Raw genomic sequence first — 144179 nt, 5'->3', positions numbered from 1 at the left:
AACTGCTCATGTATCTACTACATTGTAGGGATTCCTTATGATCCAAACTACAAATCCAAATAATAATTTCTTGTTCATGGGAAATCGTATGAATGATCCAATTGAAGGAATAGGGACTTATCATTTGATCATGGAGACTGGACGTCACCTTGATCTATTATAGACTCTTTATGTACCTTCAGTTTCTAGGAATTTGATTTCTCTTTCAAGACTTGATGTTTCTGGATTTGATTTAAAGTTTGGGAATAGATGTTTTAATTTATATAAGAATGCTATTTTTTATAGTTCTGGTTTTCTTAGTGATGGTTTATATAAATTGAAACTCGCTTTTCTGAATCCCTTCTTACTGTTCAACATAATATTGGAATTAAACGTAGTTTACTAGATGAAAGTTCTGCTGTCATAACCCAAAACTAACACTGTCATGATGGTGCCTAACGTGGTATTAGGCAAGATGACACACTACCAAAACCAATCAATATTTTCATTTTTAAGACAAAACCAAAGCTATTTAACAATAAACCTGCATAAGGAGTTTAAATCAAAATAACAATGCGGAAAGAAAATCCAACATCGGGGTGTCACTAGTCATGAGCATCTACTATAATCGTCTGACAACATCAAGACTAACATATCCTGGAAATAACTTAATACAACTAAGGGAGGATAAGGAGGGAGAAAAGCAGGGTTGCGATCGCCAGACAACTACCTTACTAACTCCGATGGACCTGCCACTGAGTAATCAACACCCGCTACCGGGTTAAGAAGTACCTGAATCTGCACACAAGGTGTAGGGAGTAATGTGAGCATGTCAACTTAGTAAGTAATAAAAGTAAATAGAGACTGAGCAGTAGTGACGAGCAATAAAATATATACAGTTCATATCATGAAATCTCAGTAAAATACAACAAACTTTTAAAATCAAGGTTTTGAATCAACTCAACTCATTTAAATCTAGTTTCCGTAAAACCATTTAAAACATCTTTCAACAGTTTTCAACGAAGTGATGAAACAGTAAGTAAAAAAGATGAAAACGTAAACAACCTCTTAGGCAAAGCTCCCTCGTATATAGCCCCTCGGGCAACATAAATCAAGAATAGCCCCTCGGTGAACATCACTCGGGAACAACCTCTTGGGCAAACATGAATCATAAATAGCCACTTGGGCAAACCTCACAATCACTCATATACAGCCCCTCGGGCATTACCTCACAATCACTCGTAAACAGCCCCTCGGGCACAATATGAATCAAGAACGGCCCCACGAGCAAAACATCATATCACTCACTCAAGGTACCCGCGCTCACTAGGGGTGTACAGACTCCGGAGGGGTTCCTACAGCCCAAGCGCTATAACATGCCACCTCGTGGCATAAATCTATCAGGACCTCGGCCTTATAACAAGCCACCTCGTGAGAGGATAGTAAGATCTTAAATCTAAAACAGTGAGAGGATAATAAGAAAAAGCCCCTAAGGGTCCAAACAACTTTGGTATAAGGCCCAAATATGGCATTCAACCCAATTTATAGGAAATTCTTTCTAAAACACATAAGAATCATATAATTTAAGTCAAATACACAACTTTATAATTGCTATGGGACGGACCAAGTCACAATCCCCAACGGTGCACGGTCACACGTCCGTGACTTAACATGTGCATCTCCTCAAAAATAGTAAAGCAATGTGATATTCGGGGTTTCATACCCTTAGGACGAGATTTACAATCATTACTTACCTCAAACAATCGAATTCCAATACCGAGCAAGCCAAGCGATGCTCCAAAAATGCCATCTTGCGCGTTCCGGCCTCCGAACGACTCGAAACTAACCAAAAACAACTCAAATACATCAAACAATGCTAAAACAACCAATCCGAATTGAAAAAGGTCGAATCTTTAATCAAAGGCCCAAAATGGCCAAAAAGCCCAACTCGGACCCACATCTCGGAACCCGAAAAAACTCACAAATTCGAAAACTCATTCAATTACGAGTCTAACCATACTAGTTTCATCCAATTCCGACTCCGAATCGATGTTCAAAACTTAAAAATTCACTTTATGAAACTTTAGGCAAAACTCCCCAAATTTCACTTTGAAAAATCATCAGTCAAATGCCAAAAATGAAGATGGATTCAAAAATATAACCAAATCGAGTAGAGAACACTTACCCAAATACATATGGTGAAAATCGCATCCAAAATTGCCCAAATCCGGCTCCCCAACTCAAAATATGACCAAATGAACAAACCCTTATTTTATATATTTTTTGCCAGCTATTCTGCCTCGATTCTTGTGCAAATAATCTTGAAATTCACTTTTAATGCCTCCAATGGATTCTTTGTGAAATGTTAGTCAAGTTAGGCTCTTGAATCACTCCATTTGACCTTATATTGAAGCAGATATGTTGGTTTCAATATTTGAAAATAGTGCAGATTTTTAAATACGAATTCAGTGGCAATTTTGTAATTAATCTGAAAAATCTAGCAACCTAATTCTTAGTAAAATGATCATAAAATCCTCATACGATGTCCAAATTTGACGATTCTTTTTGCTATGGTTCCATAATTACGATATGGATCTAATGCTTCAATTAAAAGAGAAATCGGCGCTCATTTTCTTAATGTAGTACCATTTATGCTTGAAAAACGACGTCGAAACATAAAAAACTAGCGCAACACAACCCAAACCTATCCGAAACTCACCCAAGCCCCTCGGGACCCTGTTCGAACATACCAACAAGTATCATATCATAACACGGACCTACTTGAGGCCTCAAAACACACATAACAATATTGAAACGACGAATCACACCTCAATTCGAAATTAATAAACTTGAAACTTCAAACTTCCACAACCGATGCCAAAACCTATCAAATCATGTCCTATTGACCTCAAATTTTACACGCAAGTCACATTTGACATTATGGACCTGCTCCAACTTCTGAAATCAGAATTCGACCCTGATATCATAAAGTCCACTCCCGGTCAAACTTTCCAAAATTCCAACTTTCGCTATTTCAAGCCAAATTCTACTATGGACCTCCAAATCACTATCGGGATGTGCTCCTAAGTCCAAAATCATCCAACCGAACTATCAGAAATCCAATCCGAGGTTAAATTCTAAAAAGTCAAAACTTGGTCAAACCTTTCAAATATAAAGCTTCTAGCTGAGAATCATTCTTCCAAATCAATTCCGAATAACCTGAAAACCAAAACCGACGATTTACATAAGTCATAGTACTTCCTACGGAGCTACTCACACCCTCAAACAACCGAGCGAAGTGCAATTGCTCAAATGACCGATCGGGTCGTTACATATGCTTACTTGTGGCATAAACATTTGGGGTCATATATCCAAAGAAAGGTTAGAAAGATTAGTAAAGAATGAGATTCTTCTGAATCTAAATTTTACTGATCGTACTATATGTTTGGATTGTATTAAGGGAAAACAAACCAAGCATAGTAAGAAAGGTGCCACAAGAAGCACCCAACTCCTTGGAATTATACACATCGATATTTGTGGACCCTTTGATGTTCCATATTTTGGTGGAGAAAAATATTTTATCACTTTTATCGATGACTTTTCATGTTATGGATATATCTATTTGCTGAAAGAAAAATCTCAAGCAACAGATGCTCTCAAAGTGTTTGTTAATGAGGTTGAAAGACAATTAGATAAAAAGGTGAAAATCATTAGGTCAGATAGCGGTGGTGAATATTACAAAAAATATAATGAATCAGGATAATGTCTAGGACCATTTGCAAAGTTCCTCGAGGAAAATGGCATATGTGCACAGTATACTATGCCAGAAACACCTCAACAAAATGCTATTGCAGAAATGTGTTGAGGTGTTTCTGGCATTTTGTTGAGGTGTTTCTGGAACCTCAACAACCCCGACCATGCATAGTATACTGTGGAAAGGAAGGAAACCTAGTTTAAGACACCTGCATGCTCGGGGTTGCCCAGCAGAAGCTATAGTTTATAATCCATAAGAAAAGAAATTAGATTCTCGAACAGTAAGTGGTTACTTTATTGGTTACCCAGAGAAATCTAAAGGGTATGTGTTTTACTGTCCAAACCATAGTTCGAGAATTGTTGAAATCGGTAATGCAAGATTTATTGCGAATGGTGAAGTTATTGGGAGTGTTGAAAAGCAAAGTGTGGAAATTAAAGAGGTGGCGGTCAATATTCTATTACCCCGGAATGTGCCTACTTCCACCCAAATACCAAATATTATTCTAGTTATTGAAGAACACTTTGACAACATCGAGCAATATTTGGATGAAACACTTCATGAAGAAACTAACTCACAAATATCTGACACAAATGAACCAAAAGAAATTCCATTAAGAAAATCTCAAAGAGTTAGAAAATCGGCTATTTTAGATGATTATGTGGTTTATTTGCAAGAGTCAGATTTTGACATTAGTCTTAATAAGGATCCAGTTTCATTTTTACAAGCTATAGAAAGTAATGAGTCTGAAAAATGGATTGATGCCATGAAGGAAGAGTTAAAATCCATGGAATACAATAAAGTCTGGGATCTTGTTGAATTGCCAGAAAGTTCTAAAAGAATCGGGTGTAGATGGGTCTTTAAGACCAAACGCAATTCAAATGGCAATATTGAGAGATACAAAGTCAGACTTGTTGCCAAGGGTTATACTCAGAAAGGAGGCATTGATTATAAAGAGACCTTTTCACCGGTCTCAAAGAAAGACTCGTTAAGAATTATTATGGCTTTTGTGGCTCATTATGATTTAGAGTTACACTAAATGGATGTGAAAACTGTATTTTTTAATGGAGATCTTGATGGGAAAGTTTATATGGACCAATAAGAGGATTTCAGAACTAAAGGAAAATGTCAAATGATGTGTAAATTAAAGAAGTCAATATATTGACTTAAACAAGCCTCACAACAATGGTATATAAAGTTTAAATATACCATAACATTTTTTGGATTTGTGAAAAATATCATTGATCGGTGTATATACCAAAAGATTAGTGGGAGCAAGTTTATATTTTTATTTCTATATGTTGATGATATTCTACGTGCTGCTAATGATTTATGTATATTGCGTGAGACTAAAGATTTTCTCTCTAAGAATTTTGAAATGAAAGATATGAGTGAGGCATCCTATGTGATCGAAATAAAAATACTTCGTGATAGATCACAAGAATTATTGGGATTGTCTCAGAAAGGCTATATCGAAAGGTTCTTGAGAGATTTAACATGAACAATTGTTCGGCAGAAATTGTTCCAATTCAAAAAAGGGACAAATTTAGTCTCGTGCAATGCCATAAGAATGATGTAGAATGAAAAGAATGAAATCAATTCATTACTCTTCTATAGTTGGTAGTCTGATGTATGCTCAGACTTGCACAAGACCAGATATTAGTTTTGCGGTTGGAATGCTGGGAAGATATCAGAGTAATGAAGGAATTGATCAATGGAAGGCTGCAAAGAAAGTTTTGAGGTACTTAAAAGGAACGAAGGATTACATGCTCATATATAGGAGATCCAAGCATTTGGAAGTTGTTGGATACCCAGATTCAGATTTCATTGGATGTATTGACACTAAAAAGTCTACATTTAGTTATTTGTTCCAATTAGCTGAAGGAGAAATATCGTGGAAGTGTGCCAAACAATATGTCATTGCTACGTCCACGATAGAAGCACAATTTGTGGCATGTTTTGAAGCCACAATTCATGCATTATGGCTACGAAACTTTATTTCAGGACTTGGGGTTGTCGACACCATTACCAAGCTGCTGAAAATTTACTGTGATAATTCTGCAGTAGTATTCTTCTCCAAGAACGATAAGTACTCCAAAGGTTTCAAGCATATGGAATTAAAGTACTTTACTGTCAAGGGGAAGTTTAGAAACAAAGAGTGTTACTTGATCATATTAGAACAGATCTCATGATTGCAAATCCGTTAACGAAAGGTTTAACCCCAAAGATATTTAAAGAACATGTACATAGAATGGGTCTTGGCTGTATTTATGATTGATGTATTTATGATGTTTTGACACTCTGAGCTCATTTATGTGTTTCTGATATACATTCGTGATTTCATGTTTCTTATAATGGTGTACATATTATTTTTTTGAGATATTACAGGATAAGTCTCAATGATACATTATTGTGGACCATAATATTTTATAGCTTATGAACCTGATACGATAAGTTACTAATGTTATAGTATATGGAAGGGGGTATGTAGATAAATTATATATAACTGCCATAACTGTAACGACCCAATCGGTCGTTTTGAGCTCTAGCACGTCGTTCAGTAGTTTGAGGACATGAGCAGCTTCACTTCAGGTATTATGACTTGCACGCACGGTCAGAACTGAATTCCAGAAAGTTCGGAGTCGATTTGGAAAGAGAATTCTAATTTCGGAAGCTTTAAGTTGGAAGAATTGACTAAGATTGGGCTTTCAAGTAAACGACCTCAGAATCGGGATTTGAAGGTTCCAACAGGTTTGTATAATGATTTTGGACTTAGGCGTATGTCCAGACCGGGTTTTGGAAGACCTGGGAGCGTTTCAACACCTATTGCAGAAGTTAGCATTTTGGGAGAATTCCATAAGTTTGGGTTGAAGTGCATTTCAGTGTTATCGATGTTCGTTTGAGATTCCGAGTCTGGGAATAGCTCCGTATGGTGATTGTGGTATTGGGATCACGATCGAAAGTAAATTCGGAGGTCCGTAAGTCATTTGGGGTCATTTGACTAAAGATAGAAATTGGAAGGTTTTTGAAAAGTTTGACCGAGAGTTGACTTTTTGATATCGGGGTCGGATTCCGATTCCGGAACTTGAAGTAGGTCCATAATGGCGAATATGACTTGTGTGCAAAATTTGAGGTCAATCGGACGTGATTTGATAGGTTTAAACACCGAAAGTAGAAGTTTGAATCTTTAGAGTTCATTAAGCTTGAATTGGAGTGCGATTTGTGGTTCTAGTGTTGTTTGATATGATTTGAGGCCTCGAGCAAGTTTGTAATATGTTTTGGGACTAGTTGGCATGATTGGTTGTGGTCTCGGGGGCCTCGGGTGGATTCCGGATTGTTAACGGATCAAATTTGGAGTTTGAAGAAGGGCTTCAGCAGCTAGTATCTGGTGTAACCGCACCTGTGGGGTTTTGGCCGCAGGTGCGGAGCCGCAGAAGCAGCCAAAAGAGTGTAGATGCGGTTGATAAGGGATAAGGCGGGGACCGCATATGTGGTCAAGTCACCGCAGAAGCGGGACCACACCTGTGGAAAAAGGAGCGCAAAAGCGGAAATGGGGGGCCTGGGAAGGACCACAGATGCGGTAGTGGGGCCACATCTGCGGAACCGCAGAAGCGGTTGTGTGACCGCAGGTGTGGAAGTGCTGGAGGCAGTAAGATTTTTAAAAATTGGGGGGTTGGTCATTTCCCCCCATTTTTCATTTGCTGTGGACGATTTTGGAGAGCTTCAAGTGGGATTTTCATCATCAACGGCAAGGTAAGATAACCCCACCTATCTTGAGTTAAATATATTGATTATGTGCGGATTTGAGCATGAAAATTTGGTAAAAACTTGGGGTTTAGGGAAAACCTAGAAAATTCGTATTCTTGGATTTTGACCACAATTTTGGGTATGAAATTAAGAGAAAATCATATATTTGAGTTCGTGAGTTCATGGGTAAACTTTTTCTTTGAATTTTTTTGAAATCCGGGCACGTGGGCCCGAGGGTAATTTTGTCAACTTTTCAATCAGGGTTAAGAATTGTTATAAATTGGATTGTAATGAGAAATTGAGCATATATTAATGGATTTGCATGATTATTTGCTAGTTTTGGAGCATTTAGCATCGGTTCGAGTCTCCGAAAGGGCGTGGAATGCCGGTTGTGGATCTTCGGAGCGAGGTGAGTCTCCTTTCTAACCTTGTAAGAGGAAATTGTCCCTATAGGTAAAATAATTTGTTATGTGCTCCTATTTGTGGGGGGGGTGTGGGTGTGTGTGTGGGGGTGTGGGGGGGGGGGGTTACGTATGCACGAGGTGACGAGAGTCCGTGCGTAGCTACTATTATATGTAAGTCCGGGTAGTCTAGGACCCAAAAGCATGCTATACTTGGAATATTTGTAATCTTGTTGGCAGTTGAAATGCTTAAATCCTATTGAATCGGTAAATGAATTTAAAAAAGGATTAAACTTCATTTTCTTAAATCGCTAAAAGAGAATTGGCTTTTATTTGGATAAACGTTCCCCGATAAATTCTTAATTGGTTGTTTGAGCATGTATTTCTATGTGTACATGCCTCGCATGTATGATTCGTGAGCAGGGTGATTATTTATTTAAATTTGACCGCGTTGCATGTATGATTCGCGAGCGGGGTAATAGATACATCTATGGTTCGCGTCATTCGACCCTCGACAGTGCACATTTTACATTTGTATTGGATCGGGTTGTACGACCTCGGCATGATATGCGCATGCTTGTATTGCTTGCCTGAGAATTTTAAATGTTGATAATTGCCTTTCCTAGCCAGAGATAAATTGTTAAAGATAATGAAAAGTAAATGTCACGACCCCAACCCCGGTCATGATGGCGCCCAACACACTGCTAGGCAAGCCCGACCATTCAACAACATTATCCCAAATTCTTATTCAGATTATAGATAAATATCACAGAGAATTTACTAAGTCATTACATTCAAGTGTATAATTAATAATAAAATCTGCGGAAGTTCAATTAAAATACCACACCATAGCCCAATAGAATTCGGTGTCACGAATATGAGCCTCTAATACAGAATATCCACCTATTACAAGTCTGTCTAGAAAAAATGCGGAATAAAAGATAGAGATAGAGGGGAGAGATCAAGGCTGCGAACACCATGCAACTACCTCAATACTCCCGGATACTGCTGCTCAGCTAACAAATCCTCACTCAGCCTGTGGTGTACCTGGATCTGCACGCAAGGTGGAGGGAGTAATGTGAGTACTCCGACCCAGTGAGTAATAAACATAAATAAAGGTTGAGAATAAGAAATCGTGGACAAATACAAAGTAAAGTATGACTGGCAGTTTAGAACAACAATTAGTGAAGCAACAAGTCAATTAAATCAGAGTACCAATAACTGAGACAGGTATACCAGATAAAAACAAATGCATGAGTGCAATGCAATGCATATGATGGTACACTCTATGCATGAGTGCAATGCAATGCATATGATGGTACTCTCTAGTACCCACTGCGGCATGCAGCCCGAGCCATCCATTTTATTTATCGTCGACGGCGCTCACTGGGAGTGTGTACAGACTTTGGAGGGGCTCCTACAGCCCAAGCGCAATATAAAGCCATCCCGTGGCATCAAATCTAGGCCCTCGACCTCATATCAATATTAGTATAATCACCCAGGCTCTCGGCCTCAATATCAATGGAATCAACCAGGCTCTCGGCCTCAATATCAATATAACACTGCTGCGACGCGCAGCCCGATCCATGCTCAGTTCAGAAATCATCATAAGCCCCTTGGGCATTTGTAAAACAGTAGTTCTCAGCCCGAAATATCATTTAAGTTTTCAAATCTTAGAAAGATGGCTGAGTTTTCAAAACAGTATTTAAAACCTTGAACTGAGATCAAATGATATGCATGTATGCGAAAACAGTGATGTCAATCCCTTAAGGATTCAAATAATTGGCAAGAAGCCCAAATGTAACAATTAAATCCAAGTAAGGATGATTCTCAATTTAGTTCAAATAGAAAACACGGTAAAAACATCTCTCGGGACGGACCAAGTCACAATCCCCAATGGTGCTCTACCCCACACCCGTTATCCGCCGTGCAAGTCACCTCAATAAAGCGTTACGATGTGAAATTTCGGGGTTTCAAACCCTCAAGACATCATTTACATCAATTACTCACCTCAAACCGGCTATTTCTTTAATTCGCGACGCCTTTGCCCCTCGAATTGGACTCCACGTGCATCGAATCTGCCCAAAATCGCAACGAATATGTCAAATAATGCTAAAGAGACAATACCCAATCGAAAGCACTCGAAAAATATCAAAATTCACGAATTTGGCAAAACCGGAGCCCCGGGCCCACATCTTGCAAAAATCAAAAAATTGACATCACCGAATTCCTTATCTCGCCACGAGTCTATACATATCAAATTTACCAAAATCGGAGTCCAAATGACCCCTCAAATCCAAATTTGAAATATTAAAACTCAAGCCCTAGTTCTTCCTCTTTCGCCAAATTTCCATGGATTCCAAGATCAATTTCACAATAAAAACGTGTTTTTAGTTCATAGGACTTACCTTCAATCACTTCCTGTCGAAACCCCCTTCAATCCCCGTCCAAAAGCTCTCAAGGTTGCTCAAAAATGGAGGAAATGGGACTTGGATCGCGGGTGAAATGTTTATTAAACTCACTGCCCAGAATATTTCGGAAGTACTGTTCACCCGCGCGGTTACTGTTCACGCTGCTAAAAAAATTACAACAGCAGCCAAAGAAATTGCAGCACTTTTCTTTTTGCTAAAATGGCTCTAACTCCATCATACAAACTCGTAATTCGATGATTCTTGTTCCTATGAGTCACAAATAATGATACGAACATAGTCCTTCAATCGAAACTTAATTCGGAGCTCGTTTGCTCAGTGCGATATTCATTTCGCTCGTTAAACAATTAACTCATGTTTCGTGTCAAAAACCCAATCGCGACTTGATGAAATTAGACCAAACTTTCCAGATCACTCCTATAATTCATTATTTAAATTCTGGAAATCTCGAAATAAAATTTCGATCTCTAGAACTAAAAATGGACCTTTGGATCATTACATGCTTATGCTCAAACGATAAAACTCTTCCAAAAACTCTTCCAAAACTTATCCGAGCCACATGGGACCCCGACCAAACATGCCAACATAATTCATAACATTATTCAAACCTCTTCCAATCATCAAAACACCTCAAACAACATCAAATTACCCAAAACTCATCGAATTCAAGCCTAATTTTCTAAAAACTTCCGAAATACACTTTCGATCAAAATCTCGACCAAACCACGTTCGAATGACCTGAAATTTTGCACACATATCCCAAATCACCTAACGAAGCTACAACAACTCTCAGAATTCTATTCCAACTCTCGGATCAAAATCTCACCTATCAACCGGAATTCGCCAAAATACTAACTTCGCCAATTCAAGCCTAATTCTACACCGGACCTCCAAAATTACTTCCGATCACACTCCTAAGTCACAAATCATCCCCCGAAGCTAACTGAATCATCGGAATTCACATCCGACCCTCTAACTGATAAGTCAACATCGGGTTGACTTTTCCAACTTAAGCCTTCTTAAAAGAGACTAAGTGTCTCATTTCTTATCAAAATCACTCCAAACCAACTCGATCACATAATATACGGATAATAAAGCATTAAGAAGCTGAGAATGGGAAAAAAATGGAGCTATAACCCATGAGACGACAGGCCGGGTCGTTACATCCTCCCCAACTTAAACAAACGCTCATCCCCGAGCGAGTCAAGAAACATACCTGAACCCTCAAACAGGTGAGGATATCTACTCCGCATCTCCCGCTCGGTCTCCCAGGTAGCTTCCTCCACGGGCTGACATCTCCACTGCACTTTTACAGAAGATATATCCTTTGACCTCAATTTCCGAACCTGACGACCCAAAATAGCCACTAGCTCCACATCAAAGGTCAAATCACCATCCAACTGAACCGTGCTGAAATCCAAAACATGGGACGGGCCCCCAACAAACTTCCGGAGCATAGAAACATGAAATACCGGATGCACACTCGACAAGCTGGGTGTCAAAGCAAGCATATAGGCCACCTCCCCAATCCTCCTAAGTAACTCAAAAGGTCCAATGAATCGAGGACTCAACTTTCCTTTCTTTCCAAATCTCACAACACCCTTCATGGGCGAAACCTTCAGCAAGACCTTCTCACCAACCATGTAGGACACATCTCGAACTTTCTGGTCCGCATAACTCTTCTGACGCGACTGTGCTGTACGAAGCCTTTCCTGAATCACCTTCACCTTTTCTAAGGCATCATGAACCAAATCGGTCCCCAATAGCCTAGCATCGCCGGGCTCGAACCAACCAACTGGAGATCTACACCGCCTCCCATACAAAGCCTCATACGGTGCCATCTGAATACTGGACTGATAGCTATTGTTGTAGGCAAACTCTGCAAGCGGCAGAAACTCATCCCAAGAACCTCCGAAATCAATCACACAGGCACGCAACATATCCTCCAATATCTGAATAGTACGCTCGGACTGTCCGTTCGTTTGAGGATGAAATGCTGTGCTCAACTCCACCTGGGTACCCAACTCTTGCTGAAAAGTCCCCCAAAACTGGGAAGTAAACGGAGTACCTCTATCTGAGATAATGGAAACTGGAACACCGTGCAATCGCACAATCTCTCGGATAAATATCCCTGCCAACCGCTCCGAAGAATAAGTAGCACACACCAGAATAAAGTGCGGGGACTTGGTCAGCCGATCCACAATCACCCAAATAGAATCAAATTTCTTCAAAGTCCGAGGAAGACTACTCACAAAATCCATGGTAACTCTCTCCCACTTCCATTCTGGGATATTCATCCGCTGAAGCAAACCACCCGGTCTCTGATGCTCATATTTCACCTGCTGACAGTTGAGACACCGGGCTACATAACCTACAAAATCTTTCTTCATTCTTCTCCACCAATAGTGCTATCTCAAGTCCTGATACATCTTCGCGGCACCCGGATGAATAAAATACCGTGAGCTGTGGGCCTCCTCTAGAATTAACTCTCTAAGCCCATCTACATTGGGCACACAGATACGACCCTGCATCCTCAATACGCCATCATCATCTATAGTCACATCCCTGACATCATCATGCTAAACTCTGTTCTTAAGGACAAGCAAATGCGGATCATCATACTGGCGTTCTCTGATGCGATCATATAAGGAAGACCGAGAAACCACACAAGCCAACACCCAACTGGGCTTAGAAATGTCCAGTCTCACAAACCGATTAGCCAAGGTTTGAACATCAACTGCAAAGGGCCTCTCCCCAACTGGAATGTACGCCAAACTCCCCATACTGACTGCCTTTCGGCTCAAGGCATCTGCCACTACATTGGCCTTTCCCGGATGATACAAAATAGTAATGTCATAATCTTTTAGCAACTCAAGCCACCTTCGCTGCCTCAAATTAAGGTCTTTCTGCTTAAACAAATGCTGAAGACTGCGATGATCAGTGAATACCTCGCAAGATATGCCATATAAATAGTGCCTCCAAATCTTCAAGGCATGAACTATAGCAGCCAACTCTAAGTCATGAATAGGGTAGTTCTTCTCATGGGGCTTTAACTGACGAGAAACATAAGCAATAACTCTACCCTCCTACATCAACACACAGCCAATCCCAACTCTCGAAGCATCACAATATACAGTATATGAACCTGTAGCTGATGGTAACACCAATACTGGAGCTGTGGTCAAAACTGTCTTGAGCTTCTGAAAGCTCTCCTCACACTCGTCTGACCATACAAATGGAACACCTTTCTGAGTCAACTTGGTCAAGGGCGACGCAATGGATGAAAACCCCTGAACAAACCGGCGATAATAGCTTGCTAATCCGAGAAAACTACGGATCTCTGTGGCTGAGGACGGTCTAGACCAACTCTGCACTGCTTCTATCTTCTTTGGATCAACCTGAATACCCTCGCTGGACACTATGTGTCCCAAGAATGCCACAGAACTTAGCCAAAATTCACACTTGGAGAATTTTTCATAAAGCTTCTCCTCCCTCAATCTTTGCAACACCACACGCAAATGCTTGGCGTGCTCCTCCTGGCTACGCGAGTACACCAAAATGTCATCAATAAATACAATAACAAAAGAATCCAGATAAGGCCGAAATACACTGTTCATCAAATGCATGAACGCTGCTGGGGCATTGGTCAGCCCGAAAGACATGACTAGAAACTCATAGTGACCATATCTAGTCCTGAAAGCTGTCTTAAGAATATCCGAGTCCCTGATTTTTAACTGGTGATAGCTCGAACGGAGATCAATTTTTGAAAACACCCTCGCTCCCTAAAGCTGATCAAATAAGTCATCATTGCGAGGCAAAGGATACTTGTTCTTCACTGTTACCTTATTTAACTGCCTGTAGTCAATGCACATTCTCATTGTGCCATCTTTCTTCTTCACAAACAGAACTGGCGCACCCCATAGTGACACACTAGGCCGAATGAACCCCTTGTCTAGGAGCTCCTGAAGCTGCTCCTTCAATTTTTTCAACTCTGCTGGTGCCATAAGATATAGCGGAATAGAAATGGGCTGGGTGCCCAGCACCAAGTTAATGCCAAAATCGATATCCCTGTCCGGCGGCATGCCCGACAAGTCTGCAGGAAATATATCAGGAAAATCCCTCACAACTAGGACAAAATCAATTTTAGGAGTCTCAGCTCCAACATCTCGCACAAAAGCTAGATATGATAGACAACCCTTCCCAACCATACGATGGGCTTTCAGGAAGGAAATTACTCTGCTAGGAACGTAATCAGTCATACCATGCCACTCGATCCTCGGAACACCCGGAATAGCTAAAGTAACTATCTTAGCATGACAGTCTAGAATAGCATGACACGGAGATAGCCAATCCATGCCCAGAATAACATCAAAATCTACCATGCTCAATAGCAATAAATCAACTCGAGTCTCCAGACCCCCAATAGTCACAATACAAGATCGATACACATGGTCTACAATAATAGTATCGCCCACCGGGGTAGATACGTGCATAGGTAAAGCAAGACACCCTCGGGTAATACTCAAATGATGAGCAAAATATGAGGACACATAAGAATAGGTGGATCTGGGATCAAATAAGACAGAGGCATCTGTGTGGCAGACTGAGATAATACCTGTGATAACAACATCTGACGCAATGGCATCTGTCCTGCCTAGAATAACATAGAAACGAGCCTGGCCACCGCCTGATCGACCTCCCTCTCTGGGGCGACCTCTGGCTGCCTGGCCTCCACCCCTAGTTGGCTGGGCGGGTGCTGAAGAAACTGGAGCAGAAGACGAAGGTTGGTCCCTCTGCTGAAACTGACCACCACGAAGTCGAAGACACTGCCTCTTTATATGACCAAACTCTACGCACTCGTAGCAACTACCAGGTACTGGAGAAGGGAACTGGAGGGAACCCCTCGCACCTGAATGACCAGCCGATGCACTCGGCGCAGATGAACCCTAAACTGAAGGGGCATAGGATGAGCTCTGAGCTGGGAGAGCGTTAAGTAAAGACTGGCCCTGCTGAAATCCCTGATGACCACGGTCTGAAGATGTCCTACTATACTCTGGACAGGCCGGCTAAGGAGGTCTGAAGGAACGACCTCTACCACGCTAGAACTAGCCCCTAGACAGAGCATCACTGAAACTTCCTGAACCTCTGGGCCTCTTGGCCTCCCTCTCCTCTTTCTCTCTGCGGCGAACTACCTCAATATTACGAGCGATGTCAACCACATCCTCGAACGAAGCACCCAATACTCTCTCTCTAGTCATCAAAATGCGGAGAGAGTAGTTAAGACCATCCACGAATCTCCGGATCCTCTCACGATCTTTCGAAATCATCCAAGTAGCATGACGAGCCAACTGTGAAAATCTCATCTCGTACCGGGTCACAGACATATCTCCCTAAGTCAACCACTCAAACTGCCTACGCAGCTCCTCTCTGCGGGACTGAGGTACATACTTCTCCAGAAATAGAGTGGAGAACTGCTGCCAAGTAAGGGGCGCTGCACCAACAAGTCTACGCCTCTCAAAATCTTCCCACCAGGTAAATGCAGCTCCCTGGAACTAAAATGTAGTAAAAGATACACCACTCGACTCCAAAATCCCTACAGTGCGAAGCATATGCTGACACTTGCCAAGAAAACCCTAGGCATCCTCGCCCTCTACACCACTGAATGTCGGAGGCTGGAGCCTACCAAATCTCTCGAGACGACGCTTCTCATCGTCTGGCATAGCTGGGACTACAAGGTTCTGAACTGGTGCAACCGGCTGAGCTGGAACAACTTCCTGTGTCTGCAATCCCTGCACAACCTGCTCAGCTGTGCGATTAATAGGAGTCTGGGTGCCTTCCCTGGCCTGTGAAGTAGCTGCGACTGTAGTGGCTGAGACCGCCTGAGCTAGGCCAGTGCAAACTATCAAAATCTGAACCAAGGTCTCCTGAAGACCCGGAATCACAATAGGCATAGCTGGTGCTTGAACTGGTACAACTGCTGGAGCCTGATCTGGAACTGGGGCAGCTGGTGGATTAACAGGTGCTGCCCGTGCTACTCTACCTCTGCCACGCTCACGACCGCGTCCACGGCCTCTGGTGGCATCAGTGGGTGGCACTGGTGGTCGTCCACCTCGTCCAATAGCACGAGTCCTCGCCATCTGCGAGAGAATAGAATGATAGAAATTTTTAGTGTTCGGATCAAGAAAGTCGCACGACAAGATTTTCAAGAACATGAAGTTTTCCTAAAGGTTTTGCAGCCTCTCGAGGATAAATACAGACGTCTCCGTACCGATCCGCGAGACTCTACTAAACCGGATCATAACTCTCGAGACCAATTAACCTAGGCTCTGATACCAACTTGTCACGACCCCAACCCCGGTCATGATGGCTCCTAACACACTGCTAGGCAAGCCCGACCATTCAACAACATTATCCCAAATTCTTATTCAGATTATAGATAAATATCACAAAGAATTTACTAAGTCATTACATTCAAGTGTATAATTAATAATAAAATCTGCGGAAGTTCAATTAAAATACCACACCATAGCCCAATAGAATCCGGTGTCACGAATATGAGCCTCTAATACAAAATATCCACCTATTACAAGTCTGTCTAGGAAAAATGCAGAATAAAAGATAGAGATAGAGGGGAGAGATCAAGGCTGCAAACTCCATGCAGCTACCTCAATACTCCCGGATACTGCTGCTCAGCTAACAAATCCTCGCTCAGCCTGTGGTGTACCTGGATCTGCATGCAAGGTGCAGGGAGTAATGTGAGTACTCCGACCTAGTGAGTAATAAACATAAATAAAGGTTGAGAATAAGAAATCGTGGAAAAATACAAAGTAAACTATGACTGGCAGTTTAGAACAACAATTAGTGAAGCAACAAGTCAATTAAATCAGAGTACCAATTACTGAGACAGGTATAACAGATAAAAACAAATGCATGAGTGCAATGCAATGCATATGATGGTACACTCTATGCATGAGTGCAATGCAATGCATATGATGGTACTTTCTAGTACCCACTGCGGCATGCAGCCCGAGCCATCCATTTTATTTATCGTCGATGACGCTCACTGGGGGTGTGTACAGACTCCGGAGGGGCTCCTACAGCCCAAACGCAATATAAAGCAATCTCGTGGCATCAAATCTAGGACCTCAACCTCATATCAATATCAGTATAATCACCCAGGCTCTCGACCTCAATATTAATGTAATCAACCAGGCGCTCGGCCTCAATATCAATATAACACTGCTGCGGCGCGCAGCCCGATCCATGCGCAGTTTAGAAATCATCATAAGCCCCTTGGGCATTTGTAAAATAGTAGTTCTCAGCCCGAAATATCATTTAAGTTTTCAAATCTTAGAAAGATGGCTGAGTTTGCAAAACAGTATTTAAAACCTTGGACTGAGATCAAATGATATGCATGTATGCGAAAACAGTGATGTCAATCCCTGAAGGATTCAAATAATTGGCAAGAAGCCCAAATGTAACAACTAAATCCAAGTAAGGATGATTCTCAATTTAGTTCAAATAGAAAACACGGTAAAAACATCTCTCGGGACGGACCAAGTCACAATCCCCAATGGTGCTCTACCCCACGCCCGTTATCCGACATGCAAGTCACCTTAATAAAGCGTTACGATGTGAAATTTCGGGGTTTCAAACCCTCAGGACATCATTTACATCAATTACTCACCTCAAACCGGCTATTTCTTTAATTCGCGACGCCTTTGCCCCTCGAATTGACCTCCACGTGCGCCGAATCTGTCCAAAATCGCAACGAATTTGTCACATAATGCTAAAGAGACAATACCCAATCGAAAGCACTCGAAAAATATCAAAATTCACGAATTTGGTAAAACCCGAGCTCCGGGCCCACGTCTCGAAAAATCAGAAAATTGACATCACCGGATTCCTTATCTCGCCACGAGTCTATACATATCAAATTTACCAAAATCGGAGTCCAAATGATCCCTCAAATCCAAATTTGAAATATTAAAACTCAAGCCCTAGTTCTTCCTCTTTCGCTAAATTTCCATGGATTCCAAGATCAATTTCACAATAAAAACGTGTTTTTAGTTCATAGGACTTACCTCCAATCACTTCCTGTCTAAACCCCCTTCAATCCCCGTCCAAAAGCTCTCAAGGTTGCTCAAAAATGGAGGAAATGGGACTTGGATAGCGGGTGAAATGTTTATTAAACTCACTGCCTAGAATTTTTCGTAAGTACTGTTTACCCGCGCGGTTACTGTTCACGCTGCTAAAAAAAAATACAGCAGCAGCCAAAGAAATTGCAGCACTTTTCTTTTTACTAAAATGTCTCTAACTCTATCATACAAACTCGGAATTCGATGATTCTTGTTCCTATGAGTCATAAATAATGATACGAACATAGTCCTTCAATCGAAGCTTAATTCGGAGCTCGTTTGCTCAGTGCGATATTCATTTCACTCGTTAAACAATTAACTCATGTTTCGTGTCAAAAACTCAATCGCGACTTGATGAAATTAGACCAAACTTTCCAGATCACTCCTATAATTCATTATTTAAATTCTGGAAATCTCGAAATAAAATTTCGATCTCTAGAACTAAAAATGGACCTTTGGATCATTACATGCTTATGCTCAAACAGCAAAAATCTTCCAAAAACTCTTCCAAAACTTATCCTAGCCTCATGGGACCCCGACCAAACATGCTAACATAATTCATAACATTATTCAAACCTCTTCCAATCATCAAAATACCTCAAACAACATCAAATTACCCAAAACTCATCGAATTCAAGCCTAATTTTCTAAAAACTTCCGAAATACACTTTCGATCAAACACTCGACCAAACCACGTCCGAATGACCTGAAATTTTGCACACATATCCCAAATCACCTAACGAAGCTACAACAACTCTCGGAATTCTATTCCGACTCTCGGATCAAAATCTCACCTATCAACCGGAATTCGCCAAAATACTAACTTCGCCAATTCAAGCCTAATTCTACATCGGACATCCAAAATTACTTCCGATCACACTCCTAAGTCGCAAATAATCCCCCGAAGCTAATCAAATCATCGGAATTCACATCCGATCCCTCTAACTCATAAGTCAATATCGGCTTGACTTTTCCAACTTAAGCCTTCTTAAAAGAGACTAAGTGTCTCATTTCTTATTAAAACCACTCCAAACCAACTCGATCACATAAGATATGGATAATAAAGCATAAAGAAGCTGAGAATGGGAAAGAAAATGGAGCTGTAACCCATGAGATGACGGGCCGGGTCGTCACAGTAAATCTTTGAAAATCCTTTATTATTTGAGAAGTTGTTTACCTTCTTTCCGACTTCATGAGTTTAATTTTACTTTATGAACTCCATGAATTCCTCTCACTTTTGCTATATTATCATTGGACCACTAGTAAGTGTCTAAGTCTACCCCTCATCTTTACTTCTTCGAGATTAGACGGGATACTCATTGGGTACACGTTGTTTTCGTACTCGTACTACACTTGCTGTGCATTTTTGTTGCACAAGTTCATATGTGGCTAGTGACCTAGTGGAATAGCGGCATGGTTGATACGGAGACTTAGGTGAGCTGCATTTATCGAGATGACCCGCAGCTAGCAGAGTCCCCTTTAGAGTATTTTACGGTGTTTTTCATTCCTGTCCACCTTGTATTCCGGACAGTTACTGTATTTTATTTCATTCCCTAGTAAATGCTCATGCACTTGTGACATCGGGTTCTGGGATGATTATGGGGTATCTTGTATTAACTTCTTAATATTCTTATTTGATTTGAAATGATTACCTTTTACTAGTGAAATGGAAGGAAAATCATCGTTTTCAAAATTATTAAAACGAGAACTTAATTAAGTATTTTAGTTAGCTTGCCTGACAGCGGTATCTGGCGCCATCACGACCCTTAGTAATTTGGGTCGTGACAACATGGTATCAGAGCACTAGGTTCCCTTAGGTCTCACGAGTCATGAGCGAGTCTAGTAGAGTCTTGCGGATCGGTACAGAGACGTATGTACTTATCTTCGAGAGGCTACAGGGCTGTTAGGAGCACTTCCCTTCTTGATTCCTCATCGTGTGATTTGATTCCTTGGGGCTTATGCCCTTGTATCCTTCCTACTCAATCTTACGCGACGCGAATCGCTTGTTATAAATCGAGAATTGAGGAATTGTAATGGTACTACGGACGTGGTGCGGGATGTTTCTCCCGGTCTAGTTGATTGGGCTATTATCGTCACCTTGCGGAAAAATTTTTCTATCATTTCGGCTCGACAGTTGTGTTTTTAAGAGCTTAGAGGCTATGCACAAGTTGCTATGATGCTCACGATTGGTTGTCGCACAGTAATGACTTGATAGCAGGATACTTGCCTATGTGTTGGGGCAGTGAATGATTTGAAAGGAAGCCTACTCAATGCACGATTCAGAGATATGATATTTCATTTCCGGCAGAGGAAAAGCAATTGGCCTAGGGACATCCAGATTTGGAGTGATGGAGTAACAAGACTTGGTGATTTCAAGCGTGATGGGATTTTCATCTGCGACGTGGTATCGTCGTCCGCGATTGAATGTGTTAAGTGCGCCTGTGTTATGGTCTTCTGCAATTCGCCTTTGGGGTAAGATATTGTGAAATAATATTGGAGAAATGATTGTTAGATATCGCAGGGTGCGGTGGTTCATGATTGAATCGGTGTTTCTAATATTGACGGCTCGAGAAAAATGATCTTTGGAGAGGTTTAAAGTTACTAGCAATTTGTGGGTTCAAGTGTTACGAAGATAGATTTATTTAAGGCAACAACTGAGCGGCAAAGGATGAGGAAGGACATGTGGGGAGTGTCAGGTGGTGGGTAAAATTTCTAGAAGGCCAAGTATAAAAAGTAAAGGTCGAGTAGTCGATTAAAGGGGTGAGTTCTGCCAAACTGGGAGAGCGGTGGAGTTGCATATGGGCTTGGTGGTAGGATGACCACGCAACTTGAGGAGAGTTTGGAATGATTTGGGAATTTTAGAGATTGGTGATTGGGGGCTACGGATTTAGTTTGAAGTATGGGCTATTATGCGACAGGAGATTTGATATAACGGAAAAGAGCTACTTGAAATGAAGAAGGATACAACATAACTTTGAATTGGTGTTACGACCCAATTTTCCCTCCGTTGGGTTTCGTGATGGCACCTAGTCTTAAGGACTTGGTAAGCCTACTAAAATGCGGAATAACAACAATAACTAATAACATCTAGAATTCTTCTGAGATGAATCCCTTATACAATGAACAACTTCCCAAAATTCGATAGTACAAGTCATAAGCTCTACAGAGTTTTGCTACAACTTCTAAACAAACCGTATGGAAATAAGTATAACAATGTGGATATAAAATAGGAAGGTGACTCTGAAACCTGCGAACGTAGCAGCAGGACTACCTTGAGTCTCCTTGGCAAGAATCCGCATAGCTACTAGCGAATAATACCTAGATCTGTAAAAAAAATGTGCAGAAGTGTAGTATGAACACACCACAGCGGTGCCCAATAGGTATCAAGACTAACCTCGGCGGAGTAGTGGCGAGGAATAGTCAAGACACCTACTGGTCTTATAAGAAGAACAAGTATAAGTATAGAAAAGAACCGAACATGATATCTATATAAAGACTAAGCGATATTTCTAACAATACAGAAAATACAATAAGGAAAGGAAACAACAAGTATAGTGGAAAAACCATAATAAAGCTCATAAAAGTGAACAAATAAAATGCAACCCAACTCGAAATCACAAATACAGTAAGGGCAAGTCATAACTCAGCAACTACGGCAGCCCTCACCTTGAGTCTTAACTAGCGAGTATCAATCAAATAATCAAACTCTTTTCAAGTGGTAAAAATTGGTTTGAATTATACTTCCTTCAAATAAGTGTCCTTTTCAAAAACGTTTCTTTCAAAAATAATGCTTCAAATATAATCTTTTCTAAAAAGAAAATCCTCCGAATACAAGTCACCCTGTGACACCTCATCTCATAATCATACAATACGGATCTCAATACCTAAACCCTAACACCTGGCATCTTGTGCCCTCATCACCCCTCATAATCATGCTGACAACTCACGTGCCCAAAGAGTCATTCTCACATGGAAGGAAAATAAATAAGGGGTGCGTCTATACTCAAAAATCTCAATGAGCCTCCTACCTGATAAGGGTGATTAACCACGTGTATGCTTGTGCAAGTGTCCTAACATAGTTCACACCAACTAGTAAGTATAAGGAATGGAACGGACAACACCTATAATGTTTACACAGGGATAGAATCAATGAAAACATCATCTCAGAACACAATGATTTTTACAGGGGATCTCCCAGGAATTCATCCCGTAGTCCCAAATGTAAATATGTGTGCTAGGGATCTCTTGGTATCCTCAATATATGTATTAGGGATCTCTTGGTATCCCGAGGATCTCTTGGTATCCTCAATATATGTGCTGGGGATCTCTTGGTATCCTCAATATATGTGCTGGGGATCTCTTGGTATCCCGAGAATCTCTTGGTATCCTCAATATATGTGCTGGGGATCTCTTGGTATCCCGCACTACAGCCAAAATCAATATATGTGCAGGGGGATCTCCCGGGTGCAGTCCCATAGCCCCGAAAGTAAATATGCAGCTCAACCAACAAAAACAATCGTCACAACACAACACAAAGCTCGTACATCACCAAGATACATATAACAACAACAAAAATGACAATAATACAAGGTAAGACAAGTAATCAACTTAAGGACTGTAAATCACAAGGAAACGGCAGAACCAACTCACAAGGAATAACCACAGAAAAGAATGATGACATAAAGGGAATAGTTTAACACGGGAGAGCTAATATATAGCGACGATCCCAGAACATACAAGTCAATAACAAGGAAATCAACGCGAGCCAAGTAGTCCCAAATAAGGGCAAGTCAACAAGGATAGAGGTTATCTAACTCCTTTTTAAGGTGGGACAATTCCGAGGATATTCGACAATTCAATTAGGGAAAGATGATCTTTAGCTTCACTTAAGACTAAACAAAGTTTCAGGAAGGATGCTAATGGTTCTCAAATAAGACAAACAACTACGAAGAGTTAGCATGACAATAGGAGAGGCGAAATTCTTCAATTAAATCAAATAGGAGTCAGTTAAGCAATAAAAGTAAATCATGAAGCAATTATTTCCAATCAAGCATGTATCTAGTGACTAGGAATCTCAGTCATGTCAAGAACACATTCATACACAGTGAATATAAGGATCTAATAACTCTGAAAAGGCCAATTTTTCACAGATAAGTCCTGTCACACCTCCTTTTTACCTACACTCCCGAGGGTGTAAGGGAGTTTTTTCCAATTTAAGTGACAATCGAAACGGGATGATATTTATTAAAATTCAGAGTCGCCACTTGGGATAATTTATGGCGTCCCAAGTCACCGGTTTAAAAACCCGAATCGAGGAAAAGAATGACTCTGTTCGCGAACCAGAAATCCGGGTAAGGAATTCTGTTAACCCGAGAGAAGGTGTTAGGCATTCCCGAGTTCCGTGGTTCTAGCACGGTCGCTAAACTTTTATAAATGGTTCAATTATCTGATTTTAAAACCATTATAAACCTATGTGTATTTTTACTTTTAACCGCTTTTATTTAATTAATTAAAGGAAGATTGCAACGTCATTTAAAGTATGTTTCAAAACACGTCACATAAATACACCCGCAGTTCGCAACACATTTCAGCTAACATTGAGATTTGGATTTGGGTTACATAAATGCGCACCCAAGTTTAGGAAGGTAAATTATTAAATAGCGCGCCTAAAGCAATTACGCGTTTTCAACTTTGTGGGGCCCATGGAAATTCGTTAAATGGCATGCCTCGAATTCTAAGGATTAAAATGTTAACTAAGAAAGGGCCATGCATTTTGAGATTTTATTTGGCACGACACACCTCGATTATTCTATCAAAAGTATTTCTAAACTTAGTTTTTGAAGGTCATAAACTGTTTGCATTATCTAATATGGCACGCCTCAAATCAAAGAGAGCTTAATTAACTTCAACAAAATATAACTTGGAACCTTTGTTTGCCCAAATGCCACTTCGAAGAAAGTTGGGCTCAAAGGTCGAATCGCGCCCCAGAGAATAGACGGGCAAAAAGGGCAGTCCAAATTACTTGGGATCTTTTATTCAATTGGGCTAAATGTTAGGCCCAATCATGAGAATCAAACAATTTGGTACAAAAGTTAATTAATCACAAATCAATCGAAACTATCTGAAACAAAAGCTTGAAATAACATTAATTAACTCTTGGATTTTAGCTACGTTGACATGAATTGATTAGACAGAATTCTGGACGTTAATTTCTCATGCAATTCAGGCCAAATTTGCTGTGAAAAAGTGAATCCAACAACAACAATTAAATACGCTGCTGGGCTCAAGACATAGACCCGGATAGTATTGGCACACTTGTACTTTTTTACACATAGCCTAGAATAGTGAACCCAAACCTTGTAAAACCCAAGGCTGAAGATCCGGACTCGATATCGAGTCTATTCCAATCAACAAGCTACCATTTGCAACAATAATAAACCTGTTAACCTTCATCCCTACACAGTAATTGAGATACAAAGAAGTTTCAAAGGTTACTAAGAGCACATGCCTGACTTCAACTATCCAAATATTCATGTTTGAATTCAATTCTAAGCTAAATTCAAAAACTTGAACTTAAACTCACTTAACTCTTTCTCAATATCGACAGTAGCGAAGTCTAGGAAATTAACACCATTCACTTGAATCAAAAGAAGAAGAGAAATCAATACCCCAAACTCTTAAAGAGCATAGATTCATCTCTATAGCATACCAATGATATAAGATAACTGAGCTATCATGTATAATACAGGATCTATTACAGAACATTTAAAGAAGAAGAAGCAAATGAAAGGAAATTCAGCAACTTGTATTTAGTCAGGCTTCAACTCGAAATACATATTCCTAATCACTTGTTGACAATGGTTTGAGAAATACCTGGTAATGAAAGGAAATAAAAGGTGAGGTATAAGAAGTAATAGCAGCAGGCAATCAGTAGCAGTTTTCAACCAGTTTCAAACCCAGAAAATGAATAAAACAGCCCAGAAAAATAGTTTCAATCCAAGTAATGAACTAGAAAACTTGAACCAGATTTGATTTCAACTATCAACTATCGAGAAATTGTTTCAGTCCTAAGGAAACTTCAGAAATCACCAGTAACTCAATGAAACAGTTTTATTCTTTAGAGTTCTCAAAATATTCTTTTAACTCTTTCAGTATTTCTGGATCTCCTTGTCTTTGAACTCAGTGTGTGTATGAGTGTATTCTATCTTTTTTAGTATTTTAGAGTATCAGACTGCTGTGTATATGAACTCAATACCTATCTCTCTGTCTCTCAGAATGTTCTGCCCCTAGTGTCTATAAATAATTGTTCAACTTAGTGCATTCACCACTATCAATTCAACTTTTTATTTATTAATTGTCCACTTAACTTAGTTAGTGTAATTCTAACCCGACTAATATTGAGAAGCTTCTTAATTACGTGAACACTTTAAACTTATACTAATCAATTCTTATCAATATAATTAAACCAGAAGTTAAACCAAATTATTGAACATAATCCTAATTATTCTGACTAAGTGATTAAACGACGATTTCAAAGTCTTAAACAAACTGATATCCCAATTATACGAAACGAATCCACAAAATCAATCTAAAGAAACAAACAATGGACAGAAATAATTTGTACTAGAGGACTGATCAAATTTCAATTGAAATCGACCAGAAAAAGAAAAAGAGACGAGAAAGACGAACATCAGAATAATACTAAAAAATATAAACATAGAAGCAGGACAGAAAACTCACCGGTGAGTATTAATTGAAGAAAACCTTCGAATCTTCAATTTTTAAACCAGATTTTGACTTTAACTGTGTGTTCTTATCAAGAACACACAGATAAAGTCAAAATTAGCTTAAAGTATCAACGAATCTTGACTTTGCAGTTTTAGGTTTAAAACTTAGATTCGTTATTCGACAAGTTCTGGTTTGATTCGAGGGTAACAGTACGTGGATTAGGGAAGAGGGGAGTGATGTGGCTTCAGGGTGTTAATTTGGGGGTGCTTGGGTAAGTTAGGGTTCGGGGTCAGATCTTCGATCTGAGATTCGAAGGATTTTAGGGATGTTCGAGGGAAACTAGTCTAGGATTTGGAAAGAGGAGATGGAGGGGATTGTATGGTGTAATTTTAGGGTTGTTTGGTGGTTGTCCGCCGCGTGGACGATTTCTGGCGGGCGGAAAGCGGCGGAGTGAGGCGGTGATTTATTGTTCTCTGAAGATGGAGAGATGAGATGGGGGAGGGGGTTCTGAGGGGGCGGGGTCCGTTTGGGCAATTATATACTAGGGGTGGAATTGGATCCAGGCCGTTCGATCAAACGAGATCAACGACTTGGATCATCTGACTTAATAGAACAACAACGTTTTAGACACTTTTGAGACCGGATCGGTCTCTGAAAAATGGGTTAGGGTCGGATACGGGCGATGGAGCGCATTCTAGACTGTTGGATGAACGATCTTTAACGGCTCAGATTAACGTATGCCCAAACGACGTCGTTTGGTTTAGTACGGTGATGGACTAGGTATTGGGGCGGGTTTGGACCGGTTTTGGTTGGGTTTTGAGGATAATTTTGGGCCTGTAGATTTGGGTTTAAAGAACAACCTAAACTTTGATTTTTCATTTCTTTACTTTTCAAATTAATTCCCTCCTTTTCTTGTTTTATTTTTTCCAAAATTAAAATCCTAAATAAAGTTATAAAACCAAAATTAATCTTAAAAATACTAATTCACTATAAATTATAATTATCACGAATATTAAATACTAAATTAAAAGAAAAGCACACAATTTGACTAAAAATATGTTATTATTTTTTGCCTTTTTATTTTTGTAAAGCACCTAATTATTAATTAATCCAAAAATGTAAAATCAAATCCTAAATGCAGATACTATATTTTTGTATTTTTTAATGCGTTAATAAAATTAAACATGTACACAAACATATGCAAATAATCAGGAAAATAGCGTAATAATTCCTAAAAATAACACATAATTAAAGAAAAGACCTAATTTTGGGAATTCTTTTTGGAGTAATTCGTGTGAGGCAAAAATCACGTGCTCACAGCTGCCCCTCTTTGCCCGGAAACACGAAGAGTTTTAGTGCAAAGATAAAGTGAGCGGATACGAGCAATTTTTTGCCCGTTTGAATACTTCGTGGGAAGCATTTTTGAAAGATTTTGACCGAACCTCTGCTTCAAAGGTTTCCGATATATCCTTGGCTATAAAGGAATCATGTCAATATAGTTCGGGAAGTTTCGGTAGCTGGGACTACCATGAAGCTGTGGTTTCACTGTTACTGCTGCTGCTGCTGTTGATACTGCTTATTGACCTCCTTATTACACCATGACAAAATAAAGAAGCTAGACTAAGCTATAATCTATGCTTTACAAAGATTTATTTTCAAACCTGGTCTTGTGACTGTTGTTGCCTTGTTGACTTATATTTTCTTCAGAAGTTCCTTTGTTGCTGACTTGATTTGTATTTTTGAGATGCTTTCCCTCTTCTCCAGGAAGGCACCTCGTTGCTGAACCTTTAAACGTCTTACTTTGACCATAGTTGCCTATCTCTGTTCTCCAGGCAGTCCCCTGATTGCTTGGACTTGAATTGCTTCCTCCCTTCATTCTCCAGGCAGGCTCCTGATTACTGAAACTTTAATTGTATCGCCTCCCTTGTTTTCCAGGTGGGCTCCTGATTACCAAAACTTGAATTGCTTTCTATTCTTTGAAATTAGTATTGTCCTTCCCTGTTCTTCAGATGGGCATCTGACTTCCAAAACTTGTGTTGTGTTCCCTTGTTCTCCAGGTGGGCTCCTGACTGCTTGACCTGAGTTGTATTCCCTTTCTCTCCAGGTGGGCGCCTGATTGCTGAAACTTTAACTGTTGTCCCTTGTTCTCCAGGTGGATGCCTGATTACTAAGTCTTCAACTGCTTTTCCTTGTTCTCCAGGTGGACGCCTGATTGCTTGATTTGAATAGTTTCTCCTTGTTCTTCAGGTGGATGCCTGATTCCTGAAGCTTGAATTGCATTCCCTTGTTCTTCAGGTGGGCTCCTCACTGCCGGGTCTTTAACTTATTTTCCTCGTTCTCCAGGTGGACGCCTGATTGCTGATACTTTAACTGTTGTTCCTTGTTCTCCAGGTGGATGCCTGATTGCTGATATTTCAACCGTTATTCCTTGTTCTTCAGGTGGACGCCTGATTGCTGATATTTCAACTGTCCTTCCTTGTTCTCCAGGTGGATGCCTGATTGCCTAATCTTTAACTGCTTTTCCTTGTTCTCCAGGTGGATACCTAATTGCTGAATCTTTAACTGTTTTTCCTTGTTCTCCAGGTGGATGCCTGATTGCTGAATCTTTAACTGTTTTTCCTTGTTCTCCAGGTGGATGCCTGATTTCTGAAATTTGAATCATCTTCTTCTTGCAATTGCCTTTCTTTGACTTGTTCTCCCTCGTTCCTCCAGGTGGGCGCCTGATTACCAATACTTGTGCCAATCTTCCTTGAAACTTGATTTGTTTTCCCTTATACTCTAGGTGGGCTCCTGATTACTTGATCCTGAACTGCTTTTTATCTTTAATATTCGTGTTGTTCTTCCCTGTTCTTCAGACGAGCATCTGACTTCAGCAAAATAGACAACAAAAGAAAATTTCTGCCCTAGTTTGGTAACCGGGCGCATCTGTGAGTGTTAATTGAATCCTTTTACCAAATATATTTAACAATCTACAAGCTATATCCCATTATCCAGGAGGGTCCTGAAAATCTCTTTTAAGTTTCCAAAGCTACAATATATTTTTTAGAGGTATGACTTCCGTCGAATCTTGTTATCTAAGACAGTCTTAAAGCTACATCCCATTATCCAGGAAGGTCCTGAAATTTCATATTAAAGCTTATCTTACGCATGACAATTTCAATGCTAAACTGTACTTTCTTATAATAACACTTACTTATCTGATAGAATGCTTAAAGTTACGTCCCATTATTCAGGTGGGTCCTGAAAACTCTTATGCGAACTTTGAAGCCAACTTATATTCCTTTTGGTGCACATTTGTCCTATATTTACTACTTATTATTGTTTTGGAGTTTAACCTAGGTCCCATTTTCCAGGAGGGTCCTGAAGTTTCAAATTGAGTCTTGTCTTAAAAAAATAAAAAATTCAAACCAACTTATATTTTTACAAAGTAGGGCTTATGTTAGATATTGTGCTCATGAATATTTCGAATTAAAGCTAAGTCCCATTATCCAAGAGGGTCCTAAAAATTTCCAATTAAATCAAGGAAAAGGTGGAAAAAGATGGTATTTCTTCTTGGGGGAAAAATTGAGGAAACAGAAAATCATAACCACCAGGCTGGGAAAGAAGAGAAGTCAGAATCTTTGTTCTCATGGGGTAAAAAGGTGGAAAAAGATGGTGTTTCTTCTTTCTTGAGGAAGTAAAGCGGAAACGGGTTCTTTTAGGTCCCTCTGTTGGCCAACTCGAGAGATAAAGGCTATGAGAGTCTCCCTAAATTACTTTGAAATCCGAGGCCTCTGGGGTAATGTCCAAAGTGTATCTCAAACACGCAAACTTCGAAGCTCCACTTATAATCCTTTGGGGTGCATTTATGCCAAATTCTGCTATTCATGATTATTTTAGATCTTAAACTAAGTCCCATTTTCCAGGAGGGTCCTGAGAATTCTGCGATCAAACCTGCATGGTACTTGCTTTTTCCTTACCGAGTGCTTTCTGAAACAAATGCCATCTTTGCCCCTGTTTCAAATCAAAGAAAAATCTTGTCAGTTTAAAACGTGGTGGTTAGTTGTGGCATTCTTGCTAGGGATGGATTTCTCTTTGCCATGCTTTGCTTCGACCGACTGCCTTGAACTGGTCGAGAATTGTTTTGACCTCCCGACTGATCCTTAACTGCAGGATCCCAAACTGTTGTTTTTCACTTGTGACCCTTTTATTCGTAACCATACATCTCCCATGACATTACTGAACCATTCCACCGATTTAACCTTTGCTTACACCCTATGTCCCACTTTTCATCATACTATCTCCAGCATGTCCTAGCCGTATTTTGCTTTGTGCAATTTTGAATCTGGTAGTACACTTTGACATTCCTTCTTATTTGTTGGAAAAAATCTAACCTTGGAAGAGCTTTAGAGGAGTAAAATTAACAGCAATGAAATGCAACGATTTTGAGAATTAAGAATAAAGAAGAAAATCCAAATTTGGATGACTGTTGGAGATAGAAAAAGAAACTTATCTGAGTGGATTCACTGGTGCCAATGATCATGGTATGCATTTTGGATTAATCAACCTAGTCTATTTAATCAATCTCTTTTCCAATTGTTTTACTTTGTGCTCCAAGATCTCCACAACCCCATTTACTTTCCGCCAACTTACAGACGTTGTTCGACTTGCAGTGCCCTGAAGGGTTTTTACTGACAAACCTCTCTCATTTGTTTGTTCCTCAATTCCTTGTCGACTTATGGTGCCCGCGAAGGTTTTCACCAATAAGACTCTCTCATTTTTATTTTCTCTCGGCTTTCATCGCCTCATGGTGCCCATGAGGGTTTTCATCAATAAGACTCTCTCATTTTTTAATTTCTCTTGCTTAAACCGGAGTGTTGCCCCTGATATGAATTCTATTTACATTGCTTGACTTGGCATCTCTCGAAGATTGATAGGGAGGTTTTTCTTTGGACAGCAATGTGGGTTCTTGGATATGTTTGGAAAGAAAAAGGTATAAAACGGGCTCAAAACTACTTCAAAATGGGTTAGAACTACAACTTTTGGAATCACATTTCTTATTAAAATCACAACTTCTGCCCCAGTTTCTTGCTTGGGGATCTTTTGACTTTTATTTTACTATGACCGAGCCATGAGGCTGCCTACGTATCCTCAACAGGAATCAGGTCAAACGTAGTTCACACCTGAATTTCTTTGTTTTCTTGTACTTTCTCTTTTCGCTTCTTTTTTTTTTCTTTTTTTTTTCTTTTCTCTCTTTTCGTTATTGATTCCAAAAGAAGGGTATGAAAGAAATAAATAAGGCTCAAAAAGAGAAAACAAAGGGTAAAGTGTTTAGATAGCGGAATAAATTGCCTTCGTCATTCTAATCTTCGAAACAATGCCAAATACAAACAATCAATAAATATACCAAAGAAATCATACATAATATCTCTTGACTGCATCAGAATTAATAGCCATGTGTATGCATTTTCCTTCGATATCTGTTAAACATAAAGCACCATTGGACAGTACTCTGGTCACAATGAATGGCCCTTGCTAATTCGGTGCGAACTTGCCTTTTGCTTTAGCCTGATGTAGAAGGATACGTTTCAGCACTTGCTGGCCCACTTCAAACTTCAGGGGACGCACCTTTTTGTTGTATGCTCTTGCCATTCTCTTTTGATACAACTGGCCATGACACATTGCTGCCAATCTTTTTTCATCAATCAAGTTCAACTGCTCCAAATGGGTTTTGTCCCACTCATCATCATTAATCTCAGCCTCAGCGACAATTCGAAGGGAAGGGATTTCAACTTCTGCAGGTATTACTGCTTTAGTGCCATATACCAACAAATAAGGAGTTGCACCTACCGAAGTATGGATAGTAGTGCGATAACCCAGTAATGCAAATGGTAATTTTTCATGCCATTACCTGGAACCTTGTACCATTTTCCGAAGTATCTTCTTTATATTTTTGTTGGCTGCCTCGACTGCTCCATTCGCCTTGGGATGATATGGGGTAGAATTGCGATGTGTAATCTTAAACTGTTGACATACCTCTTCCATCAAACTACTGTTAAGATTAGCACCATTATCCGTGATGATCACCTTTGGGATTCCGAATCGACAGATGATATTTGAGTGAACAAAATCGACCACTGCTTTCTTGGTCACCGATTTGAAAGTTTTGGCCTCAACCCACTTGGTGACATAATCAATGGCTACCAGAATGAATTTGTGCCCATTGGATGCTGCTGGCTCAATTGGTCCAATGACATCCATATCCCAAGCAACGAAGGGCCATGGTGCGGACATTGTGTGCAACTCAGATGGCGGAGAATGAATTAAATCTCCATGTACTTGGCACTGGTGACATTTGCACACAAAACTGATACAATCTCGCTCCATGGTGAGCCAATAATAACCTGCTCGTAGAATTTTCTTTGCCAGCACATATCCGCTCATATGTGGTCCACAGACACCCGAATGTACTTCAGATATGATAGCCGTAGCTTGTCTAACATCTATGCATCTTAACAATCCAAGGTCTGGAGTTCTTTTATATAAAACTCCTCCACTTAAGAAAAATCCACTTGCCAACCGTCGAATTGTTCTCTTTTGATCCCCCGTGGCTTGCACTGGATATATCCCCATTCTGATGTACTCCTTAATATCATGGAACTATGGTTCGCCATCAAGTTCTTCTTCAATCATGTTACAATAAGAATGCTGATCTCGGACTTGAATATGCAGAGGATCGACATAAGCTTTGTCCGGATGGTGCAACATTGACGCCAGGGTAGCCAAAGCATCGACGACCTCATTATAGACCCTTGGAATATGCCTGAACTCCACTGATCGAAACCGTTGACAAAGATCATGCAAACATTGTCGTTACGGTATGAGCTTCAAATCTCACGTTTCCCATTCTCCTTGAATTTGATGTACCAAAAGATCCGAGTCTCCAAGACCAAGACTTCCTGGATATCCATGTATGCAACTAGCCTTAGACCCAAAATACAGGCCTCATACTCAGCCATATTGTTGGTGCAATAAAACCGAAGCTGAGCCGTAACAGGATAGTGATGCCCTGTTTCAGAAATAAGCACAGCTCCTATTCCGACTCGTTTCATGTTAGCAGCCCCATCAAAGAAAAGTTTCCAGCCTGGTTTTTCAATTTGCTCTAGTTCATCGATATGCATCACCTCTTCATCGGGAAAGTAAGTTTTCAATGGCTCGTACTCATCATCGACCGGGTTCTCGACCAAATGATCGGCCAATGCTTGGGCTTTCATCGCAGTCTGAGTCACATAGATAATGTCAAATTCCGTGAGCAAAATCTGCCACTTCGCAAGTCTTCCTGTCGGCATAGGCTTTTGAAAGATATACTTCAACAGATCCAAGCACGAAATGAGGTAAGTAGTGTAGGACGACAAATAATGTTTCAATTTCTGTGCTACCCAAGTTAGGGCGCAACATGTCCTTTCCAGGTGAGTGTACTTAACCTCATAAGCCGTGAACTTCTTGCTAAGATAGTAGATGGCCTGTTCCTTTCTGCCGATGATGTCATGCTGCCCCAGTACACATCCAAATGAATTTTCCAGGACTGTCAAGTAAAGAATCAAAGGTCTCCCTAGTTCTGGCGAAACCAGCACAGGTGGGTTTGACAAGTATCCTTTTATCTTATCAAATGCTTCTTGACACTCATCAGTCCACTTGACCGCATTATCCTTCTTCATCAACTTGAAAATAGGCTCACAAGTTGTCGTGAGTTGAGCAATAAACCTGCTGATGTAGTTCAACCTCCCTAACAGACTCATCACCTCAGTCTTGTTCCTCGGAGGTGGAAATTCTTGGATAACTTTGATCTTTGACGGGTCCAACTCAATGCCTCGACGACTGACTATGAATCCCAACAATTTTCTGGGTGGAACACCAAATGCGCACTTGGCAGGGTTGAGCTTGAGGTTGTACCTGCGAAGCCTCTAGAAAAATTTCCTCAAATCCCCAACGTGGTCGGCTTGATGCTTTGATTTTATGATCACATCATCCACGTATACCTCAATTTCTTTGTGTATCATATCATGAAACACAGTAGTCATCACTCTCATGTAAGTTGCCCCGGCGTTATTCAATCCAAATGGCATTACCCGGTAGCAATAAGTTCCCCATGGCGTGATGAATGCCATTTTTTATGCATCTTCTTCATCCATTAGAATCTGATGATACTCGGCATAGCAATCCACAAAAGATCCTATCTCACTCTTGGCATAATTATCGATCAAAATGTGGATATAGGGTAGTGGAAAGTTATCCTTCGGACTTGCTTTGTCGAGACTGCGGTAATCGATGCATACTCTGATCTTGCCATCCTTCTTCGACACAAGCATGACATTAGCCAACCAAATAGGATATCGAGTGACCCGAATAACCTTTGTATCCAACTGCTTGGTGATTTCTTCTTTAATCTTCACACTCATATCAGTTTTGAATTTCCTCAACTTTTGCTTGACGGGAGGAAACACTGGATCAGTGGGCAATTTGTGGACCACAAAATCAGTCCTCAAACCCGGCATGTTGTCATACGACCATGCAAAAACATCTTTGTATTCGATGAGTGCTTTGATTAACTCTTCCCGGATCTTTGGCTTGAGATGTACACTTATTTTAGTCTCTCTAATATTATCTGTGTCCCCTAAAGTGACGGCTTCTGTTTCATTTAGGTTGGGTTTGGGTTTTTCCTCGAAGTGAATTAACTCCTTACTAATCTCTTCGAAGGCTTCATCTTCATCGTATTCTGATTCATAGTCACAATCTACTTCTTGAACTATTATTTCGGAATCAGATTGATTTTTAAACTGGGCTGAGGATTCCTCATACATGCCATGTCATTAGAAACAGCGTAAAAAGAACTGTACAGAAAAGAAAAGAAAAACAAAAGAAAAACTATCAGGAATGATAAAAAAAGGAAACTGCATTTCATTGAATGATGAAATATAACAAGGTTTGCACACTTCAAACAGACTGAAAGATAAAAAATCTGGATTACAACCCTGGAATAACCCATACAAATTGAAGGAAACTCAAAATAAACTACCAAGACTCCTTCCGAGTGGGAAGAGGAGTAGACTTCCAATTGTTAAGCTTTGTTTTTGGCCTGACAAATTGCACTTCCGCGTTGCTAGAACCCTTTCCAATCTCTACCATGTTCACACTGTCGAACAACTTCTCAAATCTTTCAATTAACTCCTTGTCAGGATCAATCACAGAACTGGGAATTGCTGTTATTGGGCGACTTCTGGTACCGGACTTGACAAATGATTTGGAAAGACGTGGGACTGGCTTTGGAAGGACCCATGCCTTCTGTTTTAACTTTATGGCCTTTCTTATGTCTGCGGCAGTGGGCTTGAATCCCAAACCAAATGTTCCCAAGTTTTTAGGAAGGGACACCGGCTGTATGATGCCTTGCAAAGATGAGCCCAAACCTTTACCGAGTACAAAACCATTCTTCAACATCTCATAGGCTACCATGACTGATGCGGCGGTTATCTTTGGATTTGGAATGTATTTCCCCTCCGGAACTTTCTCTACCAACATCGTGTCAAAAACCTGGTAGACCCATGGTCCCTGGTCATCTTCCATTTCAATGACCGGTACGATGGCATTGCTGCGAGCGCATAAACTGTATTCCCCATGCACAACTATTTCTTGTCTATCCCATTCAAATTTGACTACCTGGTGTAGTGTTGATGGGACTGCTTTAGCGGCATGGATCCATGGTCGACCCAACAGCAAATTATAGGAAACAGCTATATCCAGCACCTGAAACTCCATTGTGAACTCAACTAGCCCTATCGTCAGCTCCAGCAATATGTCCCCAACTAAATCTTTACCTCCGCCGTCAAATCCCCGCACGTAAATACCGCTCTTATGGATCCTCTCATCTTCTATTTTCAACTTTCTTAGAGTGGAGAGGGGACAGATGTTTGCGCTTGACCCGTTGTCAATCAATACCCAGGTCACCACAGAGTTCTCACATTTTACTGTGAGGTAAAGAGTTCTGTTGTGCTCAGTACCTTCTACATGCAATTCATCATCGAAAAACGTGACTCTGTTTGATTCGAAGATTTTGTTGGCTATTTTTTCCAAGTGATTCGCGGAGATCTTATCGGGAACGTGTGCCTCATTCAAGATCTTCATTAAAGCTTGACGGTGCTCATCCGAATGGATCAATAATGATAATAGGGAAATTTGAGCAGGCGTCTTTCTTAATTGTTCCACGATAGAGTAGTCCTGTAGCTTCATCTTCCTCAAGAAATCTTCTGCTTCTTCTTCAGTTACGGATTTCTTTACCAGTGCTGGATTATCTTTAGTTCTTCTTAACTCCTCGGGAGTAAAACACCTTCCCGAGCAAGTAAAACCCTGTGCTTCACATACTTCTTCTTTGAATTCCTTCCCTTTGTACATCACTATTACCCGTTCGTAATTCCATGGAATAGCCTTGCTGTTGATTATTGGTAACTGGGTTACCAGCTTGATAATACCCCAATCTGCGTGGGCACCTTCCACGATTATGACAAGTTGGCTGACCGTTCCTGGTACAATCAGCTTTATCCCTTCCTGTTTCGTTGCAACCTTGCTCGAAGACCCTTTCTCAACTGCCACAGCTGGCTCAACACTCTTTTTGCTTGGCTTGAGCACCAACTTCTCACCTGCTGATTGTTCATCTGTCTTGACTCCTCTAGATCGAGTCATCATGACGGTCTGTGATGGCTTTTTGGGCTCTCCCTCCGCATGCATTATTTCGATCATATTTGCCTCCTAGTGGGCTGGCATTGGATTCCTGTTAATATTGGGCGCCTCGTGAGCTTGAACTTCAATTCTATTGGTATCAATAAGCTCCTGTATTGCACTTTTCAAGTGCCAGCACTTCTCTGTATCATGACCCGGAGTACCAGAACAATACTCACAGCTGACAGTATAGTCAAGATTCTTTGGAGGAGGATTTGGCAGTTTGGACTGTATCGACCTTAGCATATCTAACTGTTTTAGCCTGTGGAACAAACTAGTGTATGATTCTCCCAACGTAGTAAAGGTTTTCTTTTTCTGCAACCTTTCACCCTTGAATGCTTGACTAAGCCGAAAACTTTGTCCGGGAGTGTTTTGGTAGGCTCGTTGATGTGGATAAGTATTTTGTAGGACGGGAGCACGCCATTGAGTGTGGGCAGGAGGTTGGTTGTATGCTTGTGCATGGTGGACGAAAAAATGAGGTTCTGGTGGGGGATAGTAGTGTTGGGGTGGATTGTATTGATAAGTTTGTTGGTGGGGTCGAGGTTGATTGTAGTGGTAAGGTGAACCTCTGGATCCGGACCAAGTTCCTGATTCAACCATTGCTGCTTCCTCTCTCTTCTTTTCCCAATCCCTCCTATGCCGCCCTGAATAGCCTGAGTAGTCGCTTTGATAGCCGAATAGCTCATGATTTTATTCGACTTGAGGCCCTCTTCTACCATGCCCCCCCATCTTTACCACTTCGTTGAATGACTTTCCCACAGCTGAGACCAAATGGCCATAGTAAGTAGGTTCCAAAGCCTATAGGAAGTAATCTACCATCTCACTTTCCTTCATTGGGGGATCTACTCTTGCTGCTTGCTCCCTCCATCGGAAACCATATTCTCTGAAGCTTTCACTATGCTTCTTCTCCAGTTTAGTCAAGGACAGTCGATCTTGAATGATCTCAAGATTGTATTGGAAGTGACAAGCAAATGCTTGCGCCAGATCATCCCATGTGTACCATCTTCCATGGTCTTGGTGGGTATACCATTCCAATGCTGATCCACTCAAACTCTGACTGAAGTAAGCCATTAACAATTCATCTTTTCCTCCCGCTCCCCCATCTTGCTGCAAAAACCTCTCAAGTGGGCTACTGGATCATCGTGCCCGTTGTATAGATCGAACTTGGGCATCTTGAAACCTGCCGGTAATTGCACATTCGGGAATAGACATAGGTCCTTGTAGGCCACACTTACTTGCCCTCCCAACCCCTGCATGTCTCTAAATGATTGTTCTAAGCTTTTAACTTTCCTGAACATCTCCTCCTGTTTGATATTTTTGACTGGTTTATCAGCTTCTATCAGGAGGTCAAGGCGAGGAGTATAGGAATGGGTTTCTGGAGCTTTGAAAGTGGGCTCCGAAGGGTAGTATTGGTTGTCCTAGGCCTGGAACATAGGCTCGCTAGGAGATTTGTTGAGTGTAGCTAGTGGAAGTGCTACGAAGACAGGAGTTACTGGTGGAGGAGGGTATGGAATTGGTTTAGGGGGTAGAGATTGTGGTGTATGAGAAGTGGTGCCTCGGTAGTGTTGGTAAATGGGAAAGCTCGGGGATAGATCGGTAGCAGGATGATCCTGAGTTTGAGCCGGTGGTGGAGTGAAGGTAGGGTTAGCCGGGTAAGTGGATGGCGGTTGTCCTTTAGCCCAGTCCTGATACATTTCGGCCATTTGTTGTTTCAATTTGTACATCTCTTCTTTCATGGCGTTAACGTCCAACTCTTCTCCTTTGATGACTTTGGTGTCTACATCTGGGATAGACATGATTATTTCTCCTTTGGATCTGGTTTGGTATGGGTGGGTTGCCAGTATGCTTAGGTGAACTAACTGCTTGAATTCTGGAACAACAACCAAACTTGTTAGTGATTAGAGTTTTAACAAATAAGCAACCATACATAGGAATGCAATGCACCTAGGCAATTAGTCATTTCTATCATGTATTTGCTCGGTTGCTTGTGTCATCCCGGCTTTTCCTGACCTTTCCCTTTTATTGTTACTCACACCTATCTTTTATTCCCCTCATTTTTTTTCTTTTTCCATTTTATTCTTTTCTTTTTGTTGTGGTCGAATCCTATGAAGATTGCCTACGTATCATGACCCCACATGAATCAGACCGAGCGTAGTTCTGGGGTACAAGTAACAAAACCCTTTTTTTGGATGTTCGAATTTTCATAAAAAGCAACTATTTTGATTATAACGACTCAAACTAACGGACTTTGATGAAAGGAAAAACAAGCCAACATATTACAACAGAAGAAAATACAGGTTTGAAAACAAACTGACAGACTCAAATAGAAAGAAAATACAGACTCAAGTGAAAATCACGAATACATCAGTGCCTCGACTGTTCCTGGGGTCCGCGGGACATCATTCGGTCTCGCCTCGGGCCGACGTGCTAAATCCCCTTGGAGGTGGTAGAGACTTTCCATTATTCGGTGGACAAAAGTCATCACAGTGGCGAAAAAATAGATCTAGTCATATCCTCACAACTACTGCACTTCATTGTGATGTAGTCGGCGATCTTTCTGACTCTCTCTCTTATGACACCCTTTTCTTGCAACAAATGCCCAATCTGCCGTGCCCTGGCTTCCAGATTTTGTTCGGCTACTTGATTTTGTTCTTGAAGTTGTTGCAAATCTCTTTCCAAATGTTTTCTTTCAGCCTTGAATTCTTTCGCCTGTTTGATCATTTTGTCCTCAATGGTGACGACCCTTTTCTTTAACCCCGCAACCTCATTGTCGTATCTTTCTTTTAATTGTTTAACCTAGCGTGCTCGTTCTTCCGCAATTTTAGCCAATTGCTTTCAAGCCCTGGCTAGTTCACCTTCTGCTTTGTTCATATCAAAACTATATTCACCCACTTTCTGCCTCAGGTTATATATGAGATTTTCATCTTTGGCACTTCTGACAGGATTTTCTGCCGCTATTTTCATTTTCTGAATCTGGGCTCGAAGGGCCTTATTTTCTTTGGCTAGCCTTTTCTTTTCACCCTCATCCGCCGCTGCTTGTAAGCCATTCTCGAATTGAAGGTCTTTGACTTGCTTTTCCAACTTTCCTATTGTGGCCCTGTACTTATTTTCTTTGGCCAACCAATCCCACGGTTCTTGCGATGCCTCGACGAATTCCTGAATGTGCAGTTTTTTGGACGGTCTTTCTGGTTCGGACCTTGTAGTGTTCTTCTTTCTATACCAGGCAAGATAGGCGGGTGAGACCTCACCTCTAGATAGGTCCCACACTCGAGTGTTTGCCGTCAAATACTGGCACTCGTTCCAAATAGAACGAACTGTTTCTTCGTAAAATTGGCCATCGGAGCTAATCTCAACCGCGTACATACTGAGATCTTCATCTGGATGCAACACCTGACACCTTCCCAATTGTCTCATCACTCGGTGGGGAGCGTAAGGCTGAATACCTTGAAGACCCATTAGGAGTAAGTAAGGACCAGTGGCGGGTATATACATAATTTCTTCAACAGGAAGCCAACCTAGTGTCCATTCTATTTGTCCCGTAGTGATGGCGTGAAGGCGGGCTATCCATTCTCCAAACCCCTCCGGTAACTTGAACCCTGAAATCCTTGTGTCGAACTCTTCAATGCAACTTTTCTCTGCAGACCCATAACTCATATACTGAGGGTGGTGACACAGGTGTTCTATCATCCACATTTGTAGTAGCAAATTGCATCCCTCAAAGAAATCTTCCCCAGCTTTACAAGCTATAAGAGCTCGGTATATCTCAGATATTATCATAGGGCAAGGGTGCTCTTGGCATTGGTAATTAAGACTTTGATGACTCCATCCACCCGCAGATCGATATTCGCATCTTTCCGGGGAAACACCATAAGGCCTACGAAAGCTACCATGAAAGTGAAACGCCTATGTTCATCCCATTTGTCTTGGTTCCCTTTGCTACAAACCCCGCTTTCCGGATCGTTGAACCCTCCTATATGCTTGTACCTCTGGTATATAAAATGTAGAGTGGAAAAACCATCCTCCAACTCGGAATATGGGACTTCCTTGCTTATTTTTAACAAATCCATGAATTTATGAGAGTTAACGGCTCCTGGAGCGATCAGATACTTATGCCTCAGCCCTTCAGTACTTCCCATGTAACCTGCTATCTCTTCCAAGGTGAGTGTGAGTTCAAAATCCGAGAAATGCAAGACGTTGTGAGCCGGGTCCCAAAATGTGACCAACGCTTTTATGATGTCTCCCCTAGGCCTTATCTTCATCAACCCGGTGAGACCTCCCAAATGCAAATTGACCTTATCTTGCTCTGACTTGCCCAGATCTTCCCACCACATACGCAACTCCAAAGCGATTTTGTTCATAACTATTGCCGGCAAATTCTGACTCGTGCTCATTCTGCATGTTTATTAGGGTGTTTAGGCAAAATTAAGACTTATTTGACTCAAAAATAAAATTAACACACATTTTTTTTCAAAATAAAATAAAAACCCGGTTTTGCAAATACAACCTTTCAGCATTTCGAGAACGAAGATTTTAAGGCTGTATTGGCTAACCAGCCAAAACTTTGAAAAATGACCAAAGGTGGATGTTCTGGCAAAAGCAACCTTCCGGCGCCCTTTTGGGGACATTCGACTATTTTTGACAAGAATGACATTACTTTAATTATTTTCAAATAAAAAATAAATTTTTTGTTCTTTTTGGGCTATTTTGCAAAAAGGGCAGTTAGACCCGATGGGGGTTGCCTACGTATCCTACATCCGATGAGAATCAAATTAGCATAGTTCAGGCAATTTTGACAAAACAAAAGACCAACTTTTTTTTTGAAAACAATAAAAATTCTCTTTTTGTTTTTTTTTTCTTTTCAAATTTTCGGTAAAGTTTCGGTATATTTTAGATATAGGTTTTCATAACAGGTAGTTACCTCCCTTAGCCCTCACACTGCTATTTTCTCTTCCAAACTCTTTCCTTTTATTCAAAAGCCGGTCAACATGCAAATCCGAAGCAAATAAATGCACAAGTAGCAAGTAAGATGCATCAGGATGGTTTTTTTCATTTTTGGTACATCTGTCCTAGACAGACCCAACCCCTGTGTTGAGTCTCCAAAGTCAAAATGCACGTAATGCAGACAAACGTTCCTACTAGGGATCCGACATGAGGTCTTATTATACTAGGTTTAAAACCTGGGTTTATTTGTTCTAGACCTGGCTTACCTGAACGGACAACTCGAGCCGAGGGGGGCTGCGTATCGGTAACCAAAAGATCATCCGGCTTTGCAACTTGTCCGAACCTCGTTCTATTTGGAATAGGACACTAACAGAAAGAAGCCACGACCAGCGTGCACTCCTCAGGAGAGAGAAGAGAGGGATTTCGTAGCAGTTTATATATACAGTTCAGATAATATCAAAGTGGAAAAAAGCAACATTTAGCACATTAGGCCCAAACATGTAACAAAATCAGATAAAACCAAATATAACAATTTATCTAAGCTCGAATTCTGAACCCTGAACCAGAGATTCTGGGTTCGTATTCCCAACAGAGTCACCAGAGCTGTCACACCTCCTTTTTACCTACACCCCCGAGGGTGTAAGGGAGTTTTTTCCAATTTAAGTGACAATCGAAACAGGATGATATTTATTAAAATTCAAAGTCGCCACTTGGGATAATTTATAGTGTCCCAAGTCACTGGTTTAAAATCCTGAATCGAGGAAAAGAATGACTCTGTTTAACAGTCCGCGAACCAGAAATCTGGGTAAGGAATTCTGTTAACCCGAGAGAAGGTGTTAGGCATTCCTGAGTTCTGTGGTTCTAGCACGGTCGCTAAACTGTTATAAATGGTTCAATTATCTGATTTTAAAACCATTATAAACCTATGTGTATTTTTACTTTAAACCGCTTTTATTTAATTAATTAAAGGAAGATTGCAACGTCATTTAAAGTATGTTTCAAACCATGTCACATAAATACACCCGCAATTCGCAACACATTTCAGCTAACGTTAAGATTTGGATTTGGGTAACATAAATGCGCACCTAAGTTTAGGAAGGTAAATTATTAAATAGCGCGCCTAAAGCAACTACGCATTTTCAACTTTGTGAGGGCCATGGAAATTCGCCAAATGGCACGCCTCAAATTCTAAGAATTAAAATGTTAACTAAGCAAGGGCCATGCATTTTGAGATTTTATTTGGCACGACACACCTCGATTATTCTATCAAAAGTATTTCTAAACTTAGTTTTTGAAGGTCATTAACTATTTGCATTATCTAATATGGCGCGCCTCAAATCAAAGAGAGCTTAATTAACTTCAACAAAATATAACTTGGAACCTTTGTTTGCGCAAATGCCACTTCGAAGAAAGTTGGGCTCACAGGTCGAATCGCGCCCCAAAGAATAGACGGGCAAAAAGGGCAGTCCAAATTACTTGGGATCTTTTATTCAATTGGGCTAAATGTTAGGCCCAATCATGGGAATCAAACAATTTGGTACAAAAGTTAATCACAAATCAATCGAAACTATCTGAAACAAAAGCTTGAAATAACATTTTTTAACTCTTGGATTTTAGCTACGTGGACATGGATTGATTAGACAGAATTCTGGACGTTAATTTCTCATGCAATTCAGGCCAAATCTGCTGTGAAAAAGTGAATCCTGCAACAACAATTAAATACGTTGCTGGGCTCAAGACATAGGCCCAAATAACATTGGCACACTTGTTCGTTTTTACACATAGCCCAGAATAGTGAACCCAAACCTTGTAAAACCCAAGGCTGAAGATCCGGACTCGATATCGAGTCTATTCTAATCAACAAGCTACCATTTGCAACAACAATAAACCTGTTAACCTTCATCCCTATACAGTAATTGAGACACAAAGCAGTTTCAAAGGCTACTAAGAGCACATGCCTGACTTCAACTATCCAAATATTCATGTTGAATTCAATTCTAAGCTAAATTCAAAAACTTGAACTTAAACTCACTTAACTCTTTCTCAATATCGACAGTAGCGAAGTCTAGGAAATTAGCACCATTCACTTGAATCAAAAGAAGAAGAGAAATCAATAACCCAAACTCTTAAAGAGCATAGATTCATCTCTACAACATACCAATGATATAAGATTACTGAGCTATCATGTATAATACAGGGTCTATTACAGAACATTTAAAGAAGAAGAAGCAAATGAAAGGAAATTCAGCAACTTGTATTTAGTCAGGTTTCAACTCGAAATACATATTCCTAATCACTTGTTGACAATGGTTTGAGAAATACCTGGTAACGAAAGGAAATAAAAGGTGAGGGATTAGAAGTAATAGCAGCAGGCAATCACCAGCAGTTTTCAACCAGTTTCAAACCTAGAAAGTGAATAAAACAGCCCAGAAAAAGAGTTTCAATCCAAGTAATGAACTAGAAAACTTAAACCAGATTTGATTTCAACTATCAACTATCCAGAAATTGTTTCAGTCCTAAGGAAACTTCAGAAATCACCAGTAACTCAATGAAACAGTTTTATTCTTTAGAGTTCTCAAAATGTTCTTTTAACTTTTTCAGTATTTCTGGATCTCCTTGTCTTTGAACTCAGTGTGTGTATGTGTGTACCCTATCTTTTTTAGTATTTCAGTGTATCAGACTGCTGTGTATATGAACTCAATGCCTATCTCTCTGTCTCTCAGAATGTTTTGCCCCCTAGTGTCTATAAATAATTGTTCAACTTAGTGCATTCACCACTATCAATTCAACTTTTCATATATTAATTGTCCACTTAACTTAGTTATTGTAATTCTAACCCTACCACTATTGAGAAACTTCTTAATTAGGTGAACACTTTAAACTTATACTAATCAATTCTTATCAACATAATTAAACCAGAAGTTAAACCAAATTATTGAACATAATCCTAATTATTCTGACTAAGTGATTAAATGAGATATGATTTCAAAGTCTTAAAACAAACTGATATCCCAATTATACGAAACAAATCCACAAAATCAATCTAAAGAAACAAACAGTGGACAAAAATAATTTATACTAGAGGACTGATCGAATTTCAATTGAAATTGACCAGAAAAAGAAAAAGAGACGAGAAAGACGAACATCAGAATAATACTAAAAAATATAAACATAGAAGCATGACAGAAAACTCACCGGTCAGTATTAATTGAAGAAAACCTTCGAATCTTCAATTTTTAAACCAGATTTTGACTTTAACTGTGTGTTCTTATCAAGAACACACAGATAAAGTCAAAATTAGCTTAAAGTATCAACGAATCTTGACTCTGCAGTTTTAGGTTTAAAACTTAGATTCGTTATTCGACAAGTTCTGGTTTGATTCGAGGGTAATAGATCGTGGATTAGGGAAGAGGGGAGTGATGTGGCTTCAGGGTGTTAATTTGGGGGTTCTTGGGTAAGTTAGGGTTCGTGGTCGGATCTTCGATTTGAGATTCGAAGGATTCTAGGGATGTTCGAGGGAAACTAGTCTAGGATTTGGAAAAAGGAGACGGAGGGGATTGTATGGTGTAATTTTGGGGTTGTTTGGTGGTTGTCCGCCGTTGTGGAAGATTTTCGGCGGCGGAAAGCGGCGGAGTGAAGTGGTGATTTGTTGTTCTCTGAAGATGGACGAGATAGAGGAGGGGGGATGGGGGGTTCTGAGGGGGGCGGGGTCCGTTTGGGCAATTATATACTGGGGGTGGAATTGGATCCAGGCCGTTCGATCAAACGAGATCAACGGCTTGGATCATCTGACTAAATAGAACGACAACGTTTTAGACACTTTTGAGACCGGATCGGTCTCTGAAAACGGGTCAGGGCCGGATACGGGCGATGGGGCGCGTTCTAGACCATTGGATGAACGATCTTTAACGGCTCAGATTAACGTATGCCCAAACGACGTCGTTTGGTTTAGTACGGTGATGGACTAGGTATTGGGGCGGGTTTGGACCGGTTTTGGTTGGGTTTTGAGGATAATTTTGGGCCTGTAGATTTGGGTTTAAAGAACAACCCAAACTTTGATTTTTCATTTCTTTAGTTTTCAAATTAATTCCCTCTTTTTCTTGTTTTATTTTTTCCAAAATTAAAATCCTAAATTAAGTTATAAAACCAAAATTAATCTTAAAAATACTAATTCACTCTAAATTATAATTATCACGAATAATTAAATACTAAATTAAAAGAAAAGCACACAATTTGACTAAAAATACGTTATTATTTTTTGCTTTTTCATTTTTGTAAAGCACCTAATTATTAATTAATCCAAAAAATATAAAATCAAATCCTAAATGCAGATACTATATTTTTGTATTTTTAATGCGATAATAAAATTAAATATGTACACAAACATATGCAAATAATCAGGAAAATAGCGTAATAATTCCTAAAAATAACACATAATTAAAGAAAAGACCTAATTTTAGGAATTCTTTTTGGAGTAATTCGTGTGAGGCAAAAATCACGTGCTCACAAGTCCGAGCACGCACTCGTCACCTCGCGTACATGAACTACAATCAATCATAGAAGACTCAAATCCTAGGGGGAAGTCCCCCCCACAAGGTTAGGCAAGATACTTACCTCGAACCAAGCCCAAATCAAATCCGAAATCACGCTCTTGCCACGAGTATCCAACTCCGGGTGGCCCAAATCTAGTCAAATCAATTACATAACGTAAGTATAACTACAAACAACTAATTTAGCTAATGAAATCGAAGCTAAGACAAGAAAATAGAAAAATGTCCAAAAAATCCCCGTCGGGCCCGCATCTAGAAACTCTACAAAAATTACGGAATATGAACCCCCATCCAACCACGAGTCCAACCATACCAATTTTGCTAAATTCCGACATCAACTCGACCCTCAAATTTTCAATTAAAGTCTTGGAAGATTTCTATCATTTTCAACCCAAAAATGAGTAATCTAGTCAGAATATTCGATGATAATCCCATATGATTGACTAACAATAACCACGAGTGATTTATCTAAAGTTTCCCGTGAATTCTTGCTAAAAAATCATCCAAAAACGAAATGGAAAACTAGGGTATAGAACTTTACCTCTTTGATGAAGATCTTGTGATAATTCCTTGTTAATCTTTAAAGATTTGAGTAAGAATTGAAGAATGATTTGATGAAGATCACTTTCTCACTCTAGGGCTCCCTCTCTCACTCTAAAGCATCAGATTTTTGCTCAAAAATGATCCAAAATAAACCCCAAAGCCTATTTATCAAAATGGGGTCGGGTTATGAAAATAGGAAAATTAACCCTCCGAAATCAGGTATGCGATTGCATAATCCATCGCATAATGGGTATGCAGGCTGCAGATGCGTCGCAAAACTCGATGCCCAGAACTGGGCTGTTCTACTTCATTCTGCGACCATTTTGCGATCACAGAATGATTTTGCGATCGCACATTTGACCGCAGAATCACATTTTTCTAGTTTTTGGTAATTTGGTCATAACTTTGTGTAGGAATGTCAAAATGATGAATGGTTTGAAGTGTTGGAAACTAGATTCAGAGATCTTTAATTTGATAGGTTGTGCTTCATATAACACCTTATATACATGTATATATGATCGTCCAAATTAGGGTCTTGTGCGCATTCTTTTAAAACATTAGTCTATTATGAAATTTTCCAACTTGGCTTAGTCTTAGGACATTCCTTAGACCCCATATATCTTATAATATGCCTTGTGCACTTATTATCATATCCAATTGGTATCCACCATGTTAATAGACCCCTTCCTCACATAAAATAATATAATTAAATTAAGTCAACTTTCTTATTTCGCCAAAATGCGCCGAATTGTCCTACAGACTTCTAAATCCAAATCCGGACACACGTCTAAGTACAAAATCACCATACGAATCTAGTGGCATCATTAAAAATCCATTCCGAGGTCGCTTTCTCAAAAGTAAATTCTCCAGTCAACTCTTTCCATTTGAGCTTCAAAATGAGAATTTGTTTTTCTTTAAATTTAACTTCGAATCTTATGGAAACCAAGCTCAACCATACATGCGGGTCATAATGCATATTACGAAGCTTCTCAAGGTCTTAAGCCGTTGAACGAGACGCTAATTCTTAAAATAACAGGCCGGGTCATTACAATTGGAAGGATGTTGTCGCACATTTAATTGATGTCCACGAGGTGTGAATGGACTTGTGTAGCTATAGAGTGAGCTCGAACTCAGAATGGGTTATTGATTTCATAGTAATTGTACCCCATGCAGCAGCGTTGGAAGATGTCGGCACGTAAATTCCACAAGTGGGTTATCTCCAGTGAGCAGATCGGCGGTCGCATGGTTGGCGAAGCTTCTGCGAAGAATTCTATTGGTTATATAGCAAAAAGATCGGTCTTGCAAATGTGGTTGATGATTCAGAGTATAAAAAGGGGTTTACAGAAAGATTCCGAGAATTTTGGAGGTTGATTGCGCAAGGTTATGTCAATAAAGGATAAAGAATCCTGGTGAATTCCAGAGTTGTGTAATAGTGGCTTCAAGCTAAGTGGGAGAGTCCCACCGCCTATGATTGGGTTGCATGGTTAACTACTTGCGAGGTTTCTGGCTATTAGCATGTTGATGGGTTATTTCAGCTACGGGAAAAGGACATAAGTGGTAATCTGAGCAAAAGGATTGTTAAAGGTGTGCTATGATTGGCCTTATTGGCTCATGTTCAGACTTGGGGAAGGATTTAGGATTTATGCCTTGTATAGATGCGGGTTTCAAGGGAAGTAATTCTGCCGGGTGCTTTGTCGAGAGGGTATTCATGTGCTAGAATATTCATGGAGTTAATTATATTCGGGGCCAAATTAGAGCGGGTGGCTCTCAACAATGGTCCTCGTGGATTCAAAGGGGTAAAGTGTGGTGCCTAATGATTTTGAGCCTATAGGTACGGTTAAGAATCAAGCTTTGTAGCAGCTTATGAGAAGAGGCCCAGAATGTTCTATGATGTTTTGACTTGCAGTGTAGCATTTGGGAGATATGAAATGGTTTGTGGGATTTGAGACAGCATGGTCTCGTGATTCAAGGTCACTCGGGATGAGTGCGGATGGGGTGTATTATGTGTTGAATGGAGTTATTATTATTTCTAAGGCAATCAAGGATAAATTGAAAGAAGATATATTGGTTAGCCATAGTTGAATTGGCATATTGGTGGTAGTGATCAGTTTCTTCAGCGTGATCAAGTTATTCAAGTGATTTGTGACGATACGTGTAAGGCTTGTCGGCTGTCGTAATTGATGTTATTCAGAAGTATTCTACTGTTATAGCCTGTTATGTGAGGCGGATCTCGAAAGGGCTATGGTGGCTTAGACCGCTACTTAGAGATTTGCATATTCTACGGTTATGATAATTCACCTGTGTGTTATTATGGTTCTCCTGAAGTGAGTTAAGTGAAAAGTTTCTATATGATGAAGTGTTAATCTATTAGTGGTTCCGGAGTTATGATGAAAATCGTGTTCTATCATATATTGGCATGTCAGATGCAGTGAGTGGTTTGGAATTTAAAGTGAGGATCAAGGTCACAGTTCGGTATTGACAAGGATGTCACGATCTCGGATGAGCAGGAAATGAGTTTCGATGTTTAAAGTAAGTTGGTATTGTCTTCAGCGTCACCTGAGATCGGTGTTTTGTGAAAAAGGCTTTGCATCCTGGTTAAGGATTCTTGATCTCTTTTCAGTGTTAGTGTGACCGGTGGTTTGGATGTACAGACCTATTATCTGTTACGAAGGGTTGTGAGAGTATGCCCCACGTGAAGTTTGTATAAGTATGGCATGTATCCGCTTGATTGATAGAAGAAGTTAAACCAAGTATGAAGATTGTAGTGATGTCGTTAAATTGAGAATTGATGCCTGGAGGGCACTCGGTTTATTGGGTTGTGGACTGTGAATGATTACTCCGGTTATGATGGTTATTCTATTATGGACCTTTGAAAGGTTATTAGCCTAGTTCAGTATAATTAGAATTAGCTTGAGGTCTGTGGATGGATTTAAATGTGAATATGGGCTCTATATTAGGCCAGATGAGTTCATTTTAGCAATGCACTCCTTATGGAAGAGTAGTCGGGGTGTTATTTCGTCGTCAGCTATTTCATGTAATGATATATTGCGCCGTGTGAGTTGTGAGATGGCTTGGTGAATTTCTTATGTGTTGAGGTTCCGCGTAGAGGTGATGTTATATGAGTGGAATGTCTCTTGAGATTCGGATCGTATATCGCACCTCAGTTGTGCTTGAGTTTGTAGCTTATAGCGCTATGTCTCCTCCAGGATGGTATCATGCAGTTAGCGTGCTTGTGACCGACATTCAGTATTTTGTTGTAACGAGCATACTGGCTCGGTGTGTATCTCCTTATGTGAATTTTATGGGTGGATCGGGTGGCACGCCGCCATGGGTATGTTGTATGGATCGGGTTGCGCGCCGCAACAGTGTGATGTTGAGTACAGATTCCTATATCTATTTTTATGTGTTTTGTTTCCTATCTTTCTTAGGAAAACTCATATTAACTTTGTGCCCGCGTCACATGTATGATTCGCAAGTGGGGTGTTTGTTAATTATGTTGACCGCGTCGCATGTATGATTCGCGAGCGGGGTAATTGGATTTCCTTTTTAGAGTTCAGTTTCCTTTTGTATTGCGTTTGGATTGGTAGCCTATTGGCACGTTATGGCATCATATGGGACTTTTGATCATGACCGGGGTGGCTTATTGCCTGAGCAGTTCATACTGGGTGAGACGAGATTATTGGATCTAGGATCAGTGCAGTCGGATCATATGAAGTATATTAAAGAGCAAAGATCATTATTTGGTTCAGAATGAGGTAATGGTTCTTGTCAGAAGTACTCAATGATTTGTTGACTTGGCAGTTGGTTATAAATTTCTACACATCTCTTCTGTCGTGGCGGTATTGTGAGAGTTGGAACAAGACTTATATATATCATGAGGTGCGTTGTGAGCATCAGATTCGGGGAATGTTGGTTATTACGCTCAGAGAATGTTATTGTGGTTCTGTGAATAAAGCGGCGCAAGGTGTGAATTCAGCAAGGGTATGCAGTCATGTTCTGGTACATCGTGTGGTGATTGATATGGTGAGCGTGTGTTGTAACAGGCCTGACAGAGAATTACGGATGTTGGAATTGGGCTCTAAGGCTTATTTGCTTAAGTGAAAAAGGATATCTTCAGATTGATCGAGCTAGGGTGCCCAGCTGAGTTGTGGTAGCACGGGTAGGTGCTCGAGGTGTTAAACAGTGATTTCGGGAAACCCCAGCGCAGTTCTTAGCATGTTCGAGGACGAACGTATGTTTAAGTTGGAGAGAATGTAACGACCCGACCGGTCGTTTTGAGCTCTAGCGCATCAGTCAGCAGTTTGAGGCCATGAACAGCTTCACTTTAGGTATTATGACTTGCACGCACGACCGGAACTGAATTTTGGGAAGTTCGGAGTCGATTTGGAAAGAGAATTCTAATTTCGGAAGCTTTAAGTTGGAAGAATTGACTAAGATTGGGCTTTCGAGTAAACAACCTCGGAATCAGGATTCGAAGGTGCCAGCAGGTTCGTATGATGATTTCGAACTTGAGCGTATGTCCGGATCGGGTTTTGGAAGACCCGGGAGCGTTTCGGCACCTATTGTAGAAGTTAGCATTTTGGGAGAATTCCATAAGTTTGGGTTGAAGTGCATTTCAGTGTTATCGATGTCCGTTTGAGATTCCGAGTCTGGGAATAGCTCGGTATGGTGATTGTGGTATTATGAGCGTGATCGGAAGTAAATTCGGAGGTCCATAGGTCATTTTGGGGTCATTTGGCTAAAGATAGAAATTGGAAGGTTTTTGGGAAGTTTGACTGAGAGTTGACTTTTTGATATCGGGGTCGGATTCCGATTCCGGAAGTTGGAGTAGGTCTGTAATGGCGGATATGACTTGTGTGCAAAATTTGAGGTCAATCGGATGTGATTTGATAGGTTTAAACACCGAAAGTAGAAGTTTGAAATTTTAGAGTTCATTAAGCTTGAATTGGAGTGCGATTCGTGGTTTTAGCGTTGTTTGATATGATTTGAGGCCTCGAGCAAGTCCGTAATGTGTTTTGGGACTGGTTGGCATGATTGGTTGGGGTTTCGGGGGCCTTGGGTGGATTCCGGATGGTTAACGAATCAAATTTGGAGTTTGAAGAAGGGCAACCTGCGGGGTTTTGGCCACAGGTGCGGAGCCGCAGAAGCGGGACCGCACCTGCGGAAGAAGGAGCACATAAGCGAAAATGGGGGGCCTGGGAAGGACCGCAGATGCGGTAGTGGGGTCGCACCTGCAAAACCGCAGAAGCAGTCGTGTGACTGCAGGTGCGGAAGTGCTTGAGGCAGTAAGATCTTTAAAAATCAGGGGGTTGGTCATTTTTCCCCATTTTTCATTTGGTGTGGACGATTTTGGGGAGCTTCAAGTGGGTTTTTTCATCATCAACAACAAGGTAAGCTAGCCCCACCTATCTTGAGTTAAATACATTGATTATGTGTGGATTTGAGCATGAAAATTTGGTAAAAACTTGGGGTTAAGGGAAAACCTAGAAAATTTGTATTCTTGGATTTTGACCACGATTTTGGGTATGAAATTAAGAGAAAATTATATATTTGAGTTCGTGAGTTCATGGGTAAACTTTATCTTCAAAAATTTTCGGAATCCGGGCACGTGGGCCTGAGGGCAATTTTGTCAACTTTTTGATTGGGGTTAGGAATTGTTATAAATTGGATTGTAATGAGTAATTGAACTTATAAAAATGGATTTGCATGATTATTTGCTAGTTTTGGAGCATTTAGCATCGATTCGAGTCTCCGGAAGGGCGTGGAATGCCGATTGTGGATCTTCGGAGCGAGGTGAGTCTCCTTTCTAACCTTGTAAGAGGGAATTGTCCCCATAGGTGAAATAATTGGTTATGTGCTTCTATTTGTGGGGGGCTACGTACACACGAGGTGACAAGAGTCCATGCGTAGCTACTATTATATGTAAGTCCGGGTAGTCTAGGACACAAAAGCATGCTATACTTGGAATATTTGTAATCTTGTTGGCAGTTGAATTGCTTAAATCCTATCGAATCGGTAAATGAATTTAAAAAAGGATTGAACTTCATTTTCTTAAATCGCTAAAAGAGAATTGGCTTTTATTTGGACAAAACATTCCCCGATAAATTCTTAATTGGCTGTTTGAGCATGTATTTCTATGTGTACCTGCGTCGTATGTATGATTCGCGAGCAGGGTGATTGTTTATTTAAATTTGATCGCGTTACATGTATGATTCGCGAGCAGGGTAATAGATGCATCTATGGTTCGCGCCGTTCGACCCTCGGCAACACACGTTTTACATTTATGTTGGATCGGGCTGTACGACCTCGGCATGATATGCACATGCTTGTATTGCTTGCCTGAGAATTTTAAATGTTGATAATTGCCTTTCCTGTCCAGAGATAAATTGTTAAAGACAATGAAAAGTAAATCTTTGAAAATCCTTTATTATTTGAGAAGTTGTTTACCTGCTTTCTGGCTTCATGAGTTTAATTTTACTTTATGAAATCCATGAATTCCTCACACATTTGCTATATTATCATTGGACCACCAGTAAGTGTCGAAGTCGACCTCTCGTCTCTACTTCTTCGAAATTAGACGGGATACTCATTGGGTATACGTTGTTTTCGTACTCATACTACACTTGCTATGCATTTTTGTTGCACAGGTTCATATGTGGCTAGTGGCCTAGTGGCATAGCGGCATGGTTGATACAGAGACTTAGGTGAGCTGCATTTATTGAGACGACCCACAGCTAGCAGAGTCCCCTTCAGAGTATTTTACGGTGTTTTTCATTCCTATCCACCTTGTATTCCGGACAGTTATTGTATTTTATTTCATTCCTTAGTGAGTTCTGAATTATAGTCATGCGAAATTCCTTGCTTAAGTTTGGACTACAACTGGCATTGGATCAAAGTATTACCAGCAACGATTGAAACTGATTCGATGGAGGTCCTGCAGCTCCTTGACAAATATATTCACATTTATCACTCTATTTTATATGATTGCAAGTTGTTATTGCAAAGGATGAAGAATCTGGTGGTTCGGCAATGTAATGACTCGATCAGTCATTTTGAGACTAGCTCGTCGTTCGGTAGTTTAAGGCCATGAGCAGCTTCACTTTAGGTATTATGACTTGTACACATGGTTGGAATTGAATTCCGGGAAGTTCAGAGTTGATTTGGAAAGAGAATTCTCATTTCAGAAGCTTTAAGTTGAAAGAATGAACTAACATTGGATTTTTGAGTAAACGACCTCGAAGTCGGGATTTGGAGGTTCCATCAGGTTCGTATGGTGATTTTGGACTTGGGCATATGTCCGAATCGGGTTTTGGACGGCCCAGGAGCGTTTCAGCGCCTATTGTGGAAATTAGCATTTTTGGAAGAATTTCATAAGTTGGAGTTGAAGTGCCTTTCAGTGTAATCGATGTCTGTTTGTGATTCGGAGTCTTGGAACAGCTTCGTATGGTGATTATGGTATTGGGAGCGCGATCGAAAGTGGATTTGGAGGTCCGTAGGTCATTTTGGAGTCATTTGGCTAAAGTTAGAAATTTGAACGATTCATGATTTCGACATTGTTTGATGTGATTTGAGGCCTCGAGCGAGTTTGTATCATGTTTTGGGAGATGTTGGTATAATTGATTAAGGTCCCGAGGGTCTCGGGTGGATTTCGGAAGGTAAACAGAATGGATTTCGGACAAAGAAACTGCTGAAATTTTCTGTTGTAGAAGCTGTTCGCCAGAAATTTTCTGATGCGTGGAGTCAATTTTGGAAGCTCATATCTTGCAATCTATAAGGAATCTGAAAAGTTTCAAAACATGAAAATTGTAGCCCTTGCATTATAGTTTCTAGAAAGATAAACCATTCATCATCTAGATATTTGTACAGAAAGTTATGATCAACTGAATGAAAGCTGGTAAAGCTGTTTTGCAATTTCTCCAGAAATTTCTGATTCGAGGAGCCTACTTTGGAAGCTTATATCTCAAAATCTATCAGAAATCTGAATATTTGCAAAATATAAAAGTTGTATATCTTTGATTCTAATTTCTAGAAAGTTAAACCATTCATTATTTGAGTATTTGTACATAAAGTTATGGTCCGTTGACTGAAGATTGCTAGTAGTTCATTGTTTTGCCCGAAAATTAGGCAAATCGCATTTCATACATGCGACTTGCCTAGGCAGAATGCCTAAAAACGGGAGTCGGCCATTTTTTTTACTCATTTTTGAGTTTTGAGTCTTGGATTTGGGCGATTTTTGGAGCTTTAGGAAGAGGGTTTTGACCTAGCACTTTGAGGTAAGTAATTTCTACACAACATGAGTTTAATACATAGATTATGGATAGATTAACATGTAAAAATTGGTGAAATCAAGGGTTTAGATGAAAACCTAGATTTTGTATAAAAATGAGATTTGATCACGAAAATGGTTATGGAATTTGGTAAAAATCATATATTTGACTTCATAAGGTTATGAGTAATAACTTTCTTCAAAAATTTCCGGAATTCGGGCACGTGGGCTCGGGGGTGAATTTTAGGAATCTTACATTTAGGGTTGAGTAATCACCTTAATAGTTAGAATATGAATTTTTGAACATGTATTGATTAGTTTATACACTATTTCATTAATTTTGGATTATTCCGCACTGAATTGAGGGTTTGAACATAATCTTGGACCGGAAAGTAGGCTTCAGAGCGAGGTGAGTCTCTTTTCGAACCTTGTAAGAGGGAATTATCCCCATATGTGAATTAATTGGATATGTGCTCCTATTTGTGGGGGCTACGTACGCACGAGGTGACAAGAGTCCGTGCATAGCTACTATTTTGCGTAAGTCTGGGTAGTCTAGGGCCCAAAAGCATGCTTTACTTGTAATATTTACAACCTTGTTGTCAACTTAAAAATGATTAAAACATATCAAACGTATAAATAAATTTCTAAAAGGCTAGACATCATTTCTTGACTTTTAAAAGAGAAGCTTGCCTTTTCGTGAATAATTGCTCCTTGATGAATTCTTGATTTGACTATCTGGATGTGTTTGTATATTGTGGAATGGGTCGAATGCCTCGGAAGGTTAAATAGATGCATCTATGGTTCGCGCCATTCTACCCTCTGGCAGTGCACATTTTAAATATTGTTGGATCGGGCCGTACGACCTCGGCATGATTTGCACATGCTTGTATTGCTTGCCTTGAGATTTATAGATGTTGATATTTGTTCTCCCTGTCCTGAGATAAATGTATAAAGGACGAAAACAAATTTGGAAATTTCCTATTAATAAAAGAATTGTTTACTTGCCTCATGCTATTGAGTTAAAGTCATTTTTATGAAAATCTCCGATTTTCTATATTATTGGTATTATTATTATTGGACCCCTAGTAAGTGTCAAAGTCAATCTCTCGTCTCTACTTCTTCGAGATTAGACGGGATACTTACTAAGTACATGTTGTTTTTGTACTCACGCTACACTTGCCGTACATTTTTGTTACACATGCACATGTATCTCTAGTGGCTTAGTGGGCGTAGCACATGGTTGATAAAGAGACTTAGGTGAGCTGCACTTCCCGAGATGACCCGCAACCAGTAGAGTCTCTTTCAGATTACTGTATTTATTTTTTATCTAATCTGTATTCCAGACGATTGTTGTATTATATTATTTCCTAGAGATAGCTCATGCACTTATGACACCAGGTTCTGGGATGATTATGGGATTATTCAATATTAAGTTTGTTAAAGACTTCATGTTTATTTCAGTGATTGATTATTTATTGTTTAATGTATAAAGAAAATAATTTCAATAAATACTAAAATGGGAATTTAATTAACTTCTTGGTGTTGGCTTGCCTGACAGTGTGTCCGGCGCCATCACGACCCTTAGTGGATTTTGGGTCGTGACAACATAGTATCAGAGCACTAGGTTCTCTTAGGTCTCACGAGTCATGAGGAAGTCTAGTAGAGTCTTGTGGATCGATACAGAGACGGCTGTACTTATCTTCGAGAGGCTACAGGGCTGTTAGGAGCACTCTCCTTTTTGATTCCTCATCATGTGGTTTGATTCCTTTGAGGCTTATGCCCTTATTTCCTTCCTACTCAATCCTACTCGACGTGAAGCACTTGTTATCAAATTGGGAACTGAGGAACTGTAATAATACTACAAATGTAGTGCGGGATGTTCTCCGGGCATAGTTGATTGGGCTATTGTTATCGCCTTACGGAAGGATATTTGATCACTTTAGCTCGGTAGCTGCACTTCTAAGAGCTTTGAGGCTATGCACAGGTTGCTATGATGCCCATGAACGGTTATCGCGCAATATTGACGTGATGGTAGGATACTTGCCTATGTGTTGGGGCAGGGAACGACTTGAAAGGAGGTCTACTCAGTTCATGAATCAGAGATTCGATATTTTATTTTCGGCAGAGGAAGGGCAATCGGACTATGAATGTTCAGGTTGGGTTGATGGAGTAACAAGACTCAGTGTTTTCAAGTGTAGTGGAATTTTCATCTGCGACGTGGTATCTTCGTCCTCAATTGAATATGTTAGGTTCGCCGGTGTTATGGTTTTCTTCAATTCGCCTTTGGGGCAAGGTATTGTGAAATGATGGGAAGCGACTGTCAAAGATCGCGATGTGCGGTGGTTCAGGATTGAACCGGTGTTTATAGCATTGATGGCTCGAGAAAGACGATCTTCGGGGAGATTTAAAATTAGTAGCAATTTGTTGATTCAAATGTTGTAGAGATAGGGATTAAATTAAGGCGAAAACTGGGCAGCAAGGGATGAGGAAGGACATGTGGGAAGTGTCATAAGGTGGTTAAATTTCGAGAAGGCCAGGTGTAAGAATCGAGAGTCAAGTAGTTGCTTAAAGAAGAGGGGTTTGGCCAAAGTGGGAGAGTGATAGAGTAGCATATGGGATCAGTGGCTGGATAACTACACACCCGGAGAAAAAGTCTAGAGTAATTTGGGATTCAGGGTGGACAGTGACTGGGTCTACAGACTTAATTTGGAATATCGGCTATTATACAGTGGGAGATTTGATACAACAGAAATGAGTTGCTCGATATGAAGAAGGATATAACATGACCTTGGATTTGGAGGTACAGTTGCACATTTAGTTGATGTCCCTAAGAAGTGAACGAACTAGTATAATTGGTGGATGAGCACGGGCTCATGATGGGTTATGGATGACGTAGTCATTGTACCTCGTGCAACAACGTTGAAAGATGCCGACTTGTAATCTCCACAAGTGGGTTATCTCATGTGAGCAGATCAGCGGTCACGTGGTTGGCAAATCTTCTGCGAAGAATCCTACTGGCTATCCGGTAAAGAGGTCGAATATGCGAATGTTGCTAGAGATTCAGAGTGTTCATGAAATACTAATGGAAGGATTTCGAGGAATTTGGTGGTTTGATTGAGCAAGATCATGTCAATAAGAGATAAAGAATCTTGGCAAGCTCTAGAGTGGTGTAATAGTGGCTTCAAGCTAAGTGGGAGAGTTCCACTGCCTATGGTTGGATTGCGTAGTCGTCTATTTGTGAGATCTCGGGTTATCAGTGTATTGGCAAGTTATTACAGCTAAGGGAAAAGAACATAAGTGGTCATTTGAGGCAAGGGATTTGATGAAGATGTGCTACGGTTGGCCTTATTTGATCATGTTCAGGCTTTGGGGTGGTTCAGGATTTATGCTTTGTATAGATACGGGTTTCAAGGAAAGTGTTCGACCAGGTGCTTCGTTGAGAGGGTGTTCATGTGCTAGAAGATTCTTGGAGTTGATTTTATTCGGGACCAAGTCAGAGTGGGCAGCTCTCAATAACAGTCCTAGTGGACTCAAAGATCAAAGTGTGGTGTCTAAGGATTTCGAGTCCATAAGTATGGTTAAGAATCGAGCTTTTGCAGCGGATTATGTAAGGAGGCTTGGAATTTTTTATGATATCTTCGGCTTGCAGTATAACATTTGGGGGAAAGAGAGAAAATGACTTCGGATTCGTAGGAGAGTTATCAAAATGGGTGTATCAGTTGAGGATGCGAATATGCACACAAGAAAGGTATGAAATGGTTCGTGGAATTAGAGACAACATGGTCTCGTGTTGCAAGGCCACTCATGATGAGTGCGGGTTGAGTGTGTTATATGTTGAATGGAGTTATTATTATCTCTAAGGCAACTAAGGATAAATTGGAAGAGGTTAGATTGGTTAGCCATGGTTGAATTGGCATAGTGGTAGTAGTGATCAGTTCCTTCAGCGTGATTAAGTTATGCATGTGACTTGTAAGGGTACATATGAGGCTTGACGGCCGCCGTGATTGATTTTATTGGAAGTATTCAAGTATTATGACCTGTTATGGGTAGGCGGATCTCGGAAGGATTATGGCGGTTTAGACCACTGCTTGAAGATTTGCATGTTCTATAGTTATGAGGATTCACTCGCGTGTTGCTATGGTTCCCCTGAAATGAGTTAAGTGAAATGTTTCTATATGGTAAAGTATTAACCTATTAGTGGTCCAGGAGTTAAGACAAAATCCTGGTGCTATTGCATATTGGCATGTTAGGTGCAGTGAGTGGTATGGAATTTGAAAGTGAGGATCAAGGTTGCGGTTCGGTGTTGGCAAGGATGTCACGAGCTCGGATGAGCAGGAAAGGAGTTTGGATGTTTAAAGTAGGTTGTTATTATCCTCAGCGTCACCTGAGATCAGTGCTTTGTGCAAGAGGCTTCATGTATTGGTTTGCGGATTCATGATTTGCTTTACAACATTAGTACGACTGGTGGTATGGATGTGCAAACTTGTTATCTGGTGCGGAAGGTCGTGGGAGCGTGTCTCATGGAGAGATTGTATAAGCATGGCATGTAGTCACTTGATTGATTGGAAATTTAATCCAAGTATGAAGACTTTGGTAATATCACTAATTTGAGAATTCATGCTTGGAAGGCACCCAGTTTATTGGGTGTTGGACTGTGGAGGATTGCTCCGACTATGATGGTTGTTCTTGTGTGTTATGAGAAAAAGGGGGTTATTATGGACCCATGGAAGGTTATTACCCTATTTCGGTACGATCAGAATCGACTTGAGGTCTGTGGATGGATTTAAATATGAAGGTGGACTCTATATCACGCCGGATATGTTCATCTCTGCAATGCACTCCTTATGGAGGAGTATTCGGACGTTGGGTGTTATTTCGTCGTCAGCTATTTCATGTAATGCCATATTACACCATGTGAGATATGAAACGACTTGATAAATTTCTTATGTGTTGAGATTCCACGTAGCGATGGTGTTATGTGAGCGGGATGGCTCTTGAGATTCAGATCATATATCGCACCTCAGTTGTGCTTGAATTTTTGTAACTTATGGCGCTATTTGTCTCCCCATGGATGGTATTGTGCACTTAGCGTGCTTGTGGCCAATATTCGGTATTTTGTAGTAATTAGCAATTTAGCTCGGTGTGTATCTCCTTATGTGAATTTTATATGTGGATCGGGTGGCATACCGCCACGGGTATGTTGTTTGGATCGGGTTGCACGTCGCAATAGTGTGATGTTGAATACAGTTTTATTATTAATATTTTGTGTGTTTTGTTTCCCCATTTTCTGAGGAAAGCTCATATTAGTTGCGTGAGTTGAGTAGTCCATTCTAGAGTTCGTTTTCTTCATGTATCACATTCGAGTTTGTAGCCTATTGGCACATTGTGGCATTATATGGGACTTTTGATCATGTCCGGGATGGCTTATTGCCTGAGCAGTTTGTACTGGGTGAGACAATATTATTGGATCTAGGATCGGTGCAATCGGGTTATAGAAGTATATTAAAGAGCAAAAATCATTATTTGGTTCAGATTGAGGTAATAGTTCATATCAGGAGTATAGACTCAAGGATTTGTTGACTCGATAGTTGGTTATGAAATTCTACACATCTCTTCTATCGTGGCGGGCATGCAAAAGTCGGGACAAGAGGTATATAGGTCATGAGATGCATTGGGAGCATTGGATTCGTGGAATTTTGGCTATTATGATCAGAGAATGTTATTGTGGTTCTGTGAATAGAGTGGTGCAAGGTGTGAACTCAGCAAAGGTATGTAGTCATGTTCTGGTACCTTATGCAGTGATTGATGCAGTGTTTATATATTTATCCTCGAGAGGTGATAAGTAGGATTTTAACATGTTTTATACCCATACTTGCCTGCGCTTTGAGTGTAAATTGCTACAAAATAGTCCCAAAAAGCTTACAGATTGCGCTTGATTGCAGGTTTGAGCTATAAAGTGACAAATCGTCAAAGATCGGCTCAAATTGGAGTGAAACCTGCTCAAGTGCCAAAGATTAGTAGAGTGAAGACATTCAGAACTTGGTGCGAACCGCACCATCATGTCATGCGGCCGCACCATAGAAGTTCAGAGACTGTGAACTTACAAGCCATGCCCCATGCGGTTGCGTCCCAATTCATGCGGCCCGCGTCTCACTCATGCGGCCACACAATTTTGCTATGCGATCGCGTCCAATAAGTTCAGAGAGTATTATATTCCAGAAGCAAACCACGCGGCCGCGTCCAACTTCATGCGGCCCGCGCTCCCCCCCATGTGGCCGCACTCTAGGGTCACGCGACCCGCATCAGTGAAGTAAAGAGAAGCTGCAAAACCTTTCATGCGGCCGCACAACAACTTTGTGCGGTCCGCGCCAATTTTCATGCGGTCGCACCCCAACTTTGTGCGGTTCACATCACCATTTTCAGAGAGCAAGATTCAGAGGTCAAGCAACCCAGTGCGGCCGCGTGCCATCTTTGTGTGGTCCGCACTAACCCCGCAGGGGCATTTTTGTCCAATTTTTCTAGCCCACTATAAATAGAACATTTTACCATTTTTAGGTCAAGTTTTGTACAACTGACAGCTGCTGCACTCGTGAGACTTATGTTTTGGCCTATCTTGGGCATTTTTAGCTTAGTTTCATCATAGATTATTGTAGTTTAGCATTAGCAATTAATTAATATGGTTGTTTCATCTTCTATTTCTTCATTTTCTGCTTTAATTATGTCTAGCTAAACCCATTAGCTAGGGTTGTGGCTCAACCCTAGTGTGGGTAATTAATGGGTGTTGCTTCTTACTGATAGATTGATATTAGGTGTTTGTTATTTGGGTTAATTTTATGGTTTAATTAAGGATTGATGGTTGCAAACATTGATTCTAGCTTAGTGGGTCTTGACCTTTCTTGAGAAAGAGAGTCTATGACTCTAGAATTGACCCAACAAGGGATTAGGGTGGATCCATGAGAAATGGTAGTCCCAATTAACGGGTTAAACCTCGAGAGAGTAATCACCCTACTTGAACCCTAGTTGCTTGGTCTAATTGGCCTACCCAATTGATCTCGAGAGAGTCAATTGGGCAAAATCGCTCTCTCTACCGAGAGGTGTGAGAGTGAGTACAAATGTGCACGGTTATAACATTGATCCCAAATATGTCAATCTATTATTAATAACCTCTACCTGTTAGTTAACCACCTAGGTGATGCCACGACCCTAGTGCCTTTCTTTATATTAATCACAACTTAGAACATACCCTTTTAGCATAAATTAGCTTAAACTTGTAGTTGATAATAGTAGTGATTAAACAAAAACCCAAAAAATGGTAGAAGTACAATTAGGAGCAAACACGCATTCCTAGTCTAAACAAATACACAACTCCATTCCAAGCTCCCTATGGAAATTGACCCCGATACCACTATTCGGGTAAAATTATTAGCGCCCGCTCCTCCTACCGTTGTGTAAGGTTGAGTTCGCCGCGATCAACTTTTTGGCGCCGTTGCCGGGGAGCTTACGGTGTTGATTATTTGTGTATCTAGAATTGTGTTTTGCTTCTCTTTCCTTCTTGTTTACTAATTTTGTTTGTGTCGATCAATCAGGTACAATGGCTCTTAATGCAAATGACCCTCTCGGTAATGTGATAGCGGGGGAGGAGGTAGAGGATCTAGAACAAGATGAGGTCTTACCTCAACTTCCACGGAGAGGCCGACATGTCAATATAAATGCAAATGAGAACAACAACATTCCAGACCCTCCTCCGGCACCGCCGAGAGTGGCTCCCAGAGTTTTACCAAATCAAGGATATGCAAGTGCTATTGTTCCTCCCCGAATCCTAGCGGGGAACTTTCAAATCACAAATGTTTTGCTGACCTTGCTCGAGCAAAGAGGTTATTTCATGGGTGCCTCCGATCAAAATGCCTACAAGCACTTGAAGGGGTTCGTGGATATATGTTGGGGTAGCAAGCAGACAAACGTGTCCGAGGATGCGTTGAGATTGAGGCTTTTCCCGTTTTCTCTTCGGGGTAAAGCATTGGATTGGTTAGAAAGGCTCCCCAATCATTCTATTACAACATGGGATGAATTGCCGGACAAATTTATTGCCAAGTTCTTCTCTCCAAGTCATATGACAGCTCTTCGGGATGAAATTATAGCTTTCAAGCAAGAGCCAACAGAACCTTTGCATGAGATATGGGAAAGATATAGAACAATGGTGAAAGAGTGCCCTAATAACGATATGACCGAGGCTATGATTCAACAAACCTTTTATCGGGGCATCAACACCACAAATCAATGCATCGAGAACCAATTGGCCGGAGGGAACTTTATGAAACTTTCTTACCAAGAGGCATGTGATGTACTTGATGAAATGGCCGACACCTCTTCGGCATGGAAAAGCCGAGCAAACGTGCCCCAAGGTGACCCCACGGTCATCCATTTGCACAAGGAATTGCACGATCATGGCCAAGCTATAGCCGAGCTTACAACAACTATGAATCAATTGGCAAAGGCGCAATTGCAACAAGTCCAAAACCCGCGCCAAGTCAACGCAATGGAAGGTGTTTCTATGTTGAAAAGGAGGCAAAGAGGACAACAACCTCAAGCTAATTGTGAACAATATGACAACAACAATGATGGTGGTGGTTATTCAAATGAGTGCTATGATGATCAAAGCGAAGAGGTCCAATATGTCAACAACTATCAAGGGAATAGAGGTAACTCTTCAAACCAACAATGGCGTCCTCAAGGTAATTGGGGCAATCAACAACAAGGCGGAGGTAATTGGAATAACAACAACCAAAACAACAATTGGGGTAATCAAGGCAACCAAGGAAATTGGCATGGTAATAATAATAATTGGGGCAACAACAACAATCAAGGAGGGTGGAACAATGGAGGGAACCCAGGCAACCGGGGGCAAGGGTTTCAAAGTCCCCCCATGTACCAACAACCGAACAATCCACCCCCTTTCCTTCTCAAGGTCCGAGTTCGTCCGGAAGCGAGATGGGGAGAATTGAAAGCATGTTCGAGAAAATGATGAAAAAGAACCAAGATTCCGAGGCCCAATTAGCTTCGCATAACACATCTATCCGGAACTTGGAAGTGCAATTAGGCCAAATCTCTCAGTCTTTAAATACTCACCCAAAAGGTGCTCTACCAAGTGATACGGTAGTAAACCCCAAGAGTGGGCACAATAATCATGTGATGGCAGTGACACCGCGAAGTGGAAGAGGCGGTGATGTGCATGCCTTAAGAGGAAACCAAGTTACGGTGGATGAAGATGAGTTACGAGATAATGAAATACCTTTGGTGGTTGAAGATGTAGTTGAACCAAGTGTGAGAGATGATGCGCAGATTGATGTTCATGAGGTTGAGGAAGAAACACAAGAGGCCGTCAACCCGTCTAGGGAACACGTGATTGATATGCCCGAGCCGGTGGTGCCCAAAGCTCGAGCACCCTTACCTCGACCTCCTCCGCCCTATCCTCAATGGTTGGCCAAGCAAAAGGGTGACAACCAATTTAAGAAATTCATTGAGATGATGAAGAGTTTGACTATCAATGTGCCTTTGGTGGAGGCACTCGAGCAAATGCCGGGATACGTAAAGTTCATGAAAGATTTGGTTACAAAAAAGAGATCAATGGAGTGTGAGACAATCAAGATGACTCATCAAGTGAGCGCAATTGTACATTCTATGGCTCCGAAACTTGAGGACCCCAGTGCATTCACTATCCCATGTACCATTAGAAGTGCCGACTTTGCAAAAGCCCTTTGTGACTTGGGGGCAAGTATCAATTTAATGCCATATTCGGTCTTCAAGACCTTGGGAATCAGACAACCTCGTCCAACTTCTATAAGGCTTCAAATGGCGGACCGGTCAATGAAGTGACCTCTGGGGATTATTGATGACGTCCTTGTTCGTGTTGATAAGTTCATATTGCCGGCCGATTTCGTTATCTTGGATTGTGAGGTGGATTTTGAGGTTCCAATTATCCTTGGAAGACCTTTCCTAGCTACTGGGAAGGATTTGGTAGATGTCGAGGCGGGAGAGTTGACCTTCCGTGTTGGTGATGAAAAGGTGGTGTTCCATGTATGCAAATCTATGAGGCAACCGAATAGCACCGAGGTGTGCTCGTTTGTTGACATTGTCACGGCGGTGATAGTGGATGACACAAGTGCAATGGTGAATGTTGAAGACCCACTTGAAGCCGTTCTCTTGAACATAGATGTTGATGATGATGCTGGGAGAGTTGAATGTGTAAACGCTTTGCATGGTATGGGCTCGTATTCTTATGAGCCTAGGAAGTTATCTTTGGATCTTGAGAATCGCAAAACTCCCCCAACCAAACCATCTATTGAGGAGCGCCAGTGTTGGAGTTGAAACCACTTCCTCCTCACCTCAGGTATGAATAATTGGGCCCTAATTTCACTTTGCCTGTTATTCTTTCATCTTGTTTGACTAACGTGCAGGTTGACGCCACTTTGGCGGTTCTACAAAAGCGCAAGAGGGCAATTGGATGGACATTGGTGGATATACGGGGCATAAGCCCCGCCTTTTGCATGCATAAGATCATATTGGAGGAGGATGCGAGGCCCTCACTTGAACACCAAAGGAGACTCAACGAAGCTATGCAAGAAGTGGTCAAAAAGGAAGTTATCAAGTGGCTTGACGCCAGTGTGGTGTATCCTATTTCTGACAGCTCATGGACTTCTCCGGTGCAATGCGTACCGAAGAAGGGCGGGATGACTGTGGTAACCAATGCCAACAATGAGTTGATTCCTACTCGGACGGTGACAGGATGGAGAGTTTGTATGGACTATAGAAAGCTTAACAAGGTGACTCCAAAGGATCATTTCCCGTTGCCGTTCCTCGACCAAATGCTTGATCGTCTTGCGGGTCGGTCGTTCTATTGCTTTTTAGATGGGTATTCGGGGTACAATCAAATTCTCATTGCCCCAGAAGATCAAGAAAAGATGACCTTTTGCATGTCCCTATGGCACATTCACATTTTCGAGGATGCCGTTTGGATTGTGTAATGCCCCAACGACCTTTCAACGATGTATGATGGCAATTTTCACCGATATGGTGGAAGATATATTAGAGGTCTTTATGGATGATTTTAGCGTGGTGGGAAACTCCTTTGAGGAATGTTTGACAAATTTGGACCGAGTGTTGGCCCGATGTGAAGATACAAACCCAGTCCTCAATTGGGAAAAATGCCATTTTATGGTAGAAGAGGGTATTGTATTGGGTCATAAGATTTCGAAGAAAGGTATTGAAGTTGACAAAGCCAAGATTGAAGTCATTTCAAGATTACCTCCCCCTACTTCTGTCAAAGGGGTGAGGAGTTTTTTGGGGCACGCGGGTTTCTACCGAAGGTTCATCAAAGATTTCTCTAAGGTAGTTAATCCGTTGTGCAAGTTGTGAGAGAAGGAGGCCAAATTTGTTTTTGATGAGAAGTGCATCGAGGCTTTCGAGCTGCTAAAACACAAGTTGACAACAACCCCTATCATTACCGCACCCAATTGGAGCTTGCTATTTGAGCTCATGTGTGACGCTAGTGATGTTGCGGTAGGGGCGGTCTTGGGCCAAAGAATCAACAAGATGTTCCATCCGGTGTACTACTCAAGCAAGACGATGAATGAAGCTCAAAGAAACTATACAGTCACCGAGAAGGAATTGCTAGCTATTGTGTTTTCCATGGAAGAGTTCCGACCGTACCTTATAGGGGCCAAAGTAATTATCCATACCGATCATGCCACCCTTAGGTATTTGATGACCAAGAAAGATTCAAAAGCAAGGTTGATGAGATGGGTTCTTCTTCTTCAAGAGTTTGATCTCGAAATTGTGGACCGAAAAGGAAGTGAAAATCAAGTGGCGGACCACTTGTCCCGCTTGGAATCAAGGACAACTCAGGAGGTATCTATGATGGCCTTGAAATCAATGATGCGTTCCCGGATGAACAACTCCTTGCGGTATCTATGCATGATATGCCGTGGTTTGCTGATTTGGTAAATTATCTTGTGACCGGTATAATCCCATATGAGCTCTCTTCTAACCAAAGGAAGAAGCTCAAGCGGGATAGTTTGGATTATTATTGGGATGAGCCATATTTGTTCAAGATTTGCACCGATGGTGTGATTCTCCGGTGTGTCCCGGAAGAAGAACAATTGAGTATTTTGGAGGCTTGTCATTCCTCTCGCTATGGTGGCCATCATGGCGGGGTGAGGACGGCTTCTAAGGTGCTTAGTTGCGGTTTCTATTGGCCCTCCTTGTTTAAAGATGCTGGTGATTTTGTCAAGAGATGTGATGAATGCCAACGAACCGGTGGGATTTCTAAAAAGGATGAGATGCCTCTCAACACAATTCTAGAGGTAGATATTTTTGATGTGTGTGTATCGACTTTATGGGGCCATTCGTGAGTTCTTGTGGGAACACCTATATCTTGGTAGTGGTTGATTATGTGTCGAAATGGGTTGAAGCCGTCGCTTTTCCCAACAACGAAGCTCGAAGTGTGGTGGCATTCTTGAAAAAGAGTATCTTCACAAGGTTTGGCACTCCACGTGCTATCATTAGTGATGGTGGCTCTCATTTTTGCAACTGGGCTTTTGATTCATTGCTTTCCAAGTATGGGTAAATCACAAGGTGACCACTCCTTATCATCCTCAAGAGAGTGGCCAAGTTGAGGTTTCCAACCGAGAGATCAAGAATATACTGTCCAAAACTGTCAATGCCAATAGGACCGATTGGTCGAAGAAACTAGATGACGCTCTTTGGGCCTATCAGACAGCTTACAAGACCCCGATTGGTATGTCTCCGTACCGGTTGGTGTTTGGGAAAGCTTGTCATCTTCCGGTGGAATTGGAGCATAAGGCTATGTGGGCCTTGAGAAAATTGAACTTAGAATGGGATGTCGCTGCGAATCTCCGGGTTGAGCAACTCAATGAGCTAGACGAGTTTAGATTTCATGCCTACTCCAGCTCGTCTTTGTAGAAGGACAAGATGAAGTATCTTCACGATAAGTATGCCCGGGGGAAGGAATTCAAAGTTGGTGACATGGTTCTTCTTTTCAACTCCCGGTTGAGGTTATTTCCGGGAAAGCTTAAGTCTAAGTGGAGTGGTCCATTTGAAGTTGTCGGTGTAACCCCATTTGGTGCTATTGATCTCAAAAACAAAAATGGTGAAGTTTTCCGGGTCAATGGGCATCGTGTCAAGCATTACTTGTGAAAGTTTGATGATAGTACCGTGGTGACACTCATTCATTTGAAGTGACTTTGATGGTAACATGCATCGTGCCGCGACATTAAATCAGGCGCTTCTTGGGAGGCAACCCATGTGTTTTTCTTTCTTTTTGATTTTTGTGGTAGATTAGGATTTTTGAGCTAATGGTTTGTGAGATGTTGCAGGAATTGTGATTGAACCAGTGCAAAAACAACTATGTAAAACAACAGTCTCTGAATAGTGACCGACGCGGCCGCAATCCCACTTTGCGCGGTCCGCACCGGCCAAAGAAATTATTGCCAAGTTTCTGAACTATGTTCACGCGGTCGCGTCCCACTTTGTGCGGCCCGCGTAGTACTCATGCGGCCACATCCCATTTCATGCGGTCCGTGTGCTTTCGCTGCAGCTTCAGGTAAAAAAGTTAAATCCTAGTGCGGCCCGCGGCCGTGTTCACGCGGCCGCACTGGACGGTAAGTGATGGGCCCCCCTTGTTTCCTATAAATAGACCATTAGGGTCTTCAGTAGAACTTTTCACCAAAATTCACTCCTGACCCCTAAAAGTTACTGTTCACCTTCAGAGATCCTTCTTAGTGTTAATATCAACAGAATTTCTTCGCTTTCCTGGTAACATATCTCTCACATTACTCTTTACTTAGCATTAATTTAAACTTTATACATGTTCCCCTAGTCATAACTTCTTCAATTTTTCTTTTTGATTTTCATTTTTTCATGATTAGAATAGTTCTATAGTGTTCTTGTTGCTCTTTGAAATGATGGGCATATTATAAATGAGTAGGGACAAAGTAGGATGCTAAAACATGAAAGATTTGAGCCCAATAATTAAAGCCCTAGTTGCCCCTGTATTTTCAGCTCAGCACAGTCGTGCATCCTATTTGTGCGGTCCGCGCCATACCCCACGCGACCGCATCAGTCTGGTACGTGGTCCGCGTAAACCTTGAGCCCAAAGGTTGATTCTCTCAGCGCGGCCGCATGCCGGGTTTGTGCGGTCCGCGCCATGCTCCATGCGGCCGCATGCCATGTTTGTGCGGTCCGCATGGGTGAGGTTCAGAGGGCACCACTTTTCAATATTATGGCCAATGCGGCCGCATGACCAGTTTATGCCGGACCGCATTGGCTCCCATGCGGCCGCGCACCCTGTTCATGCGGTCCGCATGATCCCTAATCAGAGAGGTGTTGAATTCCAAAGTTGGTCAGTGCGGTCCGTACTACTGTCAGCTATTCTCTATATGTGTTTCTGTTATGTACTTAAACTCTGCAACTGCCTGAACTAACAATGTTAGGATTATTTGTGTGCAGAAAATGGTTAAACAATGAGGTCGTGGAGCTAAACATCCCGGACGAGGAGGTGACCGCTCCCGGGGAGGTAAAGCTAAATTGAAGAAACTCACTCCCCAATCAAAGCTAAAAACAAGAAAACAGGTGGTGAGTGTTGAAGAGCAGTCGGGGAGTGAGTACCTCCCCTCCCAGGATTTCTCAACGGGTTCGTGGAAAGCCCCCGCAGGCCCTGCTAAAGCTCCAATTGTTATACAACCTGAGTCGTCTGAGGGCTCAGAAGCAGACAGTACCAAATACTCCACCTCCCCCACAGCTTCAGAATCCGGGGAAAGTGCAGAAGACAAAAACAAGAATGATGAGGAGGTCCCAGACAGTGGGGTACCTAGAGTTGGGGGAATTGAAAGAAGTAGAAACCCAGATGTATGGCAGGACAGATTTGTCAGCGAGGTAGCCTTTCATAAATTTCGGGAAGTGTGGCCAAAGAAGAAGCTGATTCCAGAAAGAAGAATAGTCACCCGGGATTTGTTACCATACCTTCCCAGAGTCTATGATCAATTTCTTACTAGAATGGGGTGGGATTTCTTTAAAGATAAGCTGATCGATGCAAATGAACATATGGTGAAGGAATTCTACTGCAATGTATCCCACACCAAAGAAGGGTCAATTGCAACCAAAGTGCGGGATAAGACGATAGTGTTTTCAGCAGAGGCGTTGAACGAATATTTGGGTTTCAACGAGGAGAATGACGCTTTGTACAGAGAGAAATTAGCGTTGAAAGAGGAAGCTCGTCCTTGGGTGGCACAGTTCTTAGCTCAGCCGGGTACCATTCCGGAATGGATTCAGGTGGGGAAGAAAATACTTAGAAAGGACCTTAATTTTGAGGCGAGAGGATGGTTAACGTTTGTATGCAACAGGTTGGACCCTTCGTCCCATGACCAAACCATTCCAATCGCCCGAGCGGTTCTCATTGCGTCCATCATGGTAGGTTTCCCCATCAATGTGGGGAATGTTATGTATAGTGTGATCACATCCATTGGCATTGATACGGACAGAAACTACCCCTACCCGAACACCCTCACAATGTACTTTGAAGATGCAAAGGTAAAAAATACCCCTTCTATGTTGAAGTCCGGCCGGTGTCCCCGTTCTCATGGTTTAATATTTAGGGGTCGGAAAACCCGAAGGGGGATAAGAAGGGAAAATCATCCACCTCTACCCCGACTGGCCAGTCTGAGGAGCCAGTTGTGGTAGAAGCCTCTGTTGAGCCACCCACTCCCGCTGCCACTACTGTTCCGGACATCCCATCCTCCTCTGCAGGTCCCAGTTCTTCAATTGTCCCAGTGGTTCCCACCTCCAAATCCAACCCCCTCACGGACCAGCAATTAGTAAAGACATTGGCCAGTTTGAACAACTGGATGTCAGTCTCGATATCCAAGTTGTCCACTTTGGCTACCACAGTTGCGGCCCAGTCTGTTCCAGCCACAGTTGAGATTCCTCAGTCCATTGAGGAGACATTGAAGACACTCCTGGCCAACCAGGAGAAGATTTTGGCTACTCAGGCTGCCTTGACAAAGGCAGTTGATGCACACGGCAAAGCTCTAAAGGAGCTTGCCCGAGAACATAAAAAGATGAGAAAGTCCCGGGCATCCAAGGATGAGGTGAAGGAGCTCCGAGCTGAGGTTGACAAGCTAAAGGCAGACCAACTACCTTTAGACTTGTTCTTTGATGAGTCAGCACCTCCACCATCAGTAGTTGTACCGGAGCCACAGCAGGAAGAGGAGCCTAGGCACCCAAGGAAGAAGAGGAAGCTTCCTAGCACTGAGGGTGTTGTGATAGAGGTAGCACAGGTTCAGAAGGATACTTCCAGTGCTCCACCAGATGTTCAGCCGGTCCATGACCCGACCCTTATCCCAGAAACAGAGCAGTACCAGGCCGGAAACCAGTCTGAGGTTCCTGCCAGTACAGAGGACCAGGGGAGCACTGATCAGCCCATGACGACGGATCAGGCTTGAGGAGCCATTCTATATCCTTTCTCTGTTTATATGCTTATTTTGGTAGTTGGCATTGGGGACAATGCCAGCTTTTATTCGTGGGGGTGCGCCCTACTATTTTGTATTTTGATGGTTGATACATTTGGGATGACTGTACATATTTATTTGATTCTTAGCTTATGTTGCTAGTTGATAGTTGGCCTGTATATAACTTTTCATTCTAGTTACTTTTCTACTTTATGTACATATTCATTCCCCCCGTTGTATATTCTACTCCCCTATTGTACATATTCATTCGGTTTTTTTATTTTCGTTAAAATTTTTCGTTTGTAGCTTCATAGTAAGCTCGTAGCCTTTTTGTTTTGTTTTGGCATTTGCAATAAGCCCTTGGTTTTCTTAATGCCATGGTTCTTTCCAAGGGTAGAGTGTTGTGCGAACCGGGTGGCTCTTCCCAATGATAGATGGCGTGACAACCTTCTTAAGGGTTTGAGTCCGTTTTTGATTTTTCATTTTTTTTTATTTTCAAGTTTTGCAGTCAAGGATACCTCAGGCAAAGCTTCACTTGGGCCTAACACATTTGCCTTTGATCCCATGGTCAAAGACATAATGTTGTGCTTAGGATGGTGAAAGTTGTGGCCTTGAGACTCTTGTGTTGACAAAACAGTCATCATGTGGTCGTATTGAATCATTATGCGCTTGAATCGTAACTAAGGTCGTTGTGGGCCCTCGACTCGACTAGCAATCCTTGAGTGTGTGTGGTGAGAATTCGATTTGCGAGTCCAGGTCCCGAGCCGATGATCTAGAACTTGTCCCGAATGTTTGTTGAGGCAAAATCTTAGGTGAAATTTGGCTTGAGAAGTGATTGTAGGCTCTCCTTGATCCAAAATGCTAAGATTGAAAAATTCCATGACCTACCAATGAAATGATCCATAGTTAACCCTTTTGAGCCTTGAACCTTCTTCTTTCAAGAACCGAAGCTACAAGCCTATACCCGTTCTTAACGATACCCGCTCGTGGCACCCAAATCTTCCCTTGAGTAGATGGCAAATATCTAAGTTTGGGGGGGAGACAAGAAAGAAAATAATGTGGTAAAAAGGTACAAAAGCAAAAAGAAAAAGAAAAGATAAGACAAAAAGAAAGACCCAATTGAATAAGGTCAAAAAGGGGATTCAAAGAAAACAAAAGTGAAAAAGGGTGTGGAAAAAGTAAAAAAAGAGAAATGTGTTGAATTGCATGAAAAAGAGTGACAATGTGTCTCTCTAACCCCTTGAAAAAGAAGTGAATACTCAAATGAGTCAAGAAAGTGTGCCGAAATGAATCAAAAGAAGTTCTTAAGGGAAGATTGAACCCACTTGAACAAAACTATGCCCTACCCTTACCCAAAAGCCTTCACAATGACTCCATAAAAGCCCTACATGATTTTGAGTTGAAGGAAACCTACATTAGTGGATACTTACATAAGGGGCAAGCATATGGTACTTAGAGCCGGACTTGTGGCCTCTTCCTTGAGAGAGATGAGTGGAAATCCATCAACCTCGGTTTGTGTGATAATACTCAAAAAGGTGAGGTTCGCTTAGGGAGAGTTGAGGGTGTTTGAGTTTGGGTTCCACAATGGCCAAGGTAATTGAGAAAAGTTCTTTAATGAAATGTGTCAACTCTTGAAGCTCTTGTGTCACACTTGATCCACAAGCTTTCAAAGTTTAAATGTGTTAATGATGCATTCGCATTGAGGGAAATTGTTAGTCCCAATTGACGCTTGTTGAGGTTACTTTAGGATAAGCTAAAATTGCTTGGATGTTGCCTTTGAGGGTTGGGTTTTGTTTTGTTCGCTTGAGGACAAACAAATGTTTAAGTTTGGGGGAGTTGATAAGTAGGATTTTAACATGTTTTATACACATACTTGCCTGCGCTTTGAGTGTAAATTGCTACAAAATAGTCCCAAAAAGCTTACAGATTGCACTTGATTGCAGGTTTGAGCTATAAAGTGACAAATCGTCAAAGATCGGCTCAAATTGGAGTGAAACCTGCTCAAGTGCCAAAGATCAGTAGAGTGAAGACATTCAGAACTTGGTGCAGACCGTACTATCATGTTATGTGACCGCACCATAGAAGTTCAGAGACTGTGAACTTACAAGCCATGCCCCATGCGGCCGCGTCCCAATTCATGCGGCCCGCATCTCACTCATGCGGCCCGCGTCTCACTCATGCGGCCGCACAATTTTGCTATGCGGTCGCATCCAATAAGTTTAGAGAGTATTATATTCCAGAAGCAAACCATGCGGCCGCGTCCAACTTCATGCGGCCTGCGCTCCTCCCCCCCATGCGGCCGCACTCTATGGTCACGCGGCCCGCATCAGTGAAGTTCAGAGAAGCTGCAAAACTTTTCATGCGGCCGCACAACAACTTTGTGCGGTCCGTGCCAGTTTTCATGCGGCCGCACCCCAACTTTGTGCGGTCCGCATCACCATTTTCAGAGAGCAAGATTCAGAGGTCAAGCAACCCAGTGCGGCCGCGTGCCATCTTTGTGCGGTCCGCACTAACCCCGCAGGGGCATTTTTGTTCAGTTTTTCCAGCCCACTATAAATAGAATATTTTACCATTTTTAGGTCAAGTTTTGTACAACTGACAGTTGTTGCACTCATGCGACTTTAGTTTTGGCCTATCTTGGGCATTTTTAGCTTAGTTTCATCATAGATTATTGTAGTTTAGCATTAGAAATTAATTAATATGGTTGTTTCATCTTCTATTTCTTCATTTTCTGCTTTAATTATGTCTAGCTAAGCCCATTAGCTAGGGTTGTGGCTCAACCCTAGTGTGGGTAATTAATGGGTGTTACTTCTTACTGATAGATTGATATTGGGTGTTTGTTATTTGGATTAATTTTATGGTTTAATTAAGGATTGATGGTTGCAAACATTGATTCTAGCTTACTGGGTCTTGACCTTTCTTGAGAAAGAGAGTCTATGACCCCAGAATTGACCCAACAAGAGATTGGGGTGGATCCATGAGAAATGGTAGTCCTAATTAACGGGTTAAACCTCGAGAGAGTAATCACCCTACTTGAACCCTAGTTGCTTGGTCTAATTGGCCTACCCAATTGATCTCGAGAGAGTCAATTGGGCAAAATCGCTCTCTCTACCGAGAGGTGTGAGAGTGAGTACAAATGTGCACGGTTATAACATTGATCTCAAATATGTCAATCTATTAATTAGTAACCTCTACCCGTTAGTTAACCACCTAGGTGATGCCACGACCCTAGTGCCTTTCTCTATATTAATCACAACTTAGAACATACCCTTTTAGCATAAATTAGCTTAAACTTGTAGTTGATAATAGTAGTGATTAAACAAAAACCCAAAAAATGGTAGAAGTACAATTAGGAGCAAACACGCATTCCTAGTCTAAACAAATACGCAACTCCATTCCAAGCTCCCTGTGGAAATTGACCCCGATACCACTATTCGGGTAAAAGTATTAGCGCCCGCTCCTCCTACCGTTGTGTAAGGTTGAGTTTGCCGCGATCAACTTTTTGGCGCCGTTGCCGGGGAGCTTACGGTGTTGACTATTTGTGTAGCTAGAATTGTGTTTTGCTTCTCTTTCCTTCTTGCTAATGTGCCCAACTGAGTTTTGGTAGCACAAGTAGGTGCGCGAGGTGTTAAACAGTGATTTCGGGCAATTCCAGTTCTTAGCACGTTCGAGGACGAATGTATATTTAAGTGGGAGAGAATGTAACAACCCGACCAATCGTTTTGAGCACTAGCGCGTTGTTCGGTAGTTTGAGGCCATGAGCAGCTTCACTTCAGGTATTATGACTTGTACGCATGGTCGGATTTGAATTCCGGGAAGTTCGGAGTTGATTTGGAAAGATAATTCTCATTTTCGAAGCTTTAAGTTAAAAGAATTGACTAATATTAGATTTTTGAGTAAACAACCACGGAATCAGGATTTGGATATTCCATTAGGTTCGTATGGTGATTTTGGACTTGGGCGTATGTCCAGATCGGATTTTGGACGGCCCGGGAGCGTTTCAGTGCCTATTGTGGAAGTTAGTATATTTGGAAGAATTTTATAAGTTGGGGTTGAAGTGCCTTTCAGTATTATCGATGTCCGTTTGGGATTCCGAGTCCGGGAACAGCTCCGTATGGTGATTATGGTATTGGGAGCGTGATCGGAAGTGGATTTGGAGGTCCGTAGGTTATTTTGGAGTCATTTGGCTAAAGTTAGAAATTTGAAGGTTTTTGGGAAGGTTGACAGAAAGTGGACTTTTTGATATCAGGGTCGGATTCTGATTCCAGAAGTTGGAGTATGTCCATAAGTCAAATATGACTTGTGTGCAAAATTTGAGATCAATCAGTCGTGATTTGATAGGTTTAGGCATCGAATGTAGAAGTTTGAAGTTCTAAAGTTCATTAAGCTTGAATTGGGGTGCGATTCATGATTTCGACGTTATTATTTGGACATATGTACACAAAGTTATAGTCTGTTGACCCAAGGTTAGTAGTAGTTCATATTTTTTCCCGAAAATCAGGCAAATCACATTTCATACATGCGACTTGACTAGGCAGAATGCCTAAAAACGGGAGTCAGCCACTTTTTACTCATTTTTGAGTTTTGTGTCTTGGATTTGGGCAATTTTTGGAGCCTTTGGAAGAGGGTTTTGACTTAGCACTTTGAGGTAAGTAATTTCTACACAACATGAGTTTAATACATAGATTATGGATAGATTAACATGTAAAAATTGGTGAAATCAAGGGTTTAGATGAAAACCTAGGTTTTGTATAAAAATGAGATTTGACCACGAAATTGGTTATGGAATTTGGTAAAAATCATATATTTTACTTCATAAGGTTATGGGTAACAACTTTCTTCAAAAATTTTCGGAATCCGGGCACGTGGGCCTGGGGGTGAATTTTAGGAATTTTACATTTAGGGTTGGGTAATCACCTTAATAGTTAGAATATGAATTTTTGAACGTGTATTGATTAGTTTATACACTATTTCATTAGTTTTGGATTGTTCTGGACCGAATTGAGGGTTGAGCATAATCTTGGACCGGAAAGTGGGCTTCGGAGCGAGGTGAGTCTCCTTTTTAACCTTGTAAGAGGGAATTGTCCCCATAGATGAATTAATTGGATAAGTGCTCCTATTTGTGGGGTCTACTTACGCACGAGGTGACGAGAGTCCTTGCGTAGCTATAGTTATGCTTAAGTTCGGGTAGTCTAGGGCCCAAAAATATGCTTTACTTGTAATTTGCAACCTTGTTGTCAACTTAAAAATGCTTAAAACATATCGAACGTATAAATAAATTTCTAAAAGGCTAGACATCATTTCTTGACTTTTAAAAGAGAAGGTTGCCTTTTGCTGAATAATTGCTCCTTGATGAATTCTTGATTTGACTATTTGAATGTGTTTGTCTATTGTGGAATGGGCCGAACGCCTCAGTAGGTTAAATAGATGCATCTATGGTTCGCGTCGTTCGACCTTCTGGCAGTGCACAATTTAAATATTATTGGATCGAGTCGTACGACCTCCGCAGGATTTGCGCATGCTTGTATTGCTTGCCTTGAGATTTATAGATGTTGATATTTGTTCTCATTGTCCTGAGATAAATGTATAAATGACGAAAACAAATTTGGAAATTTCCTATTACTAAACGAATTATTTACTTGCCTCATGCTATTGAGTTAAAGTCATTTTTATGAAAATCCCCGATTTTCTATATTATTGGTATTATTAGTAAGTGTCAAAGCCGACCTCTCGTCTCTATTTCTTCAAGATTAGACGGGATACTTACTGAGTACACGTTATTTTTGTACTCATGCTACAATTGCTGTGCATTTTTGTTGCACAAACATATGTATCTCTAGTGGCCTAGTGGGCGTCGCAGCATGGTTGATACAGAGACTTAGGTGAGCTGCACTTCTCGAGACGACCCGCAACCAACAGAGTCTCTTTCAGATTACTGTATTTACTTTCTGTCCTATCTGTATTCCGGATGGCTGTTGTATTACATTGTTTCCTAGAGATAGCTCATGCACTTGTGACACTGGGTTCTGAGATGATTATGAGATTATTCAATATTAAGTTTGTTAAAGAATTCATGTTTATTTCTGTGAATTTCATTATTTATTGTTTAACGTATAAAGAAAATGATTTCAACAAATACTAAAATGAGAATTTAATTAACTTCTTGGTGTTGGCTTGCCTGACAGTGTGTTCGGTGCCACTACGACCCTTAGTGGATTTTGGGTTGTGACAGGCACAATTTTTGGGAAGGGACAAAATTGTACATCTTTTGGCGAGACAAGGAGCAAAGATTGATATGCATGGTTGACATGAAATACCATTTTGAAGCCCCTCCTTACTTTACAATGGTAGCTACGTACCAGGCAGACAATTTAGGAACTTTTGTGTTAAAAACTTAAGGGAAGAAGTCTGTAATAATTTGGTTAGCTTTGGTAACCGTTGTGCTCAAAATAGCACCATTAGGTCTTGGTTGGTTGCTACTGATTCTACTAGGAAGATGATCCCAACGGGACATCTAATTTGTGCAATGTTGCCATCTAATAATAAATAAAATTCTCTCTTTTTTACCCGACATAAAAAAAAGACATTGTTTTCTCACAGTTCATTTAATGAGAGGTAAAGTAAACTATTTGGCAATGGGTGTTTATATTAAATCAATGAAAATTCCTATTATATGCTCTTCCCATCTTTTTCAGATGGTACTTATGAGCTAAAGCCCTTGAATTATATGAAGTTCAAAACTATCATATGTGCGTCTTTTTCTCTTTTTTAATTCTTCTTAACAAAATTCGAAATAAGAAGTTACCGAACAAATTAGGATAGGTTGATAATCTTATGTAAAAAGTTTGCATGCATGAAAGATGAAAAGTTTATAATATATATTTTTCTGTGTTTTTTTAAAATTAATTGACCAATTATTTATTATGCTCCGAAATTATTTGCGCTAAATAACTTCATCCATACTGACTAATATAACAATTCAAAAGAAGTTTATGGGGGAAAAAATTATAAATTCCCCCAGCTTCTTTTGGTATTTCCTACGCAAAATACATCCGCGGTCCCTTAAACTTGCCACTATTTCATTTTAGACACTCGAACTAAGGTATGTTCTAATTGAACACTTAAACTCATGACAAAGTATTCATATTAGGCACTCCTTAGGAGATTTGAAAGAAAAAAAATCAATGAGTCTTGGAATTCTTTTTTCTAGGGGAGGAGGTCTTTTGTCTAATAGAAAAGAACTTATTATGAATTGATTGACTTTTTTCAACTGATCGGTCTTGGTTTTATTTGCTATAACAAAGGCTTATATTTGTTTTGTATAATTAAAGGATGGGGTATATTTTAATTGGTTAGCTTACCCACTATAGACGCTTGAGAATATGCGTATAAGTTTTTTCAAGATTTGAATTTGAATTGTCTAATATGAACATTTTATCGTGTTCAGGTGCTCGACTGAAATATATTTTAGTTCGAGTGTCTAAATAAAATATACTGACGCTTGTTCTTCAGCTAGCCATGCTCTTTCCCTTTGTTTACCTTTGATCCGTGCATTCTATACTTAAAAGTAAGGGTTCATAGCACAATTCAAGATTGTTAGGGGCTAATTCTCTATTTTTTTCTCATACTAAGTTATTTCGCATATTTCAAAATAATAACGAGGAAAGTGTATTTCCATACCCATTGCCCCTGTAATAATAAATTAACCTATATGTCACACAAAGGGTAACAAGCAACATATATCTATTGCCCATGTATATTCAAGTTTTATTGATCATAGGATTTTAATGACAATGTCTTTTAAGGAGCATGAAGAAATCTGTAACGACCTGATCGGTCGTTTTGAGCTCTAGTGCGTCCCTCAGTGGTTTGAGGTCATGAGCAGCTTTACCTCAGGCATTATGGCTTGTACGCGTAGTCGGAATTGAAACTCGGAGAGTTCGGAGTTGATTTGGAAAGACAATTCTCATTTCAGAAGCTTAAAGTTGGTAGAATCTGACTAAGGGTTGATTTTGAGTAAAGGATCTCGGAATCAAGATTTAAAGGTTTCAATAGGTTCGTATGATGATTTAGGACTTGAGTGTATGTCCGGATTGGGTTTTGGATGACCCAGGAGTATTTCAGCGCCTATTGTGGAAGTTAGCATTCTGGGAAGAATTTCATAAATTTGGGTTGCAGTGCATTTTAGTGTTATCGATGTCTGCTCGGGATTCTTGAGTCTGGTAATAGCCCCGTATGGTAATTCTGGCATTGGGAGCGCGTCCGGAAGTGAATTTGGAGGTCCGTAGGTCATTTTGGAGTCATTTGGCTAAAGTTAGAAATTTGAAGGATTTGAGAAGTGTGACCGGGAGTGGACTTTTTGATATCGGGGTCGGATTTCTATTCGAAAGTTGGAGTAGGTTCACAATGTCAAATATGACTTGTGTGCAAAATTTGAAGTCAATCAGACGTGATTTGATAGGTTTCGGCATCGAATGTAGAAGTTTGAAATTCTAAAGATCATTAAACTTGAATTGGAGTGCGATTCATAGTTTTAGCATTGTTTGATGTAATTTGAGGCCTCGAGTAGGCCCGCATTATGTTATGGGACTGATTAGTATGATTGGACGGGATCCCGGGGGCCTTGGGTGGATTCCGGGTGGTTAACGGATTGAAAATGGAATTTTTGGAAGGATGAACGTTGGATCGGGCCGTACGCCTCGACATTTCCTATATATATATATATATATATATATATATATATATATATATATATATATATATATATATATTATTCTCATGGAATCGTGTGTGACATTTGGCAAGAAGCCAGTGTATCTGAGGATTTTTCCCTGATTTAAATTATGAAAACTTCCTTAATGAAATCCACTATATCTATATATATGCTCCGATTACAGAGGGAACTTGCTAGTTGAGAGCTTGAGTAAAATTATAAAGAGGGGAATTGCATCACGTGTTTTATACTTTTTATTTTATATATTGTTGTATATCATGCTTAATTAGAATTTCATATTATCATGTTATTGGCCCTAGTAAGTGTCAGAGTCGACCCCTCGTCACTACTTCTTCGAGGTTAAGACTGGATACTTACTGGGTACGCATTATTTTCGTACTCATACTACACTTGTTGTACATTTTTGTTGCACACGCACATGTATGTCTAGTGGCCTAGTGGGCGTAGCGGCATGGTTGATACAGAAACTTAGGTGAGCTGCATCCCCCGAGACGACTCGCAGCCAACAGAGTCTCTTTCAGAGTATTGTATTTTCTTTCTGTCCAAATTTGTATTTCGGACAGTTATTGTACTTCATTTGATTTCCTAGTGATTGCTCATGCACATGACACCGGGTTCTAGGGTGATTATGGGATATTCAGTATTGAAAATTGTAAACACTTTTATTTATTCTGTGAAGATTACCTTTTACTAGTTAAATTAAAGGAAATTTATGTTTCAAAAATATTAAAATGAAAGTTTAATTAACTATTTAGTGTTGGATTTCCTGACCGAGATGTCCGGCGCCATCAGGGCCTTTAATGGATTTTGGGTCATGACAACATGGTATCAGAGCACTAGGTTCACGTAGGTCTCACGAGTCATGAGCAAGTCTAGTAGAGTCTTGCGGATCGGTACGGATACGTCTGTACTTATCTTAGAGAGACTACAGGGCTGTTAGGAGCACTTCCCTTCTTGATTCCTCATCATGCGATTTTATTCCTCGAGGCTTATGCCTTTATTTCTTCCTATTCAATCTTATGCAACATAAAATGCTTGTTATCTATCGAGAATTGAGAAATTGTAATGGTACTTCAGATGCGGTGCAAGATGTTTCCCCTTGAATCGTTGATTGGACTATTGTCATCAGCTCGAGTAAGGATATTCCGTCATTTCAGCTTAGTAGCTATACTTCTGAGAGCTTCGAGGCTATGCACAGGTTGCTATGATGCTCATGAGTTGTTATCACACAATATTGAGGGGATGGTAAGATGCTTGCCTATATGTCAGGGCAGTGAATGACTTGAGAGGAGGTTTGCTCAGTGCATGATTCAGAGATTCGGTATTTTATTTCGGCAGAGGAAAGGGCAATCGAACTACAAATGTTCAGGTTTGGGTTGATGAAGGACGAGACTTGGTGTTTTCAAGCGTGGTAGAATCTTCATCTGTGATGTGGTGTCATTATCCTTGTTGAATACGTTAAGCTCATCGGCGTTATGATTTTTTTCAATTCACCTTTAGGGCAGATGGGAAGTATCTTGCGGTGGTTAAACTTCTAGAAGTCCAAGTGTGAGAAACAGGAGTCGAGTAGTTGGTTAAAGGAGTGAGTTTGACAAAAGTGGGAGAGTGGCAGGGTAGCATATGGGTTCTGTGGTAGGAGGACTACACGCCTTAAGAAGAGGTTAGAGTGATTTGGGATTTATGGTGGACAATGACTAGATCTACGGACTTAATTTGAAATGTTGGCTATTATACAGCGGAAGATTTGATGCAACAGGAAGGATTTGCTTGGTATGAAGAAGGATACAACATGACTTTGAATTGGAAAATATTGTCGCACATTTAGTTGATGTCTATGGGGGTGAACGGGCTTGTATAACTAGCGGATGAGCACGGGCTCAGGAGGGTTATGATTTTGTAGTACATGTACCTAGTGCATCGACGAAGGAAGAATCTTGGTGGGTTCCAGGTTTATGCAATGGTTGTTTCAAGCTAAGTGGGAGAGTCCCACTGCCTACCATTGGATTTCATGTTTATCTACTTGTGAGGTTTCTGATCATTGGTGTATTGGTGGTTTATTACGACTAAGGGAAAGGAAACATCTGTGGAGATTTGGGAAAAGGATTTAGGAATATGTGCTATATTGGGCCTTATTGGTTCATGTTCTGGCAGAGCCTTGGAGTTGATTATATTTGGTCCAAGTCAAAGCGGGTGACTCTCAGCAACGGTCCTAGTGAATTCAAAAGTTAAATGTGGTGCCTAAGGATTTCAAGCTCGCAATATGGTTAAGAATCGAGCTTTTGCAGCGGATTATGAAAAGGGAGCTTGGAATGTTCTATGTTATCTTCGGCTCGTAGTGTAGCATTTGGAGGAATGAGAGAAAATGACTCGGATTCATGGAGGAATTTTCAGAATGAGTGTGCCAGTGAGGATGATAATATGCGCACAAGAAAGGTATGAGATGGTTCGTGGGAGTTGAGACAACATAGTCTCATGATACAAGGCCACTCAAGATGAGTGCAGATTGAGTTCGTTATGTGTTAACTGGAGTTATTATTATTATTATTATTATTATTATTATTATTATTATTATTATTATTATTATTATTATTATTATTATTATTATTATTATTATTATTATAAGGATAAGTTAGAAGAAGTCAGATCTGTTAGCCATGGTTGAATTGGCATGATGGTGGCAGTGATCAGTACCTCCAGCGTGATTAGATTATGCATGTGAATTGTGGTAGTACGTGCGAGGCTTGACGGCCACCGTAATTGATTTTAATTGGAAGTATCCAAGTATTATGGCCTGTTATGTATAGGCGGATCCCGGAAGGGTTATGGTGGTTTAGACCACTACTTGAAGATTTTCATGTTCTCCGGTTATGAGAATTCACTCATGTGTTGCTAGGGCTCTTTTGCAATGAGTTAAGTAAAAGTTTCTATGTGATGAAGTGTTCACCCTATTAGTGGTTCAGGAGTTATGATGAAATTCTTTTACTATTGCATATTGGCATGTTAAGTGCAGAGAGCGGTATGAAATTTGAAAGTGAGGATAAAGGTTGCAGTTCGGTGCTAGCAAGGATGTCACGAGCTCGGATGAGCAGGAAAGGGATTTGAATGTTTAGAGTAAGCTGGTATTGTCTTCAATGTCACATGAGATCGAGGTTTTGTGTAAGAGTCTTTGCATCCTGGTTATGGATTCTTGATTTGCGTTACAACATTAGTGCGACCGGTGGTATAGATGTGCAGACTTGTTACCTACTACGGAAGGTCGTGGAAGCATATCTCACGGGAAGACTATACGAGTGTGACATCATAGTCACTCGATTGATTGAAGATTTAAACCAAGTACGAAGATTGTGGTAATATTGCTTATTTGAGAATTTATGCCTAGAGGGCGCTCGGTTCACTGGGTTGTGGACTGTGGAGGTTTGCTTCGGGTATGATGGTGGTGCTTGAGAGTTATGGGAAAAAGGGGTTACTATGGACCCTTGAAAGGTTACTAGCCTAGCACGACGCGATCAGAATCGGCTTGAGGTCTATGAATGGATTTAAATATGAATATGGGCCCTAAGTCAGGCCGGATGTGTTCATTTCAGCATAGCGCTCCTTATGGAGGAGTATTCGGGCATTGTATGCTATTTCATCGCTGGCTACTTCATGTAATACTATATTGTGTTGTGTGAGTTATGAAATGGCTTGCTAAATTTTTTATGTTTTGAGGTTCCGTGTAGCAATGATGTTATGTGAGTAGGATGGCTCTCGAGATTCGGATCATATATCGCACTTCAGTTGTGCTTGAGTTTTGTAGCGTATGGCACTATCTGTCTCCCTAGGGATGGTATTATGCAATTAGTGTGCTTGTGTCCTATATTCGGATATTTTTTAGTAATGATCATTCTAGCTCGGTAAGTATTTTCTTATATAGACTGTATGTGTGGATCGGGTGGCACGCCGCCACGGGTATGTTGCTTGGATCGGGTTGCACGCCGCAACAGTGTAATGTTGAGTACAGTCCCTTATATCTATTTCTATGTGTTTTGTTCCCCATTGTGTGAGGAAGATTCATAACACCTTCTCGGTGGTCTAAATTAGTTGCGTGGGTTGAGTAGCCCCTTCCAGAGTTCGTTTTCCTTATGTATCACGTTCGAGTTTGTTGCATATTGGCACATTGTGGCATCACTTGAGACTTCAGGGCAGCGTCTGAGGTGGCTTGCTACCTGAACAACTTATACTGGGTGAGACAAGATTCTTGGATCTGGGATCAGTGCGATCGGATTATATGAAGTATATTGAAGAAAAAATACCATTATTTGGTTCATAATGGGGTGATGATTCTAGTCAAGAGGAGAGATTCAATGCTTTGTTGACTCGACAATTGGTTATATATTTCTACACGTTTCTTCTATCGTGGCAGTATTGCAAGAGTTGGAACAAGACTTTATATATGTCATGAGGTGCATTGTGAGCATCAGATTTGGGGAATGTCGGTTATTATGATCAGAGAATGTTATTATGGTCCTGCGAATGATGTGGTGCATGGTGAGAATTTAGAAAAGGTATGCGGTCATGTTCTGGTACATCGTGTAGTGATTGATACAATGTTCGTATGTTGGAAGCAGGCCTGACAGAGAATTTCGGATGTTGGAATTGGGCTCTAAGGCTTATTTACCTAAATAAAAGAGAATATCTTCATATTTGCTCGAGCTAATGTGCTCAACTGACTTGTGGTAGCACGGGTAGGTGCACGAGGTGTTAAACAGTGATTTCGGACAACTCCAATGCAATTATTAGCACGTTCGAGGACGAATGTATGTTTAAGTGGGAGAGAATGTGTCACGACCCAAACTGAAGGGCCATGACTAGCACCCGACCACACTTGCCGAGCACCAACGTACATTTCATCTAACCTTCATTATTATCTTTTAAGGCTGACGAGATCAATATAAATGGTAGACCTAGATCATGGACAACCAGCAATAAAATATGACAGCATGAACATACATAGCAGGGGATGACCAGACAATCAAGAAACTACGTATAAGGTATGAGCTACCACGCTACTATGAAAGAATATACAACAAAAACTAGCCGACAAGGCATACCAAACTATACATGAGCCGACACCTATCTATGAGCCTCTAAAAGAACATAAGTGTTGCAACATAGCCGGAACAGGGCCCCGACATACCCATAATGTCTATAACAAAAATTGCATACCAAGACCAAGGCAAGTCCGGAGAAGGGATCTTGCCAATCACCGCTGAACTGGACAGTCTACTGTGGTGGGGAGCTGCACCTGCCTGTCTATCAGGACCTACAGCACGACATGCAGCGTACACAAATAAAAGGACGTCAGTACGAATAAAGTACTGAGTATGTAAGGCAAGGAACCATAAATACGATCAGTAATGTAAGCAAGGATAGAGAATATACAACCTGTAACATCTTAGTACCTCTGAGGGCTACTTACATGAAATGCATGATACATATGTATAAATACATAAACCTTTAAATCATTCGCCTCTGCGGGCATCATCATCATCATATCGTACCCGGCCATTATAGGCTCGGTAGAATCGTACCCGGCCACGTGGAGCTCGGTAAAACCCAACTGATCAGTGGTTGCACAATAGGTGCCGTACCCGGCCAACTATAGCGTGGCTCGGTAGAGTAAAATAGATACATATATATAATGCATGCTCGACTCATGGAATCACATTCTAAACCTTTCGGAATGACGTAAGGTCGGTATCCTCTGTACACGTTATTAGGACTAACTCTTCACTATGAACCTTATAAGAATCAGGAAGTACCAATAACATTGATAACATAAGAATAAGAGAAGCAACATTAACATCAATCGTTCCATAAGAGGGAAAACAATGTAAGTACTGCTAGCTTCTAAGAGTAGAGTATCTTTGGAAGCTCGTTCATTACATTATGTACAATCAGAGTCATGCAAAAGAAGGAAAGGGATAGCCTCACATACCTTGTATATACTGCCCCAATCTCAAGCTATGCAATTGTCAAAACTCCTTAGTCTGCAATAAGAGAAACGATACTATCATTATCATTTAAGCGTCATAACTATTATGTATCGACCACAACCTATTTTACGATGAAACGGACAACACCTCCCCTATATATATGACCTCACACCATTCAAAACAGTCACCAAACAGCCCAAACAACATCAATAATAAACATATTGAGCCTCCCAAAATAGTCCACACATAGCCTAATCACTCCATACATACGACGACCACCGTAGTCGTGTCAAACAACCTGGAAATGTTACGAATAACTATCAGCCCATAACCCTACATATATATGGTGTTTCTCCACACCCTTACTCCTCCAAAACTCCACAATATAGTAGTAAAATACGCAGCCCAACAACAACGCAAAATAGTCCACAAAACAATAACATTACTACCAAGCCTTTCGATATATATCTCACAAGTTCTAGCTTCAATGGCTTAGCCGCAACTTGGATAATCTTAAATACATATAGAGTAAGAGGTTCCTTACCTTTATACAGAAAGAACAACTCCAATTTGACCTTAAATTTCCATGAAATATCCCTCCAATGCTGCCACAACAACTAAAGAGCGAAACTAGCGATCAATTAGTGTTTTTCGGCACTAGAATCACTTTAGAAGGCTTGAAATCACCTAGGATTGATATTAAGAACATGAGGGAGTATTTACAGAACATAAACCCTTTAAAACAACCTCCCACACGAGCTGAAACGACACAAAAATGAGCAACAACAAGAAGAACAAGAGACTTACTAGCGCCACGGAATTCCCGACACTTGATTTGTGTTGTTTGCCCTTTTTGGGTCTTGAATCTTGAGAGAACCTTGAGAGGATGTTCCTATGGTTCTAAGGTCTGAAAATAGTGAAAAGAAATGACTTAAAACGGGTTGGAGGCATCCTATATAGGTCCAAATATCTTAAACCGACTTAGTGGGCCCCATAGAGAGGTGCTTGGCGCAATCTCGCGAAAACGCGAATATCTCTCTACTCCGAGATCGTATCGATGAACGGTTTAATGAGTTGGAAACTAGACACATTAGATCTTTAATTTGGTTGGTATATCACCCCGTAATTTCTTGTAAATTATGAGAAAAGATTAGAAACATTTGACCTAATGTTTAAGTAAAATTATGAACCTAAGTTGCGACAACTTTTGTCGACTTTTGTTTCATAACTCGTTTGACTTCAAGACTTATGATACGGATATTATATGATTAAAATACCTTCATAAATGACCTCTTGAGTGTATTAAGCACCGCTAGATTACCTGAAAATTCGAGTTACAACATCCTTGATTCGTTTAACTTCTAATACTGGTTAATCACCCTTATACACTCTTGTATCACTTAAGACGAATAGGATTGACTTCTTATCATCTCAAAGATAATTCCTTCTTGGATTTATGTTAACTAATATATGGCATGAACTAACACATGTGGATATGGGTTGTAACACCCTCCCCCCCCTTAGGAACATTCGTCCTCGAATGTAAGGGTTTATGGGGAGTTTAAATCATCGTGGATTCCAATGGAAATTTCCGATCAATTTTCCCCTATAAAATGGTCACTAGCAAAACTTGCAAGTAATTAAGCCCAACATATGGCTTCACAAGGCTACACAAAGCATTATGTGTATTTACATTATCTACATATCACCATTTTGTATTAAGGAGGAGTATTCTCAAATTATTGCTTACCTCATAGAGCCGTTTCTTCTTCCAATGTATCATGTCTTCCACCAGCATCCTTGTTATATTCATTCTTGAATAAGTAAGGGTATTTAGACTTCATCTCCTCTTCTGCTTCCCATGTTATTTCTTCCATATTTTTGTTCCTCCACAATACTTTGACGGAAGCTACATCTTTTGTTCTCAGCTTGCGGACTTGCCGATCTAATATCGCCACTGGCACTTCTTCATATGATAGGTCCTCTGTAACTTGTACATCTTTGATAGGGATGACTCGAGAAGGGTCTCCAATACATTTTCTCAACATAGATACATGGAATACCGGGTGGACAAATTCCAATTCGGATGGCAATTCTAACTCATAAGCAACCTGTCCAATCCGTCGAAGAATTTTATACGGCTCGATATACCTTGGACTCAGCTTACCTTTCTTCCCAAAATGCATAATACCCTTCATTGGTGAGATCCTCAGGAAAACCCAGTCACCAACCTCAAACTCTAGATCACGACGTCGGACATCAGAATAAGATTTTTGCCTGCTTTGTGCCGTCCTCAATCGCTCCTGTATCACTTTCACCTTCTTAATAGCTTGGTGAATCAAATTTGGCCCATATAATTCTGTTTCACCGACTTCGAACCATCCAACTGGTGATCTACATCTCCTCCCGTATAGTGCCTCGTATGGGGCCATTTTAATACTGGAATGGTAGCTATTGTTATAGGCGAATTCTATGAGTGGAAGATGATCATCCCAATTCCCCTTAAAATCTTGAACACATGCTCGTAGCATATCTTCCAGTGTCTGAATGGTACGTTCAGCCTGTCCTTCAGTCTGCGGATGAAATGCAGTGCTGAGATTTACCTGTGTGTCTAAACCCTTCTGGAAAGACCTCCAAAAGTTAGCCGTAAATTGAGCTCCTCGGTCTGATATAATAGATATGGGCACACCATGAAGCCTAACAATCTCCTTGATATACAACTTTGCATAATCTTCAGCCGTGTAAGTTGTCTTCACTGGAAGAAAATGGGCACATTTTGTAAGTCGATCAATTATCACCCAGATGAAGTCAAACTTATGATAAGAGCGAGGTAATCCAATAATGAAGTCCATATTAATCACCTCCCACTTCCAGGTCGGAATCTCTATATTTTGAAGCAATCCACCGGGTTTCTGATGTTCTATCTTTACTTGTTGACAATTGGGACACTGGGCTACAAATTCTGCAATAGACTTCTTCATATTATCCCACCAATACTGCTCCTTGACATCATGATACATCTTTGTCGAGCCGGGATGGATGGAATATCGGGATTGATGAATCTCATTCATAATCTTCTCTCGCAACCCTGTCACATTAGGCACACACAATCGGCTCTGGTATCTCAGTGCCCCATCTTTTCCGATCCCAAAAGCCATACTTTTACACTGTTGAATGCTTTCTCTTAATCGTACTAAGATAGGATCTTCATATTGTCGTGCTTTTACCTCGGCTACCAAAGATGATTCTGATGTATTCTGTACAGTAACACCTCCATCATCAGAGTCTAACAATCTGATTCTCATATTGGCTAGCTGATGAAGCTCTTTAATCAACCCCCATCTACCTGCCTCAATATGTACTAAGCTTCCCATTGATTTACGGCTGAGAGCGTCTGCCACAACATTGGCTTTACCGGGATGATACAATATCTCGACGTCATAGTCTTTCAATAATTCAAGCCACCTACGCTGCCTCAAATTCAACTCTTTCTGCTTGAAGATGTATTGTAAACTCTTGTGATCTGTGTAGATGTCAAAATGGACGCCGTATAAGTAGTGCCGCCATATCTTCAAAGCATATATTACTGCAGCCAATTCCAAATCATGGGTTGGATAATTCTTTTCATGTTTCTTCAATTGTCTTGATGCATAAGCAATCACATTCCCACGCTGCATCAATACGCACCCCAAACCTATACCTGAGGCATCACAATATACCACATAACCTTCTGTTCCTTCAGGAAGAGTGAGCACTGGTGCAGATGTCAATCGATTCTTCAACTCCTGAAAACTACGTTCACAAGTGTCAGACCACTGGAATTTGGTAGCTTTTTGTGTTAACTTAGTCAATGGTGATGATATAGAGGAAAATCCTTCTACAAACCGCCTATAATATCCTGCTAGCCCTAGGAAGCTGCGGACTTCTGATGGTGTTGTAGGTCTCGGCCAATTCTTTACTGCATCGATCTTCTGAGTGTCGACACTAATACCCTCATCAGATATCACATGGCCAAGGAATGCTACTGAGTTCAGCCAGAATTCACATTTGGAGAGCTTAGCATATAACTTACGATCCTGAAGCGTCTGTAATACTATCCGCAAGTGGCCCGCGTGTTCCGCCTCCGAACGAGAATACACTAGAATGTCATCAATGAATACAATCACGAACACATCAAGATAGGGCCTGAATATAGTATTCATGAGATCCATAAAAGCTGCTGGGGCATTTATTAGCCCGAACGATATCACCAAGAACTCAAAGTGCCCATATCTTGTCCGGAAGGCCGTCTTTGGAATATCTTTCTCCCTAACCCTTACCTGATGATACCCTAAACGTAAATCAATCTTGGAGAAATACTTGGCACCCTGGAGTTGGTCAAACAGGTCATCAATTCTTGGAAGTGGATACTTGTTCTTTATAGTAGACTTATTCAACTGTCGATAGTCGATACACATCCGTAACGACCCGTCTTTCTTCCGCACGAATAGGACTGGTGCACCCCAAGGTGAAGTGCTAGGCCTAATAAAGCCCTTATCTAGCAAGTCCTTCAACTGCACCTTCAACTCTTGCAACTCTACCGGGGCCATTCTGTATGGAGGAATAGAGATCGGTTAAGTGTCAGGCAACACATCAATGCTAAACTCAATCTCCCTTTCAGGAGGAAGGCCTGGGAGTTCATCTGGGAAAACATCTGGGAATTCGTTGACCACAGGGATTGATTGTAAAGTAGGCGGTTTCGCCTCCACATCCCTAACGCGAACGAGATGATAAATGTAACCTTTTGAGATCATTTTCCTTGCCTTAAGATAGGAAATAAACCTACCTTTCGGTGTAGCAATGTTCCCTTTCCATTCAATGACGGGTTCACCCGGAAATTGGAACCTAACCATCTTCGTACGACAGTCAACATTTGCATAGCATGAGGCCAACCAGTCCATTCCCATTATCACATCAAAATCAACCATTTATAACTCAAATAAATTTACCGAGGTTTGACGACTACAAATCATCACAGTGCAACCTCTATATACCCTTCTAGCAATCACAGAATCTCCTATCGGAGTAGATACCGCGAGGGGTTTACTTATCAATTCAGGTTCAATGCCAAACTTATTAGCCACAAAGGGTGTAACATAGGATCATGTAGATCCCGGATCAATCAGCGCATATACATCATAAGAAAACACAGATATAATACCTGTAACAACATCTGGAGACGACTCGAGATCCTGTCGACCTACTAGAGCATAGGTTCGATTTTGAGCACCACTCGAACTCGGCACTGCACCTCTACCCCTACCACGACCTGTCGACTGCTGAAAACCCCGTGCTGGAGGTCGAACTGATGAGGAAGAACCAGACACAGATCCAGTCGGCTGAGCCATACCATCACCTCCTCTATTAGGACAATCCCGCATCATATGGCCAGGCTGCCCTCACGAATAGCATGCATCAGAACCTCGACGACACAGTCCAAAGTGGGCCTTGCCGCACTGATCACAATGTGGTGTTGGGGGTCTCATCTGACTAGTATCCCTGTGATGTTGCAAGCCAGATGCCCGCGAACTCTGACCTGGACCAGAATAGGATCGATCATATCGAGGCCTCTGAAACTGTGGAGGAGCACTAGCTACAGGTGGCGCCGAACTCCTCGAAAACTGTGGCCTGATGCGGCCTCTGAAGTTATCAGAATACCCTGCAAATCTCGCCCTCTTATGCTGGCCCCTATCCTGCTCCCTAACTGCCCTCTGCTGGCGCTTACGATCCTCTAGGGTCTGGGCATAAGCTTGAATATGGGAAATATCCATGCCCTCCACCAAGGAGGCTGTCGTACACTCATTTATCAGATGTGGTCCCAACCCATTCACGAACATATGCACCCTATCACTCATCTCGGCCACCATATGGGGAGCATACCTTGCCAAAGAATCAAACTGCATACTGTACTCTCGCACACTCATATTACCTTGTCTAAGGTTCAAGAACTTATCAGCTCTAGCTCGTCGTATCTCAACTGGCAAGTAGTGACGAAGAAAGGCCTCAGAAAATTCCTTCCACACAGCTGGAGGAGGGTTCGGACCCCTGGATCTCTCCCAACTATCATACCAGAGAACCGCTAAATCTCGTAGCCGATAAGAAGCCAACTCTACTGCCTCTGTATCACTAACATGCATAACCCGAAGTGTACGATGAACCTGGTCAATAAAAGTCTGTGGGTCCTCCTTGGGGTCTGATCCGGTAAACACTGGAGGGTCTAAATTAATAAAATCACGAACTCTTGTACTAACTGGTTTCTCAACAGCACCTGTATTCTGCCTCTGAGCCTGAGCAGCTACCAAGCTAGTCAATAACTGCAAAGCACTCCGCATATCCTGGTCTGGAGTGCCAGACAGAGGAACTGGAGGCGCTGGGTGCCTTCTAATATCCTCTGGAGGAGATGGAGTAGATGAGGTATGAGAGGGAATCTCACTTTGAGCCTCACTTTGTCCTGCTCTGACTTGGGGAACCTGACTGGTACCCTCTCCCGCTGCTGTATCAAGCCGTCTACTAATCGTTTGCTTCCTAGTTGAAGGCATCACTGAAAAAAACAAGGTGAATATTAGAGACGAACACTTACGACTCAACTCTACGCACGATCTAGATTCAGGAAGAAGGTAACAACCCTAGATGTCATGTAGCCTCCTGATTATAAATATGGCGCGCTACACATCCATAATCAAGACTCTACTAAACACGGCTCATAGACAACCCCTAGGACAGACTTGCTCTGATACCAAGTTTGTCACGACCCAAACTGAAGGACCATGACTAGCACCCGACCACACTTGCCGAGCACCAACGTACATTTCATCTAACCTTCATTATTATCTTTTAAGGCTGACGAGATCAATATAAATGGTAGACCTAGATCATGGACAACCAGCAATAAAATATGACAGCATGAACATACATAGCAGGGGATGACCAGACAATCAAGAAACTACGTATAAGGTATGAGCTACCACGCTACTATGAAAGAATATACAACAAAAACTAGCCGACAAGGCATACCAAACTATACATGAGCCGACACCTGTCTATGAGCCTCTAAAAGAACATAAGTGTTGCAACATAGCCGGAACAGGGCCTCGACATACCCATAATGTCTATAACAAAAATTGCATACCAAGACCAAGGCAAGTCCGGAGAAGGGATCTCGCCAATCACCGCTGAACTGGACAGTCTACTGTGGTGAGGGAGCTGCACCTGCCTGTCTATCAGGACCTACAGCACGACATGCAGCGTACACAAATAAAAGGACGTCAGTACGAATAAAGTACTGAGTATGTAAGGCAAGGAACCATAAATACGATCAGTAATGTAAGCAAGGATAGAGAATATACAACTTGTAACATCTTAGTACCTCTGAGGGCTACTTACATGAAATGCATGATACATATGTATAAATACATAAACCTTTAAATCATTCGCCTCTGCGGGCATCATCATCATCATATCGTACCCGGCCATTATAGGCTCGGTAGAATCGTACCCGGCCACGTGGAGCTCGGTAAAACCCAACTGATCAGTGGTTGCACAATAGGTGCCGTACCCGGCCAACTATAGCGTGGCTCGGTAGAGTAAAATAGATACATATATATAATGCATGCTTGACTCATGGAATCACATTCTAAACCTTTCGGAATGACGTAAGGTCGGTATCCTCTGTACACGTTATTAGGACTAACTCTTCACTATGAACCTTATAAGAATCAGGAAGTACCAATAACATTGATAACATAAGAATAAGAGAAGCAACATTAACATCAATCGTTCCATAAGAGGGAAAACAATGTAAGTACTGCTAGCTTCTAAGAGTAGAGTATCTTTGGAAGCTCGTTCATTACATTATGTACAATCGGAGTCGTGCAAAAGAAGGAAAGGGATAGCCTCACATACCTTGTATATACTGCCCCAATCTCAAGCTATGCAATTGTCAAAACTCCTTAGTCTACAATAAGAGAAACGATACTATCATTATCATTTAAGCGTCATAACTATTATGTATCGACCACAACCTATTTGACGATGAAACGGACAACACCTCCCCTATATATATGACCTCACACCATTCAAAACAGTCACCAAACAGCCCAAACAACATCAATAATAAACATATTGAGCCTCCCAAAATAGTCCACACATAGCCTAATCACTCCATACATACGACGACCACCGTAGTCGTGTCAAACAACCTAGAAATGTTACGAATAACTATCAGCCCATAACCCTACATATATATGGTGTTTCTCCACACCCTTCCTCCTCCAAAACTCCACAAGATAGTAGTAAAATACGCAGCCCAACAACAACGCAAAACAGTCCACAAAACAATAACATTACTACCAAGCCTTTCGATATATATCTCACAAGTTCTAGCTTCAATGGCTTAGCCGCAACTTGGATAATCTTAAATACATATAGAGTAAGAGGTTTCTTACCTTTATACAGAAAGAAAAACTCCAATTTTACCTTAAATTTCCATGAAATATCCCTCCAATGCCGCCACAACAACAAAAGAGCGAAACTAGCGATCAATTAGTGTTTTTCGGCACTAGAATCACTTTAGAAGGCTTGAAATCACCTAGGATTGATATTAAGAACATGAGGGAGTATTTACAGAACATAAACCCTTTAAAACAACCTCCCACACGAGCTGAAACGACACAAAAATGAGCAATAACAAGTAGAACAAGAGACTTACTAGCGCCACGGAATTCCCGACACTTGATTTGTGTTGTTTGCCCTTTTTTTGGGTCTTGAATCTTGAGAGAACCTTGAGAGGATGTTCCTATGGTTCTAAGGTCTGAAAATAGTGAAAAGAAATGACTTAAAACGGGTTGGAGGCATCCTATATAGGTCCAAATATCTTAAACCGACTTAGTGGGCCCCATAGAGAGGTGCTTGGCGCAATCTCGCGAAAACGCGAATATCTCTCTACTCCGAGATTGTATCGATAAACGGTTTAATGAGTTGGAAACTAGACACATATATCTTTAATTTGGTTGGTATATCACCCCGTAATTCCTTGTAAATTATGAGAAAAGATTAGAAACATTTGACCTAATGTTTAAGTAAAATTATGAACCTAAGTTGCGACAACTTTTGTCAACTTTTGTTTCATAGCTCGTTTGACTTCAAGACTTATGATACGGATATTATATGATTAAAATACCTTCATAAATGACCTCTTGAGTGTATTAAGCACCGCTAGATTACCTGAAAATTCGAGTTACAACATCCTTGATTCGTTTAACTTCTAATACTGGTTAATCACCCTTATACACTCTTGTATCACTTAAGACGAATAGGATTGACTTCTTATCATCTCAAAGATAATTCCTTCTTGGATTTATGTTAACTAATATATGGCATGAACTAACACATGTGGATATGGGTTGTAACAGAATGTAACGACCCGACCGGTCATTTTGAGCTCTAGCGCATCGTTCAACGGTTTGAGGTCATGAGCAGCTTCACCTCAGGCATTATGACTTGTACGCGTAGTCGAAATTTAAACTCGGGGAGTTCGGAGTTGATTTGGAAAGAGCATTCTCTTTTCGGAAGATTAAAGTTGGGAGAATCAGACTAAGGGTTGATTTTGAGTAAAGGATCTCGGAATCGGGATTTGAAGGTTCCAACAGGTCCGTATGATGATTTCGAACATGGGTGTATGTCCGGATTGGGTTTTGGATGACCAGGGAGCATTTCAGCGCCTATTGTGAAAGTTAACATTTTGGGAAGAATTTCATAAATTTGGGTTGCGGTGCATTTTAGTGTTATCGATGTCCGTTCTGAGTCTGGGAATAGCTCCATATGGAGCGCGTCCAGAAGTGAATTTAGAGGTCCGTAGGTCATTTTGGAGTCATTTGGCTAAAGTTAGAAATTTAAAGGATTTGAGAAGTTTGACCGGGAGTGGACTTTTTGATATCGGGGTCGGCTTCCGATTTCGGAAGTTGGAGTAGGTCCGCAATGTCAAATATGACTTATGTGCAAAATTTGAGGTCAATCTGACGTGATTTGATAGGTTTCGGCATCGAATGTAGACGTTTGAAATTCTAAAGTTTATTAAGCTTGAATTGGAGTGCGATTCATGGTTTTTGCTTTGTTTGATGTAATTTGAGGCCTCGAGCAGACCCGCATTATGTTATGGGACTGGTTGGTGTGATTGGACGGGGTCCCAGGGGCCTCGTGTGGATTCTGGGTGGTTAACAGATTGAAAATTGAATTTGAGGAACGGCTGAAGAAGATGGGCTTCTGGTGTAACCGCACCTGCGTGAAGAGGGCCGCAGGTGAGGGCCCGCTGGAGCGGGAAGGGACTCGCAAAAGCAGATTTTGCTGGGGGAGGCGTGGACCGCAGATGCGGTCAAGGTCCGCAGAAGCGAGACCGCACCTGCGTGCATGGAGCCGCAGAAGCGAATGAGAGCTACAGATGTGGAATTGAAGGGCCTGGTGAAAGACCACAGAAGCGGTAGTGGGGCCGCACTTGCGGAACCGCAAAAGCGATCAAGTGACCGCATGTGCGGAAATAGGGGTTGGGCAGTGTGTCCTTTTAAAACGAGGGTTTGACTCATTTTCACCTCATTTTCTCCATGAGAGCCGGTCTTGAAGCGAGTTTGGAGCCCATTCTTCGTCATCAATATTAAGGTAAGTGATTACCACTTATTGTGAGCTAAATACACGATTTATATACAGATTTAAGTATGGAAATCAGTAGAAAATGGGGATTTGGTGGAAAAACCTAGAATTTGTATTTTAGGATTTCAACCACGATTTTGGCCATGGAACTTGGAATAAATTATATATTTGAGTTCGTGGGGTTATGGATAAAGTCTGTCTTCGAAAAATTTCAGAATCCAGGCACGTGGGCCCGAGGATGATTTTTATCGACTTTTCGATCGGGGTTAGAAATTGTTATAAATTGGATTATAATGAGTATTCGAGCGTATATTAATGTGTTTGTATAATTATTGGCTAGATTTGGAGCGTTGAGCATCGGTTTAAGTCGTCGGAAGGGCTTGGAAGTCGGTTATGGAACTTCGGAGCGAGGTGAGTCTTCTTTCTAACCTTGTAAGAGCGAATTAACCCCATAGGTAAAATAATTAAATATGTGCTCCTGTTTGTGGGGGCTACGTACGCATAAGGTGAATAGAGTCTGTGCGTAGCTACTATTATGCCTATGTCCGGGTAGGTTTAGGCTATATCATGCCTTGTTGATATTATTGTTGATTTATGTTTACTGTTTGCCTTGAGAATGAAATAAGATTGAGGTTTGCGTAATAATTGTGTTGGAAGGAATTTAAATTGAGGAATTTAAGAATTTAAGTTGTAACGACCCGGTCGGTCGTTTCATGAGTTGCCGCTCCATTTTCCCCATTTCTGCTTTTTATTGTCTTGTTAAGCTGCATTATATGTTATCGGGTTGATTGGTTCGGGTTCGGAGAGGTTTTGGTAAGGTCTGAGACACTTAGTCTCGTTTGAGTAGGCTTGAGTTGGAAAAGTCAACCAGATGTTGACTTATGTGAAAAAGGCTCGGATGTGAATTTCGATGGTTCGGATAGCTTTAAGAGATGATTTGGGACTTAGGAGTGTGATCAGAACGTGTTTTGGAGGTCTGTAGGAGATTTAGGCTTGAATTGGCGAAATTGGAATTTTGGCGGTTTTCGGTCGATAGGTGAGATTTTTATATAGTGATCGGAATGGAATTCCGGGAGTTGCAGTAGGTCCGTAGTGTCATATGGGATGCGTGTGTAAAATTTCAGGTCATTCGGACAATGGTTGCGAGACTTTTTGATCAAAAGCGAAATTTGGAAGATTTTGGAAGCTTAGGCTTGAATCCGATGTGTTTTGGTTGATTCGATGTTGTTTGAGGTGTTTTGAAAATTTGTGTAAGTTTGGATATTGGTATGTGACTTGTTTGTGCTTTTGGTTAAGGTCCCGGGGGCCTCGTGGTGATTTCGGATGGTTGACGGAAAGTTAGGAATTTGGAAGTTGCAGTTGAAGCTAGGTCTGCTGTCATAACCGCACCTGCAGCTACGGGACTACAGGTGCGGGCTCGCAGAAGCGGATGTAGAGCCGCAGATGCGGCCAAGAGTTCATCTGCTGGAACCGAAGAAGCGGTTAAAGGAGCGCACCTGTGGTAGCGCAGGTGCGAGAACGTGATCGCAGATGCGGAAATGGACCTTTAAGTGAAAACCCCAGATGCGGTTGGTTGTACCGCAGAAGTGGAAATAGGACCGCAGGTGCGGAATCCCAGGGTCAGAAGGTATATATTTCATCCTTCGCGATTTTTGAGCTATTCTTCACCATTTGCATGCGGGTTTGAGCTTGAGGGAGCTATTTGAAGAGGGATTTCAGGGAGATTTCATAGAGGTAAGGTTTTTGGACCCTAAACTCGTTCCTATGGTTTTATTTCACTGATTTGGCTTGAAATTAATGGAAATTAAGGGTTAAAATTGGGAATTAGGGCTTGGTGTTGGAGACCTTTGAGTGAGGGTTTGAGTGGCCATTTATGGTCGGATTTTGGTACCTTTAGCATGAATGAACTCATGGAGTGATAAGGATTTCATTGATGTAAATTTTATCGGATTCCAAGACATGGGCCCAGGGGTCGGGTTTTGGTCAATTTCAGGAATTGTGTTGTAATTTGATTATTTTCACATGGGCTTCGTTCCCTTAGCGTATTGTGATGTTATGATTCTGATTTTGGATAGATTCGACGCGAGTGGAGGCCCAGTCGAGAGGCAAAGGCGTCGCGAAGTAGTATTTCATCCGGTTTGAGGTAAGTAACCATTGTAAATCTGGAACTGAGGGGAACCGAGGGTACAAACCCCGGTATTTTGTATTGTTTTGATATGAGGTGACGCACATGCTAGGTGACGAGCGTGTGGGCGTGCACCGGTAGGGATTGTGATTTGGTCCGTCCCATAGCAACTATTAAGCCGCGTATTTGATTTGAAATCTTATGATATCACTTATTTTAGAGATTGATACTATATTATGGGTTGTATGCCATGTTTGGGGCCTTGTGCCGACCTGTTGAGACCCTTATGGGCATTTTTATTGTTTTCCTCACTCTATTTGTTTGAAAGCATATCGTCAGTCATGTTTTACCTATTTATTGTTTAAACCTGGTTTTTATCACTTTACTTCTCAAAATGGGAAAAATTGTTTGGGCTGAGTTTCCCTGATTTTCCACTGATATGCCCGAGTGGCTGTGAGGTTAATGACTGAGAGAGGTGGAGGACCTAATGGTGAGGATTATAAATATTGTGGGTCGGGCTGCACGCCGCAGCAACATTATATGTATATATTATGGATCAAGCTGCACGCCTCAACGATACTTATATGAATCGGGCTTCACGCCACAGCGATATATATATTGGATCGGGCTGCGCGCCACAGTGATATGACGTTTGGACTGTAGGAGCCCCTCCGAAGTCTATACACCCCTAAGGAGCATAGTAGACTATAAACTATGGATTGGGCTACACGCCGTAGCGGTTATTATGATTATTACTATTATGAGATATTATTGAGCATGAGTGCTGAGTGTGCGTACCGTGTGACGAGAGTTGAGTCACGAGTGACCGAGAGGCTTGCCCGAGAGGCTATATTCATGAGTGATACCTTGCCCGAGGGGCCCATTTATGATATTTTTGCTGATTTCACTCTTCTTTTGTAATGAGCCTCTGTTAAAAGTGGCTAAATAAATGATTTCGAGGTATTTCAACTGAAACTGAAGTTTTTACAAAGTAATTGGCTTTCAAACTATTGAGTTTGATTTGATACTCTGTTGTATACTCTTATATATGAATTTTAACTGCTCGTCACTGCACTCAGACCTTTTTTACTTTAGTTACTTACTGAGTTGTCGTACTCACGTTATTCCCTGCACCTTGTGTACAGATCCAGGTGCCCGAGCAGCAGAGTGAGGGTCCCCAGTATTGTCGGAGCTTACCAGCGACTGCAAGGTAGCTGCATGGCATCCGCAGCCCTACCTTCCTCCTTCCTATACTTGTCTTTTTTTTTGCATTTTAGATTTGTTATGTAATAAATAATCGGACTAGTTTTATTTAGAGGCTCTAGACTCGTGACACCAGATTGTTGGGCTATATTGGTTTGAGGTTTTACTATTTTCTGCACATTTCAGTGATTTAGATATTTCTTATGAAAAATCGACACTTAATTAATGTTAGAAAAATGCTTTGTTAAAAGAACTTTACTGAGGATACTTGATTGGGTTAGCTTGCCTAGTATTGTGATAGGCGCCATCACGACTGGGTATTTGAGATCGTGACAAGTTGGTATCAGAGCCTAGGTTACATAGGTCTCACGAGTCATGAGCCGGTTTAGTAGAGTCTCGCGGATCGGTACGGAGATGTCTGTATTTATCCTCGGGAGGCTGCAGAACCTTTAGGAAAAATTTCATATTCTTGAAACTCTTGTCGTGCGAATCTGTTGATCCGAGTACTAAACTTCTGTTATTCCATTCTCTCACAGATGGTGAGGATGTGTGCTACCGGTTAGGATGGACGACCACCAGTACCGTCAGTTGGGGCCACTAGAGGCCGAGGACTTGGTCGAGGCCGTAGTAGGGGCAGGGGTGTAGCCCACACAACAGCTAGGGCTGTACCTGCAGATCCACCAGCCGCCCCAATTTAGGATCAGGTCCCAGTTGTGGAACCTCCAGCAGCACCAGCTCAGGCACCAGCTGTGCCTATAGTGATTCCAGGCCTTCAGGAGGCTCTAGCTCAGATTCTATCAGTGTGCACTGGTTTGGCTCAGGTGGTATCAGTTACTATGGCCGCAGCTACTTCTCAGGCCGGGAGAGGTACTTAGACCCCCGTTGCTTGCACACCTGAGTAGGTGGTACAGGGACTTCAAACATCAGGGGCACCTCCCGCCTAGCCGGTTGCACCAGCTCAGGAGTATGTGGTACCAGTTATGCCTGACGACGAGCAGTGTTGATTGGAGAGGTTTGGTAGACTTCAGCCTCCGACTTTCAGTGGTATTGAGGGCGAGGATGTCCAGGGTTTCTTGGACAAGTGTTAGAGGATTCTTTGCACAATAGGTATTCTAGAGACCAGTGGTGTAGCATTTACTACCTTTCAGTTTTCTGGAGTTACCTTTACTTGGTAGGAGGCTTATGGGAGGCAACACCCTTTATCTGACAAAAATTCTTTGTTCTCTTTATGGAGAAGTATGTGCCACAGTCTCGCCGAGAGGAGCTGCACAAGCAGTTCGAGCAGTTGCGTTAGGGAGATATGACTGTGACGCGGTATGAGATGCGGTTTTTTGAGTTAGCTCGTTATGCGGTCTGGTTTGTTCTCACAGATTGAGAGAGGATCAGGAGGTTCGTTGATGGCCTCACATATCAGCTTCGAATTCTCATGACTAGGGAGAGGGTGTCAGGTGCTACTCTTGAGGAGGTTGTAGATATCGCCTGCGAGATTGAGTCAGTTCATTGCCAGGAGCGAGAGGAGAGGGAGGCCAAGAGGCCTCGGGGATCTGGTAACTTTGGTAGTGCTCCTTCGAGGGGTCAATTTCAGCACGATAGAGGCTGTCCATTTAGGCAGGCTTAGTTAGCTCGCCCAGGTTATCATGGGGAATCATCGGGTCATGGTTCTCACAGTTCTCATCAGGACCATTCATCACTCAATGCCCTTCTAGCCCAGAGTTTGTCCTGTGTTCCATCAGTTCAGGGTTCTTCCATGCCAGGTCCTTCTACTGGTCATTCTGATGCCAGGGGTTCCCTTCAGTCCCCGTCTCCAGCATCGGGGAGTTGTTATGAATGTGGAGAGTTTGGGCATATGAGAAGGCAATGTCCTCGTCTTCTTGAGGGTCCGTCTCAACAGAGGGGTCAGCCCTCAACTTCAGCTCCAGTCACTTCACCACCTGGTTAGGCAGCTAGGGGTGGGGGTCAGTCAGCTAGGGGTAGGGGTCAGTTAGCTAGAGGGGTCCATCTCAACAGAGGGGTCATCCCTCGACTTCAGCTCCAGTCACTTCACCACCCGCTTAGGCAGCTAGGGGTGGGGGTCAGTCAGCTAGGGGTCGCCCCAAAGAGGGAGGTCGATCAGGTGGTGGTCAAGCTCGTTTTTATACACTCCTAGCTAGACTAGATGTTGTTGCTTCAGATGCTGTAATTATAGGTATTGTCTCACTCTGCCATAGAGATGCCTATGTATTATTTAATCCCGGTTCCATTTATTCTTATGTGTCATCATACTTTTCTCGTTATTTGGATACGCCCCGTGAGTCTCTTATTTCATCTGTTCATGTATCTACTCCGGTGGGTAATACCGTTGTTGTAGACCATGTGTATCGGTCGTGTGTGGTGACTATTGGGGGTCTGGAGACCCGAGTGGATCTTTTGTTGTTATGTATGGTGGATTTTGATGTTATATTGGGCATGGATTGGCTATCTCCATGTCGTGCTATACTGGACTGTCACGCTAAGACCGTGACGTTGGTTATGCCGGGTGTGCCACGAATTGAGTGGCGAGGTTCTACTAATTTTGTCTCCAGTAGGGTGATTTCGTTTCTGAAGGCCTAGCAGATGGTTGGGAAAGGTTGTCTTTCATACTTAGCCTTTGTGAGGGATGTCAGTGCAGAGACTCCTAGTATTGATTCTGTTCCTATAGTGAGGGATTTTCCTGATGTGTTTCCTACAGACCTGCCGGGCATGCCACCGAACATGGATATTGATTTTGGTATTAATCTGGTGCCGAGCACTCAGCCCATTTCTATCCCACCTTAGCGTATGGCACTAGCGGAGTTGAAAAAGTTGAAGGAGCAGCTTCAGGAACTCCTTGATAAGGGGTTTATTCGGCCCAATATGTCGCCTTGGGGTGAGCCTGTACTATTTGTGAAGAATAAGGATGGCACGATGAGGATATGCATTGATTACAAGCAGTGGAACAAAGTAACAATCAAGAACAAGTATCCTTTGCCTCGTATCGATGATTTGTTTGACCAGCTTCAGGGAGCGAGAGCGTTCTCCAAGATTGATCTCCATTCAGGCTATCACCAGTTGAAGATCAGGGACTCGGATATTCTTAAAACATCCTTCAAGACCATATACGGCCATTATGAGTTCCTTGTTATGTCTTTTGGGTTGACCAATGCCCCAGTAACATTCATGCATTTGATGAACAACGTGTTTCAGCCTTATCTCGATTTGTTTGTCATAGTTTTCATTGATGATATTCTTATATATTCACATAGTCAGGAGGAGCATGCGGAGCATTTGAGAGTTGTGTTGCAGAGATTGAGGGAGGAGAAACTTTATGCAAAGTTCTCCAAGTGTGAGTTTTGGCTCAGTTCAGTGGCTTTCTTGGGGCACGTGGTGTCCAGTGAGGGTATTCAAGTTGATCCAAAGAAGATAGAGGCGGTTCAGAGTTGGCCTAGACTGTCCTCAGCTACAGAGATTCACAGCTTTCTTGGTTTAGCTGGTTATTACTGCCGATTTGTTCAGGAATTTTCATCTATCGCATCGCCCTTGACCAAATTAACTCAGAAGGGGGCTTTATTCAGGTGGTCGGAGGAGTGCGAGGAGAGCTTTCAGAAGCTCAAGACTGCCTTGACCACAACTCCAGTGTTAGTGTTGCCATCAGCTTCAAGTTCTTACACCGTGTATTGTGATGCTTCGAAGGTTGGTATTGGGTATGTATTGATACAAAAGGGTAGAGTTATTGCTTATGCTTCTCGCCAGTTGAAGCCCCATGAGAAAAACTACCCTGTTCATGATTGGAGTTGGCTGCCATTTTCCAAGCATTGAAGATTTGGAAGTATTATTTGTATGGTGTGTTTTGTGAGGTGTTTACTAATCATCGTAGCCTCCAGCACTTGTTCAAACAGAAGGATCTCAACTTGAGACAGCGGAGATGGTTGGAGCTGCTAAAGGACTATGATATCACTATTTTGTACCATCAGGGGAAGTCCAATGTGGTGGCCGATGCTTTGAGTAGGAAGGCGGTGAGTATGGCGAGTTTGGCATATATTCCAGTTGGGGAGAAACCTCTTGCAGTTGATGTTCAGGCCTTAACCAATCGGTTCGTGAGGTTGGATATTTCAGAGCCCAGTCGGGTGTTGGCTTGTGTGATTTCTCGGTCGTACTTATTTGATTGCATTAGAGAGCGCCAGTATGATGATCCTCATTTGCATGTCCTTAAGGACAAAGTTTAGCACGATGATGCCAGAGATGTGACCATTGGTAATGATGGGGTGTTGATGATACAGGGCCGGATATGTGTGCTCAATGTGGATGGGCTTCGAGAGTTAATTCTAGGGGAGGTCCATAGCTCGCAGTATTCCATTTATCTGGGTGCCGCGAAGATGTACCAGGATCTGAGACAGCATTATTGGTGGAGGAGAATGGAGAAAGACATTGTGGTATTTGTAGCTCGGTGTCTCAGTTGTCAGCAGGTGAAATATGAGCATCAGAGACCAGGTGGCTTGCTTCAGTGGATGGATATTCTGGAGTGGAAGTGGGAACGGATCACCATGGACTTTGTAGTTGGGCTCCCATGGACTTTGAAGAAGTTCGATGCTATTTGGGTGATTATAGATCGGCTGACCAAGTCCGCACACTTCATTCCTATGTGTACTACCTATTCTTAAGAGCGGTTAGTAGAGATCTATATTCGGGAGATTGTTCGTTTGAATGTTGTCCCAGTTTCCATCATTTCAGATAGGGGTACTCAGTTCACTTCACAATTTTGGAGGTCTGTGCAGTGAAAGTTGGGCACTCAGTTGAGTTGAGCACAGTTTTCATCCTTAGACGGATGGGCAGTCCGAGCGCACTATTCAGATATTGGAGGACATGTTGCGCGCTTGTGTCATGGATTTCGGAAGGTCATGGGATCAGTTTCTACCGCTCGCAGAGTTTGCTTATAACAACAGTTACCAGTCGAGTATTCAGATGGCTCTATATGAGGCTTTGTATGGGAGGCAGTGTAGATCTCCAGTTGGATGGTTTGAGCCTGGTGAGGCTAGGCTATTGGGTACAGACTTGGTGTAGGATTCTTTAGACAACGTAGTTATGACAAAAGAGTTATGTTGACATGAAGGTTCGAGATGTGTCCTACATGGTTGGTGAGAAGGTGTTGTTGAAGGTTTCACCCATGAAAGGTGTTATGAGATTTGGGAAGAAAGGTAAATTTAGTCCTCGGTTCATTGGGCCTTTTGAGGTGCTTCGGAGGATTGGGAGGTGGCTTATGAGCTTGCTTTGCCACCCAGCTTGTCGAGTGTGCATCAGGTATTTCATGTTTCTATGCTTCGGAAGTATATTGGCGATCCGTTTCATGTTTTGATTTCAGCACAGTTCAATTAGATGATGATTTGACTTATGATGTGGAGCTAGTAGCTATTCTGGAGCGTCAGGTTCGAAAGTTGAGGTCAAATGATATAGCTTCAGTGAAAGTGCAGTGGAGAGCTTGAACCGTGGAGGAGGCTACCTGGGAGACCGAGCGAGAGATGCGAAGTAGATATCCTCACTTGTTTGAGACTTCAGGTATGTTTCTTGACTCATCGAGGACGAACGTTTGTTTAAGAGGGGGAGGATGTAATGACCCGGTCGGTCGTTTCATGAGTTGCCGCTCCATTTTCCCCATTTCTGCTTTTTATTGTCTTGTTAAGCTGCATTATATGTTATCGGGTTGATTGGTTCGGGTTCGGAGAGGTTTTGGTAAGGTCTGAGACACTTAGTCTCGTTTGAGTAGGCTTGAGTTGGAAAAGTCAACCGGATGTTGACTTATGTGAAAAAGGCCCGGATGTGAATTTCGATGGTTCGGATAGCTTTAAGAGATGATTTGGGACTTAGGAGTGTGATCGGAACGTGTTTTGGAGGTCCGTAGTAGATTTAGGTTTGAATTGGCGAAATTGGAATTTTGGCATTTTTCGATCGATAGGTGATATTTTGATATAGAGGTCGGAATGGAATTCTGGGAGTTGCAGTAGGTCATAGTGTCATTTGGGATGTGTGTGTAAAATTTCAGGTCATTAGGGCATGGGTTGGTAAACTTTTTGATCAAAAGTGGAATTTGGAAGATTTGGAACCTTAGGCTTGAATCCGATGTGTTTTGGTTGATTCGATGTTGTTTGAGGTGTTTTGAAGATTTGTATAAGTTTGAATATTGGTATGTGATTTGTTTGTGATTTTGGTTGAGATCCCGGGGGCCTCGGGGTGATTTCGGATGGTTGGCAGAAAGTTAGGAATTTGGAAGTTGCAGCTGAAGCTAGGTCTACTGTCATAACCGCACGTGCGGATAGGGGACCGTAGGTGCGGGCTTGCAGAAGCAGAGACGGAGCCGCAGATGCGGCCAAGAGGGGATCAGCTGGAACCATAGAAGCGGTTAAAGGAGCGCACCTACGGTAATGCAGATGCGAGAACGTGATCGCAGATGCGGAAATGGATTTTTAAGTGAAAACCGTACATGCGGTTGGTTGGACCGCAGAAGCGGAAATAGGACCGCAGGTGCGGAATCTCTGGGTTAGAAGGTATATATTTCATCCTATTTGTGAGCCATTCTTTACCATTTGCATGCGGGTTTGAGTTTGAGGGAGCTATTTGAAGAGGGATTTCATAGAGGTAAGGTTTTTGGACCATAAACTCGTTCCTATGGTGTTATTTCACTGATTTGGCTTGAAATTAATGGAAATTAAGGGTTAAAAATTGGGAATTAGGGCTTGGTGTTGGAGACCTTTGAGTGAGGGTTTGAGGGGCCATTTGTGGTCGGATTTTGGTACTTTTGACATGAATGAACTCGTGGAGTGATAAGGATTTCATTGAAGTAAATTTTATTGGATTCCGAGACGTGGGCCCAGGAGTCGGGTTTTGGTCAATTTCAGGAATTGTGTTGTAATTTGATTATTTTCGAATGAGCTTCGTTCCCTTAGCGTATTTTGACGTTATGATTCTGATTTTGGATAGATTCGATTCGAGTGGAGGCCCAGTCAAGAGGAAAAGGCATTGTGGAGTAGTATTTCATCCGGTTTGAGGTAAGTAACCATTATAAATCTAGAACTGAGGGTACAAACCCCGGTATTTTGTATTGTTTTGATATGAGGTGACGCACATGCTAGGTGACGAGCGTGTGGGCGTGCACCGGTAGGGATTGTGACTTGGTCCGTCCCATAGCAACTATTAAGCCGCGTATTTGATTTGAAATCTTATGATATCACTTTTTTTAGAGATTGATACTATATTATAGGTTGTATGCCATGTTTGGGGCCTTGTGCCGACTTGTTGAGACCCTTAGGGGCATTTTTACTGTTTTCCTCACTCTATTTGTTTGAAAGCATATCCTCAGTCATATTTTACCTATTTATTGTTTAAACCTAGTTTTTATCACTCTACTTCTTAAAATGGGAAAAACTGTTTGGGCTGAGTTTCCCTGATTTTCCACTGATATGCCCGAGTGGCTGTGAAGTTAATGACTGAGAGAGGTCAAGGACCTAATGGTGAGGATTATAAATATTATGGGTCGGGCTGCACGTCACGGCAATATTATATGTATATATTATGGATCGGGTTGCACGCCGCATCGATACTTATATGGATCGGGCTGCACGCCGCAGCAATATATATATATTGGATTGGGCTGCGCGCCATAGTGATATGATGCTTGTGCTGTAAGAGCCCCTTCGGAGTCTGTATACCCCCAAGGAGCGTAGTCGACTATATACTATGGATCGGGCTGCACGCCGCAACAGTTATTATGATTATTACTATTGTGAGATATTATTGGGCATGAGTGCTGAGTGTGAGTACTGTGTGACGAGAGTTGAGTCACGAGTGACCGAGAGGCTTGCCTGAAAGGCTATATTCATGAGTGATACCTTGCTCGAAGGGCCCATTTATGATATTTTTGCTGATTTCACTCTTCTTTTGTAATGAGCCTCTATTGAAAACTGCTAAGTAAATTATTTCGAGGTATTTCAACTAAACCTAAAGTTTTTACGAAGTAATTGGCTTTCAAACTGTTGAGTTTGATTTGATACTCTATTGTATACTTATATATGATTTTTAACTACTTGTCACTGCACTCAGACCTTATTTACTTTAGTTACTTACTGAGTTGGTGTACTCACGTTACTCCATGCACCTTGTGTATAGATCCAGGTGCCCGAGCGGCAAAGTGAGGGTCCCCAGCATTATCATAGCTTACCGGAGACTGCAAGGTAGCTGCATGGCGTCCGCAGACCTGCTTTCCTCCTTCCTATCCTTATCTTTTTTTTTTTGCATTTTAGATTTGTTATGTAATAGACAGTCGGACTAGTTGTATTTAGAGGCTCTAGACTCGTGACACTAGATTGTTGGGTTGTGTTGGTTTGAGGTTTTACTGTTTTCTGCACATTTCAATGATGTGAATATTTCTTATGAAAAATCGAGACTTAATTAATGTTAGAAAAATGCTTTGTTAAAAGAAATTTACTGAGGATACTTGATTAGGTTGGCTTACCTAATATTCTGATAGGCGCCATCACGACTGGGTATTTGGGGTCGTGACATAAGTGTTCCCATTAAACTTAGTATTTTCAAAAAGAATTGAGGAATCCTATAATAACTTAAGAAATCTATGAGTAACCGCGTCGCATGTATGTTTCGCGAGCGGGGAAAATTACCTTAAAAGCTTCACGTTGAATTGTCTCTATTTTTAAAAAGAATCAAGAAAAGGAATTTGATTTATTAATAAATTTATATTTGACCGCGTCCAATGTATGATTCACGAGAGGGAAAATTCCTTAAATCTATATTCGACCGTGTCGCACGTATGATTTGCGAGCGGGGTATTTCCTTCTACTACTCTTATAGGAGCGGACCGATCGCCTCGGCAAATTAATAGATACATCTATGGTTCGCGCCATTCGACCATCTAGTAGTGCACAATTTATATATATATATATATATATATATATATATATATATATATATATATATATATATATATATATATATATATATATATATATATATATATTATTCTCATGGAATTGTGCGTGACATTTGGCTAGAAGCCAGTGTATCTGAGGATTTTTCCCTGATTTGAATTATGACAACTTCCTTAATGAAATTCACTATATCTATATATATGCTCTGGTTACAGAGGGAACTTGCTAGCTGAGAGCTTGAGTAAAATTATAAAGAGGGGAATTGCATCACGTGTTTTATACTTGTTTATTTCATATATTTACTCTGTTTCATGATTATTCACCCCATTATTGTACCCGATATTATCGTACCACTAGTAAGTGTCGGAGTCGATCCCTCGTCACTACTTCTTCGAGGTTAGACTGGATACTTACTGGGTACGCGTTGTTTTTGTACTCATACTACACTTGTTGTGCATTTTTATTGCATAGGCACATGTATCTCTATTGGCCTAGTGGGGGCGTAACGGCATGGTTGATACAGAGACTTAGGTGAGTTGCATCTCCCGATATGACCCGCATCCAGTAGAGTCTCTTTCAGAGTATTGTATTTTCTTTCTGTCCAAATTTGTATTCCGGACAGTTACTGTACTTCATTTGATTTCCTAGTTATTGCTCATGCACTTGTGACACCGGATTCTGGGGTGATTATGGGATATTCAGTATTGAAAATTGTAAACACTTTATTTATTCGGTGAAGATTACCTTTTACTAGTTAAATTAAAGGAAATTTATGGTTTCAAAAATATTAAAATGAGAGTTTAATTAACTATTTAGTGTTGGCATGCCTGACCGAGGTGTCCGGCGCCATCACAACCTTTAATGAATTTTGGATCGTGACAAAATCAGTGACTTTGATCACAAGTTCAAGATCTGCCATACAAGAGTGAATCTACCAAGGATGAAGGGGGTGGTACGCCACCCACACACCTCAATTGAAACGTTGTATGTATATGTATGTATATATAGAAAACATTATAAATGAGTTAAGTGGCATACAGAGTAATAAAAAGTTGTTTGGTGCCACTAGCTCATGGCTTAATTTTCTGCCCTTAGGGCGTGGGATCGAGCCCAAGGTATTGCATTTACTATTCTGTTCATTTGTTCTCCTTTTTTTGTCTTTCCTTTTTCATTTTTTACTTCTTCTTTTCTTTCTTACTAGTGTTAGAACCCGCGTGATACACGGATAATTTAACAGAATATTAATCTAATAAAGTTATGATCTAATATATTAAATTATTTTAATAAATATTAGTTATTATTTTATTATATAGTGTACAAAAATATAACAAAATCTATACAAAACCAAAGAATACACATTAAATAGTAATCAAATCAATTATTTGTTCCTGATTACTATTTATTTATTTATTAAATTAGCAAGTACTTAGTACTATACATTTAATAATCTGACTTTTTATTAACATGTCAATTATTTTTATATTTTGAAATTACTTCTCTTTTTTATAATATAGAGATATATTATATTACTCTAAAAATATTTTTTTAAAAAACTTATGTTATACTGTTCAAAATTCTTCAATTGTCTAAATTTATCAATAATTTTATTGAGTGTTATTTATTTATTTATTATTTATTAATTAAGTCTATAAATATAAAATTTTTATCTTTATCCCCATCTTTTCGTACATTCTTTTCTATTGAAATATTTAATTAGTTTTCTTATTTTGTAATTTACTGAATTTAAATAATGTAATATTTTTTACTAAATTATAATTTATCAATAATTTTACTCCCCAATTTGAATGGGTAGTTTATTTATTTATATTTTTGTTTTTTATTATAGCTAAATATAAGATATTTGTATTTATTAAATCAAATAGAGTAACCAATTAATTCATAATCTAAAATTCAAAATATTTTTTACTTAGAAAGGTAGTTTATAATTATATATTTTATTTCAAAATCATTTTAAAACTCCAACTTTGTTGGAGCTTTATAACGACCCGACTGGTCATTTTGAGCTCTAGCACACCGTTCGGCGGTTTGAGGCCATGAGCAGCTTCACTTCGGAGTTGATTTTGAAAGAAAATTCTCATTTCGGAAGCTTTAAGTTGGAAGAATTGACTAAGGTTTGATTTTTGAGCAAACGACCTCAGAATCGGGATTTGAAGGTTCCAGCAGATTCGTATGATAATAAGTGTATGAGTCATATTATAAGTGATATGGGGTCTAAGGAGAGCCCTAAGTCTAAGTCAAGTTGGAAATTACATGATAGACTAAAGTTCCAAATGAGTACACACAAAACCTAACTTTGGACGAGCATGCCTATATATATATATATATATATATATAGTTATATGGTGGACAACCTATTAAATTAAAGATCTTTGAGTCTAGTTTCTAACGCTTCAAATGGTTCGGTATTTGGATATTTATACAAGGAGTTATGACATTTTATTAAAAGGTGTCCATCAGGGAAAAACTTGTAATACGAGGTACAACCTGCACATCGCAAGGTACAACTCGCTGAAGCACCTATGGCTATATAAGGCAGTCACGGGCAACAACCATTTTTGGGGGTTTTCTTGAGCTAGGGATTGGTTCTTTCATGGTGGATTCGGCCTTGGGGACTACTTAAGAATACAAGGTGAGGTTTTTTTGGATATTTTAAGTTAACAATATCCTATTAACACTAGTATTAACATCATTCAATCTTTGAAATCCTTAGAAATCTTCCAAGTTGTTCAAGAACACCAAATTTCCAAACATTGGATTTTTAAGGAAAAGCTTCAAGAAGTTAATACTAATGCTTCAAGCTCATTTCTTATGAGTCGGTGAGAGTAATTCTAATATTTATTTCAAGTTGTTATGGTCAGATAATTGATTTCATAAATCCTAGTTCATGGCATGAATAATGTTCTTGAGAAAATGAGGGAAAGATAAATAGTGTTCTTAGAAATGAAATTAAAGGATGCAATGAACCTATGAAATTATTTTCTAGCTTAGTTGGAAGTGTTCAACTAAGTAATCACCAAATTGAATGTTTTGGAAATATTGGTTAAGGAAGACGATGAATAGTAATTTGGCGGTGTTAGAGTATTAATGTAGTATCAATGATGACTTCAAATGGGTATTAAATGATAAGAGTGGAGTTGAATGTGCTAGTAAGTGAACCTATTAGACAATTTGAGCTGGAGGCTTGTAGCCAACTTGTGAGCCATAAATGGATATTGATAAATATTTTTGAGTTATATTTTAATTGTAATTGTAGATATCAATTTGTTGGTGGCGTATGAGCATTTTACTCAATGTTACGATCTCGGAGGAGGATTAAAAGCTTGTGAATGTTAATAAAGCTAAAGCGAGTTTTGGAGCGTTGGGCATCGGTCGAGTTGTTTGAAAGGCTTGGGAGCCGTCTATGAAATTTTGAAGCGAGGTAAATCTCTTTTCGAACCTTGTAATAGGGTTACCCATAGGTGAACTAAATTAATATGTGCCTCTATTCGTGGGGGCTATGTATGCACGATGTGACGAGAGTCCGTACGTAGCTACTAGTTATGCCTATGTCCGGGTAGTTTTAGGTTTACACCATGCCTTGTTGATATTGTTGTTGATTTATGTTTATTATTTGCCTTGAGAAGAAACGTGTCACGACCCAATTCCATTATAGGTCATGATGGCGCCCAACACCCTTGTAAGGCAAGCCAACGCGGAAGTATTAATAAGTTCTCATTTTCACTTTACTAAAACAAGTACAGAAATTTCTAAATTTGAAGTTAAAAGCATGTGATAATTAGTAACGTACAAAAATAGTTATACAATCCCCTAAAAGAATAGTCTATCAATGTGTGTGCCAAGACCTGGTGTCACAAGTTTATAGGCAACTAGTAGAATATACAAAAGAATAAATCTATCCTACTGTCTGAAATAGAATAGACAGCCAAAATATATGGAGACTCCATCATGCTGTTGAACGGCACATGAAGGGAGCAGCTCACCATGGAAGTCTCAAACACTGATCAAGAATGCGCACCAGACTGGTAACCAGATGTACCTGCCTCAGATCCTGTACAATTAAGTACAAAAGTGTAGTATGAGTACATAAATAATATGTACCCGGTAAGTATCCTGTCTAATCTCAAAGAAGTAGAGACGAGAGGTCGACTTAATACTTACTAGGGTCAAATAATATGAGAAATGAATTATACCGAGCATTGATAGTACAAATAATTAACAGTTTATAGCAAGAAATAACATGTCCTTTCCTAGATAATATCCCAGTTGGTCACTTACATTTCAGGGCATATAACAAAGCTCAATCCATAGAATATACTGAATAACAACATGCGCAAGTAGTGCCGAGGTCATACGGCCCGATCCAACATAAAAGTAAATTGTACACTGCCGAGGGTCGAACTACGCGAACCATAGATGCATCTATTACCCCGCACGTGAATCAAACATGCGACGTGGTCAAATGTAATTAAACACAACAACAAGCAGAGAAGAATATATTTGGGGAGATATCACTCTCAAAAATATCAACTTCTCCTTAAAAGGTTAAGAAAGATAATGTTCCTCTTACTAATCTCATTTACCATGATCAACATGATTTAAACAATCCAAATTAAACATAAAGTTGCAAGAATATCACATAAAGCATGTTTTTGGGTCCTAGACTACCCGAACTTAGCATAATAGTAGCTACGCACGGACTCTCGTCACCTAGTGCGTACGTAGCCCCCACATTTAATGGCAAATTATTTGATTATATCACCTATGGGGACAATTCCCTCTTACAAGGTTAGATAGGAGACTCACCTCGCTCCAAAGCGTACTTCCAATACCAAGAACGAGCTCAAACTCTCAATTTGGAGCTGAACAATCTAAAACTAGATAAACGAGGTAGGAACTAGTCATACAAGCTCACAAGATCGCATTCTAACTATTTAAGCAATTTCCCGACCTTAAACACAAATTTCCTAAAATTCGACTCCGGGCCCACTTGCCCGGATTCCGAAATTTTTCGAAAAAAGTTGTTCTTTATTGTCACGACTCAAAATCCACTAAGGGTCGTGATGGTGCCGGACACCACTGTCAAGCAAGCCAATCACAATTTACTAGAAATTTCTGATTTTATTTATTTTGAAATCATTTTCTTTTAAACAAATGAATAATAAATTATAAACTCCACTGAATAAATAAGGGTGTCTTTACAAAATTTAACTACTAAAAAAAATCCCGTGATCATCCCATAACCCGGTGTCACAAGTGCATGAGCATCTACCAGTGAATGAAATAAAATATTGTGCCTGTCCGGAATACAAGTGGACAAAAAATGAAAATACAATACAATACTATGAAGGAGACTCTGCTGGCTACGAACGTCTCGATAAATGCAAATCACCCAAGTCTCCGTATCAACCATGCCGCTATGCCACTAAGCCACTAGCCACATATGAACCTGTGCAACAAAAATGCACAGCAAGTGTAGTATGAGTACGAAAACAATGTATACCCAATGAGTATCTCGTCTAATCTCGAAGAAGTAGAGACGAGAGGTCGACTTTGACCCTTACTAGTTGTCCAATAGTAATATATTATTAATGCGAATAATCATGCATTTATTAAGAATGACAGTAATTTCAAATAAGTCACGAACAGGTAAAAGTTCCTTTTTATATTAAAAATCTCCGGATTCATGATCTATTAATTTTCAATTACCTCAAGGCTAGGAGGGAAAATATCAATATCAATAAATTTTAAGGCAACCAATACAAGCATGCGCAAATCATGCCGAGATCGTACGGCCCGATCCAACATAAATGTAAAATGTGCACAGTCGAGGGTCGAACGGCGCGAACCATAAATGCATCTATTACCCCGCTCGCAAATCATCCATGCGACGCAGTCAACCTAAAATAAACAACCACCCTGCTCGTGAATCATACATGCGACACAGGTACACATAGAATCACATATTCAAACAGTTAATCAAGACTTCATCAGGGAACAACTATCCAAGGAAAATCCAATTCTTTTTTTACAAATCAAGAAAATGAAGCTCAATCTTTTAGAAATTCACTTACTAATCCGATGTGATCTAAGCAATTCAAACCGTCAATAGGATTACAAATATTTCCAAGTACAACATGCTTTTGGGTCCTAGACTACCCGAACAATCGCATAATACTAGCTACGCACGGACTCTCGTCACCTCGTGCGTACGTAGCCCCCACAAATAGGAGCACATAACCAATTAACTCACATATGGGGACAACTCCCTTTTACAAGGTTAGAAAGGAGACTCACCTCGCTCCGAAGCCTATATTCCGATTCAAGAATGCGCTCAAACCTCCAATTTGGAGTCGAATGATCCAAAACTATTCAAATAGGGTAAGAACTAGTACATGCTCAAAAGTTTATATTCTAATTATTAAACCAATTTTCCAACCCTAAATGCAAGGTTCCTAAAATTCATCCCCAGGCCCACGTACCCGGATTCCAAAAATCTTTGAAGAAAATTGTTACCCATAACCCAAGGATCAAGAATATATGATTTTTCCTCCATTCCCTAATAAATTTCGTGGTTAAATCTTGTTTTTACCAAATTCTAGGTTTTTCATTTACAACCCTTGACTTTCCTTAATTTTCACATGTTAATCTAACCATAATCCATGTATTTAACTTATGATATGTAGAAATTACTTACCTCTTTGATGATGATGGAATCCCTTCTCAAATGCTCTCAAAAATCGCCTAAGGCCAAGTGGGAAATGGGCTAAGTCTCGGAATAAAAAAGCCATTTCACCAGACGCAGAAGTCGCATTTGCGACTCCAGGCTCGCAATTGCGATGTCGCATTTGCGACAAAAGCACCGCAAATGCGAAGCCCCAGCCTCCCCTGACATGGTCACATTTGCGACAGAATCCTCGCAAATGCGAAGAGGACAGCATCGCAAAAGCGATGGCCCCCTCACAAATGCGATCCCCCACTCAGCAGTCCTAGGTTTGCAAATGCGAGCCCCTTCCCCTCGCAAATGTGATGTCGCATTTGCAACCAAAACACCGCAAATGCGGTCATACCAGTACCAGCAGTCCCAGTTCTTACCAAATCACTCCGAAGCTATCCCGAATCTACCAAACACCCGCACAAGTCTAAAACATAACACGGACTTGTCAAAGCCTCAAATTACATCAAACAATGCTAAAACCATGAATCACACTCCAATTCAAGCTTAATGAACTATAAGATTTCAAACTTCTACTTCCGTTGTTTAAAATTGTCAAATCACGTCCGATTGACCTCAAATTTTGCACACAAGTCATATTTGACATTACAGACCTACTCCAACTTCAAGAATCAAAATCCGACCCCGTTATCAAAAAGTCAACTCTCAGTCAAACTTACCAAAACCTTAAAATTTCTATCTTTAGCCAAATGACTCCAAAATGACATACGGACCTCCGAATTCACTTCCGATCGCGCTCTCAACTCTAGAATTACTATACGGAGCTACTCCCAGACTTGGAATCCCAAACAGACATTGATAACACTGAAATGTACTTCAACCCAAACTTATGAAATTTCTTCCAAAATGCTAACTTCCACAATAGGCGCCAAAATGCTCCCGGGTCATCCAAAACTCGATCTGGGCATACGCCCAAGTCCGAAATCATCATACTAACCTGCTGGAACCTTCGAATCCCAATTCCGAGGCCGTTTACCCAAAAATTCAATCTTAGTCAATCTTTCCAACTTAAAGCTTCCGAAATGAGAATTCTCTTTCCAAATCAACTCCGAATTTCCCGGAATTCAATTCCGACCATGCGCACAAGTCATAATACTCAAAGTGAAGCTGCTCATGGCCTCAAACTGCTAAACGATGCGCTAAAGCTCAAAACGACCGGTCGGGTCGTTACATTTATAACCTAAGGAACAATAATATATGATTTCTACTTCATTTCATAACCAATTCCGTGGTAAAATCTAAGTTTTATCAAAACCTAGGTTTTGATCTAATCCCGTGATTTTTCCCCTAATCATTATGTGTTAATCCACCCAAAACTAGAGTATTAAATTTAGAAATAAGGGGGATAAACTTACCTCAAGATGCTAGGAGGAAACCTTCTCTCAAGAGCTCCAAAATCGCCCAATACACGAGTGCAAAATGGGCAAAAATGGTTGGAGACTGTATTAACTGAAGCTCACTACTTCAGTGATTTCCACATCTACGGTCCTGGGTCGCACCTGCGCCCACCACATCTGCGGAAAGGAGCATGCTTCTGCGGAATCTCAATTGGGCTGCATCTGCGAGATGCAAGCCGCATTTGCGTCTCCACTTCTGCGGAAAAAGTAGCTGCTTCTGCGGCTTTGGGCCTAGCCTGGCTTGGCCGCATCTGCGAGAGGTTGACCCCTTCTGCGGTCTCGCACCTGCGGCTGACCAACCGCAGGTGCGGTTATGACAGATAGCTGGAGCTTCAGCTCCTTCCCAAAATTTCCAACTTAACTCGACCCTCGCCCAATTGACGCTCGGGGCTTCCGGGCCCCGCCCGAACATACCGACAAGTTTGAAATCATGAAACGGACCCGCTCGAACCTTCGGAACGCCCGAAATAATGTTAAACCTAAGAATCACCCCCTAAAACCAATTGGATCAAACTTATTAACTTCAACTTCTTCAATTCACTTCTAACGTGCCGAAACGTACTTATACTACTTGGATTGACACCAAATTTTGTGGGCAACTCTTAATTTTATATTGGACCTGTATCAGGCTCCGAAACCAACATACGGGCCCGATACCAACATGATCAATTAGTAGTTAATTTCTTTTAAATCCTTAGAATTTCAGTTTAATAATTTCTAATAAAAATTCATTACTCGGGCTAGGGACCTCGGATTTAAATTTCGGGCATACACCCAGGTCCTATATTTCCCTACGGACCCTCTAGGACCGTCAAAATACATATCTGGGTCTGTTTGCTAAAAATGTTGACCAAAGTCACACTTAGCCTTTTAAGAAAAATCTTAAGGAATCAAATGAGCCTATTTCAACCCAAATTCTTCCAAATCCCGAACCAACCATCCCCGCAGGTCGTAAATTAGTTGAAGCAAGCACAGGAAGTTTTATTTAGGGGGACGGGGTTCTAAAAAGCAAAACGACCAGTCGGGTCGTTACATTCTCCACCTCTTAAACAAACGTTCGTCCTCGAACGGACATAGAAAAATGCCTGAGGTGCCGAATAAATGTGGATATCTGCTCCGCATGTCCTCCTCGGACTCCTAGGTCACCTCATCGACTGGTTGGCCCTTCCACTGGACCTTCACCGCTGAAGTCCTCTTGTATATTAACTCACGATCATGTCTATCAATAATGGAAACTAGCTCCTCCTCATAACTCATACTCTCATCCAGCTAAATAGTATTGAAGTCTAACACATGGGACAAGTCGGTATAATACCTCCGAATCATAGACACGTGAAAAACTGGGTGAACTCCCGATAAACTGGGGGGTAAGGAGAGCTAATAAGCAACCTCCCCAACTCGCCTCAACACCTCAAATGGGCCAATAAAACTTGGGCTCAACTTGTCCTTCTTCCTGAATCTCATATCACCCTTCATGGGCGAGACTTTCAAGAGGACCTTCTCGTCAACCATGAATGATACATCACGCGCCTTCTGATCCGCGTAACTCTTCTATCTGGATTGAGCTAGGCGAAGCCTCTCCTGAATCATCTTTACATTGTCCAAGGCATCTTGCACCAAGTCTGTACCGTATAACTTAGCCTCACCAGGCTCGAACCACCCGACAGAAGAACGACACCGCCGACCGTATAAAGCCTCATATGGAGCCATCTCGATGTTGGACTGATAGCTATTTTTGTAAGAAAACTCTACCAAAGGCAAGAACTGATCCCACCGTCCTCCAAAGTCAATCACACATGCTCTAAGTATCATGAGTGCATGGCGAGACAACTCAAAAACCTCGCCTCATAATCGGTCACAGACATCTAACCCTACTCAAGATGCTCAAACTAATACCGCAACTCTTCTCTCTCAGAGGGTGGAATATACCTGTCCAAGAATAACTGTGTAAACTGACCCCAAGTGATGGGAGGAGAACCTGCTGGCTTGCCAAGAACATAAGACTGCCACAATCTACGGGCCCTGCCCTTCAGCTGAAAAGTAATGAAGTCAACCCCGTGCGACTCCAATATCCTCATGTTGTCTAGTCTGTCCCTGCACCTATCTATGAAGTCCCGGTGATGTTTTAGACTTCAATACCACACAATAGGGGAGGTAATTTGTGTGATACCCAATTTTTGCTTAACTGAACTATAGAAGGACCTGGTTCTTCTATGTGTTCGAACTGCTACTATTTGCGGAATAATAAGTAAATAAAATAACGAACACAAATATTTTTACGTGGAAAACACCTGGCTCAAAAAGGTGAAAAAACCACAACCTACTACTCAGTAGGATTTTCCCAAACTTCCACTAAAATCACTGAGCCAAAACAGCATTTACAAAACTCTTTGTAAACCTAAGGATTAACTCTAACCCCGTTGTGACACACAACCTCAACTGTTGCGAAAACTTCAAGTTAACTCTATCTTGAACACTCTAGGTACCTAATACAATTACTTCTATGAAAGCTAAAAGGTACAATGTAAAATCACCTACTACAATTGAACTAGAATAAAAGATAGACACTTGGAACTGGTTCTTCTATCTCGTTCAAGTAGTTTCAGGATTGCATACTCGAATCACACATAAATTGCTTGCAAAATCGCCTTGCTCTTTTGCTCTCAATTTAAGTTTAACTTCTGCTTATGTGCATTACCTATAAAAGAGAACAACACTGATATTTAATGGGTTAGTAATCAGAGATTGACTGGGTATTCAAATGCTACTCTTCTATCATAGAATAGTTCAAGTTGATCTCAAACTCTAACACTATCTTCTTCCTAAACTGTGTTCTCTTCATGTAAGGAGTCTTTCTCTCCTTATCCAATATGCAACCTTTTCGATCAGATCAGGAGATATTACTTCTGATAAGTTAGATTTATCTCCTTCACGTGCATCTCACATGTTTGGGTTGATCATGACTGTGCTTCATTAGATGGACTTGGTCCATGTATGAGTTCTTTTGTCAGTCTTCAAAACTTTACCTATACTTGGACCAACAAATTCCCCCTTTTTGATAATGACAAACTCTGTGCTTTTTACTTACTTGGATCCTGTAAGAACTCAACTTAACCATCAATACAAAGTTTAGAAAATTCACTTATCATCAAGGACCAGGTTTATTAGGTTATAAATATCACTTATTCAGAATATGTAAAGCACAATATCTCTTCCCCCTTTTGGCATCATCGAAAAGTTGCATACAAAGTGTGAGTCCCAAATTTTAATAAGTACTCATGGCCACTGGGGCAACTGCAAGTGCAATCATGGTTTAATCATCAGTAACCAAGCAAATATATTTAAACTATCAAGGAAAGATAAACATTGAACAAGAGAAAAAACAGTAGATATCATTGATAGAAGATATGTTGCTACCACAATCCATAGCTAGAAAGCAAAAAAAACATTTAAAACATGAGCAAAAAGAAAGAAAAATCCCTAATCCGGGTCACTGAAGGTATTAGACAGGTTTAGGAGATAAAGTCTAGAATTCCTAAGGCTTGGGGGAGCAAAAGAGTTAGTTTTGGGCTTGGAGAAGATTCAACATATTGTGAAGAATTCCATCATTCTTCACCCTTTCCTTGGTGAGCTTAGTTCTGAGAGAATCCCTCTCAGATTCCACCTCTGCCACACGAGCCTTGAGCCTAGCTATCTCAACATCCTTGGCTTTACTTTCCTGAACAAGAGCCCTGACTTTACTGTTGATAGGAGTCTTCTTGGATGAACCGGGTTCATTTTGTATGGCATTTACTAGATAGTCACAAGCAAGGAGAGTATTAATGCCAAAGTAGTCCTTGCTTGAGGCCATTTCCCATTTCTTTAGAGGTACATTGCACCTATCCAGAACCGTAGTCAGAATAAAGCCATAGGGGGTAGCATGAGCCTTGGAGCCATTGATGACCCTGTCCAGTAGCTTAATGATGAATGCAGGCCAATTAATTTGCCTTCCACTTTCCAGGCACTCCATCAGAACTAAGTCCATATAATTTGCAATATGCCTTCTCTCCTGCCCGGGCAGTAGACACTTGTTGACAAACTCAAAAATGACTTTGTGTTGTGGCCTCATTTCACTTTTCTAAACAGCCCTAGCATCATTCATATCTGCAGCATCACAAAACCTCCTGGTAATTTCAAGGGCAGTAGGAAGGGAGTCGAGACATGGTCACCTTTGCCTTGTATAGTCATCAAACCCTTCAAAGGATATGTCAAGGATCTTTCCCAGTTTCTCTGCATCAAATGTCACTTGAACTCCTTTCACTAGGCTGCTAACTCTTCCATCCTTAACCTCTGCATTTGCCATGAACTCAATGATCTCATTCCTGGCTAGCCTTCCATCCATCTGAAGGACCATGTCTTTCCAGCCCTGAGCAGCTAAGGCATCCACCAGTTTCATCATTCCTGGTTCCACCAGGTCTTTTAGCAATCTACCCTTCAATTTTTTTCTTTTTCCAAACATGGAAAGCTTGTCTTGTTTACCATCAGACTCATCATCTTTTTCTTCACCACTCCATTCCTCATCTTCAGAAATTCTAACTTGTTTACTTTTCACTGCAGACCTTGTCCTCTTGGCAAATGAAGGTTCAGCAGCCTCAGACACAGGGGAAGACTTCTTGGAAGAAGTCTTGGGCTTTTTGGATTTGGGGGTCTGAACCTCCACTGTTGGAACTTCCTCCTGATGGACCTGTTCCATCTCCTCAACTTCCACAGCTTCTGAGGACTCTGCAACCTTTCCTTTTCCTCTATCCATCCTTTTCTTCTTACTCTCAGCCAGAGCCTTTTGTAGATCACTCTCACTCTGTTTCACCCTGCTTCTTGTGGCTCTTTCCTTTGGCAAGGAAGTTTCAGTAGTTGTTGGGGATGAAGCCTTTATTTTATTGGATGGTTTAGGAGCACTGGGGGCTTTTAGTGTGGGAGTTCTTCTTTTCTTTGGATCATAACTTGCCCCAACCTTTTTCAACAAGTCTACTAGGGTCTCTTTAGTTGATGAACTAGGTTCATCTCCTTGTGCACTTAGATTAACTAACCTTTCATCAGCTTCACCAGAACCACTTCCCTCTGACTTCTTGCCACTCTCTTCAACATTTTCTTGTTCAACCCCACAAATAGCAGGTACAGATAAATCAGCAGTGGGTGAATGATCAACCACTCTTTTCCCTTTTCCCCTCTCGTCACCACATTCACCCTCTCTCTCTCTCTCTTTTTCTTTTTCAGATTTCTTTTTACTTCCACTCCTTCTTAACTCAGGTAATTCCACATCCCTGATAGGCCCAACCAAAACAAAACTATTTTCTAAATTCTCAGTCACAAAAGAACTTACCTTAGAAGTGGTTCTTGAGCCTTTTCAGAGTCAGAAGACCCAGGTCCTTCCCCCTCACTAGCAGATTTGTACGACTCAGAATCAGAGTCTTGAGTCTGACTTGCCTTTAATTGCTCATTCATTTAATTGAAAGAGCCCCAAAAGCTACTGTTTTTCGAGCAAGCATTTTTACCCTTCTCAGCCTGGGTTTGGGAGATGTGCTAGGTGGAGGAGGGGTAGATGAATTAGAGGGAGTGGGTGGTGGAGGAGTTCCAGGGTTGTCTTGTGGGTTTGTCATTATCGTTGATTTCTTCAGAGAATTGGTGAGTTAGAACTTTGGAGAAGAAAGCAAGTGAAAGTGAAGAGGGGGTTTTGACAGTTTAGAATTATGAAGATGGCAGGAGGTAATGATGTGTATTTAAAGAGAAATACACATTTAATGTATAACGGCAGCTTTAGCAGCGGTCAATTAGAGGTCTAATCGACCTGAATTTCAGGTGTGAATGAACGGTTAGGCTTCCCTAGATTTTAGGCAATTTTGTGGTTTAGAGTTCTAAGACTGACAGAACTGGTTCAAAAACAAACGGATAGAATTTTCTAAGGAGTTGAACAATTGTAGGACTTTTGTTCATGAGTTCAATATTTATATTTCTAATTGTGCAGAGTATAGAAAACATACCTTAGCATTCAGATGAACCCATACTGATGAACCAGGTTCTTCATTTAGAATTCTCTTGACCATACCTCAATTTATCATAATAGAGAAAATTTTGTAAGAGATCAGTGAGTCATATTAACACATGTCACAGGAGTATACTAATTACAGTATAAAGCTGAGTAAAAATTAATCTAGATATTTACACAAGTTCAGATTTCCTAGCCAATTATTTTTTTCATTTTTCATATTTTTTTTCATATTTTTTCAAATTTTTTCATTGTGCAGTCTGAGCTGGACCTATTAGGTAATCTTAATCATCCCTAATTCCAACCTGTTCCTCTCAAAGTTTTCTCTACTCAGTGTTTTAGTGAAGATGTCAGCAATTTGTTTATCAGTAGCACATAATTCTATGGAGATCAATCCTTTCTCATAGTTATCTCTTAAGAAGTGGTGTCTAACATCTATGTGCTTAGTCCTCTTATGATGAACATGGTTCTTTGTCATACTTATAGCACTAGTGTTATCACAGAAGATAGGAATGCAACCAACTTCAATGCCAAAATCTATCAGCTGCTGTTTGATCCACATCAATTGAGCACAACAAGATGCAGCAACAACATATTTAGCCCTAGCAGTGGATAAGGCCACTGAATTTTGCTTTTTAGTGGCTCATGATACAAGACATGAACCAAGAAAATGAGCCATACCTGAAGTGCTCTTTTTATCCACAAGGAAACCTGTATAGTCAGCATCAGCATACCCTGCTAGATTGAAATTACTACCTTTAGGGTACCAAAGACAGAGATCATTAGTGCCTTTCAAATATCTCAGTATCCTCTTGACAACAGTCAAGTGAGATTCCTTTGGATTAGCCTGAAAACGAGCACAAAGCCCTACACTGAAAACTATATCAGGTTTGTTGGCAGTAAGATACAAAAGTGAACCAATCATACCCTTATACAATATCTGATCAACAGATGAACTAGGTTCATCTATGTCTAATTTAGTGGCAGTTGCAATGGGGATGTCTATTTCCTTTGATTCATCCATTTTAAACTTTTTGATTAACTTTTTTGCATATTTCTGCTGATGGTCATGGTTGCATTTGGGTTTTGTTTGATCTGTAAGCCTAAGAAAAAATTAAGCTCACCTATCATACTTATTTCAAACTCACTCCCCATTAATTTGGCAAAATCCTTACTTAGTTTTTCAGTGGTTGCCCCAAAAATTATGTCATCAATATATATTTGTACCACAAGAAAATCCTTACCTTTTTCCCTCAAGAATAGAGTATTGTCACTTTTACCTCTTTTGTAGCCATGTTCAAGCAGGAATTTGGACAATCATTTATACCATGTTCTAGGATCCTGCTTGAGTCCATAGAGAGCCTTGTCTAATTTGTACACATGTTCAGGACTTTCCTTGCTCTCAAACCCTAGGGGTTGTTTAACAAACACTTCTTCTTTTAGGTAGCCATTCAGGAATGCATTTTTGACATCCATCTGATGAAGAGTGAATTCCATGTGTGCTGCAAAGGCTGAGGAGTCTTATTGCCTCTAGTCATGCAACTAGAGCAAAGGTTTCATCATAATCTATACCCTCCTCTTGGCTATAACCTTGGACCACCAGTCTTGCCTTGTTTCTTGTAACTATTCCATTTTTATCAAGCTTGTTTCTGAAGACCCATTTTGTGCCAATTACTGATCCGTCCTTGGGTCTTGGAACTAGATTCCAAACTTGACTTCTCTCAAACTGATTGAGTTCATCTTGCATTGCATTTACCCAATCTGCATCCTGCAAAGCCTCAACAACATTTTTAGGTTCATTAAGAGATAGGAAAGCATCAAAAGCACAGAGATTCTTTAATTGTGATCTAGTTTTAACTCTAGAGGTTGGATCAGTAATTATGTTCTCAATGGGATGAAAACTTTGATACTTGTGAGTTTTCACAACCAACTGATTTATGCTTGATGTTTCTCCCATGTTCTGTTGCTGAGGAACATGGTCATGAATAGGTTCCTTCAGGGGATTGATTTCAGTTCCTCTTTGTTCTGTTCCCCCCTGTCAGGTTGCCCTGGATGGAAGAACCTGTTCCATCACATGTTCCTTCTTTTGGTACAACTTTAGCTTGAGCTGAGACTTCACTCAATTCTTTTACCAGCCTAATAGCTTCATCTTCATGTTCCTGTCTCTCAGAAAGAATGTTAGTTTCATGAAAAACTACATGTACACTTTCTTCTACACATAAAGTTCTTTTATTGAACACTTTATAAGCTTTGCTATGTGAAGAATATCCCAAGAATACTCCCTTATCACTTTTGAGATCAAACTTACCTAGGGAGTCCTTTCCATTATTATGCACAAAGAACTTGCATCCAAATGCCCTAAGATGGGATATATATGGTTTTCTCCCTTTAAGTAACTTATAGGGAGTTTTCTCTACAAGAGGTCTAGTCATGCATCTATTAATGATGTAACATGCAGTATTTACAGCCTCTACCCAGAAGCTATGGGGCAGTTTACTAGAAAGAAGCATAGTCCTAGCCATATCTTCAAGAGTTCTATTCTTTCTTTCAACTACTCCATTTTGTTGAGGAGTCCTAGGGGTAGAAAAATTGTGATCTATACCATGCTCATCACAAAATTCAGCAAACTTAGCATTTTCAAATTCAGTTCCATGATCAGACCTGATTGATGCAAGTTGACTACCTAGTTATTTCTGAGTTTTTCTAACAAAGGCAGTAAACATGTCAAATGCTTCATCCTTAGATGTTAAGAATAGTACCTAGGTAAACCTAGAGTAATCATCAATAAGTACCATCACATATTTCTTGTCACCTCTGCTCAAAGTTCTCATTGGACCACAGAGATTCATATGAACCAGTTCCATCATCCTGGTTGTGCTTACCATTTTCTTGCTTTTAAAGGATGATCTTACTTGCTTCCCCCTTGCACAAGCCTCACAAACTTTGTCTTCCTTGAACTTGATATTAGGTAATCCTATCACCAGGTCCTTGGAGACTAATTTGTTAAGTTGATTCAGACTTGCATGACCAAGTCTTTTGTGCCACATGAGGGGATCATTATCCAACACACTCAGGCAAGTGAGTTTATTTTTTAAAAGAGTGGACAAATCTACAATATAAATATTGTTAACTCTTTTTCTTTGTAAAACAATCTTGTCAGTAGTAAGATTAATCACAAAGCATTTGGTAGAGGTAAATACTACAAGGTTACCTCTGTCACACAGTTGTGATACACCGATTAGGCTATATTTCAAGCCATCTATCAAGTAGACATTCTCAATGGAATGTGATTCCGTCTTACCTACATTTCCAACCCCAATAATCTCACCTTTATTCCCATTTACAAAGGAGACATTACCTCATTTTAAGTCCTCAAGTGAAAGGAACTGGTTCTTGCTTCCAGTCATATGTTTTGAGCAGCCACTATCCATGTACCATATTTGGCTACTTCCTTTCACTTGGACCTGTAAAAAGAAATCAGGTGTTAGTCTTAGGAACCCAAACTAGTTTGGGTCCCTTTCTATAGGCAAAGGGGTAAATTAAATTCCTTTTAGCCCACCCAGGCAACCTACTTTTCTCTTGAACAAAGGTTTTGTTCTTTTGACTAGCCTTTTCTTTTGCATTACATTCATTTTTGTAATGACCAGTCTTGCCACAATGTGTGCAGCTTTTGTTTTCAGGAAGAATGATGTACTTGATTTTGAGGTCCCACTTAGGTTCTTGGGTCCCATATCCAAGTCCTCTCTTGTTGCTACTGTGATGTTCTTGTAGCCAGGATAGTGCATCAGAAGCCTTATTCCACTTGCAAGTTCTGTATAGTTCATGCTTTACCTTCCCTAGGTCTTCTTTTAAGACTCTTATCTGCTCATCTTTCTTGTACAATTCATCCTTCATTTTTCCTAGGTTTTCTTCTAAGGTGAGATGTGTGTGATCAGTTTTCTTCTTACCGGTTCCTAATTTTAGTTTTAAATTTTCAGACCTAAGTTCTAGGACACTGGTGTCGAGTTCAAGAACCTGGTTCTTCAACTTTGCATTTTTACTGTCACTCTCATTAGCCCTAGATTCTAGATTTTTGCACTTGGCTTTTAAGACTACACACTCCCTAGACAACTATTCCTTTTCATTGTTAATTTTCTCAGACTCATCGATAAAGTCTAGCAATAGTTCAGATAACCTTTTTTTAGACATAAATTTAATCTTGTCTTTGAGATAAATCACACTTACCTCTTATTCATAATCTGATTCTCCGATGACCATAAGTGTTTATTCATCTCTAGCTTCATCTTTTGAATCCTCATCTGATGTTTCTCCCCAAGCAGCAACCATAGCCTTTGTTGATCCTTTGTTCCTTTTGGGTTGAACCTGTTCCTTCTTCATGTTCCTTCATTCAGCCCTTTCCTTCTTCCATTCAATTTCCCACTGAGGATAGTTTTTGATCATATGATCTGTCTTGCCACATTTGTAGCAACCCTCGTTGGTCTGTTTCTTAGGAGCCCTTGGTTTGTTGAAGGTTGTACCTCTTGAAGAACCCTTTCCTCTCATTAGGTACTTTTTGAAATCCCTTGTGATCATGGTCATTTCATCATCCTCCAAATCTGCACCTTCAGCTATTCTGAGAGCCAGACTCTTTTCCTTCTTGGGTGCATCCATTTTCATGGTTTACCTTCTCAGTTCATAGGCAGTGATATTTCCAATCAGTTCATCCAACTTGAGAGTAGCAATGTTCTTTGATTCCTGATTAGCAGTGATTTTGCTTTCCCAAGTCACTGGTAAGACCCTTGTCAAGATTTTCTCAACCTTGTCTTCTTCAAGGATAATTCTCCTAAGAGATTTAAGTTAATTTGTTAGTGTTGTGAACCTTGTGTACATCTCCTGGATAGTTTCTCCTTCGTTCATAGTGAAATTCTTATATTGAGAATATAGCAGTGTTCCTCTTGATCTCTTTACTTGAGGAGTTCCTTCATGAGCTACTTGTAAAGTGTCCCATATCTCCTTAGCAGTGGTACAACTTTGAATCCTGTTGTACTCATCTGGACCCAGTCCACATACAAGCCATTTCTTGGCGTTGGCATTCTTTTCCCATTTCTTCAAATCTTCAGCAGTGTAGTCAGCTCTTGTCTTTGGCACGTCCACTCCTTCAGAATTCTTCTTTGTAGTAGCCAGGGGACCATCAGTGACTATGTCCCAGAGTTCATAGTCTTCTCCTATGATGTGATCTCTTATCCTGTTCTTCCACCAAGAATAGTACTGACCGTTAAAGAGTGGAGGCCTAGCAGTTGATTGCCCTTCCCAGTTTCCAGGTGGTGCACTCATCTTGATCTTTTCATAAGGTGTTAACCTCTTTAAGTATAACCCGCTCTGATACCAATTGATGTTTTAGACTTCAATACCACACAAGAGGGTGGGGGGTGATTTGTGTGGTACCCAATTTTTGCTTAACTAAACTATAGAAGGACCTGGTTCTTCTATATGTTCCAACTACTATTGTTTGCGGAATAATAAGTAAAGAAAATATAGAGCACAGAGATTTTTACGTGAAAAACACCTGGCTCAAAAGGTGAAAAAACCACGACCTACTACTCAATAGGATTTTCCCAAACTTCCACTAAAATCACTGAGCCAAAACAACATTTACAAAACTCTTTGTAAATCTAAGGATTAACTCTAATCCCGTTGTGGCACACAGCCTCAACTGTTGCGACAACTTCAAGTTAACTCTAACTTGAACACTCTAGGTACCTAATACAATTGCTTCTATGAAAGCTGAAAGGTACAATGTAAAATCACCTACTACAATTGAACTAGAATAAAAGATAGACACTTGGAACTGGTTCTTCTATCTCGTTCAAGTAGCTTCAGGATTGCACACTCGAATCACACATAAATTGATTGCAAAATTGCCTTGCTCTTTTTCTCTTAATTTAAGTTTAACTTCTGTTTATGTGCATTACCTGTAAAAGAGAACAACACTGATATTTAATGGGTTAGTAATTAGAGATTGACTGGGATTCAATTGCTACTCTTCTATCGTAGAAGAGTTCAAGTTGATCTCAAACTCTAACACTTTCTTCTTCCTAAACTGTGTTCTCTTCATTTAAGAAGTCTTTCTCTCCTTATCCAATATGCAACCTTTTCGATCAGATCAGGAGATATTACTTCTGATAAGTTAGATTTATCTCCTTTACGTGCATCACAAATGTTTGGTTGATCATGACTATGCTTCACTAGATGGACCTGGTCCATGTCTGAGTTCTTTTGTCAATCTTCAAAACTTCACCTGTACTTGTACCAACACCTGGGCGTCCTCATGATGCTCACCCCCGAAGACAGGAGGTTAAAGTCTAGTCCATATATCCAATAACTTCTGTGGGTCACCATTCGTAGCTGGTTTGGGCTCGGGCACCACCGCAGCAACTGGCTGAGCCTCACCTGCGGGTAGTGTACCCGGAGTCTGATACAGTGTAGTAGCATGACAAGGAGCCTGAGCAGTATGCTCCTCCTATTGCCTGTGATATAGCTGGATCCGCTGGAAATAAACCAGCCTGAGTCATGGTGTCCATGAATCGCAGCATACAGCGCATGATCTCCTGGAAACCTGGTGTTATCATAAAGCCGCTGGGGTAGGCTCAGCTGCGGGGACCTCTCCCTGCTTCTCAATGATAGGATCTCCCGCAGGATCTACTAGTGGTGCTACTGGAACAGCTCTGGGGCGCCCTCATTCCCTACCTCGGGCCAGTGCCCTCCCCTGACCTCTGCCTTGGCCTCTAACAATGGGGGGAGCAGCTCTTCCCGGGCCTGGAACATCAGCTGTGCATGTCCTCACCATCTGTGAGAGAATAGAAGAGGGAAAATTAGTATACCAACCACTGAACGATAGGAAATGAATAATGAGTAGTTTTCTTAACACCTTATAGCCTCTCGAAGATAAATACAAATGTCTCCATACTGATCCGCAAGACTCTATTAGGTTTGCCCATGACTTGTGAGACCTATGTGAACCTAGTGCTCTGATACCATGTTGTCACGACCCAATTCCATTATAGGTAATGATGGCGCCTAACATCCTTGACAAGTACAAAAATTTCTAAATTTGAAGTTAAAAGCATGTGATAATTAGTAACGTACAAAAATAGTTATACAATCCCCCAAAAGAATAGTCTACCAATGTGTGTGTCACGACCTGGTGTCTCAAGTTTATGGGAAACTTGTAGAATATACAAAAGAATAAATCTATCCTACTGTCTGAAATAGAATAGACAACCAAAATAAAGAGAGACTCCATCATGCTACTGAACGACATAGGACGGGAGCAGCTCACCGTGGAAGTCTCGGACACTGATCAAGAATGCGCACCAGACTGATAACCTGATGTACCTGCCTCAGATCCTGTACAATTAAGTACAGAAGTGTAGTATGAGTACATAAACAATATGTACCCAGTAAGTATCCCGTCTAATCTCTAACAAGTAGAGACGATAGGTCGACTTGATACTTACTAGGGTCAAATAATATGAGAAATGAATTATACTGAGCATGGATAGTACAAATAATTAATAGTTTATAGCAAGAAATAACAGGTCCTTTCCTAGATAATATCCTAGTTGGCCACTTACATTTTAGGGCATATAACAAAGCTCAATCCACAGGAAATATTTATTAAAACATGCACAAGTAGTGCCGAGGTTGTACGGCCCGATCCAACATAAAAGTAAATTGTGCATTGTCGAGGGTCGAATGGCGCGAACCATAGATGCATCTATTACCCCGCTCGTGAATCAAACATGTGACGCAGTCAAATATAATTAAACACAACAACAAGCAGACAAGAATATATATCTGGGGAGCAATCACTCTCAGAAATATCAACTTCTCCTTAAAAGGTCAAGAAAGATAATGTTCCTCTTACTAGTCTCATTTACCACTATCAACATGATTTAAACAATCCAAATTAAACATAAAGTTGCAAGAATATCACATAAAGCATGATTTTGGGTCCTAGACTACCCGAACTTAGCATAATAGTAGCTACACACGGACTCTCGTCACCTAGTACGTACATAGACCCCGCATTTAATGATAAATTATTTGATTATATCACCTATGGGGACAATTCTCTCTTACAAGGTTAGATAGGAGACTCACCTCGCTCCAAAGCGTAATTCCAATACCAAGAACGAGCTCAAACTCTCAATTTGGAGTCGAACGATCCAAAACTAGATAAACGAGGTAGGAACTAGTTAATACAAGCTCACAAGATCGCATTCTAACTATTTAAGCAATTTCCCAACCTTAAACACAAGTTTCCTAAAATCCGACCCGGGCCCACGTGCCCAGATTCCGAAATTTTTCGAAGAAAGTTGTTCTTTATAATCTAAGGATCAATAATATATGATTTCTACTTCATTTCATAACCAATTCCGTGGTAAAATCTATGTTTTATCAAAACCTTAGGTTTTGCTCTAATCCCTTGATTTTTTCCTAATCTTTGTGTGTTAATCCACCCATAACTCGAGTATTAAACTTAGAAATAAGGGGGATGAACTTACCTCAAGATGCTAGGTGGAAACCTTCTCTTAAGAGCTCCAAAATCGCCCAATACACGAGTGCAAAATGGGCAAAAATGGCTGGAGCCCGTATTAAATGAAGTTCACTACTTCAGTGATTTCCGCATTTGTGGTCCTGGGCCGCACCTGCACCCACCGCATCTGCGTAAAGGAGCCCGCTTCTGCGGAATCTCAAATGGGCCGTTGGGCCGCATCTGCAAGATGCAAGCCGCATTTGCATCTCCGCTTCTGTGGAAAAAGCAGCCGCTTCTGCGGTTTTGGGCCTGGCCTGGCTTGGCCGCATCTGCGAGAGGTTGACCACTTCTATGGTCTCGCACCTGCGGCTGACCAACCGCAAGTGTGGTTATGACAGATAGCTGGAGCTTCAGCTCCTTCCCAAAATTTCCAACTTCACTCGAGCCTCGCCGGATTGATGCTCGAGGCTCCCGGGCCCCGCCCGAACGTACTGACAAGTTTGAAATCATGAAACGGACCTGCTCGAACCTTCGAAAAGCCTGAAACAACGCTAAACCTAAGAATCACCCCCTAAAACCAATTGGATCAAACTTCTGAACTTCAAGTTCTTCAATTCACTTCTAACATGCCGAAACATACTTATACTACTCGGATTGACACCAAATTTTGCAGGAAAGTCTTAAATGTTATATTGGATCTGTACCACGATTCAGAACCAACATCCAGGTGCGATACCAATGAGATCAATCATTAGTTAATTTCTTTAAATCCTTAGAATTTCAGTTTAACAATTTCTAATAAAAATTCATTACTCGGGCTAGGGACCTCGGAATTCGATTTCGGGTATACACCCAGGTCCCATATTTCCCTACAGACTCTCCGGAACTGTCAAAACACAGATCCGGGTCCGTTTGCTAAAAATATTGACCAAAGTCACACTTAGCCTTTTAAGTTAATTCTTAAGGAATCAAATCAGCCTATTCAACCCAAATTCTTCCAAATCCCGAACCAACTATCCCCGCAGGTCATAAATTAGTTGAAGCAAGTGCAGGAAGTTTTATTTAGTGGGACGAGGTTCTAAAAAGCAAAATGACCAGTCGGGTCGTTACAAAACGAGATTGAGTTTGCTTAGTAAATATCTTGAAAAGAATTGAAATTGAGGAATTTGAGATCTTAAAAGTTTTCATTTGAACTTCGTATTTTTGAAAAGAATTGACGGAATATTATAATAGCATAAGAAATTTATGTGTAACCGCATCGCATGTATGTTTCGCGAGCAAGGTAATTTCCTTAAAAAGCTACAAGCTGAATTTTCATTATTTTAAAAAGAATCAAGAAAGAGATATAATTTTAATGTTAAATTTATATTTGACTACGTCACAAGTGATCCGCGAGCGGGGTGATTCCTTAAATTTATATTTTACCGTGTCACACATATGATTCGCGAGTGGGGTATTTCCTTCTACTAATTTTATGGGATCGAGCCATTCGCCTCGGCATTATTTGTGTACCACACTCTCATGAGAGCGGGTCGTTCGCCTCGGCAGGTTAATAGATGCGTCTATGGTTCACGCCGTTCAGTAACGACACCGATCGGTCATTTTGCTTTCTAGTATCCCTTTTCCCTAAATAAGACTTTCCGTACTTGCTTTAACTAATTTATGACTTGCGAGGATAGTTGGTTCTGGATTTGAAAGAGTTTGGGTTGAAATCAGAACACTTGGTTCCTTAAGATTGGCTTAAAAGGCTAAGTTTGACTTTGGTCAACATTTTTAGTAAACGAACCCGGACTCATATTTTGACGGTCCCGAAGGGTCCGTAGTAAAATATGGGACTTGGGCGTATGCCCAAAATCGAATTCCGAGGTCCCTAGCCCGAGTAATGAATTTTTGTTAAAAATTGTTAAACTAAAAATCTAAGGATTTAAAGAAATTGAATAATGTTTGATCATGTTGGTATCGGGCCCGTATGTTGGTTCTAGAGCCTGATACATGTATAATATAACATTTAAGTAATGTCTGTGAAATTTGGTGATAAACGAGACATATTTGACGTGATTCTGACGTCCGGTTGTAAAAATAGGAATTTCAATTGTTCTTAGGGATTTGATGTGTTTTGGTATTAAATCCGTAGTTTAAGATGTTATTTCGGCAATTTGATCACACGAGCAAGTTTGTATGATGTTGTTGGACCTGTGTGAGAATTCGGAGTGGAGCCCCGAGGGCTCAGGTGAGTTTCGGACGTGGGTTGGGAGTGAAAACACCCGACTTTTTCTGGTGTTTCTGGGCAGAGTTGCAAGTCTCGCAAATGCGAGGAAATATTTGCATTTGCAATCCTCGCATTTGCGAGGAAGGAATCGCATTTGTGATGAAGCCTGGGTTGGGGCAGTGGTCACATTTGCGACATTATGTTCGCATTTGCGAACCCAGCAGGGTCCAGCATTTGCAACCCTTCAGTCGCATTTGCGATCATTGCAGGGGGTGCCCAGGTTCGCATTTGCGAAGGTTTTGTCAAAATTGCGACCTTTGAATTTGCGAACCTGAATTAGAGACCTGGATACAGCTTTTAAAAATGGGGCTTAGGCCATTTATTTCATTTCACTTCTACACTTGGGCGATTTGGGAGCTTCCAAAGAGGGGATTTCAACCTAGCATTGTGAGGTAAGTTATTTCCACTTAATGTGAGTTGAATACTTGGGTTTTTGGGTAGATTAACACATAAAAATTTGTGGAAATCATGGGATTAGAGTAAAACCTAGGGTTTTGATAAAAACAAGATTTAACCACGAAATTTGTTATGGAATGGAGTAAAACTCATATATTTTTTATCCTTAGGTTATGGGTAATAACTTTCTTCAAAAATTTCTGAAATCCGGGCACGTGGGCCCGGGGGTGAATTTTAGGAATCTTGTAATTTGGATTAGGGAATCACTCTAATGGTTGGGATATGAACTTCTAAGCCTATATTGACTAGTTTTTATGCTATTTGAATAGTTTCGGAGTGTTTGGCGCCAAATGAGGATTTGGGCATAAGCTTAGACCGGAAAGTAGACCGTGAAGCAAGGTAAGTCTCTTTTCTAACCTTGTAAGAGGGAATTGTCCCCATAGGATAATTAATTGGATATTTGTCACTAATTGCGGGGGCTACATACGCACGAGGTGACGAGAGTCCGTGCGTAGCCACTATTATGCTTAAGTCCAGGTAGTGTAGGACCCAAAAGCATGCTTTACTTGCCATATCTATAACTTTATCGTTAATTTAGATTGCGTGAAATGTATTAAACTTGGCAAATGAATTTCTATAAAAGCTAAATATCATTTTCTTGACCGCTAAAGAGGAACTTGACATTTCCTTGGATGATTGCTTTCCTGATAAATTATTGACTGACTGCTTCATATGTTTATCTTTGTTTGACCACGTCACATGTATTATTCACGAGCGGGGTAATAGATGCATCTATGTTCATGCTGTTCGACCCTCTGACAGTGCACACTTTATTTTTATGTTGGATCGGGTCGTACGACCTCGACATTATTTGTGCATGCTTCTTGCTCGGTACCTTCTATGATTTGAACTGTTCTAAATGCCTTGAAATATAAATTGATAACTGAGATATTATCTAGGAAAGAACTTACACTTCCTGTTATAAATTGTTATTTATTATGACATCCATTCTTAGTATAACACTTAAATTATATTATTATTGACCCCAGTAAGTGTCAAGTCGACCCCTCGTCACTACTTCTTCGAGGTTAGACTAGATACTTACTGGGTACATATTATTTATGTACTCATAATACGCTTATGTACTTAAATGTACAGGTTCTGAGGCAGGTACATCTAGCTACTAGTCCGGCGTGCGTTCTTGATACTCGACCGAGATTCCATGGTGAGCTGCCCTTCTGAGTCGTTCAGCAGCATACCAGAGTTTCTCTTCTTTTGTTATTATTATGTACTGTCTAGTCTGGTTCAGGCAGTAGGATATTGATGTTTTGTACATTCTACTAGTTTTCCTAGTACTTGTGACACTAGTTCCTGGCACACACTGCAGACTATTATTTTGGAATGTATTTATGTCATTACAAAGTTGTTAATTATTGACTGTCTAAAAGTTTAACTGTTAAGAAAAAGTTTGGATGTATTGGTAAAATCAATGAGGACTCACTAGTTGATTAGGATTGGCTTGCCTAACAACGATGTTGAGTACCATCACGACCTATAATGGAATTAAGGTTGTGACATGTTCGACCCTCGGCAGTGCACAATTTACTTTTATGTTTTATCGGGCCGTATGCCTCGGCATTTCCTATATGTATTATCCTCATGAAATCGTGCGTAATATTTGGCAAGAAGCCATTGTATCCGAGGTTTTTCCCTAATTTGAATTATGAAAACCTCTTTGGTGAAATCCATTATCTCTATATATATATAAGCTCCGATTACGGAGGAAACTTGCTGGTTGAGAGCTTGAGTAAAATTGTAAATAGGGGAATTATACCATGTATTGTATATATGTTTATTTCATATTACTCGGTTTCATATTTATTAACTTCTTTACTATACTTGATATTGTTGGACCACTAGTAAGTGTCGAAGTCGACCCCTCGTCACTACTTCTTCAAGGTTAGACTGGATAATTACTAGGTACGCATTGTTTTAGTACTCATACTACACTTGCTGTGCATTTTGTTGTACATGCATATATACATTTAGTGGCCTTGTGGATGCAGCGGCGTGGTTAACACGGGGACTTAGACGAGCTGCATCTTATGTGCGATCCGCACCCAGCCGAGTCTCCTTCAGAGTATTGGTATTTCCCTTTCTGTCCAAATTGTATTCCCGACAGTTATTGTATTTTATTTTATTCCTTAGTAAATGCTCATGCACTTGTGACACCCAGTTTTGGGATGATTATGGGTTATTCTGTATTGAAAATGTTAAAAAATATTATTATTTATTCTGCAAAGTCCATCTTTTACTATTAAATTGAAGAAAAATCATGATTTCAAAAATACTAAAACGAGAACTAAGTTGATTATTTAGTGTTGGCTTGCCTGACAGTGGTGTCCGGCTCCATCACGACCTTTAATGGAATTAGGGTCGTGACAACATGGTATCAAAGCACTAGGTTAAGTTAGGTCTCACGAGTCATGAGCATGTCTAGTAGAGTCTTTTGGATCGGTACGAAGACATCTGTACTTATCTTTGAGAGGCTATAGGGCTGTTAGGAGTACTTCCCTTCTTTATTCATCATCGTGCAGTTTGATTCCTTTGAGGCTTATGCCTTTGTTTCTTTGCTACTCAATCTTATACGACGTGAAGCACTTATTATAAATCGAGAATTGAGAAAATGTAATGGTACTACAGATGTGGTGCGGGATGTTCCTCCTGTGTATTTGATTGGGCTATTGTCGTCATCTTGCGGAAGGTCGTTCTGTCGTTTCAGCTTAGTATCAGTATTACCTAAGGTTTTGAGATTTGGCAATAATTGTTTTGATGATTCGTGTGTTGCTATCGCACATTATTGGTGTAATAGTAAAGTGTTTGTCTATGCGTTGAAGTAGTGAATGACGTGGAAGAGTGTTTACTAATGCAAGATTCAGAGATTCAGAATTTTATTTCCCGACGGAGGAGAGCCAATCGGGCTATAAATGTTCAAGTTTGGTTTGAAGGAGTAACGAGACTTGGTATTTTCGAGCGTGGTGGAATTTTCATCTGTGATTTGGTGTTATTGTCTCTGTTGAATACGTTAAGTTCGTCGTTGTTATAGTTTCCTTCAATTTGCCTTCGGGTCAGAATAACACGTGGGTTCTGTGGTAGGATGACTACATGCCTTGAGGAAAGTTCAGAGTGATTTGGGATTTATGGTGGTCGGTGACTAGGTCTACAAACTTAATTTGAAACATTGGCTATTATAAGGCGGGAGATTTGATACAACAAAAAGGAGTTGCTTGATATGAAGAAGGATACAACATGACTTTGGATTTGAAGGTACTGTCGCACCTTTTAGTAGATGTCAAATGGGGAGTGAACGGACTTGTTCAGCTGGTGAATGAGCACGGGCTCAGGATGGGTTACTAATTTTGTAGTAATTGTTGGAAGGTTTCGAGGAATTTGGCGGGTCGATAGCATGGGGTCACGTCAGAGAGGAAGGATGAACCTTGGTGGGTTTCAGAGTTATGCAGTGGTGGCTTCGAGCTAAGTAGGAGAGGCCCACCGCCTATGATTATATTACATGGTTATCTATTTGTGAGGTTCCTGATTATCAGTGTATTGATGGGTTATTACGACTAAGTAAAGAGAACATCAGTGATGATTTGAGTAAAGGGTTTGAAGAATGTGTACTATAAATGGCCTTATCAATTTATGTCCAGGCTTTGTGAAGACTTAGGATCTATGCTTCGTGTAGAGGTGATCTGTAATAAAAGTGATTCAGCTGGGTGCTTCTTTGAGAGAGTGCTCAGGTGCTAGCAGAGCCTTGGAGTCGATTATATTTGGGGCCAAGTCAGAGTGGGCGACTCTCAGCCACTGTCCTAGTGGATTCAAAGGGTAAAATGTGGTGCCTAAGGATTTCGAGTCCATAGTATGGTTGAGTATCGAGCTTGTTGCAGAGGGTTATGAAAAAGAATGTTCTATGTTATCTTCGGTCTGCGGTGTAGCATTGGAGAAAATGGAAGAAAATAACTTCAAACTCATAGAGGAAGTATCAGAATGAGTGTACCAATTAGCAACAGTTGAATTGGCATGATGGTGGTAACGATCAGTTCCTTCAGTGTGTTAAGTTATACATGTGAATTATGGTGGTGTGTGCGAGGCTCGACGACCGCCGTAATTAATTTTATTGGGAGACTTTCGAGCATTATGACATGTTATGTGTATATGGATCCCGAAAGGTTATGGTGGTTTGGACCACTACTTGAGGTTGGTATTTTTGCGGGTATGAGAATTCAGTCATGCGTTGCAATGGTTCTCTTGAAATGAGTTAAGTAAAAGGTTTCTATATTATGAAGTGTTTACCCTATCAGTAGTCCAGAAGTTAAGATGAAATTCTTGTACTCTTGCGCATTGGCATGATTAAGTACAGTGAATGGCGTGGGATTCGAAGGTTGAGGATCAAGGTTACGGTTTGGTGTCGACAAGAATGTCAAGAGCTCCGATGAGCGGGAAAGTATTGAGATGGTTAGAGTAAGCTGGTATTGTCTTTAGCATCACCAGAGATCTGTGTCTTCTATAAGAGACGAGTGCTGATTTCAGATTTTTGATTTGCTTTACAACATTTGTACAGCTAGTGGTATGGATGTGTAGACTTGTTATCTAGTGCGGAAGGTCGTGGGAGCATGTCCCATAGAAAGATTGTATAAGTGTGACATGTAGTCACTTGATTGAGTGAGGGATTGAAACTAAGTATGTGGATTGTGGTGCTATCGTTCATGTGAGAATTTATGCCTGAAGGGCGCCCGGTTCATTTAGTTATGAACTGTGAAAGTTTGTTCCAAATCGATAGTTGTTCTTGTGTGCCATGGGAAGAAGGGTTATTGTGGATCCTCGGAAGGTTATTAGCCTAGTGCGGTACGATCAAAATCGGCTTGAGGTCCGTGGATGGATCTGAAATATGAATGTAGACTTTATATCAGGCCAGATGTATTCACTTCGGCATAGCGCTCCTTATGAAGGAGTATTCGGATGTTGGATCTTATTTCGTCGTTGGCTATTTTATGTAATAACATATTGTGCCGTGTGAGTTGTGAAATGGCTTGATAAATTTCATGTGTGTTGAGGTTTTGCATAGAGATAGTGTTATGTGATCAGGATGGCTCTCGAGATGCAGATCATTTATTGTACCTTAGTCGTGCTTGAGTTTTGTAGCATATGGCGCTATCTGTCTCCCTAGAAATTTTATTACGTACTCTGCGTGCTTGTGGTTGAGATTCAAGTAATTCACATGTATGAGCATTTTAGCTCGGTAAGTAAGTCCTTCATAGATTATTATGTGTGGATCGGGTGGCACGCCGCCACGGGTATCATGGTTGGAACGGGTTTCACGCCGCAACAGTGTGATGTTAGTTAATAGTTTCCTATGTCTATTCTTGTGTGTTTTGTTTCCCATATTCTGAGGAAGGTTCATAACACCTTTTTTGTTGTGTAATTAGTTAGGTGGGTTGATTAGTCCTTTCCAGAGTTCGTTTCCTTATGTATCACATTTGAGTTTTTAGCTTGTTGGCACATTGCGACATTATATGAGATTTTTGGCAGTGTCTGAGGTGGCTTATTGCTTGAGCAACTTATACTGACGAGATTATCGGACTTGGGATCAGTGCGATCGAATTTATATGAAGTTTATTAAAGAGCAAATATAGTTGTTTGGTTCATAATGAGGCAATGGTTCTTGTCAAGAGAAGGAACTCAATTATGTTGACTCAGCAGTTGGTCATGGATTTCTACACATCTTTTTCGTCGTGGCAGTATTGCAAGAGTTGGAATAGGACTTATATGAGTCATGAGGTATGTGCGAGCATCAGATTCGTTGAATTATGCGGTTCATGGTGTTAGTTCAGCAAAGGCATGCAATCATGTTTTGGTACATCGGGTGGCGATTGATACGGTGTTCGTATGTTGGAAACATGCCTGGTAGAGAATTCTAGGTGTTGGAATTTGGCTCTAAGGCTTATTTAGCTAAGGAAAAAGGGAGAATCTTCAGATTTGTTCGAGCAAATGTGCTCAACTAAGTTGTGATAGCACGGGTGGGTGCACTGATTTGTTTGAGGCCATGAGCAGCTTTACTTCAGGTATTATGACCTGTACGCATGGTCGGAATTGAATTTCGGAAAGCTCAAAGTTGATTTTAAAAGAAAATTCTCATTTCGGAAGCTTTAAGTTGGAAGAATTGACTAAAGTTGGATTTTTGAGTAAATGACCTCAGAATAAGGATTTGAAGGTTCCAGTAGGTTCATATGATAATAAGTGTATGAGTCATATTATAATTGATGTGGGGTCTAAGGAGAGCCCTAAGTCTAAGTCAAGTTGGAAATTACCTGATAGACTAAAGTTCCAAATGGGCACACAAAAAACCCAACTTTAGATGAAAACATGCCTCTCTCTCTCTCTCTCTCTCTCTCTCTCTCTCTATATATATATATATATATATATATATATATATGTATGTATATATATATATATATATATGTATGTATATATATATATATGGTGGAAACCTATTATATTAAAGATCTTCGAGTCTAGTTTCTAACGCTTCAAATTCGTTCGTCATTTGGATATTTATACAAGGAGTTATGGACGTTTTAATAAAAGGTGTCCAGCAGGGGAAAACTTGTAATACGAGGTACAACCTGCACAGCGCAAGGTACAACTCGCTGAAGCATCTGTGCCTACATAAGACAGTCACGGGCAGCAACCATTTTTTGGGGTTTTCTTGAGCTAGGGATTGGTTCTTTCATGGTGGATTCGGCCTTGGGGACTACTTAAGAATACAAGGTGAGTTTTTTTTTTGGATATTTTAAGTTAATAACATCCTATTAATACTAGTATTAATATCATTCAATCTTTGAAATCCCTAGAAATCTTCCTTGTTGTTCAAGAACACCAAATTTTCCAAACATTGAAAATTTAAGGAAAAGCTTCAAGAAGGTAATACTAATGCTTCAAGCTCATTTCTTATGAGTCGGTGAGAGTAATTCTAATATTTGTTTCAAGTTGTTATGGTCGGATAATTGATTTCATAAACCCTAGTTCATGGTATGAATGGTGTTCTTGAGAAAATGAGGGAAAGATAAATAGTGTTCTTAGAAATGAAATTAAAGGATGCAATGAACCTATGAAATCATTTTCTGGCTTAGTTGGAAGTGTTCAACTAAGTAATCACCTAATTGAATGTTTTGGAAATGTTGGTTAAGGAAGACGATGAATAGTAATATGGCGGTGTTGGAGAATTAATGTAGTATCATTGATGACTTCAAATGGGTATTAAATGATAAGAGTGGAGTTGAATGTGCTAGTAAGTGAACCTATTAGACGATTTGAGCTGGAGGCTTGTAGCCAACTTGTGAACCATAAATGGATATTGATAAATATTTTTGAGTTATATTTTGATTGTAATTGGGATTGTAATTGTAGATATCAATTTATTGGTGGCGTATGAGCATTTTACTCAATGTTACGATGTCGGAGGAGGATTAAAAGCTTGTGAATATTAATAAAGCGAAAGCGAGTTTTGGAGCGTTGGGAATCGGTCGAGTTGTTTGAAAGGCTTGGGAGCCGGCTATGGAACTTCGAAGCGAGGTAAGTCTCTTTTCGAACCTTGTAAGAGGAAATTAACCCCATAGGTGAACTAAATTAATATGTTCCTCTATTTGTGGGGGCTAATATATGGACGAGGTGACGAGAGTCCGTACGTAGCTACTAGCTATGTCTATGTCCGGATAGTTTTAGGTTTACACCATGCCTTTTTGATATTGTTGTTTATTTATGTTTATTGTTTGCCTTGAGAAGAAACGAGATTGAGTTTGCTTAGTAAATATCTTGAAAAGATTTTGATATTGAGGAATTTGAGATCTTAAAAGTTTTCATTTGAACTTTGTATTTTTGAAAAGAATTGAAGGAATATTATAATAGCTTAAGAAATCTATGTGTAACCGTTTCACATGTATGTTTCGTGAGCGGAGTAGTTTCCTTAAAAAGCTACAAGCTAAATTTTCCTTATTTTGAAAAGAATCAAGAAAGTTTGGGGGAGGGTGGTGGAAGGGAGGATAAGGAGGGCGGTGTCTATATTGGAAAACCAGTTTGGGTTCATGCTGGGTTGTTCTACTACGGAAGCTATCCACCTTATCAGGAAGTTGGTGGAACTATATAGGGATTGAAAGAGGGATTTGCATCTGGTGTTTATTGACTTAGAGAAGGCATATGACGAGGTCCCTAGGGACGTCCTTTGGAGGTGTTTGGAGGTGAAAGGTGTACTGGTGGCTTACATTAGGGCAATAAGGGATATACATGATGGAGCTATGACTCGGGTTAGGACTGTGGGAGGTGACACAGAGCCTTTTCTGGTGGTTATGGGGTTACACCAAGGATCTGCATTCAACCCGTTCTTATTTGCTCTGGCGATGGACGCACTAACACACTATATCCAAGGAGAGGTGTCATGGTGTATGTTGTTCGCTAATAATATAGTTTTGACTGATGAGACGCGAGGCAATGTTAATGGGAGATTGGAGGTATGGAGGCAGGCCCTGGAGTCTAAGGTTTCAATTTGAGTAGGACTAAGATAGAATATGTGGAATGTAAGTTCAGCGATGTGATGGGGAAAGAGGATGTGGAAGTCAGGCTTGACTCACAGGTAATCCTTAAGAGAGAAAGTTTTAAGTACTTAGGGTCAATTATCCAGGGATATAGGGAGATCAACGGGGATTGTAACGACCCCACGGGTCATTTTGTTTTTTAGAATCCCGTCCGCTTAAATAAAACTTTTTGTGCTTGCTTTAACTAATTTACGACCTGCGGGGATGGTCGGCTCAGGATTTGGAAGAGCTTTAGTTGTAATGGGCACACTTGATTGCCTAAGATTTTCAAAAAAAGGCTAAGTTTGACATTGATAAACATTTTTAGAAAATGGATCGGGACTTGTGTTTTGACGGTCCCGAAGGGTCCATAGGAAAATATGGGACCTGGGCGTAAGCCTGGAATCGAATTCTGAGGTTCCTAGCCTGAGTATTGATTTTTTGTTGGAAATTGTTAAACTGTAATTTTAAGGATTTAAAGAAATTGAATAATGCTTGATCATATTGGTATCGGGCCCATATGTTGGTTCCGGAGCCTGGTACAGGTCCAATATAACATTTAAGACTTGCCCGCAAAATTTGGTGTCAATCCGAGTAGTATAAGTACGTTTCGGCACGTTAGAAGTGAATTGAAGAACTTGAAGTTCATAAGTTTGATTCAACTGGTTTTAGGGTGTGATTCGTAGATTTAGCGTTGTTTTGGGAATTCCGAGGGTTCGAGCGAGTCCATTTTATGATTTCAAACTTGTCGGTATATTCGGGTGGGGCCCGGGGCCCCCAAGCGACAATCGGGCGAGGCTCGAGTAAAGT

The sequence above is a fragment of the Nicotiana tabacum genome, chromosome 5, assembly GCF_000715075.1.
Source record: "Nicotiana tabacum cultivar K326 chromosome 5, ASM71507v2, whole genome shotgun sequence".
NCBI lineage: Eukaryota > Viridiplantae > Streptophyta > Magnoliopsida > Solanales > Solanaceae > Nicotiana > Nicotiana tabacum.
The sequence above is the reverse complement of the archived record's forward strand: the minus strand, read 5'-3'. Positions refer to the sequence as shown.